Here is a 111,495-nt window from a genome sequence, read left to right on the forward strand (position 1 = left end):
AAAACATTGTAAGCGATGGACACGTTTTTGTGGGATGACAGATTACTGTAATGCTGTAATGGTATTCTATGTGAGGTGACTAGGGCATTAACCAATACTTTAGTACTGTGTTGCATAAGAACAGAACGAAGTCTAGAAATGTTTCAGAGATGGAAGAAGGCAGTCCGAGAAATGTTACTTATACAGGAGGAATTATTTAATAATAATAATAATAATATATATTATTATTATTATTTAATAATTTCCATTATTAGTGTATAAATGGATATAAAGAATTGCATGTAAATGATTCACCAAAATCTGTTGTATGTAAATGATACTGTTTAAAACGTTATTGTTTTTTCATCAGAAAACCCCGTTTCCTCGTCTACCTGTATTAGTTTAAATGGCACTTTTACCACTCGCAATAGTGCAGACGTGCTGACTTATCGTGTCGACTGGGCAACATAGTAAATGCGGCGCCTATCTATATATGTCTATGTTTTCCGTAGCCTGCTACAGGAAGGTACTCTCTCGACCCATTGGTTTCACTCCTTGCTATTTTCGTTATACTGCGACGGTGGTTTCCTAAGCCTTTGTAATGCTGAATTCCTTTCTCGCTGTTTTCCGTTCCTATTCTTACACCGCCGTATGTTACAGAGGGCTTCGGCTAGTATTATTTAAAACAATACAAGATGCATATAAATACACTGTTAATTAATACTTTCATTTTCACACAGCAAACAACAAAGTAATCAAATGTAAGAAGTCAGATGGACAAATTAAAATATACATAAGCTATCTGAATTTCTAACAGAAGTTCAAAACACTCAGAATCTCTGTAAAATAAAACTGTGAATTTCTGATGACTGAGCAACATGTAAGTTATCGCCACTAATGTGAAGGGTGATACTGAGATCTGTATTTCAGTGCACAGGGCAGGTCTGGTTCGAGAGCAATGGTTGACATGCGCAAAATGTAATATAGATGGGAAGTCACTTAGTCTTGATCTCAAGCGGTTCTTGTTTAAATTCATAACAGAGAAAGTCTGCTTCTACAAATATGTGGAACCAAATAAGCTCAGCATTTTCGTTGCAAATGTTCGTATTTCTGTAAACTTTTCTTTATCCTGTTGCCAGTAAAAATGCACACAAGAGAGATGCTGGTGTTGGCTGCGCCATTCGCTGTCACATTGTAGCTCAATCAGCACCAGCTGCAGGTGAGGTGGAAAATCATCAGGGTCTACACTGATGAGAGAAGTGAACAGCAACATGTCCTTTTCAATTGCAGCAAAATTCCGAAAGCGGTCTTTAAAGTTACCCAGGAAGCGATACAATGACTGCTCCATACCTTTTCTTTTGTGTACTAATATTGCCAATCATGACCTCCTGCAGTGCTGGGAAATGTGTGGTGCAGGGTTCCGTTTGTGACATGTGTCAATGGAAAGGTTGTAGATTGGTTCCAAAAGCTTTGATGTGTGCGTATAGTTGGCTCGTTATTGTGTCCTGTCCTTGAAGGCTGATGTTCAGTGCATTCAGATGCTTTAGTTATGTCAACCCAAAAAGTCAAGTCTGCCACACATTCGGTATCTGACAGTTCTTGTATCATTTGTCTCTTTTCAGCCAAATATTGTCCATAACGTGACCAAGTCTTAGATGTTTAGTGCAAAGAATCTGCTGATGAATGATGCAATGAAGTGTAATAGCATTGCCTCCTTCTTTGCTGACTTTGTTATAGATTAGCGTGGACAATTCACTTTGTTCACCAGCCATGACAAGCGCGCCATTAGTAATAATCCCAGTAACTTTATGATAGTTTTATATCATCGACAGCTGAGCAAACAGCAAGGAATAAATTGGTTCCTGTTTAGATTTTAAGGCTTTGGAAGTCAAGCATCTCTTCTGTTATGTTCATGTCATCATCCACACCTTTCAAAAAATCAGTAACTGATTACTGTCTGATGCGTCTGTGCTTTCATTGCAGATTAATGAAAGAAACCAAAATTCCTTGCCGTGTCTCCCAGTTGTTGCTTAGTAGATAGATAGATACTTTATTAATCCCAAGGGGAAATTCACAGTATCTGATGGTAACTCTTCAGTTCTCCATTCCACAGTGTTAGGAGCTAGGCAATCATTAGCCATCTCTGTCTTTTTCTTGGGGCAAATGTTTTCTTCTATTTTCATCTTTAATAAACTCGTCAAACCTTACACCGAAGCAATGTTTAGCAATTAACATCGCCACTTCATAGCTTGCTTTCGTGATGTTTTTATTTGACGTGTAGGCCCGTGTAAAGAAACGCTGCTGTGTGGCTAAGCTATATTGAAATTGCTTTACTTTTTCAGCATGGTCTGTTTTGTCTTGTAGTGCCACTTTACGTTATATTCCTTAAACAAGGCAACCGTCTCATGTTAAAAAATTAGGCAAACACAGTTGTTTCGGTTTTCAGTGAAAAAGTATTGTAATTTCCACATCTCTTGGAAGTGGTGGCCTTCATTATCAGTTTTCCTTTTTTTACTTGCTGTAGCCATGACAGTTGAAGGGTCACAGCGAATGTCATACAGCTATACCGTTATGAGGTAACTCTACCCACTCTGTAGCTGTTAGACAGTGGTGCTGCCACCATAAGGTAAAAAGATGAATTGCATGTTGAATGTGTACGATTTATTTATTCTGTTTGACTGTGCTGGCAGGCCATAAATAATGCATTTTAAGAGAGAAGGCGTAGGCACTATAATGTCTGACCTCGGGCCAGACTTTTGTACATGTCTGACATAATGAAAAACATGGGTTGTTTTTCGGTTTTTGTTTTCTGTGCTGTAATGTTAGTGAAACCAGCTCCAGTCTCACTCTAGTTTGGTTCGTACTTTGTTCTGTGACAAATTACAGTTAAGCACACTAGCTCTCATTATCATGCCATTGAAGTCTTGTTTCTGATTGTGGCAAGTCTTCAAATAGTACTGCAGTAAAATGTATCATTTTTACTAAGAAACTATAGAATATCACTTTGTACTTTGGCTATTCACAACAAACTTTAGGTAATGTCCAATATACTGTGTAAATATCTGGTGGGAACACGTGCTGCCAATGTGTTTTGCAGAACGAAAAAGGATTACTTGATTTTGCATTTATACATAAAATTCAGTGTTTATTCCCATTCACATGTGTACTTTTGTTGTTTTGCTGGACCAAAAATTCTATTTTAAACAGAAAGGAAATATTTGTAGTAAATATATATATATTTTTTTTCTTGCTTGGTGACTTGGCTAACTGTGTTTCAAAAAACTTCACCTTATATGCTTAAATAAATATAAGTATGAGTGATACAGTTTGAAACTATTTAAGTAATCTGTGACAAAAACAGACTAGGAAAAAAACACTACGTCTCTGTTATAAACTGGTACAGTCTTAAAAACATTGACATTTAAAATTTTTGTGTTCAACATATTTTCAATTTACTTAGATTACTAAATGAAAAAGAAGAAAAATTGAGAGACCAATTACTGCAGCTTGCATGAAGCCCAGATACGTGTATTCCTGAAGGCACTGTGTTGAAGGAACGTAAAAATCTGGACTGCATAATACTTCATGATATGCTTGCCAAAGAGGTTGTAAAGTGCTGTTTTGTCGAGCTATGGCTTCCCAAAAAGTTATCAAGTCCAGCTGGCCAATTTCCCATAGCGGTGTTCTCCCTGGGTATCAGAGGTCCAAATTTTTTTTCCTCCAAGCAGGAAGAGTGTTCCAGACAAAATTAGAATGGAGCGGTTAGAGTGGTGGCATCCCATCTATGACCTAGGCATGTAATTCATAGGCTGGTGTCTCTCTCCCATCTCCAGTTTTAATTTAAAGAGGCGTTGACAAGGAAAAAGAAACTGACAAAAAATCCTAGGCACAGAAAATTTTAGTCTTTGTGGCCAGGGAAATTTTATGGGCTGTGTGCTAGAAAACATTTTTTTTATTTCATGGTTTTGACTTTTATATTTTTTGGCAGACATCCCTTGTACACTTTTTTCACATTTTTCATTTGAAGTCTAGTTTTCCAATGTTACAGACAAAAGGGCATACATAGTATGTACTGAGACTTTATTTGTACTGTATTTATGTGTGTAATTAATAAAGTGTCTTGCAATATTTGCTTACTATATATAACATAATCCTGCTCATCAGTATTCAAAATGTAGTTTATGCATGCAGTTTAAAACTAGCCCCTTCTCATTGTGCACTGTTTGTGTCTGTTAGTCTGGGTTGTTAAAATCTGTCTAAATTCTGTTCTGATTAGTTGATTATGTCATTTAAAATGAATTTAAACAGAAATTTAATTTTCTACTAATTAGGAACCTTTTCAAACTCATTGATGATCCCTATATACATCTTGAGATCAGTGTTGAAAGTGACCAGGTATGACAATGGCAATTGTTTAGGGTTACAGACTCCAAATTAATAAAATCATATAAAAGAGCTGCATGATTGTTAAATAAATTACTCCATCTGTCTTGACCCCTCAACCTTTTCTGAAGTTCAATTATGTGGATTATCTGGTTGTGGAAAGGAGCATGCTGATCAAACATGCATCTCTTCATATTTTCCAACATACAAGTAAGAATTTTACTTAAGTAGAGTTACCTGCATGTGTTTGGGGTATATGACATCACCTGAGATAACCTTGGAGAATATGTGCAGCATACACTACGCTGATCAATGTGATTTGAGCACTGGATTTATGCTCTTGTCAGACAGTGGAAATTTTGCTGACCATAATTATTTTTAACTGTTGGATTCTATATATAAAACATTCTACAGAAAATTCAGAATCATTAAGAGATTTTAAAATTCTACACAGAAATGTATTTAGTGTAGTCACATAATTCAGAATGTTTTTTTTTTTTTCAAAAAGGGATAATAAACTCAGTTTTTATTTTTGCCATCCATATCAAAACAAGATAAAAAAAATTAAGTGCTTGACCCTATTTAAATAAAATCACTGGAACACTACAATTAATTTTATGTATTTGATCCCTAAAAAAAGCAGGGTGGTATTAAATACATTTCATCTAGGGTATTTCTGTTTTATACCTCTGCTGTATTTAGAATACAATATGTACTCTACATTCCACATTGAAATTGTCCGACAAACTCTCTTCTGAAAGCAAGGTTATCTTTGAGGTCTTAAGACTACAGAAGCTAAAAGTGTTTCACAGTGCACCTATATATAGGTTTGGTTTACCAGATATAGAATTTAAAGAGATTGTTATTTTCATGGGAATTGTTACATATGCAGTATTTTCACTTTTACTTTAAACCTTTTGTAAAAACAATACTTGTCCTTTATTTCCGGCCTCGGATGTGGTCAAATGTTTCTCGCAGGACGTATAATGCTGCTCACAATGTGAAGGGGAGGCGGTTGAACGCATGCTAAGGAGATGCTGTTGAATCAGCTACTGTCTTTCTGCTGCTGCTGCTGGCGAGCTGTGTGTTCTGCTTGTCACACTGTGCATCGATCATTTAAAAGCCTTTACAGCAGCTGTCCTTTTGCCACTTTGCGTCTCTGCCACTCGCGTTGTGAATATGGCTAAACGAATGCTAAGGAGAACCGGCCAGATCATCTGCTGGCTTGCTGCTGTTACTGGCGAGCTGCGTGTTCTGCTTGTTGCTTGTCATATTTTTTCTTGCATCACCTTATCTGAAAGTGTAAATCTACAGCGTGCTTCATCACATTATATGACAGAAACTCGCATCAACCAAGCAGAGAAGTTTGATTGTATATTTGTGGCTGTTGGCACAGCATATTTGGACATACACATTCATTGAAGCAACATGCTGTTGTAAAGGTGATTGGCGTCAGGGCCTGTATCAATAGGTGCAGAAGTGCACTTTGGAAAAGTGCCGTTTGTAACCTGTCCCAGAAGGGATGCCAGATGGTGAAGGAAAAGGCATCCTTTGAAGAATTTAATGGATCTAAATATAGTGCAAGAACAGTGGGGGATGCACAAAGAAAGTATGCATTCCCCACCCCTGTAATTGCTGGCTGTGGAAGGATGCTTTTTAGGCCCTCTGTTGGTCTGTCTAGCCCTTTGGTTAAAAATGGGCCAGCTGTCTGGCAGGTATACCTGGGGCCAACAGAGGAAGCTCTGGGCAGACTACATAAGGGGTTTTATAGGGATATGTCATTCCCAGAGGTACCAAGAATTAGGCATAAAGAGGCCAGTGGCCATTGCTCCTGTGAACATCGCATCAGGTGGAGAGGGGTTAGGAGTTCACTTGGCATTAGGAAGGAGAGATATGCAAGAAGGGAGAAAGGTAGAACGTGTAAACAGAATGAGGTGTGAAAGGCCTTTTTATTTAGCTTTAGTGCCTCATTCATTGTGTTTGATCTCTAAAATCTTATAACATTTTTATTGCTTTTAGTTGTAATAAAACCTTTCTTTTCCTTATACTTTTAGTTTCTTTAGTATTTTTTGGGTGAGAAGCCACACTGTGAATGTATAAGGTGCTCCTGACATTGTGATCATCAGGGTATCCGCTGTGAAGCAAGAGTACTTTTAGATAGACTAGGGTGCTTCGCTCACCCACCCCTACTAAACCCCCACCAGGCCACAGGCCTGTGCTACGCACCAGCCACTTCGCATCTGTGCTGGCTGCTTCTCTGAAACCTACTCTTAAATGTTGATACAATGGGAAACAAATACTGTTGTGTTTTTTTTTTTTTTTTTCACAACCTCTTTGCTTGATCAGCTGCTGGCTTGCTGCCATGCCACATGATCTGCATTTCGCGTGATGCACTTCTGTCATATCACCTATGTCCATATATTCGATCTCTTTTCACTTTTCATCAATATCTAATTGAATTTTGATTCTGTTTTTGGAATTAAATCATGACAACCCAATGTATAACTGCCTGTGAGTGAATATCCGCGCCAACGTTTTTGAATTCTTTATGACGTTGTATTTTGTCATCTACTCTTTGTTTTATTTCCGGCCCTGGGCATGGTTAAAAGACTCGTCTCACGGGAAGTGAAAGTGTCTCTCTGAGAAAATCACATCTCGTCTCCTTCCAACCTTCCAAGATTTTTTTTTTTATAATAGAGAGATACTTAATACCTAAAACACAGTGGACTCTTTCCTTTACCCTCTATCCCCAAAAAATGATTAATTGATAAATCTGTAGTCATTCCCTTTCTCCTGAGACCTTTACTGTTAAAGTTAGAATGGCTGAATTTATCTACAGTGTTTTGAAAAGAATTGAACATTCATCTCTGTAGACTATGTTTAACCCTTGAAGGGTAATGTGTATTATGGAGTGTTTGCGATTGTTTTGTTTTTTTTCTTTATAGTTTTTAACTCACTATAGTGTACAGTATCATTTTTATACCGCTATTGTTTTTTTTCCTGGAATCATTTCATATGTTATATCTTATGTTTTTTTGGCAAGTTTATAATTACATTTAATTAGTGTCATGTGAATTAATAAATGAATACCTTTCTGTAAGTTTTTATGTGGTTGGAGTGTATCAACACTTTTCATACATTTGTATAAATTATGCACTTATTAAACGTTCATATTTTAGAGTGCTGTAAATGAGTCTACCTTACTTGGGGGGCAAGACATTGAAAAATAACTCCAGTTACACCTTTAATTTTATATGTACATGTATTATCTTATAATAGCGTCGTTGGTTCTTCCTTTCATCCCTTGCTGCTCTTCATAATCTTTATCTGAATAAGTGTTAGAAAATAGATTTAAGAATATACAGTTTATTCTTTTGTTTTGTTTTTTTTGTTTTTTTATGCAACATTATTCAAAAAATCAATGATCTTAGTTTAGTAGTAATCCCTCATACCAGAGAGATCAGGCAGAGAAGTCAATTAATATTTTATTTGTATTTGTAATATGTATAGAGCATTTGAAGATACACATAATTAAAAATTTTGGATTTTTACAGATAGCATATTGTGGTCAGGCACTGAATTTTTTCTTTATCTGCAGAATTCTCTCTCGAGAGCTCGTTCTAAAAAAAGAAACACATTGTAAATAATGCACTTGTTCAGCATGTCCAAGACATTAATGTACAGTAATTTCAACAAGGAAAGAAGCCACACACATTTCAGAAAGAAGTAGATGATCAAGAATCCCTATCTGTCTTGAACTGATGTTTGTAACTGGCAAGGAGCTCCAAAAGATATGGCATTCCTTCACATGGCTGGAAAGCATTAATCTGTTTATTTATAGATTTTACACACTTCGGGCTTAGAACATCAGCCACCAAGACTTCCTGCATCTAAATATCAATGTAAATAGCTTGGAAAAAGAAACAGCCCCTCTAAGCAGTTGTATACATCCATCCATCCATTATCCAGCCCGCTATATCCTAACTACAGGGTCCCGGGGGGTCTGCTGGAGCCAATCCTAGCCATTTGTTCATAATGTATTGCTATATGTCTTCAGAAAATTCCAATAGTGATATAGATGACCATGTATAGTATTTTTAAGGTTTATAAGGTCAGTATTGTCGCATGTACAAATGTTAGTGAAATACTTAATCAACATGCAACACATCACCACTCTCCAGCAACCCAATTTGTGAGTAATCTTACCTTACTTCTGAACTTCAGTCTTCCTTACCAGAAACATTTTACATTAATATGGAGAGCCCAGAGCCTATCCCTATAAAGTCAAAACCAACACTGTACAATAAATTAAATTGATTTAAAATGTATATTAAATAAATAAACTTACATTAAAAGGTCTATAGAGATTTTTCAGCAACCAGTGTCATGAAGTATTGACGTTTTTGGGCATTTCTTGCCAGCAGCAGCGCTTATGAATATTTTGCTTTGCATTAAATGAAAAGTAAAAAATTTTTTAACATCTTTCAGTCTAAATTTAATCAGGCAGTCTCAGGGTTAATTTAGAATTATTCCACAAATACAGACTTGGACTTTCAGCCAGCATTCGGAAGGCACATAATATTTAGTCTTTGTTTTCCCAAAGTATGTGTTAAGGTGATATTACACGTTGCATCCTAATTACTTTTTACTTGTGTTAATGGACACACTTACAAGTGTGCTCCACTGAGCATATGGTTTTCTTCCAATTCTGATACAGTTTTTGGTAGGCTAAAATGTGTGTTCTTTGACTAGCAATTTATGAACGTTTGAATTGTTGAAAACCAAGTCTCCGGGAATTGTGAGGCAACCGTGGCAACATCTTGTTCACTGTTAAAATGTTTGCCTAGTTTAATCTAAAATAAATGTCATTTAAGCCATAGCAAATCCATTAATTTTTCTGACCCAGCCTTTTCCAGGGAGCTAGAGTTTTACCAAATGCATATCATTAGACATAGCAATCTGGTCTCTTGGTCACTCATTTGAAGAAAATTCAACCTTTTATTTGAATAGCACAGGGGAAAAAAGTGTTTAGTTGGGGATTCATACTCCATTTAGGAAGTGGTTGCAAATTTCAAAACTTTTTCTTACTTTAAAAATTACCTTGAGTTATAAGGTTAATTTGTTTTTACATATTTTATATAAAAAAAAAAGTCATTGGCTTCAACTCATGTTCTTTCAGATGACCGTGTATTTTTAAATGTCCACATCTCTTGCCCATAAAATTTTCTCATGATAAGAACTTGACCATGAAATGAATTTTTGGTGAATTTAACGGGATTTAACGGCTACAGAATGAAAGCATCAGACACCTCTACTGTTCCTACTACTAGCAGAGTGAAGCACAATAATTGAGTCATTATTACTTGTAATTTGATCATTTTCTTGCAAGTTACTGTATCAGACAGTTGGTAGTGCATAGATCTAATTAAAAACAAATCATGGTAGTCTGCTGAAAACATTTCTGGCCTCTAAAGAATGAGTTTGTGGCAGAGCCTATCCTATAAATCATTGGATACAAGGTGGTCCATGGCAGAATCTACTCCTGCATACACCCACACTGTATTAAACTGTTATGCAGGCTCACTGATAATCAGAATGGCTCGTTTCTTCTTTACTATCCCGCAAGTGTAGAATTAAACTGTTTTGATTGATTCATAGCTACATTATGAGGTTCTATACTGCAAATTAACAGTATTCTTCTGTTAACATATTTCCCAATGGCACATCATTTGTTATTTTGTACATCGCTGTGCTAAGCAATTGTCTTAACAAATACATTATACAATGGTAAAAAATCTGTGATTATTACTTTGAATCAAAATATTCTGTAAGTCACTCTGAATAATTTCCACAGTCAGATGTTGTATTTATTGACACTTTGGATTGAAAGCTTGGAAAAAGTAAAACCAGTTGAACAAAGAATAAGTAGCATTTGTGTAAAGAGAGCTCATTTGCCAAGACCTTAAAAAGAAACCAGATAAAATTCACTAAGAATTGATTTTTAAAAGTTGACCCTCCACTTTCTCCATTGTAGATTTTAGCCACTCTTACCCCAGATTTAAAGATTGCTAAATCTGTAACCTTTTAAGTGGAAAATGATAGAAATACCATGAAGCTTAAGGAAAATGAGATAGTAGAAGATCTCTCAGTTTATGAATGTGTGGCTTGTTTCCAGGATAACAGATGCCCTTAGTCACTGGCAAGGAAAAGTCAAATCCTATTTTTGAAAAATGCTAGGCTGATGCATTCTTCCTGTTATCCTAAATCCTGAAAAAGCCCTTGAATCAAGTTTTCATGTGATCAGTATGTTGTATGTTGTCTTTATGTTTAGATTTATTTAGTTGATTCTGTTGTCCAAAGTGATTTATAAAATGTTCACACATGTAGACCTTGGTTTCCTATTTATAAAGCTAATAATGTGCCTGTGTCAAGGGCAGAGTGAGAGAGTGGTTGATTGAACTGGCCATGTAGCTTACTCAGTCCTCAGTCCTTTTGCTAAATTTTTTCAGCCTCACTTAAATCATTTATTAAAGATACGCTCAAAACAGATAACAGTTAAATTAACATGAAATGTGAAATTATAATATTGTAGCACACATTGAAAGATTTAGGACTGTCTGAATTCCTGTGCGTCTTGTGTAAATATTACAACAATGAATTATGGAATATTTTAGAATAATGTCACATTTTTGAGCTACCAGCAGTTTAAGTATTGGAACAAATTAACTTAGTGCAGTTAAGAGTCTTTACATAGAGGACCATAGACCCTTGGAATAAGCTTGGTGCATGGTGTGCTAGCTTCCAGAAATATCCATCCACCTCTTACACAAATACTGTAAAGTAAAATACTGTAAACATTTACATGTACCAACAATCAATAGGTTCAACTGAAAAGATAAAAATAGAAAAACAGAATTCACAAAGTAAGTGAGGATTAAAGCAAATTTTCTGTGTGAACTAATGATCTACATGCCAGTCTTCCAACTTATCCCAAAATATGCATGCTGTTTTGTACCTTCTAAAGTTCTTTTGTCCCAAACAAATTATCTGGGAAGGTGTGTACAGAGATCATTAAATGGAAATTTATGTAACTATTCTTTTTATCTTTTGCTAAAATATTCCCTTGAAAGCCCTGACTGTTTTAGTCTCACTTTATCTGTTAAAATCTCATGTTGTTTTCTAGAGGAGTTGATACTTCAACTTCTGTCTTTATTTTTTGACTTTCTTTTTTCCTTCTGTCTTGATTTTCCATAGAATCTGTGTATCTGTTTTGAGTTCTTTTGCTTTAGTTTATTAAAAATGAAGTTCAATTTGTATAAAAATGCACAAGTAAATGCTGTGCTTCTAGATCACAGTGATTCATTAATTGCATCAAGTAATTCTTTGAATTTTTTTCAAGGCATTATTGTTGAAATTTTCAGTTGATATTTTTGGGGTTGTGGGAGTGGAATGTCACATCAAGTATGCTTTTTTAAGTGCTGTCACATGAAACTTAAATGAGTTTAAAATATGTAAGCGAAGTAAGAGGTTAACATTCTTTTAAAAATAGAAACCTAAAGGGCACAGAATTGGCTTCATTTCAACTGATTGGTTAAAACTGGAAGATTAGGAATTCTGTTTTTTGATCTTCTGGGTCTATGATCTGAATTTGCTTTCTGAAAGAGAAGCTGTCTGGATTTATGCTGCAGAAAATGTGTCGACATGATAATTGTATCAAAATCACAATAGTAATCACAGGTTAAATTATTAGTTAAATTATTTTACAGAATATCTGACAGTAAAAGCATTATCATGTCTGTTTTTTAAAATTAATATCAATCAAAAAATATATGACATTTTAACAGTTGCAAGCATATTACATTCATTATGATAGTTAGTTAATTAAATTCGGGTCATAATGACACCATTTTTATTCAGTTTGGAGGGAGTTTTAGTATGCTGAATGTAAATATTTTTATTCCTATGCCGGTGCGCTTTGCAAATTATGGGCCGTATGATTATAATGATTCATTTTAGGATGCTGAATGCTTAAGGTTAATAATGCATGAGATCTTTTTTGTATTTTTTTAAGCATCTTCACTTACCCACTAACCTCCCCATGGCTGACTTGTTTATGAATGGTGAGGTTTGGTAGGACTGAAATAATTACTGGAATTTACTGCTTTCTCAACAAAGTTAGTCTAATTGTTCATCGCATTATCAGGCGGTAGATTTTGAGTAGAAAGTTAAGCGTGGTTCAGCTTCAGAACTAGTATAACTTTCAATTATATACGGACTTGTAGTAAGTAACATTGCACTGACTTGTAATATGTAGCATTACTAACCTGGTCAGGCTAGTGTTGTGTTGACAGTTAACACTTGAACAATGCCAGAGTCATTCTCGTTTGGAAAAGCTGTCATTTATTGAATTTAAGAGACAATAGTTGATGTGGGCTGAGGGTTAGAACAGTAGAAGGAATGAGACCAAGTAAGTACAGCCAGACTTTCCACTCTAGTGTGGAAACATATAACAGAAAAGGAAGAAAATTCTACTAACTTTATGTATTATCAGTATTAAACTGGATAAATATCCGTGTGCATTCTGCAACATATTAACTTTGCCTTTTTTTCCCCTCTAATTTAGTGGACCTGCTTTAGGAAACATTAGGTAAAGTTAAGAAAATAAAGTGACTTCAGTGCACATATGCTGATTATACTGTGACTCAAATTTGCTGCAGTAATTAGTGGTCACAAGAATGCTGCACCATTTATATCGTAATCCTCATTAATAAACCTTGCATGCATGATCCAAGCAGATGTGTTTTGTCTGAGTTCATAGAGTCGAACCAAACTTTGAGAAGAAAAATTACATGGTCAAAAATGTTTTTAATAAAGATAAATTACAATAATTGAATCAGGTGCCTAGCCATTGTCTGTGTGGAGTTTGCTCATTTTCCTCCAGGTGTGCCAGATACCTTCTCAAATGTCCAGCATAGATTTATTGACAATTCCAGTTTGTGATTGGGTGTTCCTTGCAGTAGACTTCCTGTCCAGCTGTTGTTTCTCCACCTTGTACTCAGTGCTGCCATGATAGACCCCTGCGTTAGCTTAAGGAGGCTTGTATGTATATGTAAATTCTAACTGGCTGTAAAAGTAAGGAATCACAACCTTTTATTGATTGTAAAATATGCCTACATTTATTTCTGTAATTGCACTACAAACATCAGCCAGATATGTTTGTTTGTATCTGAAACAAAATATGCAAGATTGTCTTTAATAATTTAAAACTTTCATGAGAGCAATGGGCATATTAGCTCTGCTATGTGTGAAATCAAAAACAGACCCACAGTGTAAAGTTCATGCTTCTTTGATTTCTTAAAGTGTCTTTCCATCAAAGCCATTAAAAGAACAAACAGACAAAACATTATGAAAACGGGGACAAGCAACATCTCTGCAAGTCCCTTGATTTACTGATAGATTGATTCACTGATGGGCTTATTTTACTTTGCTTGGAATTGTTTACCCTGAAAATATTTTGTTCTTTGCTTTCATGACTGTGACCTCCGCATTGTGTGGATCTCTGTTTTGAAAGCAGACTCCTGCCTGGCTTTGGCGAGGTTTTGTTTTGCCTGTACATCTCTTCCATTATGTCTCTTAGAAGCATAATGTTGTGCAATCAGCAGTTCTAACAGAGCACAAAACTGTCTTGGGTTTGTTATGCGTTAGAATTTTAATTTAAGCAGGGTATTTTATGTCTACCTTTTTTGATATAAATAGGGTTCAATTATATTGTCTTACTGAAGTAATCACAGTTGTCTGCATATACTGTACTGGAGTAGTTTTGCAGATCATTAAGCTGTCAACAGAACTGAAGCTGTGTTATAAAGCCATTTTTATTATGCTTTTATTCATGTCTGTTCTACCGACTACTAAAATTGAATTTCTGAAATTGTAATTTTCAAGATAAAATTTAATATTCAACAAATATTACAGTAATATTGGATAGGATGATTGTTTTCCAAATGTTACACTTTTGATAGGTCTGTTCCTTTTTTGTTATGAATATAATGTGATTTTTATTATCCATTAACAAACTTGTATCTGTTGGACTTTCTGGCTGTCAGACACCTGACAAGACATGTAAAATAGAATCCTAAGTCATTTTTTCTCTGTGTTTCTGTCCTCCAATCTCCGTCTTGAGTTGGAATGAATCTCTTCCTCCTTTTTCCTTCATCCTGTAGGTCTTTATATATCATGGCTTATATTTTATATGAGGCTGCTCCTCCTGTCCCCAGACAAAGCACTTCCATGCTTTATCAAACTTAACTTTTAACTTACCGGTACAACTTACACATATTTAATCAATACCTGGCAGTCACCCACACCTGACATAGTTAAAACATCTTGTTAATTGGTAACAACTCATCAGTTGTTAAACACAGAAAAAAGGCTGCTGCATGTGCAGGGTAATCAAACAAATCCCCTAAAACACCTTCATATACCCACAATAAATATTGATAAATTGGAATTCGCCACAAAGAGTATCTAACCAAAAAAAAAATCTTGAAAGCTGATGACAGTTCTAGGATACAGACGATTGTGAAAATCTTGCATGTTTAGTCACCAAAAATCCATCTAAATTTGAGAGGATGTAAGAGCAGATTGCAAAAAAAAATGTAATGTATTAAAATTGTTGTTTTAAAATTGGTGCAAGTCAAGTTCTCACCCTTAGGACACATAAACGTACACACCCACCATCATACACACGGGGACAGATAATCAGCACTGTAGTCTTTAGAATTTTGAAGTAAAGTAAACCTGTTCATATCCTCATTTCTTTGTATTAATTTCTTGCCCCCTATTTTAGGGGTGTTCACATATGATGCAGTAAGCACTTTCTGCAAGTATCATTCATGTCAGTCTATCTATCCATATGAAACAAACTCTACTCAGGGTAGACCATTTTTGTTGCAATTTGGAACACTTGTTCTTCACAGAAAATTGTTGGGGAAAGTTTCATTTTCTTTGAGATATCTTGAATAGAGTGCATTGTACAATTTTTTTAAATCTCTTCATGAAAAGCATTGGCAAATTTTCTGACTTAAAACAAATGAAGATTCTGTGTGACTTGAGGTACGGATTAGTTTCCTATTTCAAATTCCCCTTGACAGAGGTTACTTCAGCTTCTATATTTTGTATATTTTCCCATTTTACTTATTCAACAGCCACTCCTGATGGCAAAAGAGTTAGTCAAACACCAGGGGCCTCATGTATAACACCGTGCGTAGAACTCACACTATAACATGGAGTACGCACAAAAGCAGGAATGTGTGTGCGCACAGAAAAATCCAGATGCAGGAGTCTGTGCGTACGCAAACTTCCACGTTCTTCCGCTACAAAAATCCCAAAAGTTCAAAAATCGTGAAAAGTAACGCTCGTGCACACGCCTGCTGTCCCGCCCCAACTCCTCCCAGAATTACGCCTTTTTGAATATGCAAATCAATATAAATAGCCCTTAAGCTCAGCTTTCTGGGAAAAGCACAGGGAAAATATAAGAATTTCAGTGAATACCAAGTGGAGGCAAGGAAAAAACGTACTATTTGTTGGTTTAAACAGTATTATAAACAGCAAAAGGAAGTTAATCGAGTGATATAGAGTGTTAGAGAAACTCGAAAGCTCAAGTTCACAAAGTTGCACAGTGCCCGAAATAAAAAAAAGTCACATATCAAAGTCGCCGTGAAAAGGCGAGTCATAGCCCACCGGCTGAGTGTCATATAAAAGCTTATTAGGGTACAGAGAAAAAAAAGGGCACACAGTGGGGAGAAAAAAGCACGAAATGTCAACTTCAATCTCGAAATTTCCACATTAATCTCGTAGTTTATTTTGTTATTAAAGATGAACATTATAAACTTCATATTAAAATCATTTAATTTACTAGTTTCTCAAATCCCATCGTAACTAAAGTAGCATGTTAAATGCTTTGTTTTATATTTGATCTTCTATGTGCTCTGTGTGTGAATCATTATGTGTTTGCGCGCTTTCTCTTTCTCCAACATGACACAGAATCCATTACATTCATAATATTACAGCTCTCTGAATAATTAAAATACTGCGATGTATACGTGATATCTTTGTGATGATAGGAATGAAAGCATGTTATTAAACATGGAAACACAGTGGCGCAGTGATTGTGCGCGACCTTCGATGATATAGTTTATTGCAGCAGTACTGACTCTTTCAAATGTACTAATCACCAATTCCTGTCTTTACTCTTCTTTCTCCAAATACCCAATCGCCACGCAATCAGCTCTGTAATAGACGTTAAGTCATCTGTAAGCTTGCAATGACGATTCTTCAAAACTTTTAAGGAACATTGAAATACCTTCGTAGTACATGTTAAATTATTCCATACAAATATCCTTCCAGTGTCGTGCCAGCCCAGCAAGAATACAGTACGAGGTAGGATCAATCTGTGAACTAGCTAGCGCTGTGGCACTGTGTCCTCACATGTTTAATTATTAACAATACAGATTATTTAAATTAAGTTAGTTTTATCTGTATAATATAATCCAGCATATTTTGCTGCATTTCATCTTAAAAATGATATCATCATCATATGCAAATACACGCTTAATAAAGTGGTGCAGGTTGTGCAATATTATAACTGCAGTGTAAGTTTACAGTGAGGTGATTGTACTTATAAGTACAAACAGTTCGACAAGGAGCACTTGATGAACTGATTGACTGTGTTTAAAGTTCTTGGGATGAAACTGTTTCTGAACCGCGAGGTCCGTACGGGAAAGTCTCTGAAGCGTTTTGCCATGGCTGAGGCAGCATGTGCTTGATGCTGTATTCCGATAATTCTCTTTCCGATCAGCTGCTACTGTGATTCCCCACTCAGACACAGTGATATAAATACTCCGAGTGGTGCAACCCTTAATGGGAGCAGCTGAAAGAAGAAAAAGAAGTTGCAGTGAGAGTAACAATGCTAAAGCAGTTATGATATTTGGAATACTATGGCTATTCCCTGGACCATTATATGGTTACAGGTTAATTATAATCAGATGCATTACATTAATAAACAATATGTGGTTAGTTTCAGTGTATTTATAAAGCCGCATCAGGAATGTGGATCTAAAATAGAAAAGGAAACCACACTGGAACAGTAGCACTGCTTTGACTCTGGGTGCCACCAGTCTGCAAAACCGAGCGCAGAATTTGCGTACGACAGGGTATGAGGTACCGTGGAAATGTGCGTGGCTTTACGCCAAGTTTAGGTTTTATACATCGCGATTTGTACGTGGAAATGTACTTACGCAACATTTCTGTGCATACGCACCGTTTATACATGAGGCCCCAGGAAAGGTGCTCACGCTAGCTATACTGCTGGTTCTCCAGCTCAGTCCCCCCTGCGGACTAAGGTCAGTTAACTGTAAAAAATAAAAAAAAGACATTTTAGATAAAAGACATATTTAGAAACAAATGAAAGAGGAAATTAATCACATAAGCATTGATCTGTAAGCATAAAGTAAACAAATATGTTCTCATTACCACATATCTTGATGATTTGGTATTTTGGTGACACTAAAATTTATTTGCAATGGTCCAGACCTGCTTTCTATTATGTTCTGGTTCAGCCAACCATTTTTGAAACTTCCACTGGGATTTTAAGTCTTAATTGGGTACATTTTTTTTTTTTTTTAATATTCAAAAAAGAAATTTCAACTAAAAATAGTCTCCGACTCTACCATAACTTACAACAGGGACATCAGTCAGTGCCATGTTTACATCACTTGAATTGGAATCTGCTGGCCGTGAAAGCTACTGAGCCACCACAAATCTACTACATGGTACTGTAAAGAGCTATTATCGAGCATTTAATGTACAGTAGTCTGCTAACACATTTATTTGCATTTTATGTTTTTTTGTATATGACTCACTGTTACTAAATATTTTTAAACAAAAGTGTGATAACTGATTCTTTGATGAAGTACAGTAGCTGAATAATTTTAAAATTCTTTAAATTTCATATCAGTTAACTGTGTCCAAATGCATACCTGAACTTGACACCATACACAGTAACTTGTTAGTTTTTCACCCAGATTTTTATTTTCATTGACTCGTGTATATACTAGGGGGCTTTGCCCCGTGTTCGCTTCGCTTGTCAACCCCCCGGCCTGTGCTACATGCCAGCCACTTCATGTCTCTGCCACTCGCATATGTGGATTTCACTTTCACCAAACAACAAACCTTTTAATTCTCTTCATTTGGAAGAAACATTACTTTTCCCTGATGGCAACATGAATTAGACGATCTACAAGTCTCTGACTTAAAGTTTGAATCTGAACAATATATTCGATCTTCTGTTATACCTTCATTGTTCTCACTCTTTAATTAAATATTGTTCTTAATTAAATATTGTTCTTTATCAGTATGCTGCTGCTGGAGTATGTGAATTTCCCCTTGGGATTAATAAAGTATCTATCTATCTATCTATCTATCCTAATCTAATCTAATCTAATCTAATCTAATCTAGTTCTGTTATTTCACCGAGTAATAATTTTGTTTGTTTGTGCTAATGTGATCTTTACTCATTGACACTTTTTACTCATCATCTCATCATATTTTTTGAGACTTTCGAATTTTAGTACTTTCATTATCTCTAACCTGCTCTGCATTTGTATCGCACCTAAGTTTTTGAATTCTTTATGTTCTACTTTGTCAGCTACTCTTTGTCTTTTATTTCTGGCCCTGGGTGTGGTTAAATCTCTTGGCAGTGGCACAAAGTCTCGTCTTGTGGGACGTGAAGGTATCTCACTGAAAAAGTCCTGTCTTGTCCCAGGCTAAAAAGTCTTGTCTCGTCCAAGGATTTTTTTGTTATAATATACATAATATTTATTTCACTGCTTAATTTTTGAAATAATTTAACTTTTCCTGTTGACTTTATTTAAGCATCTTTTTTTGGCACTCTTTTTTTTGTTTTTACATTTTGATTAGGTTTATGTGAGTGTACAGTTTTCTTTTGACATCCATCTGTTTTGTGATGTTGCTGATTCTTCATGTAGCATCTGCTTCTGTACTTAGTATTTTTTCTGATTAAACATGTACGGTATGTGATGTCCAGTCGATCTGCGCAGAATATATATTGAGTCCATACAGGATAGCCAGTGAACATTTTTCTGGAAATGCTTTCAGTTGAACTGATGAATCCAGTATTTAATACAATTATTTTAGAATTCAATTTACAAATTTTATTTAACACGGTTATCTTCATGAAACAAAATCTCCTTCCATGTAACATCTACATCTGGTCTGAGGAAAATTGTTTTACATTTATAAATTTGCACAAATTAAAACAAAAGGTGTGACACATGGTTTTTAAACACTAAACAATTTAAACATCTGATTTCTAGTTTCCTGTTAATTATAAATAGTTTCATTATTTTATATGTATTTTTATTGATTTTAATTAGAAATGAATAAACATTCCATACAGCCAAGTCAAAATGTATTATATCAAAACAAAATTCAAGTCCTGAGAGAATGAGAGAGGAGCCAGCAACCAAAGTTAAAACTATAAAAGGAGCGAGAAAATAAGGGTATCCTTTTCCCCGAAATGGAAGTTTTTATTCTAAAATGTTATTGATTAGATCCTGCCATATGATTTTAAAAAGTTTTGAACAGACTAAGTGAGAAATTGTTTTTTTCACATTTCAAATAGTATATAACATTGGTGACCCACTGACTTAAGAGTCGGTGGTGGGATTCTTCCAGTTGAGCAAGATAAGTCAATGTTCTAGTAGTGTAGTAAAGGAAATTAGAGCTCGTTTGTCCTTCTCCACTTTAAGGCCATCCAGGAGTCCACCAAACACAGCTGTTAGTGGATTAGGACTCATTGTGACATCAGGGCTGGCTGAGAGGCCAAAATGTGGTTAATTTGGTGTCCATTCCAAACATGTTGTATTATTCACTGAATGAGTCACAAGTTTATAATATTTTATCACTCTTAACATTTATAGTTGAAGTATATATCTATGTATAATTTTAATATTTTTATTTATTTTTACACATCTTTAGTAGATTACATTAAAATATAGTTTATACTTGAATATGTAAAACATGGTGAAACTAATGGAATTTCTTTCTTTTCATGTTTCTGCTGGCTTTCACTCTTCTAAATATATGTAGAAGAATAGTGGGAGTTACGAAGAGTAGGTAAACTTGCAGCATTGAATTTTTAATGTGCTTTTAAGAAAAAATTAGCAACTAGGCTAAGATTGCAGCCTTTCAGCTTTAAGAAAAAATAACTCTTAACAGTTGCCTCCTATTTTTGCTTTTGTGTATAGCAAGCTACTGTATGTCTTTCTTACACTAATATGTAAAGATTTAAAGGAATTGTTTCCAAATGTATGTGTGTGTATGTATGTTGTTACACAAAATTGACTACACTCGCAGCCACAGAGCCTGGCAAGCACTTGCTAAATGTATCTTAGAGCTTCACCAAACTTGCCCTGTTTTGCTTTGCTTTACTTCTGCAAATGGCCTTCATTTGCATAAACAGGCATACCCCAGTGCTGAGGCGAAATAAAGAATGCAGTGCATTAGAATATCCCACTCGCTAGAGCATTATTAACAAAAAATATCAACAAATTAAAAAATAGGTGTGGGCAGAGTTTCTTTTTTCTACAGCATCAAAAAATTTCAGTCGAATTCATCAAGGCATCTTTGAGATTTTTGGTTATTTAGCTTATCTATTGTAGGGTGGTGTTTTACCCATAAATATTGATATATCAAAATGCCCTATCTTAATGGGTACATACTACCCTAGATGTTCAATGCTGCAAATGTTGGCTTCTTAGCTAAATGGGAAACTGTTTTTGTTGATGAATGAGTCAGTTGACTTTACATTTTATATCTCTCTATTATAGAAAGAAATCCTGGAAAGAAAAAGCAAGGCGAGACGCGGGGGATGAGGGATTGCAGAAGGTGGTAGAAGGTTGTGTTTGAGGTTACGAAGTCAGCGATTGTTCAAGTAAAACTTTTGTGACACTTTATCATGTCAGTTGGTACAGTATCAAAGGAAAGATAGAAAAGATCATATTACGGAAAAACAAAAGGTGATTAATCATCAGAACCAGGTGTAATTGAAAAAAGAGCGGCACAAATTGAGGTCAGAAATAAAAGGCAAAAAGTAGACAACAAAGTCATTTCGCATTCGCATCATTCAATGCACAAAACGTGGATTTACACAATAATAGACCATACGCTATGAGAATTTGTGGTCCCGGAACAGTTAAAGCAACGACAAGTTGCATTTCAAAGACTACACAATTCAGTCAGGTGTATATTTATGATCACGGAGAAGCGATGCAAATTTTAACAGGCAAAAAGAAAGGTAATGTATATATTCCGCGAATAACATTAGACACCAAAGGAGATTGTGATATGCCATTCGTATTAAAATGTTTAATGTGAGAATAGCTTTTGCTAAGACAATCAATAAATCACAGGGACAAACATTAGAAAAAGTCGGATTATTTATTAGAGAAACAGAAACAATATTCATTCATGGGCAGTTATACGTTGCGTTGTCACAAAAGTACTCCAAAAAATACTGTTTTTAATGAAGCTTTTAAGTAAAAGTGCAAATAATGAAATTGAAACAATTCCAAAGAAAAAAAAAAGTTAAAATTGTATATCTGATTAACCAAACACAGGGTTGGTGAGCGAAGCCCCCTAGTGTGTGTGTGTGTGTTCAGCTATTGCGTCTCCGCTACATTGCGAATTTATTATTATTATTACTACTCTGCCCCCAGCTTGCTTTGCAAAGGACAATATTTGTCCGTTATTTCCTGTCCCGGGTGTGGTTAAATCTCTTTCACGCAGGACTTACAGCACTGCTTGCGTTGTGTGGTCTGAGCACACACTAAAGAGATGCGATCGGTTCAGCTGCTATCTTGCTGCTGCTGCTGGCCAGCTGTGTGTTCTGCTTGTCACGATTTGTATCGATCATTTAAAAGCCTTTACAGCAGCTGTCCTTTTTCCACTTCGCATTTCTGCCGCTAGCGTTCTGAGTTTGTGAGGGCTGAACACACGCTAAGGAGATGCGCTCGGCTCATCTGCTAGCTTGCTGCTGCTGGCAAGCTGCGTGTTCTGCTTGCTGTTGTTTTGAGACCTGGGAACACCTGAAGTGTGTCTGCCAAAAGCATTCCAACAACTGTTCGGTTAAATGTCCGTGAATTTGTTTTAAATTGTTTGTAAGTAGGGTGTGACGTGCAAAAGTCACCGTCTCACAGGATTTGCTTCCTAAGGTTATAATGTCTAGTCTCGCATGTCATCAGAGTGTCTCTCCGAGATGATCTGGTCTCAATCGCTTTGCTCAACCCCCCTGGAGGCGCGCTACGCTCCTGCCACTTAGCATCTCTCCCTCTCACGTTGTGAAAGGGGGGGGGGAGCTGAACGCACGCTAAGGAGAAGCGGATGGATCAGCTACTGGCTTTGTGCTGCTTCTGCCAAGATGCATGTTCTACTTGTCGCTCTGCGCATTGATTATTTAAAAGCCTGTACAGCAGCTGTCCTTCTGTCTCGCGGGTCGTCAGATTGTCTTCCGAGAAGATCGTGCCTCGTCTCCCTGCCAAGGTTTTGTTTTGTTTTTTTTTATAATAGAGAGAGAGATATTACTCATATCCTTAGCCCGACATCTACATACCATATGTGTTTGCAATGTGTGATTTAATAAGTTAACGTGTTTAAAGTATGTGGGAGGGGTATTTTAAGGCTTAAACAAAAAAGAAATGTTTATTTATATGGTCTTTCTATACCGCAGATTTTCACCTGTCGCTGATGGGTCTGGAACGTAACTTCCGCAATAGGCGGGTGATCACTGTAGATTAAAAACACATTTATGAATAGTAGAACCTGTTAAAAACAGAACAATTGCTTCTTAATTTGAAATTAATGTTTATTACAAACAATTCTTGTAATTAAAATTAGAATATGTGCCACAAAGCTGAAAGAGCAGTCAACAAAAGCGAATAATGCAAGACTCTGGGAAATTTAACCCATTAAAGGTTTACCGAACAGTATTTGAGCATTAACTATTATGCGATAAGATAAATTCAAAAGATTGATACAAAATATTTCATCCATAAGTGGTGATGATGATCACCAAAGTTTTATTTTGCATACAGTTTCACAAAATTTCTAGTAAACTTAATTTTGTATGCATTATCAAAATCCTCAAATGCAAAACTCACTGAAGAATTTTTGGGGGTTTTAAATGTTTTTCTGATGGAAAGCAAAGTATATTGCTCCCTAAGGGTTTGGCAATGTCTCCCACTTCTGGACCTGTAAATTTCTCAGAGTGTCTTTTGGAAATTTAAAACAAAATTATAACAAAATAAGTTTTGATGTCACAAAGTAATCTTAAAGGTATGTTTTTTGTTTGTTTTTTGTGCAGCTGGGGAATGGCGGTCAACGTGTATTCTACCTCAATAACCCAGGAGACGATGAGCAGACATGATATCATTGCCTGGGTCAATGACATTCTCTGTTTAGCGTACACAAAAGTCGAACAGCTTTCTTCAGGTGAGGTTTATTTTTTTCTGCTTTATCTTTTTTCCCCTACTTTAAATGATGTTTTTCTGTTGCAATTTATACAGCAGATATTACAGTTGTGCTTGAAAGTTTGTGAACCCTTTAGAATTTTCTGTAATTCTGCATAAATATGACCTAAAACATCAGATTTTCGCTCAAGTCCTAAAAGAAGATAAAGAGAAACCAGTTAAACAAATGAGACAAAAATATTATACTTGGTCATTTATTTATTAAGGAAAATGATCGAATATTACATATTTGTGAATTGCAAAAGTATGTGAACCTTTGCTTTCAGTATCTGGTGTGACCCCCCTTTGAAGCAATAACTGCAACTAAAGTTTCCGGTAACTTTTGATTATTCCTGCACACTGTCTTGGAGGAATTTTAGCCCATTCCTCCGTACAGAACAGCTTCAACTCTGGGATGTTGGTGGGTTTCCTCACATGAACTGCTCACTTCAGGTCCTTCCACAACATTTCGATTGGATTAAGGTCAGGACTTTGACTTGGCCATTCCAAAACATTAACTTTATTCTTCTTTAACCATTCTTTGGTAGAACGACTTGTGTGCTTAGGGTCGTTGTCTTGCTGCATGACCCACCTTCTCTTGAGATTCAGTTCATGGACAGATGTCCTGACATTTTCCTTTAGAATTCTCTGATATAATTCAGAATTCATTGTTCCATCAATGAAGGCAAGCCATCCTGGCCCAGATGCAGCAAAACAGGCCCAAACCATGATACTACCACCACCATGTTTCACAGATGGGATAAGGTTCTTATGCTGGAATGCAGTGTTTTCCTTTCTCCAAACAGAACGCTTTTCATTTAAACCAATAAGTTCTATTTTGGTCTCATCCGTCCACAAAAAATTCTTCCAATAGCCTTCTGGTTTGTCCACGTGATCTTTAGCAAACTGAGGACGAGCAGCAATGTTTTTTTGGAGTGCATTGGCTTTCTCCTTGCAACCCTGCCATACTCACCATTGTTGTTCATTGTTCTCCTGATGGTGGACTCATGAACATGAACATTAGCCAATGTGAGAGAGGCCTTCAGTTGCTTAGAAGTCACACTGAGGTCCTTTGTGACCTCGCCGACTATTACACGCCTTGCTCTTGGAATGATCTTTGTTGGTCGACCACTCCTGTGGAGGGTAACAATGGTCTTGAATTTCCTCCATTTGTACACAATCTGTCTGACTGTGGATTGGTGGAGTCCAAACTCTTTAGGGATGGTTTTGTAACCTTTTCCAGCCTGATGAGCATCAACAACTCTTTTTGTGAGGTCCTCGGAAATCTCCTTTGTTCGTGCCATGATACACTTCCACAAACATGTGTTGTGAAGAGCAGATTTTGATAGATCCTGTTCTTTAAATAACGTAGGGTGCCCACTCACACCTGATTGGCATCCCATTCATTGAAAACACCTGACTCGAATTCCACCTTCAAAAAAACTGATCATCCTAGAGGTTCACATACTTTTGCCACTCACAAATATGTAATATTCAATCATTTTCCTCAATGAATAAATGACTATAATATTTTTGTCTCATTTGTTTAACTGATTTCTCTTTATCTACTTTAGGACTTGAGTGAAAATCTGATGATAGTTTAGGTTATATTTATGCAGAGCTATAGAAAATTCTAAAGGGTTCACAAACTTTCAAGCACCACTGTATATGTAAACAACACTAAACATCTTTGCATAGTTCTGAACATGCATGTATGTTAGTGTTGGGATTTTGTTTGATGGCAATCTCCTCCTGTAAGCTCATTACATTGCCACTGTGGTTTCATTGTTGCTGTTTGACACCCAATTTAAGGTCAACTCGCATCTTTATTGGACAAAATAGCCAATAAAAATGTATTTATATTTTTATTGATTTTTTTTCTTAAAATGGGTAACAACATGTACAAACTAACTTTGCTTCTTAAAACAGGAATATCCACCAGTTCTTACTCTGCCTCATCCTGCCTAGCAGATGTAGTGCAATTGAGTATTTCCTGAAATATAGATCTAGCTAGAATGGCTTTCAAAGTATTTTGTGTATTTTATTTCTAAAATAAGGTAACTCATTCCATTTTTAAAGATATGTTGATGCTTAAAAATCTTGAAAATTTTAACAAAAAAATCTGCCATTGAAATTTTGCCTCAAAGTTTTACTCCTCCATAGAGCCATAGTGTGTAGGTTCAGTCTTCCTGAAGTGTAAGAAGGAGTAGTCTTTGAAATTCCCATTTTAAGATACTTTCTATGTCAGTAATGTCTTAACAGAACCTATTGAAAGTACTTGAATTTCTTGTCCCCTGATTCCTGGCAATAAGATGTAATGGGAGTCTGTCAGACCTGCTAAGCACCTTTGATGACACTTTGCACATTGAGAATGGCAATAATGACCTCAAGTCTTTTTAAGGGAAAAACAGGAGAGTGCCTCACATAACTACAAATTACTCCCCACATTCTGACCCCAAACAAGCTATTAAATTGTTCTTGACACAGGAATCTGGGACCACTGTTATTAGAGTTGCATTGTTTTAAGTTGTCTGATACTGATTTCTTTAATCTAAAATGATTCACACTCAACATAATTGTATGCTATTCCTGTTTTGTAGGTGCAGCTTACTGTCAGTTTATGGATATGCTGTTCCCTGGCTGTATCAGCCTGAAGAAAGTAAAATTCCAAGCTAAGCTAGAACATGAATACATTCACAATTTTAAGCTCCTTCAAGCTTCATTTAAAAGGATGAATGTGGACAAGGTGAGTTCATCAAATATACCTAAAATGTAGCAAGCGTTCTCAGGTGTTCTTTCTATAGGCGGAAAATGCAGTGGTCAGTTTCCAGATTTAACCATCAGTCTATGTAGATCCATTACTTTCTTTTAAGCTTTAAGGAGTGGTTCTTATCTGAGCTGTGAAGTGTTCAAGTTTTAAGAAAGACAAATAGGGTCTGACATTTGTGCCCACCACTTCCATGGAAATTAAACAGAAATATGAAGTATCTAACACATTTTAAAGGAGTAAGGACTGTAACTTGTCTTGACCCACCAAGTTCATTTAGTAGGTTTATTAGCCATTTATTGATCTCATTTAATATCTGGCACACAGAAAGGATCATGTAAGGCCTCCCCATGGTGACTGCATGATCTTCTCGTATTTTTTTCCTTTTCTGATAAACTTGTGCTTTAGTCATTGGTAATATCTGGTTGAAATTATTTGGAATCAAATCAAAAGTATGCTACTAAGTATACACTTTGACATCTATGATATACATTTATGGAAACAATCTTATCTGTGAGTGAAACACCGGAGCACTTCAGCCTCAAGTCTGTGGAGCACCATGGGGCTATGGCCAACAACATAATACTATACATGATCTGAAATCTTTATGACCATAGTGTGGCTCTCTCACAGACCAAACAGCAATATCATGCTGTTCAATTAGTTTTTTGTCCTGATGTCTGACCGTATGAGTTTGTTTGGTCCAGTTTAATGTTTTTTTAAATGACAATTGAAAGGATTTCACATAAAGCTGGTATATAAAGTGCAGAACACCCCCTAGTTTATAAAGTTCAACTTTATGAAAGCAACAAATATTATTTAGTGAGATTTTTCGAACATTTTGTTCTATTATGCCTTATCTCCCACAATTATTCTGTGGTTGTTACTCTACTATCTACCTTCCACACTGTTTTGCACTGCACTCAGTGTATGTGTTTCAACCGCTCGCTAGTATTTGACATCACCCGAGACAAAATGTGGATTTACTCGTTCTTAGCCAAACATCAGATATTCACACGTCCTGTTCAAACATATTCTTTTGTACTGGCAACTCAGATTACTAATCCATTTATTGCCAAAAACATAAAATGGATATGCTCATGTTGAATCCAAAGTCAGGAAGTACTGGGCCTTATTGAAGTACAGGATAAAGAAAAAAAGGAAATGAAATGGGAGCGTACTGCACTTGCTAATTCAGATCTAGAAGTGAGTCAGCACAAACTCTTGATAAACACTTTGGACAATAGTTACACAAGTGTCAGTTGGTTTTCTTCCATATCACAGCACACTACTATCAACATATATAATGAATTTTAGCATAAGTGGATTAAGCAGAGCAAGGCACCAGAGCCATAACCCTGAGAAAAGATTTAAGAGGGCTTAACCCAAATAATGTAGACATTCTAATGCATGGCTCATCCAAGTGCTAGTTAGTAAAATTTTGTGTATAAATTCTGAATGCATTTTCCTAATGCATTAAATAAGGCAGAATAATATTTGTTTTATTACTAATATTAGAATATTATTACATCTTAAACTTGCAATGTCTTCATTTTCAGATCATCCCAGTTGAAAAGTTAGTAAAAGGGAGGTTTCAGGACAATTTGGATTTTATCCAATGGTTCAAGAAATTTTTTGATGCAAACTACGATGGTAAGGAGTATGATCCCGTTGAAGCGAGACAAGGTCAAGATGCAATCCCTCCCCCAGACCCTGGAGAACAGATTTTTAATCTTCCAAAGAAGTCCCATCATGCAAACTCGCCGACAGCAGGTAATATGTTTAAGTTTTTACAATTTAATTCACATATTTAGTTTCATTTAGTGTTAATCTGCCATTATTCAAACTTAAACAACAATGCTATTTGTGTTATCGTAACATAAAAAATATAAATATCTCTGTCTTGACTGCAGCAATTGATACCTTTACTGGCAGTGAAGATTTACTTACTCTAGATGAATTGGTTTCTTACTACAATGATAGACTCCACCATTTTGGACACATTTGCACTTCTAGAATCCCAGACTGTTTTCTTCACACACTCTGCTCCCTGGTTTACTCCTGAGCTTTGGCAGTTTAAAGTGAATGGACATCACTTAAAAAATCTCCATAAAAACTTGATTCATTGTGCACATAGAAATGTATCATGAGCACATGTGTCTGTACAAAGATGTGTTATCTGCAACTAAAACTGCTTATTACTCTAAACAAATCATGTCTGATAGTAACAAAGAGTTTTGCTTTCCACTATTAATAGAATTCTGGCCCCTCCTGATGTAGCAGTGCAACACATATGAGATGAAATTACATGCGACTCATTCCTGACCTTTTTTTTAATATCCAAAATTAATAATATTTACCAACAGCTAGCATCTTCAGTACGTACACCATACAATTCTTATTTAAATATTTCAGCTGACCCCCCCTTATCTATTCACTTCTGAATATGCACGCTGAAACTGAAATTTCTCATATTATTCATAAATCTAGATCTGTCACTTGTCAACTTGATCCCATGCCTTCTTGACTGGTACACTTAATCTGGATTTGTTTCTTTAGACCTTAAGTAATAAGTCTAATTTTAAAGAAATCTGGTGCTGTCTTTGATAACTAATAATTACTGCCCTGTATTCTTGAAAAAGTAGTTGCAGCACAGCTTAATGCACATCTCACAGATGACAACCTGTTTGTGATGTTTCAGTGTGGCTTTCTAGTCCTGAAAGAGCCTTACAGCCTTGGTAAAGGTCACTAAAGACCTAGTGATGGCCTCTGATGCTAGGCTTTTAACAGTCCTTGTCCTGCTTGATCTGAGCGCTGCCTTTGCTACTGTATCACATAGTATTTTGTGGAATCGGTTAGCTGCCACCCTCTTATTTGGTTTACTACATACCTGTCTAATCATACTTGCTTCTTGTTCAGCTTAAAAAACTCTTGGCCACAATTCCTCACAGTCACTAGTGGTGGTCCCCAGGAATCGGTGCTTGACCACTTACTGTTTTTCATATATCTACTCCCTTTAGGTGGCATTTTTAAGAAATTTCCATTGTTATGCAGACTCTACAAAGCCCAACTCTGTGCTTCCTCCTTCCTGCCTCAATGATTGTCTACTTGAAATAAAATCTTTGTTTTTTTTCCCCATTTCCTCCAACTCAGTAGCCATAAGACAAAGGTTCTCCTTATTGGCTTTAAGTCTGCTTTATCAAAATGTAATATTTTTTCATTAAAATTGATGGTACCTCAGTCTACCCCTCCCCTCAGGTTATCTTTGATAGTATTCTGTCTGTTGAATCCCATATCAATAATGTTACAGGGTCCTTTTTGTTAATCTCTGTTGCTTTGCACACCTGTGACACTCCCTCACACTAAATAGCACCACTATCCTTACTCACACTTTGGTCACTTCCTGCATTGATTATTGTAATTCTCTTCTCTTTGGTCTTCCATATATAAGCTTCTCCTTAAACTCCAGCTTGTTCAGAATTCAGCTGCCCGTATTAGAACCCGCATCTCTTCCATACAACACATCACTCCACCTCTTTTTTCACTGAAAGTCCTTGGTGAAGGTGCAGAAGAATGTCCTGCATTGAGTAATATAAATCCCCCCTACGCAGCATTTTAATGTGGCTGTGGGGGCATTTCCACATTTTAAATCTGAAAAGTGTAATCAGCTCATCCAGTCATAAAACTTGAAATGGCAAACATAAATCTCCAATAAAAACCTTTCATATCAGAGTAAAATGAATAAATGATATGTTAAGATATGCAAGACAATGTCTAGTAATGCATTTGAGTTTGAGTAGCCCATCTGCACAGCTACTACTGTACTGACCTTCTCATTAGTTCATCTTCGTGATGACATTAGGCACTCTAGGCTTTCTGTTTCACTGTTTTATTGTTTGCTGCAGGTTGATATTTTTATCTTTTAATCAATTTGTAATCTTTTTAGAGCACTGCTGAAATATTTATAAATAGAAACTAAAACTTCTTGAACTGTATCGAGGTGAATAATAATATGGCTAGCTTGAAATACAGCATAGCCAAGAAACCTTAGACAATGCGGTGTGCATGAGAGAGCAAGCTGCCTTCTGCTCTTTGGCGTAACTCCACTCGTCTGTCTGCTGTTACTAAGACTGCATTATAAGCTATAGGAATACATTTCTTTAAATACAGTATGCTTTAAATTGTACTTTGGGGGTCCCACAATGCATATCACAAAAATTAAAAAAGGAAATAAAGAATATGCCAATAAAAATAATATTAACATAGTTTTTTTGGTGGCTGTGTAAACTTTAAAGCTTAGTTTCCTGTCAATCTCTCTTAATTTAAAATGTACTCCCAGGACTTGAGTTTTTCAGGAGTTAATTCATTGGACTCCTTCCATGTTGTTATTATTTGACCAAGGCGCTATTTATTTTTAATTAGCCATACAGTTTGAGAAGGCTTTTGTCACTGTCCATCTGTAAAAGGGTAAAAAGATAAAGATAAAAAGGCGGCTGCAGACAAAAAGCTTAATATGCCTGATGATGGCTACTCGGCCGAGACATTGTGCCTTAAACTTTGTCTTATTTATTTATTTATTTTTCCTGGGTTGAAGTAAACTTGTATTATATGATGAGAGGCAGGCATGGGGAGGAGCGGCAGTCACCACTGGTGTGGCCGTATGTGCATCTCACTGAAGCTGCCGATTGTGTTGTGTTTAGCCTCCCGTTTCTGAACCACCCAAGGCAAATGAAGAGATGGCGACACCTTCACTTAATCTTTTCAAATATGAATTAGCAATAGTCCTGGGAAGCCCAACATATGGAAGTTTGCTGTTTGTTAAATGTGATGGTATTTGTAATATTGGAGGGTTCAAGTTACAGCCTGATAGGTGTGTGACTGTATCCTCTGTAATTGTATAATGCATTTAAGGCAAGTTATATGGCTTGTCGATGTATAATAAAATCTCTAAAATCTAACCTCTACAAATAGCCCCACCATTCCAAGTTTTGTAAAGTGTTATTTGCCTTTCATGTTAATAGAAAATGATTCTGAATTACAAATGTATTTATTTTATATACTGCTTACTTAAATGTCTAAGTATCAGGTAAGGACGTGTTGGCTGTCTTTGTTGGTGATGGTGTGCTGAGAGAGGCCACATTTCTGAATGTACTAGTCAAGGTGTCACAAGTTATTACACTGAAGCAAGTATTTTAAAGATGAATGCATGTCTGTGTATGACCAGCTCTCAAGCTTTTAGTAGACTTCCTTCAAGGCTTTTTGTGTCCTTCCAGAAATTACAATTTTTATGTTTTTTTTTTTAAATAGGCGCTGCTAAGTCTAGTCCAGCATCAAAACCCACAACACCTTCATCCAGACCTTCATCTGCTAAAAAGATACCAGCAACTGCACCACCAGCAAAAGGAGAAAAAGAACTGGAGGCTCAGGTCACTCAATTAAACGAACAGGTAACGACTCGGCCGTTCTGTTGTACAGCAGAGAATACCAACAGGATTTGGGGATTTGGGTATTTGGGTTGATTGTGAATGGCTAAATATACTTACCCTTTCTGTTGGTTTGCACAAGTTTCCCACTACTTTTTTTCAACATAACCCATTTGAAACCTCCACAGGATCAAACTTATTGATGACTAATGTCTAGACAGTAACTCTGAATACCAGTTTGAACCTTTGTATAGTATGCTTTATAATGTTGTGAACTTATTTTACTCACTAGGGATGTAATCGTGTAAGTGATGCCAGCCATCATTTGGAAAGCAGGAGATAATTTGCTTATCATAATTTTGTGTGCTTGACTGTGCCGTGTAATTGGAGGATATACACCGATTTGTTTCTTGCTTTCCTTTTCTCCTATAATAGCTTCATGACTTGGGCCCTGTCCACACTAATGTGTTTTTATTTAAATCTGTCTACATTTTCACCTTTTATCCGCACTTCTCCATCAGTTTTGACCCCTGAAAATGATGACTTTTAAAAAGGCTCTCCAGAGTCATATACTTCTGAAAACGCAGCATCGGCTGTTTGGTTTGGACGAGCAAAAACAGAGTTTTCCAAAAACGATACTCTAATCTGCTTTGATTGGTTCCTGCTTATTTCATGGCCCTCCCTTGATTGGATCTCTTCTGTTACAACAGCTAATTCTCTTACCAGTCACCCGTCATGGAAGAAAACAACACACATTTTATAACAGAAGCCAGTAAGAAAGAGTTGCTTTCCCATGTGCTTGATGTGCTGTTTACCTGTATGCATTTAAATTTTGTTTTATAAAGTTTGAATGCTGCGCACATGTGTCAAATGCCAACTTTTTACCAGTCACAACAGTTCTGCGATAAATCCAGTGGCAGGTGGTGTTGCCGTTGTAGTGGAACATTCAGAGCTCGGAGAAAATCAGGTTGTAAATAACTTGGTTGATAGCTTCTAGTCAACTTTTGATACTTAAACTTATTCTTTTCATTAAGGAGGAGCTCATTCTGCTGCAAAATTAAATAACTGGCCGCATAATGAAGTGGATGGGTGTAGGATGCAGCCAAGCTGAAAATATTATAGGACAGAGACACAAACGCACAATGCAGTAAAGCAGAGATGTGGTGATTAAACATTGAGTGAAACCCTTTTAATTTGTCACTTTAATCACAAGAGACCCATTGCCAGTTGTGAGGAGTGTAACTTTCAACTGTAATCTGCGCATTGACGTGACATGCGGTCAATTCATTCCGGCTCTTTAAAGAAGATTTTTTCTTTTTCTACGAATGAGTCCTGCAAATGCTGACAGTCTTAAGAGCGCGTAAAGCACGTAAAGCACATGCGAATGTCATTTTCCTTTTCAATTAGAATTTTTCACTACACGGTTCCTTGAAGGAGTTTGACACCAATGCATGCATCCCCAGTGTACGTAAAGGTCTACGCCATATGCGTTTTCGGACATTTCAGTGTGGACAGGGATCTTTTGGTAAACTGTGTGTGAACTCTAGTGTGGATGGAGATCATTTTTGTTTAAAGACTTGCTTTGTAAATGAAAATGTGGTAGCGTGCATGCAGCCTCGGTAATGTGTTTTTGAAAGAGATGGGCAGATGATTTAAGTGTTGTGGTATCACTAAGTATACTGGATGTCTTTTCATGGCAGTCTGGCCATAGCCCTTCATTAGAATAAAAGTCACAAACATTTTACTGTATGCCCAGAAAACAAAACAGCTTCTAACATCAGAAAGTAAATCAGTAGCCTTATTTTTCTGACCGCTTATATTTTGCTGCCACGCAATCCTGCAACTGGGTTTAGTATGACGGTTAGTTACATTTATAGTAGTCATTTTGACTTCTAGGCCAGAGAAATCGGATGTGTTTTAATGAATGTTTAATATGCGTTGATTATAAGAATGTCTTGCATTGTAATTTGTTTTCATTGATTATCTCAGTGCAAAATAATTAGTGTTAATGTTTTAGTGAACATCAAATGAATTGAATTTCCTTCAACCTTCTTCAGCCAGATGGCTATAGAGGGACATTAAAACTTGACTGAAAAGTTTTTGGGTGTGTATTGTGTAGTGTGCATCAGTCAAGGCCACCACTTTAATAGAACTTTGTTTTAATCAACATTTCCATTTACGTCGGGTCTCTCTTGTACCCTTTGCACCCATGAGAGATTCTGGCCTCCCACCACCCTGAATCAGATTACAAGGGTTTGAAAATGTTCTGCTGTATGAATAGTTTAGAACTAAAGTGTTGTAATACATCTGCTGCGTTTGACAAATGCAAAGGTTTAACAGGTAGAGAAGGCAGCTTGATGCTCGAGGGCTTGAGCTGCACATCACACAGTTGTCCCCAATGTGTGTTGCTGCTGTTTTTAAGTGGCTGCCCTGTCCAGAACTGGTTTCCCTTAGTGGAATAAGGAGATACTGTTTTGTTATAAGACTTTTTAATGTGACTTCAAAACTGTTAGTAACAGAAGTGCTTTTCTTGATTTACAGGTGAATTCATTAAAAATTGCACTTGAGGGTGTGGAAAAGGAGCGGGATTTCTATTTTGGAAAACTTCGAGAAATTGAGTTACTTTGTCAGGACCAGGGACAAGAGAGTGCCCAGTTTGTGGAGCGTTTAATGGAAGTTCTTTATGCAGCAGAAGACCAGGTGAGACATGCTAAAGAGGACATGAAAACTACGCTTTACTCTGTGAAACCTGCTAGTCTGAATATGTGACATGTGAGGAGCTTGACAGGACTGAACAAAAATAAAGAGCTGTGCTGGACAAGTGCAGGAAGAACATTGTACTGGGAGTAAAGTTAGGGACCGTAATCCTCAAATGCTATCTGAGACGCATTGGGTTTAAGTCTGCAGATGACCTTTTGAAATGGGTTGGATTGTAAAAAGTAAAGGTTATTGCAGACTTACTTTTGTGACGTTGAAGAACTGGTAGTCTGTACAAAGAGCTCTAACATATCTAGTTCCCGATTTCTGTTCAGTTTTGTGGAGCTCCCCATACTTGGTCACCTTGGTGTCTCTCCCTCCACCCTCTTTCTTGGTCGTGTAAAACAGTAATTGGCCTTGTAGTACACAACAGCCTTTTGTCATAAAGCAGATTCAGGCCTTTGAACATATTAATAATCCTGTATAGCATATTTAAAAATGTGTTTTGTTTGAAACATTCTGTTCACTGTGGGCACCACTCTGTTCACTGTGGGCACCTCTCTCTCGCTTTGAGCTTCTTTCTGGTCAATGTATATTTAATGTGTACCTGGTGTGCAATGTGTGTGTTTTATAAAAATGTTGAATTTTTGCTGTGGTGCCCTAGGGCAGAAGAAACATCCTTTCTTGTCCACAATATGCGCAGCAGGGAGACGGAACAATGCCTTCAAAGTGAGCGAGGTAATACTCACAGCAGGACAGTCGCTTTTTATAAGAAAGTTCTGCTCCTGTTATTGTCTTTGGATTTTTTTATTTTGCATTTACATTAACAAAAGGCTTTTTTTTTTTTTTTTTTAAGTTTGAGCTTTATCATTAAAATATGGCATCCTATATGAATAAGATCGTGTTTGCTGCAGGAATATTCAGTTGTTTTTCTAAATAGGCTACCTGGAGACAGATCACGGGGCCAGCATCTGCCATCAAGGGTGAATAAGGCAGCCTTGACTGTAGTGTACAGACCACAGGTAAAGGTGATTTTAGGATATGCCATGCGGCCAACCTGTTGCTTGGTGCCAGAACGGTATGACTTACCTCTCTGCAGTCAAAGGTACAGTGATCTCCTGCCATTTAGGCTTCACACGGGTACAGTATTGATCCTCCAGTCTCTCAAAGCTGCCTTTTAGCTTTGGGGTGCCTTAGAAATGTGACAAAAGAGGAGCGCGTGAGTAGCTACAAATGCTTAAACTTTGTTAAACTTTTATTTTGTGTGTATATATAGGGTGGTTGTTGTCAAATATACTGACCACGTATTACTGTGATGAACAGCAAAAACCTTCTGGTCTGTCAGTGGAAGATCTCAACCTCTGGGACGGTGTCATGGTTGTGATTCGACATTACGATTTTCAAATTCTCTTCTGGATGAAATATAGCTTTACCAAACAGACAGACAATTGTTAAACATGGCAAACGTTAAATGGAAAGGCAGCTATACGTTTATCTGATATATGAAATACCAGAATATTGAATTGAGCAGATTTTAAGCTTTAGTTTTAGTTTCAGCGAGACACGCGGTTAAAAGTTTCTGGTATTCTTGTTTAAGACTCTTTATAATTTTTCTTTTTGGTTGAAAATGTAAAGAAATCAGTCGACTTTTATTATCACAGTTTGCTCCGTCTTGTAAAACTGGAGGCATGTTGTTGTTGGTGTGTAGAGCAGATATTTCTGTACACTTGTCAATGATCCAGTCCTTTGCCAACTCACTTATCAGTGGTCCAGTTTCAAAGGCAGCCATGGCTACCCGGCCCGTGAAGTCGTAAGTTTTGGATTGTGTATAGCTTTTTTTTTTTTTCCCCTCAGAACGTTCACCTCGTCGTGAATTTACTTTCACTAACATTTTATTCCCAAAGTCTGTTGGTGTCTCTCTTTCTTTTTTTTAATTTCTAACCTGTTATCTTGCAGTGTCACCCAGTGAAGAACTTTTTTTTTTTCATGAGGAGATGATGATACCATCATGCCTCACCTTCGAGGCAATTTCAGTAACGGCTGCTTTGGCTTTTTCTTTTTCAGCTCTGTTAATTTTTCTGCAGCTCGTTTTACGTACTTGAACTGGTGATTAAGCGCTAGTTACAGTGCTTGCCAGTTTTCTTTTTCATCGTGTTCCAAAATATCCTTCATTTTGTTGCCCTAAATTGTAGTTTAGTTTAAATTGTCTGTCAAAATTGCTGGCTTTTATTTCATGAACACTTCTTCAGCTCTCCTCTGGATTCAGGCATTTTAAGTTAAATGGAACATGATTAACTCTCCATTCTCTTACATCATTCAACATATTAAATAAACAGTAGTTCAAGTACGTATTTATTTACCTGGCAGGTAGTAGTTCTTCTGCTTTTGGTGGTGAAGCCCAAAATGCCCTGATATGCTGTAAATGGCCACAATGCACAAATATATCCATTCATCTGACACAGGGGCAGCAGTCTAAGTAAAGATGTCGATGTGCCTTTTGCTCCTCCAACTCTTCCAGGGGAGATGTCAGGGCACCCCAGAGATGTAATCTTTTCAGCTTGTCCTAGATCTGCTCCAAGGTCTCCTCCTGGTTGGACCTGCCTAAAACCCCTCTGCAGGGAGGCATCCTAATCGGACCTCAACTGGCTCCTTTCAGTGCGAGGTGGCGGCGGCGGTGGCGTATATCTATAGCTTAACCCAACCACACTTCAAAGGAAACTCATTTCTGCTATTTAGATCCACAGCCAAGTTCTTTCAGTCAGTGCCCTAAGCTTGTGACCAAGGTGAGGGAAAGAATGTAGATTGGGGAGTAAAGCGAGAGCTTTGCCTTGCGTCTCACCTAGGGAATCCATTCCTGGGAATTCAGGAATGACACAGTGTGCATCTCGCATGTGAACAGTTTTATAACGACCAACACTTATTTTTAATAAAACTACTGCAATATGTTGACACCAATAAAAGACTAACCTTATGTACAAGCAGTTCATGCTGTCATATAAGTACATGTATCTCGTTCAGGGGTGCCCACAATTTTTTGGCTTGCGAGCTACTTTTAAAATGAGCAGGTTGAAATGATCTACCTACATTAAAAATGATAAATATATATATATATATATATATATATATATATATATATATATATATATATATATATACACTCACCTAAAGGATTATTAGGAACACCTGTTCAATTTCTCATTAATGCAATTATCTAATCAACCAATCACATGGCAGTTGCTTCAATGCATTTAGGGGTGTGGTCCTGGTCAAGACAATCTCCTGAATTCCAAACTGAATGTCAGAATGGGAAAGAAAGGCGATTTAAGCAATTTTGAGCGTGGCATGGTTGTTGGTGCCAGACGGGCCGGTCTGAGTATTTCACAATCTGCTCAGTTACTGGGATTTTCACGCACAACCATTTCTAGGGTTTACAAAGAATGGTGTGAAAAGGGAAAAATATCCAGTATGCAGTCCTGTGGGCGAAAATGCCTTGTTGATGCTAGAGGTCAGAGGAGAATGGGCCGACTGATTCAAGCTGATAGAAGAGCAACTTTGACTGAAATAACCACTCGTTACAACCGAGGTATGCAGCAAAGCATTTGTGAAGCCACAACACGCACAACCTTGAGGCGGATGGGCTACAACAGCAGAAGACCCCACCGGGTACCACTCATCTCCACTACAAATAGGAAAAAGAGGCTACAATTTGCACGAGCTCACCAAAATTGGACAGTTGAAGACTGGAAAAATGTTGCCTGGTCTGATGAGTCTCGATTTCTGTTGAGACATTCAAATGGTAGAGTCAGAATTTGGCATAAACAGAATGAGAACATGGATCCATCATGCCTTGTTACCACTGTGCAGGCTGGTGATGGTGGTGGTGTAATGGTGTGGGGGATGTTTTCTTGGCACACTTTAGGCCCCTTAGTGCCAATTGGGCATTGTTTAAATGACACGGGCTACCTGAGCATTGTTTCTGACCATGTCCATCCCTTCATGACCACCATGTACCCATCCTCTGATGGCTACTTCCAGCAGGATAATGCACCATGTCACAAAGCTCAAATCATTTCAAATTGGTTTCTTGAACATGACAATGAGTTCGCTGTACTAAAATGGCCCCCACAGTCACCAGATCTCAACCCAATAGAGCATCTTTGGGATGTGGTGGAGCGGGAGCTTCGTGCCCTGGATGTGCATCCCACAAATCTCCATCAACTGCAAGATGCTATCCTATCAATATGGGCCAACATTTCTAAAGAATGCTTTCAGCACCTTGTTGAATCAATGCCACGTAGAATTAAGGCAGTTCTAAAGGCGAAAGGGGGTCAAACACCGTATTAGTATGGTGTTCCTACTAATCCTTTAGGTGAGTATATATATATATATATCTCAGTATATAATATTGCATAGTTTTACTGTCAAATAATGCAAAGCGTTTTGCCCTTTACGTTGCGCCACAGCGTGTGGTTCGTTTATTTGACAGCATGTAGATCGGGGTAATTACATTCATGGTAATCGTAGTCTTAATCACAATTTGATTGTATGGGTGGTTACCTACCAGGTAACGCTTGTGTCGGTAAACATCCGCCACAGTGCCCTCTTCAGTTGCGAGAATCAGATCATAGAATGTTGCAAAGTTGTACTGTCAAATAATGCAAAGAGTGCACAACACATGTTTCACCCCAATTCTGGGCTCATCAGGAGTACACACTCACTGCACCCCCTCCCGGGAATCGGACGTCAGCGTCAGAGGCGAAGCCACGGTGTGTGGTTCGTTTATTTGACAGCATGTAGATCGGGGTAATTACATTCATGGCATTCGTAGTCTGAATCATAATCGGATTGTATGGGTGCATGTGGGATGACCAGTTTGTTAGAAGAAAAGAGATCTTAGACTGGCCGCCCTGTATGTCAATCAAGTGGCAATTGCCATAGGGAGGATATATGATGAACTAACCTTTAAAAAAAATGTTTTTGAATGCAACGCAATCTACCTGATCAGATACTGATACACTTGTTCTAAACAACGCCCGCGCTTGCCATTGCCCTGAAACGGCACCATTTCATCTTTTACTGATGCATCCAGTTTCTTGTCATCATTCTGTGATGGCAAGTTCCTTGGCACAGATAATGCGGATGCAACAGACTGACGCATTGCAACTTCAAGTTGCTGTTCAAAGCTGTTGTCTGACAGACGTCAATGAAGTCTGCCCTGTCCCGGCATTCGTGAGCTGCAGAGTGCAGACTCTTCCCAGTCCACCATACTCAATCTTAGTCGGAGCCGGGAGACTGACAACTGCTGCTGGTTGACTGAATCAATCTGCAACACACTACACTGTGGGCCAAAAAACCGTGCCACTTAATTATTTTCAGCTGTAACTCTGTTATTTCTTGATTGATTTTTACACTTTTACACGCTATATATGAGAGCTTGGCCGTTTCCAGGAGCCCGGGAATGGATTCCCTAGTCTCAACTCTCTCTTCACCATGACTGGCTGGCACAATGTCTGTGTGACTGCATGTCAATCTCCTGCTGCCTGCCTTCCTCAATCGTGTGGAAGACTCTGAGACAGTTAAACTGCTTTTTGCAGATGATACAGTCCTGCTGGCTTCATCGGGCTGTCGCCACAGACAACATGTGTGATGCGTAGCCATTTTCATAATTTGACCTCCCAACCAAGCTGAATATGTGACTGTGTGATCTCAATAAATTTGTGCCCATGTCGAGATCATTAATGTCCTCACCTACCTGTTGCCTCAAACTGAAAATTAAAACACAAAATCAAAGAAGTGTTTCTTGGAAAGTTTAAACGACCTGCAAAGATGAGCTAAAGGGCCAATTGACTTGCCTCTGTCCTAATCAGAGTAAGCACCTTGATTATTTGTGTTATTAAAAGTATAGGGTGGACATAGTATGGCTAAGAAAATGAAAAGAGACCCTCAGTCATTGGGTTGAAGTCTGGGTCGTCATGTGCCACAGTTGGTGGGCACTGGGCAGTAGTGTCTGCTCGATGCTTTACAGGCTGCTACAGCACCTTAAGCACTAATCCTCAGTAATCATTCAAATGACAGAGTGAGGGTGAAAATATTAGTGTAATCTTACACTGCAAGTTGTAATCTAAATACTCGGGGGGGATTGTCAAAATGGCCCCCACCCCATTACATGTAACAGCACACCCCTCATTAACTGTCCACCTTGCGCCAGAGAACCGTCTCTTGGAAGCTGCCCAGGAAGTCAGCAGGGCCTTGCCTGTGGCTCATCGTTCTGTGTGGCCTGGGGATGACTTCACACAAAGCAAGAGAACGAAAAGTAACGCTCAAATGTGGGACAAGTATGTATATGTTTGGGAATGGTGTGATTTTTTTGGAAATGTCTTTGCCTAGAAGTAAGATGATGTATCCCTGTCTTCACAGGAAGGACATGCTGAACCTCAAGATGACCAGGAGGAGCAGGTCCATGAAGAAGCTCAGCAGCAGGAGGAGTACTGAGCTAAACCACTGGCACCCACAGTATTCATTTTGTCAGGACCTTTTTTTTTTTTTTTAATTTGCTTTTACTCCTGAAGAAGTGAGCACATGTGGCCTCGAACGAGTGGCTTCAGGCTCACTTTGGAGTATTTATGCAGTAGCAAATGTACAGTAACTGAAACACTTCTAGCTTCCATCTTTTTAGCAGGACAGTTACTGCTCCCTCTTATTATTTTTTTCTCCTCTTTCCTGGTCAAGTCACTTAATTTTTCAATAAATAATGGGCATGGGGCAGAACAGGGGAAGCTTTGGGGTTTGTTTAACGGTTCTTAAGGCTATCACAATAGAAATGGCCTAACCTACACTTGCCAAAACATGGAGGTTATCGATTTGGCTACCATATCAAAACATTGCCTAGAATACTTTTTGGGCTCCGTGTTTTCTTCCTGATATTTAAAAGGTACGTAGGAGCTCTGGTTTAAGAAAAAAAAACAAATCTACGGACTTTTGGAATGACTTGAGGACAGAGCCGCCATGTAAGGATGCGCTCAAACGGTGACGCAGGCAGCTGATTTCTGACCGAAATAGATTTGGGAAAAATTAAGTTGTGAATGCTTGGCGCCATTTTTGGTGGAGACTAAATATAATTATGCAGAGTACATGAACAAACATCAGTATTCCACATCTTATTGTTTTGTTTTGTTTGTTTGTTAATTTTTCCCCAGTTTTCCTTTCCTCAATTGTCAATTTGCTGTTATTTTTGCTAAATTGCTCACCATCATGCTTTGGTTATATAGCCATCTAAACAGAAAAGGAATGTAAACATATGTACTGTTTATAGTTATAAATAGCATAAAAAAGCAAAACTATTGGGGAGTCCTAATTAGATTAAAACAAGATGTCTTATTCCGATGTATCACACATTTTACACGCGTTTTGTTGCATGACAGTCAGTTTTTTTGTCTTTGATTATGTGAATAACTTGACCTTTTATCTTTTTACATATTTAATAAAAAATATATGTTCAGTGATGTGTTTTATAAATGTACACAACGATAAAAGTTTTTTTTCTTTATATACTATGAGCATTTTTTTGTTCAAGTCTTTTATAGAATTTCAACTTCTGATTTGGTAACTAAAAGAAAATCTGGGAACGGGTGTGTCATTAAGTGATCATGGGACGTGGGTGCAGACTCGGGTGGGCATCACGACTCGACGACTGGTGACTGGCCCTCCGCTTGTTGTTTGGTATTGAAATGCCACATTAGTGCCAGTATGATGTTTGTTACCTGCTATTGTTTCTGCATCAATCGTCCCAAACTCTGCTTTGTAAGGAATATGTAAATAGAATTCTTTGTGTAATGTTAAAGGCAGGTACATTATCTTTAAATAGTTCACATTCCAAGTTATTTGAGATGTGCAGTTTGTGTTGTCACCACAGGTTTACAAACTTCCATTATTTTAAGTGTGGAATTTATGGCATTCTTTATTTTTGCATTCAGGAAAGCCCCAGAATTGACATTTTACGTTCGGCAGGTGATTCTGTCTAAGGGTTGCTACAGAGTGAAGTTCAGACCTCACATTCAGCATTTCACTTCAGTTCATTTGATTTTTCACTCAAGTTGAGTTTAATCTGCATGATTAGCGCAGCAGTAACGGAGATCATCATCTGTCAGGCTGAGAACTGTGGTGGACAAACCCGTCTTTGCTGGCCAGATGACTGAGTGAGTCGAGCAGACAGCATCTTTTATTTATTTATTTATTTTCTTCTGTTGGACAAATGCTGCTGTCAAATAAGGTTAGATAAGCAGGAAGAGTGATGACAATGTTGTTTTATTCAAGGTGTTTGCAGCTGCTACACTGGGGTGGGTTTTGCTTCCTCGTTCCCTTCTTCCATCACCCAGTCTTAGAATGATGTGGACAAAAGGGAATCTACTGAATTGTTTCTGCAGCAGGGTCATCTTTTCTGCCATTGTTACTTTCCTCCCATTTTTTCCCCATGTGAGTAAAATGTTGAGGCTCTCGTGTTTGAGGTTTTGCATTTGCCTCAGAATATTCCCCATTTAAAACATCTGCAAGAAGACCTCTAAAACAAATGCCTCCACCTCTACTTCGTTTCTCATCAGAGTCTGAGTAAGTGGAGAGTTAGAAACGAGAGCTGTACTTCTCCACTGAGCTGCCATCACTAAGACAAGGGACAGGATGGCCATGGCTGAGCAGAAGCTTCATGGAGGAGAGACCAGAGCACAGATCTGAAAGGTAACATCGGCACACGAGCATAACGGACTGCAGCTCGGCAAGCGGCCATGCGGCTAACGCGGTTCAGTGGACATGGTGAGTGGACTGTTAATACGTTTCTGCAGGAAATCCTTTTTTTCTGTAAAAAAAAAAAAAAATGTGATGTTTTGTGTTGCCTCTTAATAACTTAAACCAAGATGACATTTTACAACTAAAATATAAATAAAGTGTCACACATTAAAGTGACTTGTGAATTTAAAAACTATTGTATTGATTAGTTTGTCTACTACAATATTATTTTGTAATCAATCTCCCTTTATTTTTTATATAGCAATGATTATCTAACAAATCTCTCTATTATAATAAAAAAATCCTGGGACGAGACGTGACTTTTACTGAGAGATAACGAGACTTTGTGCCAAGAGATTTAAAAGACAAAGTAGAACGTCGTAAAGAATTCAAAAACGTTGGCGCGGCAGACATGCAGAGCAGGTTAGATATAATGAAAGTACTAAAATTCAAAAGTCTCAAAAATGATAGTAAAGATCGCATTAGCACAAAAAAATGGAAATTATTACTCGGAGAAATAACGGAACAGCAAAAAGAGATCGAATATTTTGTTTGGATTTAAACTTTAAGTCAGAGACTTGTAGATCGTCTAATTCGTGTTGCCATCAGGGAAAAGTAATGTTGCTACCCAATGAAGAGGCGCAGCCGCGAGAATTAAAAGATTTGTTGTTTGGTGAAAATGAAATCCACATACGTGAGTGGCACAGACACAAAGTGGCTGGCACGTAGTGCAGGCCAGGGGGTTGGCAAGCAGGGGGCAAAATGAACTGCTAAATACAGTAAATGCCACATGTGAGCTGGCAAGGTGTGCTTTGTTGATCTTCTTCTTCTTCTCCTTTCGACGGCTCCCATTACATTTTCTCCGATTTGCAATGTGACAGTTTTGGATTAATGGCTGCCAGCTGTGTCATGCCAGTACAAGTGGCACTGCTGTTTGACCATCTGACCAAAGCACAAATTCATTTGTTGTGTACCGTCATTAAATTCTTTTTGTCACTTTGAAATATTCTGAAGGAGAATCAGAAGGACAACATTGGTGCCCCAGGCAATCCAATCCTTTAACTGTAAGTTAAATGTCTGTTTCTCGTGGGTGTCTATGGTGTGAATGAGTGCCCAGTCATTGACTTAACCTTTTAGTTCAAGACCACCTCTAGTGTGTGAAAATCAAATGCAAGAACCGACCACACTAGGTTTTCATTAAAATGGTGTTTTTAAACAAAACCGACTCCATCCCCAATAAACGACCAAAACGCACATGGAGTAGATGTTCGTCTACACTGGGCATGTGCACCTCAGCAGAAACATTCTTGTAGGGTTGGTAATGTCGCCGGGCGTGGGATTTATCACAAAATTCAATTTAGATGCATACAGGAAAGCAACTCCTCCATGTCTGCTGTTTGAAATGTGGTGAACAAGCAGGGAATAAGACAACGCGAAGAGCAGGACTCCATCAAGGACGGGCTGTGGAATAAGCACAAGCCAGTCAGGGGTGCCAATCCATATTGTAAAAGTCTGTTTTATTGGGTTGTGGAGTGGATCAAAGGTGAAAACCGACTCCTGACTTGTGGTAATAATTGTAAACGCGTTCATGTGGATGGGGCCTGCGGTGTTTTTCTGTACAAGCTATACTGGCGAGGCTGGCCCGTGATTGGCGCTTTGGCCGACAGTGGACGTGAAGTGCTACTGTCCAATTCCAGTAACTCCAGAACACCTCGAGTTATCTGGACAGTCCCCTTGGCCATTCGGTGTGGTGCTTTGAACCCTTTGTCTACTCAAGTGGCCGATTCTTTGTAGTTTGATCTAAAAACGTTCAGGTAACAGAGCAGTAAACTTATGTGGCAGCGCCAAGTACTTTAAAGCCTTGACTTGACGTTGAGGAGGTCCTGATGATCTCCATGGGCATTCTGCTATCTTAGCATTCCCTGTTGAAAAAAGGAGGGCACCACAGATGACAATAATGGGTACAATTCAGTAAAACACCCCTTCATTGACAAAGGAAGATTTTCAGAGGAGGATTTCTTCACAGGACACTTATTAGTAAAATGCCAGTCTTTTGCAATGGCCTTCGTAATGAATTTCTTTTCATGTCTGTGGTTTTCCTTTCACAGATTTCACTAACACTACGAGACCCCATTTCTGATGTCACCCTGTTAGTCCAACTTACAGCCTTATGGACTGTCATGGCCGGGCTGCTTTTCTCTCTAAGGTGTGGAGGATGATGACCTTGTGAGCTCTGCCTCGCCGTTACATTTCACTGCTCTGGTCTGTTTTCTGTATATTAGGCTGTGGACTGAAAAAGTAACTGGTTCATGTGGAAGAGTTCACAAGACACACCAGCACAAAATGCAGACTTTCATTTAAATAATTAAAATGGATTTCGTATTGAACCTTTCCATTGGAAACACCAACCAAAAGCCCATTGCATGATACGGTCCAAGTGGAGAACAACCTGCTTGAGCAACTGGCTCAGGGTCACAATGTCACTGCAGGCTGGAATCCAGCTTGTGGCTATAAGGCCTCACTACTGGGCCTACCGTTTACAGTTACGAGTTAATAAAAGACTACTTATTGGAATTATCTGGACAGAAAACAACCTTTCAGGACAGTCCGACGACAAGCCTGAATGTTTATTTGCTGGTTTATACAGCTTTTGGAGTTTGGGCAGCTCATCAAATTGAACCTAAATATAGGAGTAGCACATCGAGACGTTTAGAAATAGTAAAGTTGCCGTAGTAAACACGGCCAGATAAGGTCCCAGTGTCTGTGTCTGTCCTAACCCACGCCATTGCTCTTTAATATTTATCTTGCAGTTTTGAGTTTCTTGGTTTTCACTCTTGCTCTGCAGTTGTGAATACAAAGGGCCTTCCAGGGTGTTCGGCATTGAACTCTGGGAACACAGGCAGGCACATGGCTGACCGGCCGTAGGCCTCCCTCCTCTGTGTCCTTCTAAACAGGATTCTAATCTAAGCACCGTGATGTCCTTACATTGGTGGATTAAAGGCCAGGAGTCCATGTGACCGTCATCATCAAGTTCTACCATGAGGACTGATGGATGTCATTTATGTTGGGTAGAATGCCCAGAGGGGGCTGGGTGGTCTCGTGGCCGGGAACCCCTGCAGATTTTATTTTTTTCTCCAGCCATCTGGAGTTGTTTGTTTTCTGTCCTCCCAGGCCATCGGACCTTACTTTTCTTCTATGTTAATTAGTGTTCCCGTGTTTTAATTCTTATTTGTTTTGTCTTTTTTTTCTTTCTTCATCATGTAAAACACTTTGAGCTCCATTGTTTGTATGAAACTGTGCTATAGAAATAAATGTTGTTGTTGGTCCTCGCAAGTCCAAGGGTCTTCTGAACTCAGGTTTAACGAAGAACCAGCCTCCAGTGTGCACGTTCCCAGTCTGGTGACCCCATAAGTTCCACACGTGACTGAAGTCCACATAATAAACCCCCAACATCAGCACATCAGGTGAGTCTCGTTGCATTTTCTTAAGGATTCAGTCATCTTTTTTTTTTTTGCTTGCCATCAGGTTTGGACTACTAAGATGTTTTGTGTACTCCCAATGTAACACTACGATGTCTGAGGCCGATGGAGGCCTTTCTAAAATGCTGCATTGCTTGTGGAGTCGTTTGCAGTTTCTGTAAGAGGCTGACTTGTGGACACAGAGCTCGGCTCCTATGACTTGCTCACAGTTAAATTATTTTATTTGTCCCGTGTGAGCAGTAGAGCTCCAAATCACTGAGGCATCAGCAGGCACGTTCTGCATTGCCCTTTTTTCTGAGAGCAGCTTGTCTGAGTTTGGGTGGCTGTGACCCCGAAGTGAAGAAGAGCCCTAAGTTCTCATGGTGTACGCATTACGTGCTAATGCTCATATTTGCTTTCATTTTGCTCATTTTATTATCTGTGATTTCTTCAGTGTCTATGAAGTTGTAGTTGTGTTTTTAATATACGCAGCTCTCTGGAGATTGGCAATAATAAAATGTACTGATTTGAATGAATGGCTTTCATTATGGTGGTTCATCTTGGTCAGCCTAAATTGACATTACTGTGTGTCACTCATGAAACGAATGTCCTGTGTGGTTAATCTCGTATTATGCCAAGGCCTCTACAATGTCTACAGTGGCGCAAAGCGTATGAAACAAAAGACTTGGGCGCTCCTTACTGGCCAAAGGGCAGCACTCTTGAGTGAGGGGCTGCTCTTTGGCCAGCTGAACATCCAGCCGTCCATTTTCTGAAGCGTATTCCAGCAGCATTTCCTGGAAGTCAAAGGGCAACCTGTGATAGGAACACGTGGTGGAGATTCAAGTGTCTATACTGACGTATGGGCATCTGTGCCAACATGTTGCTAATCTGCCCTTGGTGGTGGTAGTGGCTGTGTAAAGCGGAGTGTGAGGCTTTAAGAGTGAAAGTGAATTCTTGTAAACACTTCCAGATCTGCTGCAGACCCCAGACTCCCACCAAATCCTCAAGATGTGTTGGCAGAAGTGCCAATGTGCACACAAGCGTTGCCCCCGGGTTACAGGAGTGCTGCTGCCCACACTTTGAAGAATGGGCGTACAGGCCTGCAGCCCCACAGCTGCCTATAGGTGTGTGTGTTTTTACAGGAATATGACAGACTACTGGTTGCTGATTCACGGCGTATCTGTGACAAATGACCACTAAAGTGCCACCTGTACAGATATGAAAAAAAACTTGACTCGGCCTCTGTGACGCACTTCAGTCACTTGCACCCGACTCCTGATATTCGGCTTTAAAAGCATCGCCTATTCCACTCGGGCTTCTCTTGAGCCATCTGACGTGATGTTATTGGATTTCTGTAACGCCAGGCAGTCAGTGGCCCGTGACATGTCAGGCGCGGTGAACATCGATGTTTAGGGAGAGTTGCACTCTTGATGTCAATAGTAGACTTTATAGATTAGAAATGGCACAGTCACAATTGTCCTTTGAAATGCTGGGCAACCATTGTAACAGATTTAAAGCAAACTTGTTTTTGCGGAGACTTTTTAGTAGCAGTTTATTTAACAGAGAATTATGCATTTTATAGTTTAACATATAAAAGGATAAACTACTGATAGTGCCAGTGAGTATTGGCCTGTTTGTGTCCTTCCTCTCTCAGTGCTGAGTGGCCCAGAGGGTCACAGGCCGCAGGACCTGGAGGTGCTGAACCAAAGGGAGGTGGAATGTCGTATTGACTCTCGCGTCTAAACACATCACACAAGTCCAATGCTTTATTTTCTTCAGTGACCATTCTATTTAAATGCTGTTAGATTTGTAAGTCACAGTAGGGTGCGTGTCCATTTCCTTCAGTGAAACTCAGCTGTTGAATGAAACTGAATTTATTTAAAGTCTACCCATAGAGAAAATCAAAACTGCCTCATCATCTCGCCACAACTGAATGGCTACAAGAAGGTCTCATTGCCTATGGTGGTGTCACAGACTGTCGCCTATGGACTACCATAGTGGTCAACAAGAGGGCCCTACAGATAGCTACGCCACACAACTGACAAACCACACTGGGCATGAATTGATTATCCGTTAAACTCCAGGCATCTTCTTTGGAAGTCGCTAAATGGGAAGCCTCCTCTCCTGGACTGATCCAGAACTTCCAGACTTTACTTGACCTCACAGCCTCACCTTTGACTCGATATGTTAACTGATAGGTATGGCATGCACTCCAGAGACTCTCGGCATTATAGCACACAGTCTGCATATTCATAATGCAGGACATGTCAGGTCAGGTTGGGAACCATGCACTGGTACAGCACATTCCCGCACATATCTTGGGATCCTAGTTGGCAACCAGCCCAGGCAGACATGTGGTCCAGTATGGAAATGCCCATCCATCTATCTGCCACAGCCAGGTGTTAAATGGGCATCCCCTTGGCTTGGTCCAAAAACTCGGATTCTCAACAGTGAGGATCTCGTGAGCCGGATCACCTTTGGGGAATCGTGCCACGTGGCCGCAGTGTCATAACTGACGCTCTCTCACAACGTAGCTAATGTGCCTCATTGGGACTCTGCGCACACAAAGTGAAACCAACGCTACCCAAGAATTCTCAGAAGAGACACGGTACCAAAGGGTTACTGGATAGCATCCATGTCCTGCAACCATATAGCAAAACAGAAAGCAGCTGGGCTCGAAAGACTTCAGGAGCGCCATACACCCCTTTCCAGCGCCCTCATGCTCTCCCAATCCGTGTACCGACTTCATAAGAAGAGTCACTGGAGACAAGGCTGTCACTGCCAAGGTAAGTAAACCTCTTGATGAGGTCGACACACGGCTGATGGCCGTGCCCAGGAGGTCACTAAAGGCCTGGCTCTTGGTTTTTATCGGGACATTCAGAGCCTCCATTGACTCAGCGAGGATCACAGCATCGTCAGCAAAGTCGAGATCAGTGAATGATCAGATGCTTCACAGCCGCTGGACCCACACAGGATATGCCCACCATATTATTTGCTACAGTTACTGTTTTCTTCAAAATTTAAACAAAAAAGTAAACTAGTACAAATCATGCCTGTAAATTCAATGATTACTAACATTATGGCAGACGGTCTAGTATGAGGAGGTATATCTGCACAATGACCTGCAGGTTTGGTTGATTGGTGACACTAGACTGGCACGCCAACCAGGGTACTCTTAGATCCTTTGCTACCCTTATGTGGAGTTAACGATTAATGCAAAGACAGAACCGTGGCACAGGGGTGAGTGCCGCTGGCTGTCATGTGTCTGACTGGTCACTCCCTCCAGGGCGCTGCCACCTTACTGTGTCGAATGAGATCCTGTGGGTGAGGGCTGGGCAGTTTTAAATTGACACAGCAGGTCATTCACTGAAGAAGTCGAGGGTTTCATGGAGCCCAAAAGCAAACAACGACATGGGGCCTGCCATCAATCAGGTGGGTTTTGACAGAACAAGAACACAACTTTGCCATTCACTGCTGTGTTAGTCGTTCAGTCAGAAGTTATCGGATGATGGGGGTAATTAGACAACTAGAAAAATGTCAATGGCAACGACCACTGAACCATCATGAGGTGCAGTCTGTCATTTATTTTCATTTTAGGAAAGTGTGGACTTGTCATGCCCACAAACCGGCCACGCATGGCTTGAGTCACGGGGTATGCACAAGTGGGCTCTCAGATGGACTTACTAGGCTCAGATGATGGACAGTTACTTACAGATCACGTCCAATTTTAATAAAAACAAAAGACCTGGCCAGGCATTGCTGATTTAGGTTCAAGTTTTATGTGTTCATCCTTTTTTAGTTTAAACCAATTCCTTGCTTTGGTCCAACTTAACTAAAATGTGGTGAACCGTTGGGGCCGAAGACGACTTTCAAGTGTGCCATTAGTAAGCTGGGGCAGCAGCAGCGCTCAGTCTTTTACAACATTTTGGGTTTGTGGCTAAAACACTAAAGTCTACAAATTATTTAAAAAATGCTTTTCAGGAACACATGAATTGCTGTAGCCATCCAGTGAGCCACAAGCCACGAGCTCACCTCGTGTCCACAACGCTAACATGACAGCCTCACGCCCAGTTTTTCTGGTTTAGGGTCACAGCATTGATGGAAGCGGCTGTAGACGGGATACCAAACCACTGCAGGCATTACCCTTCATGCCAGATGCAAATCCATTTTAATTTGGCATTTCTGAACCTCCAGTTTCATCAGAAGATGCCAGTAGCTACCCTGAGGAAAAGTTCAGCTGAAATGGGTTAGGAGGGGGCCATCAAAATTCCAATTAAATGACCTGTTGCCGAGCTTATGCCTAATTTGTTCCCAAGTATCCATTTTCTTTTTCCATGCTTCTATCCCACAGCGGCGAGGGGGAAAAAAAAAAAAAGAATCCCCAAGGGAATCCTTTATATAAAAAAAAAAAAAAAAAACTGGAAACAAAGAAAATGACTCCGACCGACAATTACTGAGGCAAATCCATGGGAACCTTGGTGTTCCAACAATCCTGAGCCCACAGTACACAGCAGCCCTGTAGTTTGTGTCCAGGGACGTGCGGGCACAGCATTCCTGGCAGGGGGCCGCTCTTCAAGGAGGGGGTGAGCAGGCAGACGGACAGGCGTTCAGCACGGGCGACCCTCTGCTGTGAAACGTTTCTTTTGATGTCACATCTTTACGCGATTACTGTTCATAATAATAAACTGTCATTGCTTACCCTGAGAAATAATAAGCCGTCCAGGATTAAAACAATTTTAAAAATCCAGAATATTTTTTATCCTCTTTCGGACATTCAGGGGTTTCACAATTAGACGCAATTTAATTTGTAAATACTGTCCCAGACATTCAACTGTGCTCAGTCCAAACGTCGTTTCTCCAAAGAAAATATGAAAATGTTGAAATATGCGCTCAGCTGCTTTCCCTGAAAGAGAAAAAAAGTAACACAGACAGATGTATAATGAAATGCATTATAATTACAGAAAGAAACTGAAAAAGAAAAACCAACTAAAGAGCAGTCACAGTTCACCAAAAAGACAATAGTGGGAGTGCGGCCTTCACCAAGACGTTTCCTTTCATGGTGGTATGAATGCCACCCTTTATGGTTAAAGACGCTATATGATATAAATGGAGTACCGCGGTGCCGAAGTAAACCAGCAGCCTCGTGGCGTTCAGCCATTAGGACGCACTGCCATTTGTTATGTCAAGGTACATGCCACGCAGAGTTTGTTTTATTTCACAGGGAGACACCAAAGAGTCTGCGGTGAAGATCATTTCACTCCTAGGAGCCATAAATTGTCAAACTTGTCTTGTTGTTTTTTTTTTTTTTCAAGGTTGGCACCAAGGAGCAAACTGATAATCTCCACGCACAGATGTTTCCTGTGCAGAATAAGCACCAGTGTGCTGGCAGACCATCTGCAGCTCTCCATTCCATGTTAGACTGGCGCCTCTTGTGGCTTTGTTAGCCCCCAGTTGTGCTGACAGACTGGCCAGGAGGAGGACACCTCAGGTACTCAGTGTGTGGTAGTGGCGGCAGGTGCCACTGAGCTTCATGAAACTTGCACATACTGTGCCAACATGGACTGTGGATTTTGATATTATAAAAATGGCCAAAGTTACACCTAATACACGGAAAGATCTGTTGTGCGCTAGAAGGATTTACTGACTGCAGCACCGCAGAGCTATCAGTTCGCTCCTTGACTTGCTGCCCAGTATGACTGCATTTTGGATTTGTTCACCGCATCTTTAACAATGTCACCCTACAGAAAAGAGCACTGAGCCCCCCTCTGTATTCATAGTTCACAGTGTGGTGCGATGACAACAAATTCAGCAAAATTAGGAAGCTGGTGCAGCCTTAGGGAGGGTAAGTGGCTTTGAACTACTTGGAGTCACCGTCATGGATGGTCTGAAGTGGGCACAACTCATCTTGGCTGTCATAGTGATGCCTCACCAGTGCCATTATTTCCTTAGATATCCAAGAAAAGCCTGTATGTCTCCTCCTACCGTAAGCTGCTTTTTTATATTTACTTGTATGTTTATATAAATGTTTCAAAAGAAGTGTTACAACAATCATTTTAGAAATAATAGTCATCTGCTATATCCCAGAAAAAAAAAATCAAGCAATGTAGACCACACTGTAGACCCTAAAGCCACCCTGACCCAGAGCTGAGAGTCAATCAGGGCCTTGTAGAAATTCTAACACAGGAGTCCAGCAGATTTATTTTAGAATAATGTGAATTTATTTTGGCCAAATACTAAAGAAGCTCCGCACAGTTCTACACAAAGATTGATTTTTGTTTCAGAGAATATAAAGGAGGTGTTCCCAATGGAAGGTGCATTAGGATCCTTTACCTGACGTGCTTCGGGTAGGAAATGGCAGCTCATCAGCAGATCGTCTAAACTCGTCTTGACTTGACTGAACTGTAAACTGAGAAAAGCTGCTGTGATTGGGGGTCCTACACTCTCTACAAGATAACAAAAAGGGCGTCAAGTCTGGGCAGTCCCAAAAACAAATGTCTGAACAAGGCTGGCGCTGATTTACAATTAGGGTCCATTCCCTGCAATATAATCCCAATTTGGACATGTGCGTCCCGTTTATGATTTTTCGGCTGATTTTCATTGATTTTTGCAAAAATCGGTGAAGAAAAAAAATATTATGAATGGTCAAATTCCACCGTTTGCTTGAATTCTTGTTAGTGAGGTTTCATTCCCAGCATTGCTGAAAGTAGTCTAGCGGTGAGCAACAAAAAGTCTGAAAACACCGCTAATGTTTTTCTCGTTACTAGCTAAATATTTTCAAGGATAAGAGGATTAGATCAGTTTGGCAAATTCTTTTTTATTAAGTTCCTAACTTGTAAATATAAATATACATGTAGGTGTGTAGAAGTCAAGCAAAATGACACGTTTTACTGGCCAACTAAAAAGACTACTATATGCAAGCTTTTGTGGCAACTCGGGCCTCTCAGGCATCCTGAAGAAGGGGTCCGAGTTGCCGTGAAATCTTGCATATTGTAGTCTTTCCAGTTGACCAGTCATTTTGCTTGACTTCTCACTACATCCATAATGGCCAACACAGTACAGCACCTTAGCACCAGTACTACAGAATTCAATATTTACAACTGAGCTTCCTGTAGGTGGAGTGAAGAACACATCGCCGGGTGCCCCCCATCCTGGTACAGCATTTACGTGGCTCAACATCGTATTTTAAGGTGGCACAGAATTCTACTGCCTTTTGTTCCCAACATATGCAGAATTGTACGTAAAAATGTATAAATAAGGACACAGTGGAAGGCTCATGGCTGAATTGGGAACGCCTGGGAATTCCCCAGGAAGAGCTGGAATATGAAGCTGGGGACAGGGAAGTCTGGGCTGACCTGCTTGGCCTGCTGCCACTGCAGCCCTCATCAGGAAAGGCGGTTTCAGAAAATGAGAGGAGTGCTGAGTAAACTGCGTCCTGCCCGGGATGTAAGAGCTCGACTTGTTTTGTTTTCGTTGTTATCTGTGTTTTTGCTGGAAAGACTGACATGCTGTATTTTTTGGAAGAGCATTTATTGACTGTGGAGCTGTATGGACTCCTTCAAGCGGACACATGAGGGATTTGTGACACGTTAATCTCTCATGAGTCCTCTTGTGAAATGCGCAATTCAAACATGGTGTAAGCAATGCCCAGAAACCAAGAAACCCTTCAGTCCATACACTGGAGGTTGTTGGTGACACCGTGCTGGGACGGGAGTGTCGTGAACCCTCATGTACCCCAAGGTGTACTCCGTGACTTGAGGACTTGTTTTGCATGCACCACCTGGCGCAGCGTCTTAGCAGAACAAATGAGTTTACAGCAGCAGATTCTGGGTCTGATTTCATCAGCAGGGCACAAAGCAACATGGCAGCCACACACCATGAAAGCTACGTGAAAGGACCTCGTGTGTGTTTTTCTATTCAATGTGTTTTGTTGGTTGCCATACTATTGTCACTTAGTCATGGAAGACGTGCATGAAAACTGTTTTTGTTAATGTTACTATATGAGAATGTGACTTACATTGCATTAAGCTGCCATTTACTGAGAAGGAGGTCTGTCTTTAAAAAAAGTCACAGTGAACATGAAATTGGTGCGCGGATTCTGTAGAAGCGATGCCACATCTGTGTGACTCGCAGAAATCCAACTGACGCTAGCCGAGCTTTGTTACATTAGCCATCAACTCAGGCACACAAACTGAGATGGAACTGGTTGAACGCTAGTCATCTTGAGCTTGCTGATGAACAGTGCAGTCACAGAGCGACATGGCAGCTGACGGAGGAGACCCCGAAGATATTACAGCGCCTGCCAGGAGGCAACACACCAAGTCTTTCCAAACATTTACCTGTCGCTCATGCCAATGTCATATGGTGTTTACAGTAAAACCAAGAAAAGTCAAGATGAATCTCCTCATGGGGTTTGGTGTTCTGTCTGGATGTGCTTGTTCTGATATTTCAAATAAATGAAGTGCATGACTCCTGTGTAACTGCAGTTGCTGTTCACGTCTGCTTTTTACTTTGTGAATCTATCTGCGTTAGTATCGTTTAGGTACGTATACACCAAAGTCGAAAGTGTAGCATTGATCGAACACTCACAAGTATGTGTCGAATTTAAGAGAACAAATGAAGTGACAGAAGCCGAGCCCTCAGCCCTGACTGGTTTATGTGGTGTGTGCAGCACAGCACTACGTTAGGTAGATTTTAGTATTTTTTAAATTTAGGATTTCCCAGTATATTCACATTTCTTAACATCTGCAGGGGGATGTGAAACAGATGAACAGCAACATCGCAGTCAAACAACTGATTTACTGTATTTTGTTATTTTTTATATAAAGAATGCAGCTTCCGTTTTAATGTGGGATGGCATGAAAACAAAGAACCTGCCTAACAGGTCGCCCTGCAAGTGGCGGGTCAACTGCTGCATTCCAGGCGCTACGAGCAGAAGGTCACTTCTAACTGTCGGTCATCAGCTGGACTCCTGCAGTCTGACGTCGCTGGCTGTGATGCCGCTGCACTGTTACTGGCGCAGACGATTACACGGGTGGAGGGTTTCAGGTTTACTTGGCACCATTGATGAGGAAAAAAAAAAGTTGCTAGCCTTTATTCTAATAAAAGTATTTAATGTTTTTAGACAAGGAAGACAATTTGGTCCTCAAAAGCACTGAATCCCTGATTATTTTGTCCATGAAAGGTCAAACTAAATTAATCCTGCAGTGACATTTCATTGAATTCAACTCTCTGCTAAGGATTTTTTATGATTTCTGTGTTTATGCAGGTCATTAAATATATTTACACTGTTGCCTCATTATTTGTTTTCTCTTTTTTGTTAATCTGTATCTCAATAAAAGACAAAGAAAAACACTAAGCAGGCTTTGTGGGATGTTTGCTTACTAGAAGAAAGTCTTCACCGCCACAGCACACTGAAGCGGCTGATGGTGTCTACCCAAGTGGCTATCACAATCAAATAAATAAGAGCAGCGTTAATTATCTTCATATATCATCTGACTCCTGATATACAGAAGGTATGAACAGCCAAAGAGAAAATCCCAGTACTCCTCATCATCATCATCATCATCAGTGGCACTGGCCTGAGGACAATCGTTTGGATAAAATGTACCGAAAACAGGATCTCCGCTAACTACTGAGATATGCTGCTCAGAAATCTGACTACATTAGATGAAGTGCTGCTGCTTGACTCCATTTTTAACTACCACTATGAGAGTGGCACAGGTTTTTTATAGGAAGGGGCACTGGGTCAATTCACCCTATAAACTTTAAGTCCCTTTAATACAATGGCTAACCCAATGTAATGAAACATTATCAAAATAATCCTCTTTAAACATTAAGCCACGATTCAATGCCAGTGTATTCAGAGAATGCAACAACCACTCAATGCACAATGCCACATTCACATCTAAGTGTACCATTTATGCACACGAGAGCGTTTATATAAGTTGAGACCTGATGAGTCTATTCCTGTTTCACAAATAAAATTACTGAATAGACTAGATGTTGAACTGTAATGCTCTTTAAGTACGTATTGTATTTCCTCCTCAATTTTGTATGTGGCAAATACTAATTTGAAAAGTCAGCTACTAAGTAAAAAAAAAAATAATGCAAAGAAAAATTTTAAGTGAAACCACAAGAAGCAGAGGTTATAGGTTTTTTTAAAAAACAAGGCTTGTGGAAGATGGATGAAGTATGTGGGGAAGTCCAATTTGACAAATTTGTAAAGCCCTGGGGCCTCGTGTATAAACGGTACGTATGCATAAAAATGTTGCGTAGAAACGTTTCCACGTTCAAACTGCGATGTACAAAACCTAAACTTGACGTAAAGCCACGCACATTTTCACAGTAGCTCCAACCCACGCGTACGCAAGTTCTGTGCTCGGTTTTGCAAACTGGCGGCACCCAGCGTCAAAGCAGTGCTACTCTTCCTGTGTGGCTTCTCTTTCTTTTTTAGATCCACATCCCTGATGCAGCTTTATAAATACACTGAAACTAACCGCATATTGTTTATTAGTTTAATGCATCCATCCATCCATTATCCAACCCGCTATATCCTAACTACAGGGTCACGGGGGTCTGCTGGAGTCAATCCCAGTCAACACAGGGCACCAGCCCACCGCAGGGTTCACACACCCACCCACACACTAGGGAGAATGTAGAATCGCCAGTGCACCTAACCTGCACGTCTTTGGGAGGAAGCCCATGCAGACACGGGGAGAACATGCAAACTCCACCAAGGACCGAGGAAGCAAACCCGAGTCTCCTAACTGCAAGGCAGCAGCGCTACCCACTGCGCCACCGTGCCGCCTTTCATAATCCTATAATGGGGAAAAAAGGTTTGGGAAATGGATAGATATGCTAATATTCTATTTTTAAATAATGCAAAGCTTATCTCACAGTTATACTGTACACAGTTAAAGTCGCTTCGCTTTACAGAAGAGAGACAAATGTGTCGTTTCCTGAATTATGTGGACGAGTTTCAAAGCTCAAACAATTAACTGACTTGTTTTCCCCACCATCACTTTTTTGCACCACTTTGTCCTGATGAATCTCCCAGATGGTGGTAAGAGGCTGCCTACAGAACATCAGACTTCCTTTCCTTCAGCAACAATTTCCAGCTACTTCTGGGCAATTCCCAGGCTGCCAAAAGCAGCAATCCAATCCGGCTATAGTGTTTTTTTTTCTTTTTCTTTTATTTGAAAAGTTGCCATTCCTTCAGCAGCATGTACTTTTTAAGAGCACTAACATTTAACAATCCAAGCTCAAAAAGCCATCCATAGGCCTACTACAAAATGGCCCCATGCAGAGTATGCCACTAAAATGTATTGCCTTACTTATTAGATTTACAATTAAGACAATGACTGAGTGTTATTCTGCCAGAAGCCATTGTCGACAGGAGAGCTTCTGCACAACTCTTTAAATTGAGCTCTTGGCTAGAAAATTAATGTCAAATGCTTTTACTTTCTAAGCAGCTTTAGATATTCTCATACCAAAAAATAAATTTTATGTAACATTGTCATACGGCTTAATCCAGTTCAGGGGGCTGGAAATGCATCCTGGTGGCACAGGGTGTAAGGCCATTGCAGGGCCAGTTTAGAGCTGCCAGTCAACTTGACCTGCATAGCTTTAATATGGAAGTTTATTTGTTCCAAAATTAAATGTACTCTAATGTATTAACTACATTGAGATGCAATACATATGCAAGTGAGCTATTTAATTTTGGTACTTTTTTCATGACTTAATTACAAACATACCAACTAAACAATTGCTTTTCACTACAGCATGAAGTTTATTTTGCCTTTAGTTATGACATGCGATCTATGGACATGAATTAAAATGTAATGCACTATAAATGGACAGAACAATTGCATGCAGTAGTGAAAAGCAATTGATCGTTTGGCTGATGTTTTTAACTACTGACAAGATAAAACCATTCCAAAATGGCACAGGCCACTCGCATATGTAGCTAACACGATGGCTTGTATTTAAGGGTGTGGAAGGAAAACCTCATCTCATATGGAGAGAGAATGTGAAAACTCCACACGGTTCAAACCCAGAATGCTGGAGCCACCATGCTACCCCAATAGAAACACTACTGCTTTGTTAAATTAACATCTAAGGGTTATAATAAAAATGAATTACATTTATACAGCATTTAATATCCTACTCAAAGTGATTTACACAGAGTGGTGTTTGTGGGTAGCATTGACCTGGACGATGTTTTAAAGCCATTGCTATGCCAGTATGCTCATCACACGTTAACTTTTAGGTGGTGAAGTGTTGAGAGACAGATAGTTTGCCAATAAAGGACAAGGAATGATTAGGGGGTCAGAATAACCAGTCCATGGTAGACGATGTAGCAACAACATCAGGAAATGCCCAACTCCCTTTGGGATCTTTATTACCACAGAGAGTCCGGACCTCAGTTTTACATCGCTTGGCACCATTTTTCAGCACAATGTCCCCATCACAGCACTGGGGCATCGGGACCCACGCACAGACCACAGGGTAGGCGCCCTCTGCTTGCCTTCCCAATGCCTCTTCTATTATACAACGTAGAAAATGTTCAGCTCAGCGCGTTCAGAAATGGTTTTGTTCAGCCCAGTTTGCATATAAAAATGTTTCAGTAAGTTTTGTGGTGTTGCAATTTTCAGATGGATGGGATATGGCTGAATTCGTCACTCTGTGAAGTTAACCTGCAACTTAACTTGGAGTAGAGAAGGCAGACACTACAAGATACATCAATCTACAAAAGCCCTGAAGTGTCTGGCCATTAATCTGCTATTTCATACATTGTACACCTGCTCAGCTCTACTGTAACAGGCCGGGGCTCCTGGATTAAGCGTGTCTGAAAACGTTATGTTATGTTAGCAGAAGTGGCTGCAGAGTTTCATTGTAAAAACTCTCTTAATCAGACAGAAACTTCTTGTTGCCCTTCATTTTCCAGTTTCTGCACACCAAACCTGACAAAGCTGTGCTGTAAAAAGCCAGTCCACACAGCTGCTTGTGTCTCTGCCGGGTTCATTAATATTACGCCATATTACGCTGTTGTTCTCTTCTGTAAACAGCAGACAGTTTGCACTAAATAGGCTCAGGTGAAGACAGGTTTGTTCTGAGGAGTTTTTACATGTTGCCATGTTGGTTTAACTTGCTTTAAATCTAGTGAGAGACTATAAGGAGGACATCACGTCTGTGACTTCAACTGTTTCTGATTGAACCTTTTACCAAATTGAGCTAACTCAAAGTTCAAATGTGTAATTTAGATATTAGAAATACAAGAAATCCAGGTAAGAAATTAATTCTGTAAGACACACGAAAGCCTTTCATTAAAACTGGCTGTCAATGCAGTCGTATATGGACCGAGTTTAGCAGGTAGGATTCGAGAAACAGTATTTGTTGTGCCACAGACTATTTTACCAGCTGTAAGAATGCAATTAATAAAAAAATCACCAGGCCTAGTTAGACGGACTCGTTACAATGCATCAAAGTTTCCTGGCTATTTTAAAAATATAACTTTTCTCACCAGTTATCCTGGCTCATTGCATAATAAAAAAATAAACGGCAAAAGAGCTGGAGTTTTATTTCACCTATAACATAGATACAGCATGTACAGTATATATAAGATAAGACACAGTATATAGATAGATACAGACTAGCTGTGTAAGCCTGTGCTGTAAAAAACCCAGGATCCCAGAAACTATTGAAATCATCAGCAAAAAACTGAAATACAGAGATGTCAGGTAATTGAAAGGAACTACTCTGGGCCTCTCTCTCCTAGGAGGATTCATTTTGCCGACGTGCTCGCCTCGTTTGCTTTGCTGATGTTAGCGGTTAAGCGACTGTCTTTCTTCTGAGGTTTCATTTTGCTGATGTGCTGACCTCGCTTGTGTTATTAACAGCTAAGCGAGTTTTCTGTTTCCTCAGAGACAGAGCCCTTACCCCCGACTCTACCTCTCAATTCCGGGGTGGACAGACACACACACACACTCTTCCACACGTAGACATTTATATATAAAATATGTTGTATCATTGTAGCATCATCATTGTGCTTTGCCTGCTGATTATGCTGTGTTGCATTTTATTAATGCATACATTGAGGATGAGACAATTCGCTTATAAATGGAGCTGTTGTGTTCTGGGGGTCAGCACAGTGATTGACGCTGCTTCATAAGCAGTTCCAGAGTCAAGACTTGTAATACTTGTACAGCCGCCGGCTGCATGTAGTTTGTATATTCCTATTGTTTTCATGGAGGTTTCACTGGGTAGTTTATTTTTCTGCTGTATCCTAATATCATGTTTAAAAGGTGTGACTGAAACAATGAGTGTGTGCCCAATGGTGGACTGGCGCCCCATCTCTTGATGGTTCCTGGCTGGATGCCCCATCTTCCTGAAAACCTTAAATGGAATACTGTATGCAGGTTTCAAAAATGAAAGAATGAAATCAATTGAATATGTGGCGTAAAGACAGACAACACAGAGTGGACTCTTTACAGCTATGCGTGTGCCGTTACAACATTAGACAGATTTGGCTACTTACCACACAGATTCCGTAATGGACATGGGCTACTGTCACCAGAAGTGTGTACCCAGTTAATAAGGCAAACTCCGAGTGCACCTCAAGCCCCATGTAAACGGCACCAACAGTCCCAGCTAATGGAATGAGCAGCCAATGAATGACTTCTGACCTTGTTTTGGTCATTTGGCAAACAATCAGCCTGCACTGCAGCAAACAACATGTAAAACAAAACAACAAAAATTACATTTATGCTGTAACCAAGAAATTTACTTCTTTACCGTTCATTCAGTTCAGGAATCAGCAGAATGTTTAACTGGTCCCAGCGTAGCCTTCTGTTTACCAGTCTTCATCGTACATAAACATGCTGAGCATACCCTTTATTTGCTTTTTGTCTAATGACTGAGATGATGGGGGAAAAAAACCTAAACAGAAAAGTGAACTTTACAGGCAAAGCCATACAAGCCGAATATTAATTAGGAGAAGCGAATGTAAGCAGACAGCATTGTGGAATGAGCACTGAAATCAGCACAGCCACTTGACAGCATTGATAGTTTCTTTAGCCCCTGCAGGTTTTCTTTTTTGCTGGAGGTCATGCCATTTTTTTTATTACCAGGGAATTGCAGTTTCTGACTGCAAATAATGCAAACAGGTCTATGCAAACATTTAGTACATGTCTGCTGGATCACTGTAAATCAATGCCAAATAAAACTTAAATAATTTCAGAAGGTACAGAAGCCTGCATTTGCAGCCTTGTTAAATTTAAAAAATGAGCGCATATTACATCAATACTATTCGCTTTGCACTGTTAGCAACCACTGAAATATACAACAGATTTTAACATGCTTGGGCTTTTTTTCTCTTTTTAACCACTGACTGAATTACTAATGTACCATTTCATTCATTTTTTAACCCAATTTTTCTCCAGAGGAAAAGTTGCAAGGCAGAAAGCAGGGTAAGCACCACTTGGTTTCAGGCATCAGTACATTCTGGAGCACATTCATCCACAGCAGGCAAACCTGAAGTCACCATTGAACTGAACATGTGTTTAGTAAGTGGGACAAAACCAGAGTACCAGGAGTAAATCCACAGCCGTGATATGATAAGCGACTGGGCCATTTGTGGGGCACAGTGTGTCAATTTACTGTGCTATACACATTACACACACCCATGTGTAGCCTCCGGCCATTTTCAAACCTTCAATCCTGTTCTGAATTCTGGACTTGAGATGCAAAGAGACCACGTCCTGTTTTTAATTGACCAAAATTGGCAGTAATTACTCAAAACAGATTACAGAATATGCATCAAAAAATTTAAGGCAAGGTGAAAACCTCAGCTATTTTTGGATATTTCCTTCAACTGTTTTTGAAAGATGGTTAGTATGGCTCCAGGGTGCCAGGTGCAGTTCTTATCCCAGTCTCTTCTCTGTGCAGAGTTTCTCTAAGTACCTCATTTTCTTAATACACTCAAAAGATAAACATGTTTGATTTTCTGGCTAGCCAGGTACCAGGTACTAGTGAGGGTGACTAAACCCTATGATGCACGAGACCTTCTAATGCAAATTAAAGAAAACACTTGGAAGAATGGATTACTTGGAATGGAGGAATAATGGCTGAACAGACACAAAGTTAACTTTTCAGATGTTCTTGTGAGCTTACAGTAGGGCCTCCTGTGTAGTCCATAGACACACTGCGAGTTTACTGTTGATGTTTAACATTCCCGATGTGACTGAATGTGGGCATATGTTTTGTAACAGACTGCTGTCCTCGGGGCTAACAGCTGTCTTGATCCTGTTGCTGCCAGGTTAGGCTACAGCTCCATCCACCTTGTTAGACTAACAGAAATGGACTTCTTGTCTTATTTATCTCTGATTATATGAGGCTTTCAATTCATATTTTTCTAAAGTTTTCACTGATGAAAACGTAAGATACCTCCAGCTAGTTATATCAAATAGTATTCAAATGAGTTAATTTGGAGATTTTGGAAAAGCAGCGATAATAGAATTAAAAAAAACTGAAATCAAATAAATTGCCAGGCCAGATAATGTTTACTCATGAGTGCTCAAGGATGCTAGTAGTTATATGTGTATACAGTATGTATATAAAAACACCTAACAAGAACTGTACTTCATGGAAATCAATGTTGTACTAAAGAACCAGCAAAACACTGGAAACTTGCATGTGTCATCCCATCAAGCCAAACCCGGGGGCTGTAACAGTTCTTGGAAAATGAAGAAGCTCGCCTAATTTGTATTTAAATTAAAAATAGCAAATATTAAAAAAATATCAAGTATGGGTGTAACAGTCAACCTGGGTTTACACGGGGGACATGACGTTTTGTTAATGTAATAGTGAAGAAGCAGCAAAAACATTAATCGTAGTGGTTCACACAATATTATGTAACCTCATTTTCAAAAAGGTATTTAAGAAAACCATAATGGCAAACTAACAAAGATGTGGAAATTATTGTTCAGCATGTAAAAGGGCGAAAAATTGACTTAAAAATTATAGCAAAGGGTTTTGTTGTTAGAAGCAATTTCCAAATGCCCGTGACAACATTCTGTAGCAGCAGTCAGGATTGTGGGGTACAGGCATTGAGGACTACTTTTTCTCCCTTTTTATTTTTTGTGATATTGCTCATTTATGTGTTGTCTTTTCTTTTTCCTTTTATTTATTATTTTTAATCAACAAATGTCCTGTCATAGGAGACTTACTTCTATGGGGCCTAACACTGAACAAACAGCACAGAATACTAAAACATCCATTAAAAAAGATAATTGTACTTTACTCGCGTCATACAATCCATCTGTCAGATAAGCAGTCGTATGCTTACAACATCCCAAACACTAAACACTAAATTAACCACTTCCAGAAAAACCTTTTCGTGAACAGCTGGGGAGCATTTTAAAAGAAGAAAAATCTTTTGAATGGGAGACCTGCCTACCCCTTCATTCATCGTTCAGGGTCCTGCTCATTCATTCGCTAGCACAACTCCTCACACCATACAAACAAATCAGAGTGCAACCTAATACAGGGGAACAATTGGGGGAAAAAAAAGAAAGTGTAAGTATTACCAGGTAGAAAATGTCATATTTGAAGTACTTCAACAAGAAGAAGGTCAATGCAACAGTCTAGTTTCAAAATGTGCCGCTAAAAAACCCCGAAACGTGGCATTATGGCTTAACGCCCAGTGAATGAGGAGAGTGGCAGGTCCTCAATTCAAACACACTTCCCAGCAGTTCACAAGGGGATTTTCCAGGATTGGTTTATTTAACAGTATTTTAAAACGGTGTGTGTTTGAGATGCTGTGAGCATACAACGGGATGTCTGACAAGGATTATATGACTTACGTAAAGAGTCTTTTTATGGATATGTTTATATACTGTAGTTTGTTCAGTGCTATTGTGTCAGGAATTTTATCTCCATTCTCCATAAAAACATTTTTTCCTCAGCCATTTCTAAAAAAAACTCCAGCCATGTAACAGATTAAAAAAAAATATCATTTTTGGGAAAGTTATTTTTCTGCAACAAAACACAGATGGAAAAGTTGATTACAGTTAAATTTCAGACTTGCGTTAGAAAGTATTTCTTCAAAGAAAAACAGATAAGCAGAGTAAGTTTACCAAGCAGTAATGGACTGAACTTGTCTAAACTTTCATGTGCTTTCAGTAAATATAAATAGTGAACACTGCTACTGTACTGAAACAATGTTAAGTGTAGGTTATACAGAACAATGCACAACTACACAGTAACACACTTCTAAAGCTGGCAGTACAGGATATGATTGTCAGGGCACTTACTGTAACATTTGAGAAGGTAACCCCCACCATCCACAAGAAAATCCTGGGGTTTTTAGTAAGGATATCCTCTGGTGATATTTTTGCCCATGTTGTTAATAATAGGAACAACAATGTGGGTGATAAAAGAGGAAGGAGGCCTTCGGAAATTGAATTTCTTTGGAGGGTTCCAAGTTTCTTTGCTCTGGAAAGGCAGTGAAATACAATAGAAAAACGGACATGAAACACACAAGTCTTTGGTGACATTACTAAACTCAGTCCTGATTTAAATTATTGCACATGCCTGACAAATCATTTAATTGAGAGTCGGTTCTGGGTGTGTAAAACTAGGCTAACAGTTAATTCTACTTAATGAACAGTTTCAGAGTTTTAGCAGTTAAGCATTTCACTACATATTGTACTGTGTGTGACCGTATTTGATTTGATTTAAATTCTAAGCATTTCATCAAGGAATAGTAAGGTAATACAACTAGCGGACTGTCAAAAACATCAAGACATGCAGTCTCACAGAATCTATAAATGGTAATGAAGCAGAAAAGCACCATAGATCTTATGAATGAATTCTGTGTTTTCTTCTTGTTAGATATTGTAAAAGTTTATCTCTAGTTGTCCAGTTACAGTTTTCAGTGAACTACATCTAAAATATTGTATACACATAGGGTAGGTAAACAAAAAATATCAATAAAAGGTTTAAAAATTGCCAAAATGGGTGCCATTGTGGGCATAACTTAAAAAGACAATCTGTACCACATCTTTATGCCTTTCAATTGAAAAGATTTGCTCTGTCTTAAAAAGTTACTCACTGGTAAATATTGTACAGAGTCTGTGGAAGAGACAGAAATACACTGCAGCCTGTAAAGAGAAACAGAAGGCAACTGCTTAGGGTCATCTGGTCACTATAAAATTCAGCATGGCTCCTTCTCATTGGCATCTCCTTGTAACAGATCCGTGACTGATGCACAAATTCTTCAACACTTTTTTTCCCCTCAATTAACAAAGCCACTAAGGCACAATGTGTAATTGGATGCTTCAGGCTCTCACATTTGTTTTCTATTTTCCAAACTTTTGGCTTTCACACACTCTGCTCGTTTCTGTTCTGCACAAAGGCTTGTCATGTACAGACCATGAACAACACTTTTATTGTATAAGTGCATGCTTGAAAAGTACTATTTATGGGAAGATTTTTTTTTTCTTTGGGGCACAAATACGTCTCTGGGAAATTGTAAAATCTAAAAGGAAAATTTCTCCAAGGTCAGTGCTTGGTCAATGAATATGTTGTATTACAAATTATTGAAAACTACAAATCTAAGCAATACCATAATAAAGTGCAACACAAGATCATTCTTCAAGATGGTGGGATTAAGTTGGGGGGGTGGGTGGTGATGGTGCCTTAAAGAGTTGTAAACATCAAGCAGCAACTGGAGAGTCTGTACACGGCAGTTGTGAAAATAAAGGATTTAGTTTTATGTATGTAACTGGAAAGGAAAAGTTTAAAGGCAGACGTTGTCGACACTTAAGATTGAGATAAAGATTTGTTCTTCTTTCTCCAGGTCTTTTTGTTTCTAACTGCAGTTTTACAATTGGCCTTTTGTTAATTCTCTGAAACTGAAACTACCGTGTATTACTGTGATGTCACTAGTTACACAAAGTCCTGTTTAAACCCAACTGCGCTGTCCTTCATATTGGGCCTTTCCAAGCTCCTCCTTGTGTTGGTCAATATGGTTTTCCTTGCACTAACTATAGTAAGTTTACTCTGTTATATACCCATCACCTGAAACCACTTCATTCATTTAAAATGTTGACTTGTATTCTGTTCATCTGATACCATACTGCAAACGTAATTGTGGACGTTGTTAATGATACTCCACCATACTCAGGAAATTAATTATTTGTGGTGGAAGTGCATTGGCACAGTTGTTGGCTCACATCTCACAATCCTTGGGGATTCAGGTTTGTTACTAGACCTGGCACTGTGGAGTTTGCCCAGTGTACATATGACCTTTGTCTGCCAACAATACTTGCTGTTTATTTAACTCTAAATTCAGTCAGTAGGGGTATTTGTGTGTCAGTATAGATCCTCATTTTATGCCTTAGGCCCAGTGCTGCCATGATTTCAAAGCTGGATGGGCCTACGGCAAAAACTAGAATGTTGTAAAATTCTCAGCTGTCATCTGGCTCTAACTCAAATTTTATGTTAAAAGAACTTCATTAAGAAATACTCCACCCAAAATAATCTTTTTTTTTATATGTTACTTACCCCATGTAGTTTGTAGTCATGGCCAAGAAAAAAAAATTCATCCCATGTTTATATGGAGAACAGAATTAATAAAGTTTCTGCTGGGACAAGACCCAATAGTAATCAATGCTGGACAACAACAAGCCATATCAAGAGCATCCATGGAAAAAAATCTTGTGTCACTTATGTTGCATAATCCACACATCAAGTCATCTAGTCAAATGCTCACAATGTGTAAAATACATGCACTTTTTGACAAAATACTGTTAAATAAATAACTTGAAAAAATATGAATATTGTCCAGAAACAGGAAGCCTCTTCACTTGGGGTCATGCTTTTAAATGTTCTCCAAAAAACATGAAGATTCAATTTTTTTCTCAACCATCACTACAAACTACATGGGATAAGTAATGTATAAGGGTATCATTTTTGGGTGGAGTATTCATCTGCTTTCTTGTGTTCATTTGAAATGTATTTTACTGTGTGTTTCATGAACCAGGAGTAAACACTGGTATCTCACAGATCCAGTGTCCTGGGTTCAAATCACACTCTGTGTCTTTGTGTAGTTTGCACATTCTCTTTATATGTCTGTCTGTGTAGGTTTACCTGCCACATCCCGAAAGATATGCAGGTTGAGTTAGTCATTCCAAACCGGTCTAAATGTGAGTGGGTGCATACCTTGTAATGGACTCATGCTTTGTCTGGTGTGAGTTCCAAGCAGTTCTGAGAATATCATGTTTGTTTAACTTAATATGTGCACTTATGTAGATGTTGAAAGTTTTAAAACAATAGGACAGACTGCCATTGCCTATTTTGTTTTGCTTTAACACACAAATCTTTTCATAAAAGGAAGCTGTCAAAACCTCTTTTCTGACCAGTAACTAACAGTTCTCCTCACAGCACCTCTCTTTGGAATGCAGTTTCTGGGTCTTGTCTAATAACACTGATCAATCACAAGCAAACACATTTAGAGATGTCTCCATGACACACCATTTAAACACCTGGGGCCTTATGTATAAATGGTGCGTATGCACAAAAATGTTGCGTACAAACGTTTCCACGCTCAAAGCGCAATGTATAAAACCTAAACTTGGCGTAAAGCTACTGTGGCGAGTGGCTGGGGGTGGTACCCAGCCAGGATGCCCGGAAGGACCAAAGGAGGGATTACGCCTCCTCCAGACCACGAGGGGGCAACCGCCCTGGTGGCTATGGGGACCACAGGAAAGGAGCATGGAAGCTGAACCCTATAAGAGCCCGGGTCCTCAGCACTTCCGCCACACCCGGAAGTGCTGGGGGGAGGAAGACCAGGGACACCCGGAGTGCTTCCTGGTGCACGGCTGCCACTTCCGCAGAAGCTCATTAGGAGGCACCTGGAGCATGTCTGGGTGAGGATAAAAGGGGCCGCCTCCCTCCATTCAATGGCTAGAGTCAGGTGGAAGAGGACGGAGCTCGGAGGAGAGGAGAGGAGTGGAGGCGGTCAGGAAAGGAAAAGGCATTTTGAGAGGCCAAGACTGAAGTGTGATTGGTGCAGGGGTACTGGGTTGTGTGTGACACTTTGCTTATAAAACGTATAATAAACATGGGTTGGTTGGTGAACCATCGGTGTCCGCCTGTCTGTGTCCGAGCCAGTCTCCACACCACACACATTTTCACGGTAGCTCCAACCCTGGCGTATGCAAGTTCTCCTCTCGGTTTTGCAAACTGGCAGCACCCAGCATCAAAGCAGTGCTACTGTTCCTGTGTGATTACCCTTTCTTTTTTAGATCCACATCCCTGACACGGCTTTATCATATACACTGAAACTAACTGCATATTGTTTATTAGTTTAAGACATCTGATTGTAATTAACCTGTAACAATATAACGGTCCACAGAATGGTCAAAGTATTCTAAATACCATAGCTGCTTTAGCGTTGTTACTCTCACTGCACCATCTTTTTCTTCTTTCAGCTGCTCCCGTTAGGGGTTGCCACAGCGGATCATCTTTTTCCATATTACTCACACTACCCCACTCGGAGTATTTATATCACTGTATCTGAGTGGGGAATCACAGCTCAGCAGCTGAGTAGAAAGAGAATTATCGGTATAAAGTATCAAGCTCACGCTGCCTCAGCCATGCTGTCTATTGAACTGCTCTCATATGGCAAACACTTCAGAGCCTTTCCCCACGGTTCAGAAACAGTTTCATCCTAAGAACTATAAACACAGTCAATCAGTTCATCAAGTGCTCCTTGTAGAACTGTTTGTACTTATTAGTATAATCACCTCACTGTAAACTTATGATACAGTTATAATATTACACAACCTGCGCCACTTTATAAAGCGCATTTTTACATATGATGACAATATCATTTTTAAGATGAAATGCAGCAAAATACGTTTATTATATTATACAGATAAAACTTTAACCTCATTTAAATAATTTATATTGTTAATAATTAAACATGTAAGGAAGGACACAGTGCCGCAGCTGCCTCACACTGTATTCTTCTAAACATGTACAATGAAGATATTTCAATGTTCCTTAAAAGTTTTGAAGAATCTGCGTTCTAAGCTTACAGATGGCTTAACTTCTATTACAGAGCTGATTGTGTGGCGATTGAGTATTTGGAGAAGGAAAAGGAAGGACAGGAATTGGAGGTTAGTACGTTTGAAAGAGACAGTATTGCTGCAATAAATTTAATCGAAGGTCGTGCACGGCAAAACAAGCATCTTGCGTAAGACAGGAACAATCACTGTGCCACTGTGTTCCCATGTTTAATTACATGCTTTAACTCCTATCATCATGAAAATGATATGATATATATCACATAGAAGATCAAATACAAAACAAAGCATTTAACGTGCTACTTTAGTTATGATGGGATTTGAGAAACTAGTAAATTAAACGATTTTAAGATGAAGTTTATGATGTTTTGCTTTAATGACAAAATAAACTAGGTGACTAAAGTGGAAATTTCTAAATTAAAGTTGACGTTTCGTGCTTTTTTCCCCACTGTGTGCCTATTTTTTCTCTGTACCCTAATAAGCTTTCATATGACACTCAGACGGTGGGCTACGACTTGCCTTTTCACGGCGACTTTGACATCTGACAACTTTTTTTATTTCGGACACTGTGCAACTTTGTGAACTTGAATGTTTGAGTTTCTACGATCACTCGATCAACTTCCTTTTGTTGTTCATACCACTGTTTAAACCAACAAATAGTACGTTTTTCCTTGCCTCCACTTGGTATTCGCTGAAATTCTTCTATTTTCCCTCATGCTTTTGCCACAGAACGCTGAACTTAAGGGCTATTTATATTGATCCGCATATTCAAGGAGGCGTAATTCTGGGAGGAGATGGGGCGGGACAGCAGACGCGTGCACATGCTTTACTGTTCACGCTAACCGGGATTTATGTAGCGGAAGAACGTGGAAGTTGGCGTTCGCACAGATTTATGCATCTGGATTTTTTTATGCGTATGAACATTTCTGCTTTCGTGCTTACGACATGTTATAGTGTGAATTCTACGCACGGCGTTATACATGAGGCCCCTGGTCAGTAGACAAAGAGCAGTAACCCAACTACTGGTAACCATTATGGACAAAACTATGCAAAAACTTTCAACCAAAAGGTTTGATTCATGAGCATCCAAAAGACCAATGACAAAGCATCCACTCCTCCTCCATTGTTATCATTATATCAATGCTCTCAGACTGGCTGAGCTGAGGATGGAGTGATGCCTTTTACTCCAAAGGGTAACTTAGTGCTGGCCTGCAACAAGACCATCCATGACAGAACTGGATGCAGGTGCCTCACAAGTCCATATCTTGCTAAAGTAAACCAAGATGCACAAGCAAGAAAGGGGACAAATCTATGGAGATTAGCTTTGAAGAAATCAATGGCGCTAATACGGTGCATAACTAGTTAAAAACTAGACCATTTTAAAGCCAGCCTGGAACTTGTTTTCTGGGTAATTCTTTAGATAGGAATTAAGGAAATCAAATCAATAAATTATATGCCTTTTTGTAGAGGAGAGAAAAAGATCAAGCTATTTGTGCTGTTTGTTATTGTGCATCATCTATATATACATTCACAGATCTATCTTCTATTATCCTTATGAATAAACTATCATTTAGTTTTAGTGTAACAAGCAGTTTTGGGTGACTTATCGAATAGTCAATTGCCCGATCTGAACAACAAAAAGTGAAAGTTTACTGTTATCAGATTGCTCTTGTGAATATGTGTTAACTGTCCAAAGACTGTACTCATTTAGGAGTGCTACAGAGCAATGGATTGACTTGAACAGAACTGAAGGAGCCATCTAATGAGCCAATATGCAGTCTATGCAGTAAGACAAGTGACGGGTTAGTTAGTTATAACTGAAATATGCAGTTTTCCTAAACATCTAAGGTGTAGGTCTCATACATTCATATGTGGATTGCGTCATCTTCATTACTCACATGGGATGGGATTTTGGCAGCCAATCAGTTTATGGGTGGTTTAACATTTTAATGCAAATATCTCTCAGAGATGCAACATTGCAGACTGTAAGTTTAAGCACCACACTCTGAGAAATTTCTTTCTAATTGCTTAAGCTGCATATTTTCACATTACACATAATGATTCACCCAGTTTGTATTTAACAATAATTGAATAAAGGCATTAGTCATTTGGTGGTTTAACTGAGATTTTACTAAGTGAAGCTTTAAAAGAACTTGGAAAATGCTATATGTCTGCAGAAGGTAAATATTTTAAAGCTTTAATCAAATCTTTAAATAACTAGTACCTTATAACCTTAGCTTTAAATAAATATTGCCTTATGCCTGCAATAGGTAATTATTTCAAAGCTTTAATCACCTCTTTATTTAAATAAATATTACCTCTATACATTGTACAATTTTCTAAATTTGATTTATCATGATCTTTTTATTCAATTAACATTCATTCTTGAAGGCAACCATGGTCTGGTCACTGATAGGTAACTTAGGCATTTGCCAGGTGATTTCCAAACTTGACCATATTTCTCACCCACACATATTTTAATATGATTGTATCTTTTGATTTGTAAGTCACCCTGGATGAGGCCTAAATAAAATCCTGAAATAGATTAACATGTTTTAAGGAGATATAAATGACACTAAACACTCTTACATAGAAACCTATTATAATAAATCTGATTTAGACTCTAACCATTTGCACACCAGTTTATATTGTTAATTTCAACCACTACAGTTTTTTATCCAATTTGTTTTCAATAATTTGCTGATAATTAACCTCAGATAATCTATTGTGAATCTGTTGATGCACTTGCACAAAGCAAATAACTGGTATACCCACCTACTCATAAGAAAAAAAAAAACAGTTTGGGAAGTTTCAAAACATCAGTCTGAGCAACTTCTTGTTAAAATATAAAAAATGTCAACAAAAAGCACAAAATGGACTTATGCCTTACGTTTCTACCCTCTTCCTCATCATGGTTAAATGGGTTTTCATACTCAAACATGCATGATCTCCAAGATAGCTCAATTTGGTTTTAGACACCTTCATGCCCAATGCTTACTGCTTCACAAAATCTTTCACATTATCCATTAACCACAGAGTTCTCTAGGAGTCCTCTAGTCCTCATGTGTATTTTATAGTGGGTTCACTCTCTAAAGGATGTTTTGCTCCCAAAGTCTTAGCTAACAGCCTAATCCTTCCACATGCAGGCTAACACACCTCAAAAATAAGCAACAGTAGGAAAAAACATAAAAACATTAAGGGAAAAAACTTGACTTTTAATTCTGATTTAACTTGGGGAAACAAGCTGCTCTCATAGCAATTGAAGTAAAAAGTCTCTGGTCTAAAAGTAAAAATTGGGGTACAAGCAGGTCTCGTTAGCTGTGTTTCCATGAGAAAAGATCCAGATGCAGGATGGTTTGATGGAATCCAACAAGACCTCAATCAGATGTTAAACCATTGTAATTATTGACCCACCACTTGCATTATTAGAATTATGTTTATAAGCATTTGTCCAATAAATAAAATACTTACTATACTCTGCGGTGGGCTGGCGCCCTGCCCGGGATTTGTACCTGCCTTGCGCCCTGTGCTGGCTGGGATTGGCTCCAGCAGACCCTTGTGTTAGGATATAGCGGATTGCACAATGACTAACTGACTAACTTACTATACACCTCCATTCTTGTGCTTGCTTCTCTATATAACTACAATATATTAGCAAGTTCTTGTTTTATGTTCCTTAAAAGACGTTTGTACCTAAACTTGGGATTTATCTGTTTGGTTATTTACCTTTGAAAAGGCCCTTGTCTTACAGTGTTTCTCCTATAGTGTCTGACATTGGGAACAATGCTTTTTCTAGTATAAGCAAATCATTCTTGTATTAATGCAAGTTAAGTCTACTGTATGTGTAAAGTCTACTGTAGTTTTATAGCTTTGTATGCTTCTGCCACAAATGTTACAGGAAAAGAAAAATCCCACTAGGAATTACAGCACGGGTAGGCTTACAAAGTTTTTTTTTTGGTTTTGTTTGTAATTCATTTTTCTCCCTTGGCCATCCATATTGATTGAGTATTATTGCTTCATATTCATAATATGTATCTGTAGAACAGCTGAAGCTGTTTCTAATACCCAAGTGTTGAAAGTAGCAATGCAAAGAATTCACTCGAGCTCCATATGTGCAAAGCATACAATTATACAACTCAAAATTATATATCGAGCACATCTGTCTCGACTAAAACTCTCCTAAATGTTTCCAGGGCATGATCCAACCTGCGAACGCTGCAACCAAGCCCCAGCCTCACTGGGTCACATGTTCTGGGCCTGCACCAAATTAACATTATTCTGGACAAAAATTTTTAATTACCTGTCAGATATCCTTGGACTCACAATCCCTCCTAACCCATTAACAGCTGTGTTTGGGGTTCTTCCAGAGGGGCTTAAAGTGGAGAAAGACAAACAAATTGTGATTGCATTCACTACACTTTTGGCACGCAGACTTATTCTGCTAAACTGGAAGAACCCAAACTCTCCTGTTTTAAGTCAGTGGGAAACCGATGTGTGAAAAAATCAAATACTCAGTTAGAGGATCCGTACAGACTTTTTTCAAAACATGGCAGGATCTAATCAGTAATATTTTAAAATAAGCTCATAAAGCACAGAGAATTTATTAATTTAGGTATGTTTACAGGCCTTAAATTTCACGCCGTTTGGCTTGCTCTCTCTCTCAGGGGTGGGGATCGACCTGTTCTTAACTTAATTTTTCTTTTGTAAAAACTTGATTGCTTTGTATGGATTGCAATAAAATTAATAAAAAAATAATAATAATACCCAAGTGTTCTTAGTTGTAACTACTTCAAATTATGTAACATATAAAGACAACAGACTGCCGTGTATACACCCATTGCTTTTGAAAATTAGCGCCCTGCTACACAGTTATCTGCAATGAATTCTATTCATACCAAAATTCACTGCAGTCGAGCACATCTGTGATATAGAATTGTTGTTCTTTTACAACATATTGTTTAAATCAGTACATACTTTTATGTTTCTAACCTCACTTTTTGTAGGACATGTAAAAGAACAGAGTAACATCCTATAGCACATTCTTGGAAGGAATCGTAGTGATGCCAGCCAGTCACAGAATGTGTTCAATCATACAGCCACAATCGTTCACCATGAGAGCTTTTAATGACAACATTAAACCTCGCTCTGTGTGTCTGGACTGTAGTTTGTCAGTGTCAAGTCACCTGTATGAGATCACATAGCCATCACAGTATGTTTGACTGAAAAGGGCTGAAAGAAAACATTACCTTAAATTCTTGTATCTTGCCAACACCTTTGCCTTTTGGTACCACTGCACAGAGACTGCACAGCTATAAGTTCAGTATCCAACCCGCTATATCCTAACTACAGGATCACTGGGGTCTGCTGGAGCCGATCCCAGTCAACACAGGGCGCAAGGCAGGAAACAAACCCCAGGCAGGGCGCCAGCCCACTGCAGGCTTTCCTCTTTTATCAAAGGGTAATAAGGTAACAAGAGTGTATCCTGGCAGCAATAGGCACAAAGCAAGTACGATAACCATGCACAGAATGGCTCATCAGACGCTTCATTAACATATAGCCATTATAGCCAAGATTTGCCAATTAGCCAGATAAGTACAGTATGTCCATGGACCAAAGTATCAAGAGAAAACCATATTTGCAGGTACACTCTTCTCATATTATAAAATGTATGATCCCAGTGACTAGGCTGTGAATCCAACTCCCATTTCTGGAGAGGCAACAATGCTTATTACTGCACAATCAATTAAGCTATTGTAAAATTCCTTCAAAATTACTTTTAAAGCCCATTCCCCTAAGTGTGACTTTGTCATACAGTACACACCTGATCCCCCATAATAATCAATGCAGCCCTATATACCTGGCTTAAAATCACTCATGTGTTACTTGAAAGGGGTGCTGACGAGAGTTTAGTGTAAAGAGTGGTAAAATTAAGTATATGGTCTGTTCATCAATGACAAGCTACTGCACAGAAACTTACAGTATGAACTGTTTTAACAGGTATGTTAAAACAGTAGCATGTGATCTTTTTCATTTGTCTAAAAGATAAGACATCCACTGCAATTTCTTATTTTACCATAATATTATATAAAGTAGAATGTTTGTTCATTAGTTAAATTGCTCATTTCTGAGCAAATTGTTAGATCATAGAGGTACAATGTTAGTATCAGAAACAATGAAGGAGTAACAAAATCTTATTATGTACAGCAAAACGGTAAATAGAGAGTGGTCTTTAAATAGAAGCTACAAGTTAAAAATAAAACCTCTTGTATTTTGCTGACCCATTGAACTTTATAAAGAGTAAACATGACTTAATGCTACTGAACATTAAAGCACAATGAGCACTACTAATGCTAATGCTACTACTTTAAAAACACAATATTTTAGTTCCTTGAATAATAAAAATAACACTTTCATTCTGGATTTTTGTCAGTATTATTACCATCTGGTGGTGAAATGTAGCAACTACACAAGTGTAAAAGAGGACAACTTCAGATAAGTGTTTTATTTTTATATATTAACTACAGGTACCATTTTGTAAAAAGGATATCGGCTCAGGACTTCAACTTACCAATGACCATGGCTATTAATATATCCGCAAACAAATAGCCAAACATCAGAGGCTTGTGCCACGCTTCTACACCATATATTGCTGTCAGCAAATAGACAGATGTTAATGTCTAGAAAGTACAGAAAAGGAGTGTTAATGATAGATACTTTTGCATGTGCTACAACTTAGTCAAGCTCTCCAAACCTGCTTTTTCCCTGACAAACTGACTAGCAAAAAATCACGTATGTATACAAATATACATTTATAATATTTACATTTGGTTTATGGTGAGAGGGGACATGCAGGTGATGGTTGTAACAGAGCAACAGGGCAGAGGATATGGAAAAAGATGATCTGCTAACAGGAGCAGCTGAAAGAAGAACAACAACATTTATAAGGGGGTAATTCCAGATGGACAGACATACAAATCATGCAGAAGAAGCTGAAGCCTAATAGTTTCTCTATACTTGCTCTCAGATACGGCCCCCATGGTATCTCTAAATCTTTGCTGCTTCCTCCTCTCTATCCCTTCAGTCCCACTACTGAATAAAACGTGTCATGACAACTGGCTAGGGAGTACTTAACGTAACCTGATTTGTGGTTTTCATTCAATAAAATAAAGTGTTTACCACGGTACCAGAGAGAGATGGTGTGGCATTATCGTTTTTTTTTTTTTTTTGCATCAGTATACTGCTGCTGGATTATGTGAATTTCCCCTTGGGATTAATAAAGTATCTATCTATCTATCGTTGAACGTGCAAGTAAGAATTTCACTGTACTCTGGACCTGTGACATTATTATTATTATACAGCACTAATAGTGTAACACGGTCTTAAACTCATTGGTGGAAATGAAGTTCATTTAAAATGGAAGGCAGGTGAAGTTTTTCCACTGAGCAATCAGTAACAAACTTTCCTAGCCTTGGCTTAAGCAGAAACATCAAAAAAATTAAATGTACAGGATTCTACAACACTCAGCTAATAGTTTAATTTTATATTTTACAATATGGGAATTTTAAGAATACTGAAAGAAAAAATAAAACCATCTGCATAGCCACTTGTGTAGAAATCCACCTGTTGTCTGAATCAGGTCACAGGGGAATAGGAAGATGGAGCCTATTCTGTCAGCAAGAACAGTACATAATATATTTGCAAATGAATATTTCTTAAAAGCTAATGGAATATTAAGACTTTTGAATGTGGGTAATAAAAATATATTTGGTCGAGATTCTGCCAAATACAGGCTTGTTTTTCAGCTTTTATCTTGATGTTTAATTAAAATATTTTCACACTGGTCCAGATATGATCAACTATTATGTTGGTAACAAGTATTTTCATACAAGCATATAGCGCCTACCTAATGAAACCAACTTTCTTAAACAAAAATCCCTATCTAGTAAAGTAAAACATTGTGAAATGGAAAATCTGCAACCTTATGTTGAAAAAAATTAGGCTCTAAAATTAGGTTTTAATTAATTTCTTCAGCTAATTTGACAGCACTCATTTTAGTATGCCCCCCTACACAGACTGATTTCCAGACAAAATCCTTAATAATCAAACTGAATACCAGAATGCTGTGATTCTGATATCCTCCACTGCACTCTAGTTTGTATACTAAATGCTGGATCCTATGTAACAGTAAATAGATCAAAACTGAACAGGTTTACTTTTACTTTATAAAACAGAAATATATAACTTAGAATTAAATCAAATATAATCTAATTTAATATCATTTGATTTAAAAATATTAAATTGGTGACCTCTTTATATTCAGAGGATACCTCTAAACCTAATTGTCAGTTGGTTAACGAATTTAAGAGCTGGTCTGTTGTGATCATACTCTATTTCATAATTCTCCCTATAGTCCTCGTTTCTGCATTTTTGATTAACTAATAATTGGTAAGGGAACAACCTGTAAACTTCCTTTGTAAAAAATTACCTTTTATTCTATGGTAACCACCAGCAAATGTTAAACAGGGTGAACCTACTATAAATAACTCAAGAGTTGCATTTTATTCAGCCTTGAATATGCGCATACACACAAATGTGATAAATAGAAGAATCAGTTTGGTACAAATGTAAATTATTAGGAGGCATTTACAGATGTCTTAAATATTTAGAGCAGCCATGTTATTCTGAGTCCTTTAAAATGTCTTTACTTAATATTAAGAGTATTAATTGGCAGGATATTTTGCAGTAGTAATTTTATTACTGATAGGAAAATTGACTTTTTTTGAGAGAAATGTGGTTCTACAGTGATATAGTAATCATGCTAACTGAATCAGCCCCCAAAAAGCAGTGGCTTGGCAAATGTTTTCTCAAGCAATTTAAATTTTCCAGACAACATTCTTGGTAGTTTCACCTCTTGAATATTTAGTTATCATTACCACCTGTCTACGGTATATATTAAATGTACAACATTTGGTAAAACTTGATGTCTTGTTTATCAATAAATTCTCAGAATTACATCAGCTGCCTGTGTTTTTGCGATTGATTTTAAAATACTCTTAACTGTATATAATTCTCTGAACAATTTCCACCTTCTTATTTCAAATTGTCTGTCCCCCTACATCCCTAATTGTAGTCTCACATCTTTGGATACTAGCTTGTTGAATGTTTCAAGGTTGGTCCTATGGTCTTGGGACCCAGTTTATTTTGTGCAGGCTCCATATCAGCTAGAGCTTTTGTGTTCCTCTCCTTCCTGGCCATCTGGACCGTAGCATTTGCTATTAAATCAGATACTGGCCATTGCTCTAATAACCATTACAGACTTTCAAAATATCCAAGTTCAACTTTAATTATATTTAGGTTCACCTCCTTTAGAAAGTTTCAATTGCTACCTTTATTGTTGCATTTTTTTAACTATCTGTAAAGAACTTTGAATTACATTGTTGTATGAAAATGTGCTATAAGAATAAATATTGCTCTGATGTTGTTAATATGCTATCTATATAAAATGACCACAAATTTTAAAGGTGTCCAAGATGGAGAAAACTACTGTTTCACAATGTGTTTGTGTGGGAAATAAAAAAATTAATTAAGTTAGTCTTTGGCTGTCCAAGTGGAACATATCCACACTTCCATTCATTTTCTGAATCCATATTTTCTTTTATGGAAAATTGAGCCTATCCTAATAGCAATGCACATAAATTTGGAAAACATTTGGACAGAACACCATTCCAACTCAGGGCAAATATATGCAGACATCCCCTAAATTATCCAGGTGGCAAGTCAACCAAATACATTATTCTTGAGATTGTGGAAAGATTAAACGAGTCCCCAGAGGAAACCCATTCAAAAAGAACAAATCCCTGCCACGAGTCAAGCCAGTGTCCCACTTGGTACAGAGAATGAATGTTTGCCATTTGTAATTTGAAAATTAACAGACCGCTTCAAAGTGTAAAGAAATTAATTATTGGTTACAATTTCAAAAAGTCTGTTTGCTGTGCAACAATGTGCACAAAACAAAATGCATCACTATTACCACAAATAATGAATTTTTACACATAATTGTATCTTGTATTGAAATATATAAGTTAATATAAAAAGCTGCGCTCTTTTACATTTTGTTAAAATCTGTAAAAGGTCTGGCGTCCAATCTAATGTTATTTCCTGCCTTGTAACCAATACTACTTTTATTTCCCATAACTCTGAGATTAAATTAAGTAGTTTTAGTAAACAGAAGAATGGATTGTTAAATAAAATTTGACCCTATTAAATATTTTCAGATGAAGAATAAATACATTCTCAGGCCAGCTCTATTCAAGTCAGGGTCACAGGGGACCAGAACCGATCCTAGAAGCATCGGGCACAAAGCAGGAATTGGTAAACTGCAAAATGTTTTTGTTCTTTTAAAATAAAATACACTATATTAGGTTTGTTTTAACATTTACATACTGTAAGTTAAAGAAATATTTTCAGTATAAAGTTTATATTTATAGGCCTGTGGGACAAGGAAAATTGTATTTATTGCAAAATTCTTACTCTGGTCTTCTGCTGTTAGCAAGAAGTGCTCTTTTTTCTTAATTTTAACTTATTGACATTTATGCCACTTCATATTTAAAGTAACAACAAAATATTATGTATTAGAGTAATTAACTGGATTTCCAAACTCACTGTATTGTATGTTTGGTCATTTAGTGACTGATGATCAGGGGCCTCATGTATAAACGGTGCGTAAGCACAGAAATGTTGCGTAAGAACGTTTCCACATTCAAATCGCGATGTATAAAACCTAAACTTGGCGTAAAGCCACGCACGTTTCCACGGTACCTCATACCCTGTCGTACACAAGGTCTCCGCTCGGTTTTGCAGAACTGCGGCACCCAGCGTCAAAGCAGTGCTACTGTTCCCGTGTGGTTTATCTTTCTTTTTCAGATCCACATTACTGACGCGGCTTTATAAATACACTGAAATTAAGCACTGTGACAGATGGGGGCGCTATCGCTCCCTTGAACCCTTGACCAAGATGTCACACACTGGGTAAAAATTCAAATGTTGATTTTACTATTATTGCACAGAGCACAAAGCACCATCCTCTCCACAATACTCATTCAATAAACCAATAATCAATAACAATACAATCCACCACTCCCAGATGCGTTGCCACCCTTCCACCCAGCTCAGCTCGCCGTCTGGGAGCTCCCACAATCCATGTAATCTCCTATAATTTCCGGGTCAGATCAAAAGTCCTTTTCTTCACCCCGGAAGCACGTCATTCCCCTTGTCCATGTGACTCGGACATACTTCCAGGGTGTAAGGCAAATAATCGTCGTTCCTCCCTGCAGCGTCTCCTAGCGGCCCCCATGCTATCCAGCAGGGCTGTGCATAAAAACTCCAATGTCCATGATGCCCTGCTGGTTTCTGAGAACCTCCATACTGCAGGGAGGGCTCCACCTGGCGGTGTGGGGGTATTGGCCGTGATGAATGGCCGGCCATACATCTCAGCGCATATTGTTTATTAGTTTAATGCATGTGATTGTAATTAACCTGTAACAATATAATGGTCCACAAAATGGTCAAACTATTCTAAATACCACAGCTGCTTTAGCGTTGTTACTCTCACTGCACCTTGTTCTTTCAGCTGTGCCCATTAGGGGTTGCCACAGTGGATCATCTTTTTCCATATTATTCTCACTGCACCAGTCGGAGCAGCTGATCGGAAACAGAATTATCGGTATATAGCATCAAGCACACGCTGCCTCAGCCATGCTTCCTATTTGAACTGCTTCTCACAAGGCAAACACTTCAAAACCTTTACTGTACGGACCTCGCGGTTCAGAAACAGTTTCATCCCAAGAGCTCTAAACGCAATCAATCAGTCCATCAACTGCTCCTTGTAGAACTGTTTGTACTTATTAGTACAGTTACCTCACTGTAAACTTGCACTACAGTTATAATATCGCACAACCTGAGCCACTTTATAAACCACGTATTTACATATGATGACGATATCATTTTTAAGATGAAATGCAGCAAAATATGTTTATTATACCGATAAAACTTGAACTTTATTTAAATAATCTATATTGTTAATAATTAAAGGACACGGTGTCGCTACACTAGCAAGGTTCTGGCACTCCGTTCACGGATTGTTCCTGCCTCGCACTGTATGCTTCACTGGGACTGGCATGAAGGATAGAATAATTAAACATGTACTACGAAGATATTTCAATGTTCCTTAAAAGGTTTGAAGAATCGGCATTATAAGCTTACAGATGGCTTAACGTCTATTACAGAGCTGATTTTGTGGCAATTGGGTATTTGGAGAAAGAAAAGGAAGGACAGGAATTGTAGGTTAGTACGTTTGAAAGAGACAGTACTGCTGCAATAAATTATTTTATCGAATGTCGCACACAATCACTGCGCCACCGTGTTCCCATGTTTAACATGCTTTAACTCCTATCATGAAAATGATATCACATATACATCTCAGTATTTTAGTTATTCAGAGAGCTGTAATATCATGAATGTAATGGATTCTGTGTCATGTTAGAGGAAGAGAAAGCCGGTTTAAGAAGCACGTAGTGATTCACACACAGAGCACATAGAAGATCAAATGCAAAACAAAGCATTTAACGTACTACTTTAGTTACGATGGGATTTGAGAAACTAGTAAATTAAACGATTTAAAGATTAAGTTTATGATGTTCTACTTTAATGACTAAATAAACTACGTGATTAAAGTGAAAATTTTCGAGATTAAAGTTGACATTTCATGCTTTTTCCCCACTGTGCTTTTCTTTTCTCTGTACCCCAATAAGCATTCATAGGACACTCAGATGGTGGGCTACAACTTGCCTTTTCATGGCAACTTTGATATGCGACTCTTTTTATTTCAGGCACTGTGCGACTTTGTGAACTTGAGCTTTCGACTTTCTCCGACATGCTATGTCATTCGATCAGCTTCCTTTTCTTGTTTATACCACTGTGTAAACCGACAAATCGTACGTTTTTCCTTGCCTCCACTTGGTATGCGCTGAAATTGTTCTATTTTTCCTCATGGTTTTCCATTGTCTTTTCACAGAATGCTGAGCATAAGGGCTATTAATACTGATTTGCATATTCAAAGAGGCGTAATTCTGGGGTAAGTTGGGGTGGGACAGCAGGCATGTGCGTTACTTTTCACGCTGATCGGGATTTATGTTGCGGAAGAACTTGGAAGTTTGCGTACGCACAGATTCCTGCATCTGGATTTTTCTGTGCGTACGCACATTCCCGCTTTTGTGCTTACATCATGTTATAGTGTGAGTTCTACGCACGGCCTTATACCTGAGACCCCTGGTGAGGTCAATTTGTCTAATGACTTATGACCTATGACCTTGTGACACTGACTTTTGTTCTCATTCTCTTATTACTGAGAGGTTGCAAAAATATCACTTATTATCTCATTTTAATTTTAAGAGATTCTAGTTAACCACTCATTTTCAAAATTATTAACTAGTCATTAGGTTCTTAGAAGGGTGGCACGGTGGCACAGTGGTAGCACTGCTGCCTCGCAGTTAGGAGACCCGGGTTCGCTTCCCAGGTCCTCCCTGCGTGGAGTTTGCATGTTCTCTCTGTGTCTGCGTGGGTTTCCTCCGGGCACTCCGGTTTCCTCCCACAGTCCAAAGACATGCAGGTTAGGTAGATTGGCGATTGTACATTGGCCCTAGTGTGTGCTTGGTGTGTGGGTGTGTTTGTGTTTGCCCTGCGGTGGGTTGGCACCCTGCCTGGGATTGGTTCCTGCCTTGGCTCCAGCAGACCCCTGTGACCCTGTGTTCGGATTCAGCGGGTTGGACGATGGATGGATGGATGGATAGGTTCTTAGACTTAGAATACCACAGTACAAAGTACTTTTGAAAACACAAAATATTCACACTTTCACCTTTAGTATGTGGGTCACTGAACTAACAAAAGAAGACAATGACATTCAAATAGCAGAGTCACTGGCTATCTGTATTCCACTTGAAGATGGGTCATTTTGAAAGCAGTTACTCTACTCACCACTTGACTTATGTCATATCCCCAGGGCAAGAAGAGCACCCCAGTGTTGTACTTTTCCCAGTGGGATAACATAAATGTAAACAGGATGATGCACAGTATGTAGTACAGGGTGAAAGGTGTCACCTCCCTCTCAGCAGAGAGGCCAAACACCGAGAAAAAGGAAAGTGTAAAAAGTGAGGTGGCCCAGCTATCCAGTCCATGGTCAAACAGCTCCCCAAGTGGACTGCTGGAGTGTGTCCTCCTTGCATGCTTCCCGTCAACTGAATCTGAAAAGAGAGAACACCACCATTAGCTCTTAAGTGCCATAACAGCGTCATACATTTTTCATTACTAGTACAAATACCAAAGACCCAATAATAACCTCCATAGCAACCTCTAAAAGACACAAGTTTCTACCATGACAGCTGAATTTGTTCCATTTACTGATTCTTTAAATATAATATTTATCAGTATACAGTTACTAAAGATATTCTGTATTTGCTGAATACTTCAGTTCAGCAGCCAATAAATTCTCACTTGCAATGGAAACTTGGCACCTATCAGAAGGTGATGCAATAAACACAATAATATAAGTGTGAAAGTAAAATATCAATATTCAACACAGAGTAAACACCCCACCTTTCCTTGGTCATGCATAAGAACAGTAGTAGTTCAATTTGATTTTCATTATTATTGTATGTAATATTTGGCATTCTACTGTCTTTAAATTGAAGCATTCATCTTGAAACTTGGCAAATAATTCAGTAAATGCATAACCTCGCAAAATCTGAAGACTGCTCTGACTGTCATTCTTGATATTTCAGTTATATTTGAGCATAGGGCATTGAAATTGTACAGTATTTCAGAAGATGTTTTTATTATTTTGTAAATGCCTTTAACCCAAGACAAATTAAAAGATTATTACATCTTAATTTAAAATAATAAGCATTTAGTAACATGGCATTTTTTTCAATATCTCGATGTGCTGGTTCAAAGGATACCAAACATTCTTACCCAAAGCATAAGCAGAGAAAGTAGTGAGTCCAGTCAAACCCCACACCCATTTAGGGGCATGCCGAGACCCCAGGCCTAAACATGAAGAGAGAAATAATTACTGAGCAAACATTACTCATTCAAGAAAAAAATACACTTTAAACAACAGCTGTATAATACGATGATTAAAATTAAAACTTGCATTAATAAGATTGTAGACTTATTTTAAAACTCAACAGATTTATCACTGTGTAAAAGGCAGGGGCACCACTGAGCCCCAAACCGGTAATGTTACCAATGAGCACGAAAGTGAGGCAATACAATGGAGCAATTGGATGGTGCAAAAAGTACCAAGTGATTTTATTAAAATCAACAAAACAACAATCAAAAATAATGTCCAAATTAAATAAAGTGCAGTCCTTTCAGAAACCTTCAATAAATAAATCCCATAAGAACAGAAGTGAAGTGGAGGTTAAAATCCAATAGAAAAAAGTCTTCATTAAATACAACGAGGTTAAAACAATGCTCGAAGCAGTCTATTTAACACAAGCCCGGTGCATTCTTTAACTGCCTTCTCGGTCTTACACAGCCAGCCGTCCTTCTGGTCACTCCAGCTCCTTGATTGCTCAGCTGGAGGAACCGCTTCCTTCTGCCCCAGCGAGTGTCGACCAAAACACCCCTGCTTGAGCTCACTGTCCAGCTACCTGCCTGCGAGCACGTGCTCGCTCGCTCACACTGGTTCTTTTCACACTGCTTCCTGCTTACTTCCTCACTTCACAACCTCTGTCTTTCTTTTCTTTTTCCTCCCTTTAGCCACCTCACGCTTCTATTTATGAAGAGGACGTGGCAGCTGTAGCAATCAACCACCACGCCCCCTCACTAAGCTGCAAGCACGACAATTATTTTTTTAAAACTAGCCTCTTGACGTGAGCTGTGGACCCACTATACCACAAAGTCCCTCTGCGCGATGCACGTCTGATCGAGAACAATGTACTGTACAGGGAGAGACTAAACACGTGCGTAAATCACCGGCGCGTACAAATCAGAAGGGAAATGAAATAGAGCACAAAGACTTCACAGTGAATGCACAGAGAGAGAGACTGAACATGTGCAGAAATCGGCGCGTACGAACCGGAAGGGAAACTGGCTTGATCGTCACCCGAGTGTGTGGTCGTGAACAGATGCAAAAGTTTGGCAAACTTTTTGGTCGTAACCCAATTTGTACGTGTTCAGAGACGTTCGTGACCCGAGGTTCCACTGTATACAACAAGCATAGAATGCTTAGTTAATAGCACGAACTGGCAGTGAACTTAATATTGTAGTTCCCAATCTTTTAGTTTTTCATATTCTTTAACAGCATTGTACAGTCACATAATGCTTTTATTAAATGTATGTCTCATCCTTATGTGTTGCATTTCTCTGCCTTAATCTGTATGAACTGAAAATTCATTTTAATGGAATTTGAAGCCACAGACTGATGGAAGTGTCCTTGAAGACAGGGCTTCTTGTTTTCTAGGTCAGTTCCAGCAGTACTAATATTTAAATGATGGTGAAAGATGCAGTAAAAAAAGGTTCGCTTAGCAGACTAATGCAGAAGTAGAGAAGCAACCCTATTTATTGAACAGGAATAAGGCTCACAGAGACAGCTGGGTTATTATTTTATGTTTCTTTTGTCCTGTTATGTGTCTGTTAGTTCCCCTCTTACTTTCTTTAGTAATTAATAAGAGAATTTTCCACAACCACTGTACCTAGTAGTAACCCACACATGCCACAATTTGCAAAGCTGTTCACCAGGCTTTACGATGATGAAAGATTCAGTCCTTATCGAACTCACACAATTTAAACTCACTCTGAACACTATGGAAAAGTCTGTGGTACAATGCTAGAATAGGAACAGAATGGATGAAAAAAATAGGAAAATGTAATTTATTTGTTATCACAATATTAGGATTGCAGAATCTACCATTTCTATTAAAGGCTGAATTTGATAGAGCAGAAACAGTGCCAATGTTATTGGACGTGTCAAATGACATTTCCTTTATTATATTTAATATTTATTGTTATAGTAACACTTCAGTTTAGGTATTGCAAAAATGCATCTATTAGTCATTTACTCTTACATAACTAGACCTTAACGAAGGCTTGTTATGGTCTTCATAACAGTTATAAAACACCAGTAGATATTAATTTCTGTGCAGTGTGGCATATTGACATGATGGTAAAATCACTTGTTAATATGAACGACTCACGGGTCTTATACTAAATATCTAAAATCAAGAGAAATGCGTCTCAGTTAGGCCACCTCAGACAACTCCAAAGTGAAGTTTAATTACTAGGTCACACTGCAGAGATGAAGAAATACTTTACTGATGCTTTGTAAGTGTTAAGAAGATCCATCAAAGGAAGCAAAGTAAGTTCAGTCCACATGTTTATTGTGTAAATTGTTTTATATACCTTTAGCACCAGTGGGCAAACTCACTGTTGGAAATAAATATTAAAAACAAAGTAAAGGTTACTACAATTATGAGAAATGCAGTTGTACAGCTCTTATAGGTACTTTCAAAATATTTAATATATTTGTTATTACTAAGTTCCCGTGTGGGTAGAAGGCTGAAATTTGGCAGGCTCATTCCTTACAGCTTCCTTACAAAAGTTGGGCAGGTTTCATTTCAAAATTCTACGCGTAATGGTCATAACTGGAAGCTATTTTTCTCCATTTACTGTAATGGAGTTGAGCTTGAAAGCCGTGGGGGGCGGAGTGACATCACGCCTCCCACGTAATTACGTGAACCGACTGTCAACGCAGTGTGTAGAAAACCAGGAAGAGCTCCAAAAAGCACTGAAGAAAACATGCATTATACAATTGAGAAGGCAGCGAAACAATAAGAAGCGAGCGAATGACATATACAACCATATTCATGAGGGCTGCTACTTCAGAAACAAAGCAAGGTGTAAACCTAAAGTTTAAATTAAGTTCATAGACAGGCTGCTGCTGGCGTTTGTCATGCCCACGGGTAATGCAGGATACAAGTTTAATGAGAGCACGCAGGATATAAACGAGAGTTTTGATCAAATTGTAACTAAGTTAAAATTGCACGTGAAGGGCTGTGCTTATGCAAATTCCGAGAGACTGTGTTTGTGGGGGATTGACAGTTAAGGCGGGTGGGGGAGTCACGTCATCATCTCCCCTCCCATTCACCTCATTTTGCTCTGAGCTGAGCTCCGCAGCTAACGGACGCAGTGTTACGGAAGAGACTTTGTGACGCTGCCACCAAATACTCACAGAAAAATCCACAAGTTAATACACACGCTGTCTCTACAGTTTCTCCACACTGAATCCTCCAGGCATTACTTACAAAAGGTTACATTGACAATCGTGTTACGTTATTTTTAAAATGTTTCCTTTTCTTAGCACAAGCACAGCTGAGAAGCTTCGATGCATGTGCTCCATAACGCGTTAAAAAATCATGCATTTAATCACACTTTGCAATACAAGCAAAGGGGAACTTATGTCAATGCATGACTTCATGGTACACTGATTACATTGATCAGCGCTTCCCGATTCATTTTACCCTCGCACACCCTTGGTTTGAGAAGAAGTATGAAAAAATATGACGTTAACACAGAAAAACAGATCACCAATTGGAGCTTTATGAATAATCGATTCGCCATCAATAATTGTTTTGGTAAAGCCATACTCAGTGTAATCCTCCTTCCATTTTATAATTTTTCCGCCACTAGCCATGATTAAATGAACGGTAAAAAAGTAAGAGCGAAGCGAGAGTGACTTATTCAGGCAGGCAGGCGACAGCTCAATAGCTCGAATTTGGATATAAGTAGGTTCTATTTAGTCGCCAGAAATATCTTTGTTAGGAATGGAAGTTGAATTTAGTCTTTAAATTTCTATGGTAAAGAAAAAGTTATGCAATGATGACCACATTTAACTATATAAAGTCAAAACTTGATTATATAAAGTCACTGTCGGAATAAATAAAGTCAAAACTTGAATATATAAAGTCAGCTTCGGTATATATAAAGTCAAAACTTGAATATATAAAGTCATTCCCAAATATATAAAGTCAAAACCTGAGTATATAAAGACAGCGTTGGAATATTTCGGAATATATAAAGTAAGCGCTAGAATATATAAAGTCAAATCTTGAATATATAAAGTCAGCGTCGGAATATATAAAGTAAGCGCTGCAATATATAAAGTCAAAACTTCAATATATAAAGTCAGCGTCGGAATATATAAAGTAAGCGCTGGAATATCCATCCATTTCCCAACCCGTTGAATCCGACCACAGGGTCACGGGGGTCTGCTGAAGCCAATCCCAGCCAACACTGGGCGCAAGGCAGGAACCAATCCTGGGCAGGGCACATGCATCATTTTCAAAACATTAACCGAACAGTGTTTTTTTAATTTATTTTTCTGAATATGTTTTTGTTCACTTAGTTCAGTTCACAGTCGTTTCAATCAATAGATTTTGACTTTGACTTTATATATTCAGGAATGAGTTTATATACTCCAATGTTGACTTTATATAATCAGGAATGACTTTATAAATTCCTACACTGACTTTATATATTCAGGTTTTGACTTTATATATTCCAGCGACGACTTTATATATACCGACGCTGACATTTTATATTCGGGAATGACTTTATATATTCTGACGGCGACTTTATATATTCACAAAATGTATTTATTTGCCTGTTTGGCACCCCATAGTATATGTGTGTGTGTGTGTATGTATATGTGTGTGTATATATATATATATATATATATATATATATATATATATATATATATATATATATATATATATATATACCAGCAACACTCATAACAATGACAAAACAATTACATTGTCAATCATGTTACATTATTATTAAAATGTTTCCTTTTCTTTTTACTTCTCCGCTGCCAAACGCGGGTATTTTGAGATATATATATATATATATATATATAATAGAGAGAGAGAGAGAGAGAGAGAGAGAGAGAGATAGATAGATATATTGTAAAAGACTCAACAAGAGACAACATAAAGGTTTGGGGTTTGCGGCCCCGTATATTGCAGAAAAATCCACACTGCAAATCAGGTCAAAAGATATAAACAAAACAGTTTATATGCGCGACACCATTAGAGGCGTCGGCGGCCATTTTATAAGGGAGGAGCCGGAAATGGAGGAATGCTGGGAAGGAACCGTGAGGGAGGATGGGACTGATGACATCAGGAAAGATGGCGGAGGAAGGGCGGAAGTAAACGTACTGCGGGAAGGCTTATGATGGCGGAGCATCTTTTTTCCTGGAAGAAATCAAAAGAGAAAGGTTAGTACCCCGCCACTCCCTGCCGTCGAACGTCTTTCGAAGCGGTTTAAGGTCTGTCCGTGGTCTCCTAATCGCGCGTGCGTGACTATATATATATATATATATATATATAGTCCTTTTTATAACTTCATTTTAATCATAATTTAACTTAATCCTGATACTCTATATGTTTAATCTCCTCAAAATAACTATTCATGGTGGCTCTAAAATCGGTACTGACCCTACTCTCTTTTCTGTTTCTTTTTCCGGTTTCTTTGTGGTGGTGGCCTGCGCCACCACCACCTACTCAAAGCTTCATGATGCTCAAACAATGATGGATGGATTAAAAGGCAGAAGTCTACGTGACCATCATCATCATCAAGCCCTTCCGTGAGAACCCTAAATCCACAGAGGACTGTTTCATTTATGTTAGGTAGAATGCCCAGAGGGGACTGGACGGTCTCATGGTCTGGAATCCCTACAGATTTTATTTTTTTCTCCAGCCGTCTGGAGTTTTTTGTTTTTCTGTCCCCCCTGGCCATTGAACCTTACTCTTATTGATGTTAATGTTGATTTATTTTGTTTTATAATTGTGTCTTTCATTTTTCTATTCTTTAATATGTAAAGCACTTTGAGCTACTGTTTGTATGAAAATGTGCTATATAAATAAATGTTGTTGTTGTATATATATATATATATATATATATATCGTTTGTGTATGGGGATGCAGTTGTACAATTTAAGCAGATTTTTATTTTCCTGGGAATTGTTACATATGCATAACAGAACTATTTTTCATTACAATGATTAAATAAAAAGACTTTTTCGAATATTTGGGTCTGAGATTTGTTAATTGTCTTTGCAAAAGCTATTCTAAAGGGAAACTATTAACATTTTAATACGAATGGCATATCAAGATCTCCTTTGTTGTGTAAGAAAATATACATTACCTTTCTTAGATACATCCTTCTTTCTACAGTAATTTGTGCAGTGGAAGACCGGACGGTGTTAACAGTTGTAGTTATTCTTCGGGATATTGTAAGTTGATTTTTTCATCTTCCACACAGTCACCACCAACTGTTTCAGCATAGTCTACTGATACACATTTAACAAATATGCCGTGTAACCGATTATCATTTTTGGTGTTAATTTGTTTGACTTCATCGTTTCTCTGTGCTAAGATTGCCCATGTACTAATTTTTTCTGTTGATAACCCTTTGTGATGAAATTCTTCAATAAGATTTGGACATAATACATCTTCTTTAATTGGGAACTTACAAAGTGAGGAAAATGTTAAAATTTATAACAGCGAGAGAGCAGAAACTGTGTCTGTCAAAAGCGTTCACACAAATGAGAGGTGAAATTACTGTGTGCATGGCTGAAAATGGTTGAGAGTTGGGCGTGTCTTGAAAAAAATCTCATGACCAAGGTCTCAACTCGTGGGACTAAAAAAATTTTCCAAAAAGTCTTGTCTCGTCGAAGGATTTTTTTTATTATAGTAGATATATATATATATATATACATACAGTATATACATATACTGTATGTGTGTGTGTATATATATCTCTCTATTATAAAAAAAATCCTGGAAAGGAAAACCATTTCAGGTGACTACCTGTTGAAGCTCATCGAGAGAATGCCAAGAGTGTGCAAAGCAGTAATCAAAGCAAAGGGTGGCTATTTTGAAGAAACTAGAATATAAAACATGTTTTCAGTTATTTCACCTTTTTTTGTTAAGTACATAACTCCACGTGTTCATTCATAGTTTTGATGCCTTCAGTGAGAATCTACCAATGTAAACGGTCATGAAAATAAAGAAAACACATTGAATGAGGAGGTGTGGCCTGTACTGTATGTGTGTGTATATATATATATATATATATATATATATATATATATATATATATATATATATATAAAATAAATAAATAAATAATGTAATGAATTAAAAAATAATATGGCACTGAACTATTGTCCATCCACCCATCCATCCACCCATTTACTGTACCCACTTAAACAATATAGCACATGTTCTTTGTTGGCACTGTAATTAGTTCAACATGAAAGGCCAGATTTATACGTTAGCCTTACACCTGTCTACAGACTGATGCTACTGGGAATGAACAAATTACATTTTTTGGATAAATTTTTCACCCACTAAATTATTTACACATAAATCATAGTTACTGGATGATGTGTAGTTCCAGTCATAATACGCCAACAGGAAGTAGTTTAATAGGATCAACAGAAACCCAGTGAATGTCAGCAGATTTGGAGCAATCCACAAAGGAACAGCCTGTAAGAAAGAGACAAAATGAAACAAACATAACAATGTTTTCCAATTCTGTTCTGACACTCCAAAAGAATAATATTTTTATACTGTCAATGTATAGTGCTAAATCTGACTATACATCAGATTTAAGTAGGCTATATGAATCTGAATTTCTACCATAGAACTATATATTTAAATAAATATTTTTACATATCTTTCATTTGGGACTTTTAGGCAATATAATTTCATCCCTCAGTCCAAATAATAGCTTTTACTCTAAGTCAATTAGGGACTTAAACTTTCCCTATTGTCAGAGATTGTAAATATATCCAGAAACTGACTAAAATCCCACTCACAGCTGATGCAACCGTTGCATAAACTGCCAGGTCAGGATCCAGTTACCAATTAATAAACAGATTGCTGTGATGAGTGCAAATGTAGCAACACAGGGATTGTGATTTTATTATGGTTATCAGTTCATGTAAGATCTGGGATATAACAAGATAATTTTAATCAGTTGCAAACCAGGAACAAGTAGTAGCAGTTTTAAGATATCCAGGTAGCAGTATTCCTGCCTAATCCTAATAAAACCTAATAAGCAAATGACAGATTCAATTGGACTACAATTCAAATATTGCTGGAAACCAACAAGCTGCATGGAAAAATGAAAATGACATGTTCTACAAAGAGACCAAATTAACATTAAAATGTAAACTGGAGCTTATGAGTGTTCCAAGACTTATCATATGATGCTTACTGAACCAAGTATTCTACTTCCCTAAATACACTGTTTGATCTAAAATATGATTATCCACCACAGCCAACAGCTCTATTTAATAATTTCTCACCTCACATTACTATACTCCCTATTTACTGTATTATGCAATGAAGCCAGATTTTCAGTATTGGATAGGAGCTGCCTGGTAACTACATAATATTATCTATAGGGTAACTCCATATTTATGCAGACTAATAACTATTGTACTGTATACTAGGTAGCCAGATACACCCCTGCTGAACTAATTTACTGCTCAATCAATGACACTATCAAATGTGTACATATTGTTGTTTAAAGATTCTTTGTGTATTTAAATCAGAGGATGGGGAAGACAAAAGATATAAGTGGCTTTCATGGTGGTGTTGTAGTTAGCAACAGCTGAATCTCTCTGAATTTATGAGAAACAGCAACCCTGCAACCATGAACCTATCAAGTTTTTAGATACAAAAGCACCATTTATATATTGAAAGTAAACAACCACCTAAAACAATCAGCAAATGCAATCCTGTTATTGGAAATATCACACTACAAATTACAATTCAGTACAGATGGGTTATGGTAGCTAGACACCTAATGAGTTTTTTTTTATCCTGTCCCCCAAATAACTAACACCATGCATTTAGAGAGGTTAAGGAATACAAACACGGGACACTAAAGGACTAGAAAAGTTCTGTCTTGACTCATGAAGCCAGGTTTCTGCAAACTCATGCTGCTCAGAGGAAAAGGTGATGGTAAAATTTCCTTAAGTACATGGGTTATATTAATTGTGAACAATGCAGGCTAATTGCGTCAATGTAAAGATAATGGGTGTATTTTTAAGGGACATACTGTATCACCTGTCACGCAGAGTAATGACTGAATGCCACAGGATATCTGAATATCACCGCTGATCAGATGCATCCCTTAATGGCTATGAATGGGTCTTTTAGGTAAAATAATGTTGAATACAACAATACTAGGCAAGTTCTGGAATGATTCCAGGAACCAAATAGGGAATGTATAAGCCTCTTAACCCAAGCGAAAATTCCAGGAGTGAGAAGGATGAACTGCTCAGAACACAAAGCCACCATCTTATTTGTAAAATCTAAGGTACACACTGTGGCTGACATGGGCAGTATTCATGTGCTGCACCTTCAACATATTGTTGAGCGAATGTCACAATGAATTTAGGCTATTGTGAAGGAACAACTTGCTGTCACATACGTGTACCAAATAAACTGTTTACTTGGTGTATATTAGTAACAAATATTCTCTGTTCTTTACATATGTACACTTGAGGATATGACTGTAATATAGAGTTGAAAGATCTAGTATTTACTATTTATTTTTTAAATATATCCTTGTTTAGTATGCAAAGTGCCTTGCAGGAAGGTATTTCAGGAAAAAAAAATGATTGAGTGCACACTTGGCTGTATAAAGTTCTGCTGTGCATTCTTCTCTAGATCTGTATTTAGCACATTTTGATATAGTGTATAAATCTGCAGTTCCATTTCTATTTTGTGAAGGAGTACATGAGAAAAGAGGAAATGTCTGGCTGGTATAATCACAGCAAAGTGCAGGCCTCCACTGTAAATCTTTTTTTGCCACGAGGTAAAGGCAACTGCTTGGTCTGTAGCATCTGTAGATAGACAAACTTTAAAAAGGTCAAGGTGAAAACAAATCTCCAAGGCTATAATAACAAAGATCACCAGTACTGCCATCACTACGCTACAGTATATAAGCCAACAGGAAAATTAGCAATAAAAAAAAATCAATGAGACATCTTTCAGATGTGGCCAATGGACCATAACACCTGTGGAGGACTGCCGGCTTCTCATGCCGGTCCTCACCCCCAGGCCGCCTGGAGGAGCTCTCCCGACAGCAGGATAGTGCCCCGAGGTCCAGCAGGGCCTTATGGACTTTATAGTATTTATACGCAGCCCTGTTGGATACCTTGGGGACCGCCAGGAGTCGCTGTGGGGGGGCTTATGGGCTCTGTGATGCCTTATGACCCAGGAGTACGTCACGGTCACGTGACGGGAAGGAATGTCGTGCTCCCGGGTTAAAGTAATGGATTGATGGCCCTGACCCGGAAGGAGTAAGGAACTGTGGACTGCTGGGACAGGAACACCTCCGGGTCAGGGGCTATAAAAGGACGAAGACTCCGTCCAGACGGTGAGCTGTGCTGGGAGGGAGAGGAGCAAAGTGTCTGGGCGAGGAGGAGTGATTAGTGTGCTATTTGATTATTGTTTATGAGTAGTGTGGAAGGTGCTTGGTGCACATTGGTGCTAAAAAATAAAAAGTCTTGGACTTTTACCTGGTGTTTGGAGTCATCCCTGAGGGTTCAAGGGAGCACTAGCGCCCCCTACTGCCACATACCATAAATACAGTCAAGCAAAATGAAGAAAAAGCAGAATGTGACATTACAGTGCCGTACAATTTTCAGTCCATTAAACCAATAAACTCAAATTACAAGGGCCTGTTTTGCTATTATGCATATCTATTCTTTTTTTGAATTCATAAACATATATATGTTGCCTTTTTGCTTTTGGACTTTTACAATCAAGGCTAAGTAAGCAATGAAACATTCAGTGCTGTAATGAAATAAATGGTAGAAAATAATGTGCATTATTAGGCAAAATACTGACATTTTAATTTGTCAGCTGCAACAGTTCTGATAAAGTGCTTAATATTGATCTCAAAGAATAAAGGAAATATGTAAATGGAATGAGTTAAGCAATTACAACAACAAGGGTGCTATCTTTTATGCAACATTTTAAATTATACTTGTTGTACTCTTATCTTCATAAAATGAACAATATCCCCTAGAGAGTACTTAGACTCATAAAATGTAATGGAAGTGTCTCTTTCTCAGCAAGTAATTTTTCCCCAAAGCATGGCAACAACCATTACTGCACCAAAGTGTCAGCCATCTTTCCCAGTGTAATTATTTCACTGAAATCTGCACTCCTGTCAACTCATGTTTAAACTAAGTAGATTTGTTTTGCTCAGTCAAACTTTATCCTTTGGTATCACCTTTTAACTGCTAATAAACAAAAATAAGAATTTTCACATTAATAATACTAATTTTTCTCCCAAACCATAGAACATACAACAGTATTTTGAGCAGTTGTTTGATTCACTGTGACTCAACAAGCGAACTGAATCACAAACACTATAGTTTACAAAGTATACTCTTAGCAGTTAGGCCACAGTAACTGACTATTCACCCAGTGTAAAAAAAATCAGGAAGAAATCGTGCAATGGACTTTCAGAAGCCATGTTAGAACAACAATCACAAAACACAAACATGAACATAAAATATAAAAAAAAAAAATCAGGGTGTCACTACCATGAGACACCCATTAATACATTTCTGCAAGTACAACCATGGTTATTCATCTCGCTATACAATATATACATTTTTTAACTTCAAAAACTTCAGACGTGAGCATCAGTAGGCTTTGTGCCCTACAGAATCAAGTTACCCAAACTATTCTATAACATTTCAGCAATTATTTACTGCTCTGATGCTGATCTTTATGATTATAAAATAGGTTATGACGATAGGAACTGGCGAGAAGAATTCATAATTAATTGCAGAATTATGGTATTTAAGGGTTCCTCTAGAGTGCCTCTTTCATTTACACGATTTGGCTCAAAAACACACATCATCATCTCATAACAGGCTTAAGTTTCAAGTTTGGTATTTTACTGACTAGCCATTTTAGCTCTAGACTGTCCTTAAGAAACTGTGACACACAGACACACACTGACAGATACACACCCATCATCACTGTATCAGAGAACCCTAAAACGTTGAGATCCATCGAAAACAGAAGATCAAAATTTCTGACCAATCTAAACCTTTCGTTCCTCCCCCATAGACAATTGGTTATGGTAGGGGGGAGTAGAAAGCAAAAACAATGTTAACACCTTTCAGTATCACAAAAAATACATAAAAAACATTTCGGATGATATAAAGTTTATATAAATATATTTAAGTGAGGACAGAATTTATAGTTCTACAGTGTAAAAATCAACACAATTAACAGATAAATTAAGCAAATTGTGCACTGCATCAAAATAGTGTGCAAAACTTAATACAGCTGCATGACTATGATTCTTGCCTTCCACAATAGCTCAACACTTCCCTGTTTAGCTACTGATAAAGCTCTACAAGTTATTGATTTTTTATTCAGGTGGAGGTGATGAAAATGTTGATAATTCTGATCATCACTCCTCCTCTAATAATCAAAATATAGCCCCTCTCAAAACTTTCAGCTTCAGTAAGTAAAACGCTCCCTTTACTTTATTTAAAAAATGTCTCTCCATTAATTGTCATAAATGAATAAACACATTTTAATGAATTATTTAAATGAATTTGTTGGTGCATTGTACTGTATAACCTCTAACTGTTTGGTTAAGAATTTGTGGTGGGGTGGTGTTTTCTGTTGATTGCCAGATGCAAATGGTACTGGATGAGGCGCCAGTTCATTACAGAACCTATTAGAGCAAACTCTATATGGGCAATGCGGGAATCAAACCTACTTTTACCATCATGGAATAAACTCCCCCTGTATTTATAGTATAATAGAAGTGTATGGTGGGGACTATACAGCTAGTCAAATTTTAATCACTAAAAAAATCTGGACTGGACACATAAAGGTACCCAAATTTGCACCACTTCCCAGATTTCCTTAGACAAATGGTTTTCTAATGGATAGAATGTACTCTTGAAAAGCTGCTAGAAATATTTTGCCATTATCAAAAATAACAGCTAGATTTATTTTATTTACTATCTTTATAATTTTAAATATAGTACTTCTACCATGAGGCCATGGGTTAAAAAAGATTAAGTTTTTTTACTCTTATTGTATCCTTTAATTCTACAGACATTTGACTGTAAACTATTAGATTTACAGTTGAATCCTCATTGCTAGTTGAACCTGTAACAGACTGTATGATTTTGCTTTAGTAGTGTAAAATGTGGAGTATGGCAACAACTGAACACAAAATCTATACAGCTATGTGCTTTACAGAAAGGCAGTCTCTCTATTATAAAAAAAATCTTGGAAGGCTTGGAAGGAGACTATACGTGATCTTCTCGGAAGACAATCTGACGTCCCGCAAGAGATACTTTAACATAACGTGAGACAAGGCAGTGCGATAAACGGACTGCTGCTGTACTTGCTTTTAAATGATCGACGCACAGCACGACAAGCAGAACACGCAGCTCGGCAACAGAAAGACAGCAACTGATCAGACCGCATTTTCTCAGCGTGCGTTCAGCCCCTTACCCCCTCCCTCCCTTGACAACGCAAGCAGCAGAGACACAAAGCCCCATGAAGAAGCTTTTGAAATGATTTGATAATATAATTGGGAAGAATATATGAATTTATTAAATTGCTTTTACTTTTTATTTTTACCTCACATTTTATGAATATTATGGTGAAATCTCCTTGAATGCTATAAATCTAGATTTCTGAAACACAAGTCTATTATTTGCAAATTCAATCCTGGAGCTCCTGGTGACTGCAACTTCATAATCAGCACTAACTGGTGCTTCCAATTAAACCTGCTTAAATAATTACCCTCCCCTTGCTTGCATTCTTTAATCTGTTTTTTTAATGGTTTAGATTGAATCGTGTTTTAGTCATGGTTTTTAATATTTATGGGTATATTATTCATTTTCCTGTTTGATTCATTTTTTAATTATCGAGTTTATTGCCTTAATACCTACAGACTTTAACAACAAGCAAGCACAGTTGACAACTACAGCAAATATATACAGTACAGTAGCTGTTACTTCAGAAGGCACATTTACACGTGTTTCCATCTGGATGAACTGCTACAGGATTGTAAACTCTGTGTTAACCCAGTCTGGATCCACCTTCATCAACATGATGATTTTGCATGCTCAATATTTACATTTGCTGCATATTTTGTTCTTCAGTGAAATAACTAAATACACTATGGAGTGAAACTTGAAAAAACTACTTGTCATGTTGTCATTTGAACTTGCATAGTGAAAGACTGGCTCAACAAGAGTTTGGTAAAAAATTTTCCCAATATTTGATTAAACAAAGCAACTGATGGATCAAGTAAAGTGAAGCAGTGCAGATACATTTGGAATGTGCAGTTAAACACTGAGTCACTTACCTTCACTATCCTGTTCCACAGATTTTGCATGACATACACAGACAGCGGATTTGTATCAACTGCATTGTACTAAAGAAAGAGAGAGAGACAGAGGCAAAAAATCACCCATATTATTAATTTATTACAAACATCAAAGAAGATTCTGCTAGCTAATAAAAAATCCATGTCACACATGCAAGTTAAAATTTGCTTGTGAAAAATGTACATTTCCTTTTACCCTTCAAGTTGACTTCCTACTGGGTTTCCCTCTGGTAGTGCTGTAGTTAGTGTATTACAATTACGGAGGCCTGGGTCAGAATCATTGGCTAATCATCAATTATATGAATTTGTTAGTTATCCCAATATCCACATAGTCTTTGTTTAGGCACTTTGAATTACAGTGTTTGAGTGCTGTTGTACCATTTACAGTTGGTGTCTGGCTAGCACCTTATGCTTATGAGACAGGCTTCAAATCTCTGGACCCTAGTAATACAAACTGGAAGTTCAGAAAATGTATGAATAGGTAGTTAATGATCTCTTAGATTTCTTTCACCAGAGAAAGAGCTTTCTCAGTTCCACTGCTGCTAAACGGCCTCTGAAACTAGCAGATGGAGTGGAACAGTGTGAGGTTTTTTATGGTGGCTGGAGTGCCAATTCTGCCACCAACCCCCAAGTATTTCCCTGCAGGTTGGAGGGCCTACATGCAGGGATGGATGCAGATTAATGTCATACCCAGGACGGAGCAATTGCAGGTTAAGAGCCTTGATCAAGGGCCCAACAGAGCAGGGTCCCTTTTGGCATTTACGGGATTCGAACTGGCAACCTGGTTGCAAGTGCAGATCCCTAGCCTCAGAGCCACCACAGAGCTCTGCCCACACAAAAGACTATAAGAACCATAAGAGCAACTACTTTAATTGTGAGAACTATTAATTGTAATTTAATAGATTGGATAAAACCAGATAATGTATTATGCAATTGGTGTCACTGTAACTGAAAGGACCTTGTGAAGGATATGTTCTGGCTATTATCAGTTTCACATCCCAAATCAAGTAAGAAAGCACAACGCAGCAATGCATCTCTCACAAGCATGCATTCACACACACACACACACACACACACACACACACACACACAGAACTCTATGTGAGCAGATAGGTAATTTAGTGCAAATACTAGCCGTGGGCAAATGAACACCACAGTGCAACAATGAGAAACTTAACAAATTATCTAAAAAACTTATCCATCTTCAACACATGAGTTGAAAGATCAAAATTCGTAAGTTATGTGCCTTTTTCTAAACAAAAGAAAAAAGTCTAATCCAAGGGTGTCAAACTTCAGGCCCGGAGAGCCACAGTGGCTGCAGGTTTTCATTCTATCCCTTTTCCTACTCAGTGACCAGTTTTCCTGTTTTTAAGGATTCAGTCCTCTGAAATGATTTTTTTCTTCATTAAATGACGGTCACACAGAAATGAAACGTGAAATGAGCCAAATGATAACCAGCTGAATTGGGGCTTCAAAACCCAACAAATTTCACCCAACCAGTTTCTAAGTGAGAAGCCAATTCTTGCTGTTAATTAAACCCGTTATTTAATCCAATGGCTTGTTTCTGCTCTCATTCTGCCACAGCAGACATTTCCAAAACTGTTGATTTTCTGTTTTATATGAACACTGTCAAAATGTGTTGGTGTCCTGAGAAATCAACCTTACTGAGACTTTCACCTTTCTTTATTTTCAGATATGGTATGCTGGTCACAGGTGAGCTGGTCATTTGGCCGATTGTTTTGTGTCTAACTGTTGTTTGGCTAAGGAAAAAGAAAAAACTAAGGGGCCTGAGTCATGTCTGTTAAAATGAAGACAAAAGAAGTTAACTAGCAGAAAAAAAACTGGTCACTGATTAAGAAGACGGTTAGAATGAAAACCTGAAGCCACTGTGGCCCTCCGGTACCAGAGTGCAACACCGATGAGCCACGTGATTGAATTCATAAATGTGCCTTTTTCTATAGGAGAGAAAAAGTCATTGAAGCCTTTGTGGCTTCACCACCTGCTCGCTACACGCTACCTACTTCACGTCTCTGCTATATGTGGATTTCACTTTCACCAAAAAACAAATCTTTTAATTCTCACGTATACACCTCTTCATTGGGAAGAAACACTACTTTTCCCTGATGGCAACACGAATTGGATGATCTACAAGTCTCCAACTTAAAGTTTAAATCCGAACAATATATTCGATCTCTTTTTGCTGTTGCGTTATTTCACAGAGTAATAATTTCCGTTTGATTGGGCTAATGCGATCTTTACTATAATTTTTGTGAGACTTTCAAACTTTAGTACTTGCATTATCTCTAACCTGGTCTGCATGTATATCACTTTGTCATCTACTCTTTTGTCTTTTATTTCCGGTCCCGGGCATGGTTAAATATCTTGGCACAAAGTCTTGTCTCGCGGGACTTGAACATATCTTTCTGAAAAATTCTCGTCTCATCCCAGGATTCTTTTATATAATATATATACATACATATTGTTTATTTCAACAAGCGTGTCTGCTTAGTTTGTAGCCATGTCTGGACCACAACTGGGAAAGTAAAACAGTTAATATAGGCTTTCGCCAATAACCAAGTTAATCACCATAACCTTGTTATGAACCTTCATAAATTACACAGATCTTGTCACATCTCTGGTGTTTTTACACCATAAATCTAACTTCTGAAACTGAGGTGATGAGAGAGCAAGAGCCGAGGTCTGATGAATTTCACATAACACTGAAACCATTCCTACTTGGAAAGACAGTCCATCACAGGACTGTATACTGTACTCTGATATAGTAACAGACAAAGAGGACTCTTTTCCTCTTCTGTGAGAGAAAAGAGTCAGCAGAGCTGTCAGTGCCTCTAGGGTTTTGGTTGCTTCATTAAAGGCCACATTATGCATTCTCTGGCTTAGGCTGCATCCCTGTTTTGCATATCAAATTTGGTTGAAAAACATCTCCGTGCACAATGATGGTTTTGTAAACTTCACCAACTGTCCCACATTAACAAAAAAAATTAGAATTAAACGTTGATGCCTAATTGAGTCAAAAGGTTCTTTTTTGTTAGTTTTTTGAGTCTAAAAAATAAGCAAAAGCTTTACCTTTTGTTTTTGTGTATCTGTAATGAAAGGCAAGCTGCAAGAAAATATCATTAAATGTGTTAATTTTTAAATAACAATCTCTCTATTATAATTAAAAAATCCTGGGACAAGACATGACTATTTCAGAGAGATACTTTTATGTCCCACAAGACGAGCCTTTGTGCCAAGATCTGCAGTTGTCAATGAAAACAGCCTTTAAGAACATTACATGTGTTCCTGTGGTCATCTGATCTTTATGTCATATAGGGTTTTTTTAAGATTTACCAAATCTGATAAGTTACAAGAACATGGTTTATTAAAAACCTGAAACTGCTTAGCAAAATCCTGACCTCATGAGATTATGCTGTGGGCAAAGCCCTGACAACAATGTCAGCCTCCAGATTTAGACTAGGCTGACTCTACTGGGTAAAAGCTCTACATACCTTGTTTTCCTCTGAGACAGTTTAGCTAGAAATATAAACATTATCTCTACTCTTATGAATGCAGTATAGCATGATAAGCCACAAACACTTATGACCAACTACATTTTAAATTCCTGACTTTTAAACTGGATAAGCTGACCCTGGATGCCCGTCAATGACACTGTAAGGTAGAAAAGTACTTCTGCTGGTTGCTACTCTACCAGTGCATTACAATAGAAGAACCACACTTTAATCATGCAGGAAACAACTAAAACACTACGGTTTCACAATTAGTGAAAGACCTACACTATAAGATATTATTTAATCCTTGATCCTGAGACTTCTATTTAAGACTGTTGTAATCTATTTCTGTTCTTTTATCAAACGTCGTTTTTGGACTAGATATTTTATTCTTAAACTTTCTCAATGATTCACAATACATTTAGTAAACAAGCACTAAAGTATAACTGATAATATGACCTAGTTATAACCTAAATTGCTTCCCTGGTATTTATCTTCAATCACTTATGATTTTCATAAAAGCATCTGCCAAATGAATAGGTATATAGATAGAACTTTATTTGTCCCCTAGGGGACATTTGGCTTTTTACAGAAACTCTTTGTGAAATACTGAGCTTCTGTAATAGGCCATAAATATAAATCAATCAAATATTCACATATCCGGACACAAGGAAAAAAGCAACATCCATCCATCATCCAACCTGCTATATCCTAACTACAGGGTCACGGGGGGTCCGCTGGAGCCAATCCCAGCAAACACAGGGTCCAAGGCAGGAAAAAACCCCGGGCAGGACACCAGCCCACCGCAGGGCGCACACACACACCAAGCACACACTAGGGACTATTTTAGAATCGCCAAAGCACCAAACCTGCATGTCTTTGGACTGTGGGAGGAAACCTACGCAAACACAGGGAGAAGAGAACATGCAAACTCCATGCAGGGAGGACCTGGTAAGTGAGCCCAGGTCTCCTAACTGCGAGGGAGCAGCGCTACCCACTGCACCACTGTGCCACCCAAAAAGCAACATCCATTACCAAACTTTCTCATGTGTAAACTAAATGAATAAACATAAATCACTAGAATGCCTTAACTGGCTTTTACATTGACGTGCTGACCATACAGTACTATTTTGCAACATTTACATTTACATTCTTATGGGGATAGCAATCCAAGCCAAAGCTGCTGACACACTAAACTGATAACTTGACAACTAGGCCCTGTCTTTTTATTTTAATAACCACATACTGACTACATTACAGTATACAGTTTATACAGTACAACTGCTGTACACTGCATCGTCTTGGGCAGTCCTCTTGTGTTTATGTCTGAGACAGAAGTGACCAGAAAGAGGAAAAAAAAAGTTTCCCCTAATATTTAGAAATGCAACATACACTGTTCTGCAGCACAGATGTTATTTAAATTCTATAAATACCTTGTTCATGTGAGTTTTATGATTTTCCAGAGGAAAGGGAAGAGATATTGATGCCTACTGGAGTGCTTACTTTAAGAAAAGAGCTAATTATGCAGAAAGTTTAAATAATTACACAGAGTAGCAAAATCAGAAAAGCATGCTAGAAAGAATACAAAAAAGAACATGTGGGTTGACTTGAATACACAACAACTTATATTTTACAAATTATGGTAATAAGTGATTCACTTTTCATAGTATTTTATACAAGCTGATGATAAAGCATTGCCTTCCTGTGTACATTTTTGTTGTAAACTACACATTACTGGAGATCAACTAAACTTACTGATGTAAAGAGATAACCTAATTGCCAGTGCTGTAATTTCCATTAATGTTTACTTCGGGCATGTGCATGAGCATTGTTACCATTTATTACAACACTAGGGACAAGACAAACCTACCAGTAAGCTCAGTATGTACTTGCTGGCCCATTCATATGAAAATGTATAATTGTCTTTAATTAAAGACAATCCTGAATAAGTGAAAATTTCTTTAAAAAAATCAAGGGGGCACCTACTTTGCTAAATGGAATACACATTTACACATAGTAATTGAAAATCTCATGCAAGATATTGTATGCTTACTTGTTTTAATAACTTGTCTAATTAAAAAATAATGAGTAACAGGGTCCAGGAACTGAATACATTATCATCACATCTCTGGTGGTTGGTTGTGAGTAGACAACAAAACTACAGCCCTCCATCGAACAGCTAGACATTTCACATTGTTTCTCTATACAAGCAGGTGGCACAGTGGTTTGCACTGATACCTAACAGCAGTACCAGCATGGGTTCAATTACCAGAATAGTGTGAATGGTTCCTCTGATAGACTGACCTTTGATGTCAGTTGAAAATCTCAACTCCTTGTGACTCAAACTGAAAAACTTGACATACATTTTATAACTGAGGTAAATAACAGCATGCTTGTGTTTTCTGGAAGGAAAATGCAAACAGTAACCGAGAGAACTGTATTAACCTAATAGTTTCAAATGTATGTGTTGTTAATATTTAAATGTTTAAGAAACAAATAACAAAATTAATTAAATACTTTAGAATTCACACTGAAAGACATTTTTTTTCATGATGCACAAAATAAAGTTTACAAAAGGTTTCATTTAGGGCAGCCTAGTGCTGCTTTAGTAAACCCTGCTGCCTCACAGCTCCAAGAGAATTAGTTTTTTTCCAATCCACATGTAGTCTGTGTGTTCTTCTTGTGCCTGATTGCTTTTCTCTGGTTACTTAATGGAACTCTATGAATTCTACATTAGTTATTTGTTGTGTAAAAAGAACAATTCAATTAAATCTGTTATGCAACAAGATTTAGATCAGTTAATACATTCAAAAATATGACAGTAGCACACTCTTCCCTCTTCATTCTCATCACAAGGTTATAAATTCTTAGAATGGTTTAAGGAAAATGATGGTAAATTCAGTGTAACTACTTGACATCTGGTGGCACAGTGGCACTGTAGTTGCGCTACTTCCTTGCAACAAGCAGCCCCCTGTGTGGAGTTTTCATGGTCTCCCCGTATCCATGCGTGTTTCCTCCAAGTGTGCTGGTTTCCTCCCACAGTCCAAAGACATGAAGGTTATGTGGATTAGCACTGTTAAACTGGACAGTGTGTAGCACCCTCTCCATTACTCTTACCTTGTGCACGATGCTTGGTAAGTTGAAACTTTCCTGCAACACTGCTGTGGATAAGCGTGTTAAAAAAAAAGGACGGATGGATAGACAGTTGACTTCTGAAGTTGCCAGATCTCAATTAAATAACGTACAGGGAGCAGAAATTCTCCACCATCTAATCTGCAATACCTTTTGGTCACACTGGCAGACGCCATAATCTCTGTACCATACTGTTCTTTCACCACTGAAGTCAGGTCTCCATTAATTCAGGCTATTCTCAGGGCTATACTGGAAACTAACTGGTGACTGTGTAACTAGTAATGTGACTGGTAAGTTTTATTGATTATAAATATTAATTTAAAAAAATGAAATATAACATTTCACATCCCTTGATCATAGCCACATTTGTATCTGTCTGTGTTCTCTTACATGGTTTCAAAAACACACTACAAAGAAAAGGGGAAGCAGCTAAACATATTTTCAGTCTTGAACCAAAACCCTTCCCCTGGCTTTAATGATCAACTAGCTTTTAAATGTCTGTCTTCATCTTTTCTAATTGCAATTTCATGCCTACTTCCATCTTTCACTCCTTTCATATCCCTAGCTTCCCACCATTCCATTCTACTTACAATACATGTCAAACGTTTGTAATCACCCAGAAATGTCCACAATTTTGATAGAAATTCATACCTTGTTATCACGATGCCATCAACTTAATTTAAAAATGCAGCCCAAACACCCCATTTTTAGCAGCCATTCCTGCATTGCCCTAATGCCCAACTCCCTTTGTCTGCCCTTAATAAGTCATTTTAAATGCTAATTGGTTATTAAAGAAACCTTTGTAATCACATTAGGCACGGGCATTCCTAAAGTTCGTTTCCGGGTTCAAAAATGGTCGAAATGCCATCTCAACAGCTTCTTTTTTTTCTTTTTTTTTTGCAGAATGAAGTTTATTGCATGGGACAGACTTGACAAGAAACAGTAAATTTTATACAAAGGTGTCTATGGCATTGACAGAAGATGGTGAACTGGATCTAACCAGAACAGAATAAAAAGGGGAATGCCCAGATGCATAAATGCATAAGGGGACAAGAGTCTTTAGTGTGAGAAACAAATGCCTTGTGTCCTCAGTTGGCTTTTTCCTTAAATACACACCACATACCAGAGTCATCTGCAACAGTGAATAGATGACTCACTCAGGTATTCTGCCCTTAGATGCAGTGTTTCAAAGTACAGTAAAGGTTTTATCTGGAATTGGCAATTAAAAAGGAAAGATTAAAATGGACAAAAGAATACTGGACAGAACATGACCGGAAAAGCTTATTATGGTCAGCATCGCTCTTTTCTCTGTTGCAGATGACTCTGGTCTTTGATGTGTATTTCAGGACAAAGCCAACTGAGGAGCTCAAAGGCATTTCTTTCTCACACTACAGATTCTCTTCTCTTTATTCTCTTTATGGAGTCGTGCATCTGGGCCTCCCCCTCGTTGTTCTGCCCTGGTTAAATCCACTTTGTCCTCTTCTCTCAAGATGGTAATAAACACCTTTGTATGAAATCTTGAGTTTCTTGGCAATCTGCACTATGAATAACATTCATTATGCAAAAAAAAAATAAAAATTTAAAAAACACATTTTTGAACCCAGAACTGAACTTTAGGAACGCAACTACCTTGCAACCCTAGTGAACAGAATAACAGGTTTCAGTCGTGCTAACACAATTACATCCATAATAACCAATGAGACTTTAAAATGACTTAATTAAGGATAAGCTAATAGAGTTTACCATTTGAACACTGAAGGAACTGCTGCTGATAATGGTGGTTTGCAGTCATATCTGAGTAATGAATTAAAAATCAGTATGCTGCTGATAATGGGATTTTACAGTATTATCTGAATAATAAATGAAAAAAATATGTAATTTCAAGTCGCAACACCCATTAGCAACACCAGTAATGCCTTTGCTGTTATTTGTAAAATCATTTTAATTGTATCTTCATTAAAAAATAATAATTTCCATCAAAAACATGAAAAATTCTGTGTATGTCCAAACTTTAGAATATGAGTGTATGTAACCTGTTTGTTTCTTTCTTCCTTTTACAGTTTCACAACAAATGAAAGGCACATGCCGAAATTCTGCCCGTCTTGCCCGCTTTTCTTTTCATTACTACATCCTACACTACAAAATGTCAAATTGTGCAGGACAGCCTGCCTGAGTCGTGACCGCACAAGTGTATTTTCCTCAATGACTTTCGTTTTTTGACAACAACTTAATCTAATGGCACCTCGCTCTAGGATGAAATCTCGCCACTATGTCGTTTAAAGTAACTGGCGTCTCAATGACGCCTCTTTCAGGCAGCCAAACCTTCATGCAGCGGGCGTCCCAACCTATCTATCCAGTTTCCAATAAAAGCAGATGAGAAATGACAATGAACGTGTGTGTCCGGAAAGGTCATTAAAGACCCGGCCGTTTGTTGCACTTGCCTTGCTTTAACTTCAGTGCTCCGCGGGGCTGCCTTGTCGTTGAGGACGTCGTTTTTCGAGCTTTCCGTGCGTGTTTTGTTTTCTAATTACTTGGTGGCATGCTGACCCACAAAGAACGGTCTGATCAATCCCTTTCTATGCCCTGGAAAACGAATATTTGCTTGCCAGCTCCAGTCGGCGGCCCGCTAAAGTTCGAACGGACGACTTCTGTGCCAATGGACTCTCAGCTGTCGCGCGCGCCTCTCCTGTCACCGCGGCCGCAGCTCGGCTTTCCAGCGCGCGCCACTCGTTGAGCGGACCAAGCTGGAGCGCCTCGATACCGCTTCGTGCAACTCGTCGCCTTCAGCGCCATGGCTACCGCGCCCAAGAAATCCTCTAAAAGGAAGAAAAAGAAGACTGTACACTGAAACAAACAGAGAAGGGAGACAAGTGCACTCCAATAACCCGGGAGGAGCAAAACACAAAGGGCTACTAGGCTTTGTTTTGCTGCCCGCTGCTGCGCTATCTGCGCCTATGTATTATGTATCAACGGGTGTGCACTGGGGACACCTGTATTGGGGTTTGGGGTGGGTGGGGGGCAAAAGGCTTTGCTGCCCACCTCTCACACCTCCAAAAACAAGCGTAAATCCGCGACCTATGCACGTAGTGAATTACTCATCTTCTCCGCCCCCCTGCCCCGCTTGCGAAAGCTGCCGTTATATACTCCCCAGCTCCTCAGAATAACACCCTCGGGCGACTGTTCGTTTACCTTGTATTGGTCGAAGCCGGCCAGCTGTTGCCGCGTAACGTAGCGGTAGCCGAACATCCTGTCTGCTGTGCGGGGTGCAGCTGCGCTGCCAGGGCGCTTCTCGGAGCTGTCAGTCTCCTCACTCGCAGCTGTCTCGCCGACCCCAACATCTACTGGAGCAAATGCACCGAATGCGTCACTTCCTGACCAGACAGCCAGGTGAGAAGCGGTAGGAAGATGCCGTCTTTTCTCTACCAACTTGAAAAACGGCAAGACACACACGTATGGTCAAACGTGCCGCTCTCCCGGTAGCCGCTTTTGCATGTGTCTTCAGTTGGCACCATTTTAGTTAGTATCAACCAATGAATCTCGATATGCAGTGCTTTGTGACAAAAGTCTTCGCACCCATATATACTATACTTTTCGTTTTCTGCCGTCACAACATGCCTTACAAGTAGAAAAGAACAGTCCACACCTCACGCTTGGAAAAGATCATTAGATGCTAGAGGCATGGCTGGATCAACCAGCAGGGTGACTTGGGTGCACACCCTGAGGTCGTGCAACCAAAGCGGCCTTAACTTATCTGAGAATGGAATGCTTAAAAAGAGGAAAAATGTCAGCTTTTTCTACTAAAGTACGGACTATCCAACATACAACCCAATCATACTTTGATTTTTACGATCATGGTTAGAAGAGATGGAAACAAAAGACGCCATTTTTGTGAAAACCGTATACCTGACATTTTCAAAAAAAATAAAATAATTATATGAACAAACCGTAAATCCTGCAGTTGAGAATAATGAGACTACCTTATAAGACAGTCAGGTCAAGAAAAACCTAATACTGCAGCAATGAGCAGTCCTGCGGCGTCACTTAAGATCCACATAGATGTGAGCAGCTAAGCGGAGGAGAACGAAGCCATCGAAGGAAATAAGACACACCAAACAATGTTGAACCTGAACAAACGGTCTTTTATTTTATTTGGGGTTAATGAGCAAACCTAAAACTCTCAGTTACACTGAATTTTTTGTCACAAAGTGACCAAAGACAGCTCTGTCATATAGGCGAACTACAGTAGGTGGTTGTCTAAGGTGGCAAAGTTTTTGGAAGATGGCATTTTGTCAACCCTAATAGATGTGGCCAAGCACTTGGCGTCAACAGAAAACCGACAGGGAACCCCACTCCTTGATCTAATATCAGTATGACATTACATCCCTGTACCATATTTAAAATTGACATACAGGGGATTCAAAATTATTCAGACCCTTCACCTTCTGCACATTTTATTGTGTTTTAAATGGATACACTGACCATTTTGACCATAAATCTACACTCATTTAACCATAATGACAGAGTGAAAAAATGTTTTCAGAAAGATTTCCAAATATGTTAAAATCACAAAGTGAAATCTGACTCATATGAGTATTTAGACACTTAATTCAATGCTTTTGTAGAAGCTCTTTTGGAAGCAATTCCTTGGGTAAGCCACAGCAAGGTTTGCACACCTGAACCTGGCCAGCTTATCCCAACCTCCATTATTTTGGATGTAAAGTATCTGTAAACTGCATCATCAGGTCTCTCTGCAGATTTTCTACAGGATTAAAGTCTGTGCCACTCAAGGACACTCAGAGACTTGTTCCCCATCCACACCAGGGTTTTCTTGGCTGTATGCTTCAGGTCATTATCATGCTGAAACCTGAACCATCTCTCCAGTCTGAAGTCATGTGCACTCTGGAGCAGGTTTTGTTTAAGGACCTCTGTATTTAGCTGTATTCATTCTTCCCTCAAGTCTTCCTGTTCTGGCCATTAAGAAACATCCTATAGGATGATGTTTCCACCACAATGCTTCACCTTAGGGATGGTATTAGGCTGGTGATAAGCAATGCCTGGTCTTTACTAGATATAGTGCTTGGACTTCTGCCCAAACAGTTCAATTTCCGCCTCATCAGACCTGAGAATCTTTTTCTCTCATGCTTTCAGAGCCTAAATGGGCTGTCATTTG

General features: G+C 38.4%; 2 protein-coding genes across 7 annotated transcripts in view; one reads left to right on the forward strand and one right to left on the reverse strand.

Moving 5' to 3' along the window:
* mapre2 (microtubule-associated protein, RP/EB family, member 2) overlaps positions 1-41,795 on the forward strand; it is a 128,354-nt gene extending 86,559 nt beyond the window's left edge. For 2 of the 3 annotated variants that reach the window (XM_039754490.1, XM_039754488.1), the window contains 6 exons: positions 23,801-23,928; positions 26,546-26,691; positions 28,272-28,485; positions 32,020-32,159; positions 34,677-34,835; positions 41,250-41,795. In XM_039754490.1, the coding sequence (XP_039610424.1) occupies positions 23,808-23,928; positions 26,546-26,691; positions 28,272-28,485; positions 32,020-32,159; positions 34,677-34,835; positions 41,250-41,324 (855 nt within the window). In that variant the 5' untranslated portion in view covers positions 23,801-23,807 and the 3' untranslated portion in view covers positions 41,325-41,795. Of the gene's footprint in view, positions 1-23,800; positions 23,929-26,545; positions 26,692-28,271; positions 28,486-32,019; positions 32,160-34,676; positions 34,836-35,496; positions 35,571-41,249 lie in introns of all 3 variants that reach the window. The other variant, XM_039754489.1, reaches the window with a different exon arrangement.
* Positions 41,796-43,593: 1,798 nt separating this feature from the next.
* Positions 43,594-110,424, reverse strand: LOC120530202 (ethanolaminephosphotransferase 1-like). 4 transcript variants are annotated; one of them, XR_005633919.1, is made up of 11 exons: positions 109,515-110,424; positions 99,664-99,732; positions 92,660-92,768; positions 85,183-85,257; positions 84,190-84,455; positions 76,727-76,835; positions 66,180-66,228; positions 65,380-65,560; positions 61,605-61,787; positions 51,768-51,971; positions 43,594-43,680 (listed from the first exon to the last, which is right to left on the reverse strand). XR_005633919.1 is itself a non-coding variant. In XM_039754485.1 (10 exons), exons 1-10 carry the CDS (start codon positions 109,569-109,571, stop codon positions 51,906-51,908), a joined length of 1,164 nt encoding a protein of 387 aa, XP_039610419.1. In that variant the 5' UTR covers positions 109,572-110,424; the 3' UTR covers positions 49,920-51,905. The 4 variants fall into 4 exon arrangements, 3 of the variants coding, with proteins under 3 accessions (XP_039610419.1, XP_039610421.1, XP_039610420.1); XM_039754485.1 differs by lacking the exon at positions 43,594-43,680 and having other exon boundaries at positions 49,920-51,971; XM_039754487.1 differs by lacking the exons at positions 43,594-43,680; positions 61,605-61,787 and having other exon boundaries at positions 49,920-51,971.
* Positions 110,425-111,495: the final 1,071 nt, after the last annotated feature.

The sequence above is a fragment of the Polypterus senegalus genome, chromosome 5, assembly GCF_016835505.1.
Source record: "Polypterus senegalus isolate Bchr_013 chromosome 5, ASM1683550v1, whole genome shotgun sequence".
Classification (NCBI taxonomy): domain Eukaryota; kingdom Metazoa; phylum Chordata; class Cladistia; order Polypteriformes; family Polypteridae; genus Polypterus; species Polypterus senegalus.

What these genes read in the sequence shown, in the direction of transcription:
- LOC120530202 (XM_039754485.1), bottom strand. Translation starts at nt 109,571, where the DNA reads ATGTTCGGCTACCGCTACGTTACGCGGCAACAGCTGGCCGGCTTCGAC. An exon ending in TGTGGAACAGGATAGTGAAG is followed by an intron (nt 92,769 to 99,663) that starts GTAAGTGACTCA and finishes TCTTTCTTACAG; the next exon opens with GCTGTTCCTTTGTGGATTGC. An exon ending in TTTCTCTGCTTATGCTTTGG is followed by an intron (nt 84,456 to 85,182) that starts GTAAGAATGTTT and finishes CTCTCTTTTCAG; the next exon opens with ATTCAGTTGACGGGAAGCAT.